Raw genomic sequence first — 138,569 nt, forward strand, 5'->3', positions numbered from 1 at the left:
TTGAGCATTTTCGGACCACTTCGTGTGCATCTGCAACCGCCGAAGGCCAATAGAAGCCTTCGCGAAAGGCTTTGCCTACCAATGCCCTTGTTGCAATGTGCGAAGAGCACATGCCTGCGTGAATCTCTTCGAGCAACTGTCGGCCTTCTTCACAAGAGATGCACATCAGGAGGGGCGCGCAGACACCCCCTCGATATAGGTTTTCGTTGATGATTTTGTAGTTGCGAGCACGAAGAGCCATTCTCTTTTCTTCCTTGTCATCTTCAGGGACGAAATGCCCTCGCAGATAGGCCATTATGGTTGCCCTCCAGTCTTCGCTGGTTATGGCGTTGATGAATTTTACAGGCTCTTCGACGCAGTTGACAGAGCTCTGCTTCAATGTTTCAAAGAACACATCTGGTGGCAGCAGGTCATATTGAGCTGCGGCCTTCGCCAGTATATCGGCTTGCTTGTTTTGCGATCTTGGGAAGCTCCGTATGCTGAATCCGAGGAAAAACCTCTCCATGCTTCGGACGGCTGCCAGATACTTTGACAGCTCCGGCTTCAGTGCTCTATTGGTTTTATTGATGTGTCCGGTGATTAGCTCCGAATAGGATCTGATGGACAACCTTCGTGCTCACAGTGCTCTTGCCTTGCAAAGACCTAGGAGCAGGCCTTCGTATTCTGCAATATTATTTGTGCACCCTTTGAAGTCTAGCCTCGTTGCATATTTCAATTGTGTGCCCGATGGGGCAGTGAGGATTGCCGAAGCCCCTGCCCCATCTCTCTGGTATGACCCATCACATTCAAGCTGCCATATTGATTCTAACTTCGGTGTTTCTTGCAAAGGCACCGCTGGAGTCCAGTCTGCAATGAACTCTGCCAAGACCTGGGACTTGATTGCTGTTATGGGGACGAAGTCAATTGTATGCTCCGCTTGTTTTGTAGCCCATTTGCCTATTCTGCCGGAGGCCTCCTTGTTTTCAAACATATCCCGAAGAGGGAACGAAGTTGGAACTTTTATCTTGTGACTCTGGAAATAGTAGCGAAGCTTGCGCGAAGCCATGACTACTGTGTAAGATATTTTTTCCATTTCGGAGTATAGTAGTTTCGAGCCACTCAGGGCTTCGGAGACGAAATAGATGGGGACTTGCTTAAGTTCGCCTTCGATTAATCTCTCTTCGACGAGAGCTGCATTGACCACGGCACCCGAAGTGGCGATGTACAGCAAGAGCTCTGCCTTCTCAGAAGGGCTGAACATGACTGCCAGGTTTTCTATAAATGTTTTCAAGGCTTCAAACGCCTTCGCTTGCTCTTCGCCCCATTGCATGTTGCCAGCTCCTTTCAGTGCTTTGAAGAATGGGAGAGACTTTTCTACCGATCTGGAGATGAATCTGTTCAGCGAAGCCAATCGACTTGTCAATTTTTGAACACCTTTCTTTGTGGTTGGCGGCTTCATCCACCTGATTGCCTCGATCTTCTCAGGGTTCGCCTCTATACCCCTTTCTGTGATCATACAACCCAACAGCTTGCCTCTTCGAACACCGAAGACACATTTTTCAGGGTTTAGCTTTAGCCCGTGCCGGCGAAGGTTTGCAAATGTTTCACGAAGATCTTGTATGTGATCTTCTTTTTTGTTGCTTCGAACGACCACATCATCCACATATGCGGAGATGTTTCAGTCTAGCCGATCCCCGAGCACCTTCTTGATCATTCTGTTAAATGTATAGCCTGCGTTGCGAAGGCCTTCTGGCATCCTGATGTAACAGTATGCCCCGAAGGGAGTGGTGAAACTAGTTTTCTCTTTGTCCCCCTTATTCATGAAAATTTGGTGATAGCCGGAGAAACAATCCAGCATGCTCAGCATTTCTGAGCCGGCCGCCGCATCGACCAATGTGTCGATGCGAGGCAAAGGGTATTCATCCTTCGGATAAGCCTTATTGAGGTTGGTGAAGTCGATGCACATTCTCCATTTCCCATTCTTCTTTGGTACCATGACCACATTTGCCAACCACTCTGGGTATTGCACCTCGCGAATGACACCTGCGTCTAGCAATTTCTGCACCTCACCCTGTGCTGCTTTCTTTCTCTCTTCGGACAGTGACCTCTTCCCCTGCTTTATCGGTTTTGCCTTCGGGTTGACTGTAAGCGTATGCTCAATGACTTCTCGACTGATTCCTCGCAGGTCGGACGAAGACCATGCGAAGACGTCTTGATTGTTCCTCAGAAACTGTATGAGTCTTACCTCTTCGTGCTCCTCGAGCTCCTTGCCGATGATCACCAGACGATCAGGCACATCTTCGCATAATGGTACCTTCTTCGTATGTTCTGCTGGTGAGACCCCTTCGTTTTTATGGTCTCTTCGCATGTCTTCGGCAACAAATGTTCTTGTGTCCTCTTCGGTAGCCTCAATGGTATGCACAGTTTTGTTGGTGCTATATGCGTTATCTTCGCACCTGCGCGCTTCTTCTTGATTGCCGTAGATGGTCACGACTCCCCCTGCCGAAGGTATCTTCATGCATAGATACGGCTGATGGATTATAGCTGCAAACTTCACCAGGGTGTTTCGGCCGAAGATGGCATTGTATGGATAGTTGATGTCCACTACATCAAAGGTTATTGCTTCTGTTCTTTGCGTGACCCCTTCGCCGAATGTGATGTTGAGCTCTATCTTGCCGAGGGCCTCGATTCTCTTGCCTCCGAAGCCAATGAGAGGGTATTGCGATTTTTTCAGAGCTTTCTCTGTGAACCCCATCTTGACGAAGCACTGCCATACCAGATTGTCTGCGGAGCTGCCATTGTCGACCAATATCCTTCCGACGTCATTCCCAGCGAAGTGTACTGAATTCATGCCAATGTTGACTCTGATGACAAGGGGATCATTGTGAGGGTAGTGTTGTAGCCGAAGATCCGCCTGTGTGAAGGTTATTGGGACATGCGACCACGGAGTTCGGAAACATTTGCCTTCGCTCACATGAGAGACAGTTCTGAAGTATTCTTTGCGTTGCCTCTTCGCCTCATGAACCGGTTCATTGGATCCTCCGGAGATGGCGTTGATGATGTTAACCATGTTGCTGGAGGGTCCGTCGCCTGCTCTTTTCGGTATCTGTCCTGGCTCGAGCTTCGGTGGTGGGGGTAAAGGCGTGGAGCTCCTTGACCATGTGTTGGCGTACTGCGGAGCGGGTAGCATCGGCATCGACTGGTGCGAAGGTGGTGGCATGGATTGTTGCAAAGGCAATGACATTGGAGGTGTGTATAATGGGTTGTAGTTGTAAACTGGGTATGATACTGGCCAATTTGGTGTTGGGGTCCAGGTGGTTTGTGGAAGAGGAACTGGATGCGGTGGTTGCGAAGTGTAATTTACTGGTTTTGCTGATTGTGCATTTTTGCGTTCGAGCTCTGCCTTCGTTTCAATTGCGATTGGGCATTCATTGGTCCAATGACCTTGGTCCTTCCCATGGAAATAGCAAAATGGTGTTTTTTCCCTTCGGCCCCCCTTTTCTTTTCGGCCTTTCTGGTAGCGGTCTTCGCGATTAGACCTGTCATCATGGCTGGGCCTGTCTTCGCGGCTAGATCTATGTTCGCGGCTAGATCTGTCTACGCGGCTAGATCTGTCTTCGCGGTGATCTCTGCCGCCCTTGTTCTTGTGGTGCCTGGTTTCACGTGACTCCTCCTCGGAGACGCTATTGACAGTTTTTTGCTTCGACTGGTCGGAATGCCATGGCTTCTGGTGTGACCTCTCGCTATTCCTTGACTTCCTCTTCTCATTCATTTCTTCGAGCTTCTGCCTCTTCGCACGGTCTGATATGCAATATTCTTGCATTATCTCGAATAATTTGGTAACTGTCTTCGGCCTTCGTCGGGTTAAGTACACCCCGCATGGGCCGAGGCTGATCCCATTGACTACTGAGTCGATTATGCTCTGGTCAGTGACGTCTGGCCCTCTTGCGCGAAGCTTTATCAAGCTCTGAAGGTACTCCTGTAAAGTCATGATTTCTTACTTCAAGTTATGGAAGTCGCAGGATGTGATTTCGTCGGGCCTGACGGCTCGAAAACTTGAGCGCAACTGGGAACGAAGCTGGTTCCATGATAGAATGCTTCCTGGGGGTATGTTTGCATACCATCGCTGAGCCAGTCCCTCGCAGCGTGAGGACAAGTGCCTTCGCCTTGCACGTTGTGCCTCCTCCGGCTGCTTCTATGGTGGCTTCGTATTTCAGGAGAAACTCTTCGGGGTCGGACTCACCATCAAACTGAGGCAGTACTGCTGGGTTGAGGCGATGAGGCCATTGTATCTCTTCCAACTCTTCGGACAATAGCGTTCTTCGCGGGTGGGCCCTTCGATAATACCCTTCCTCCTCTTGTTCAGACTGGTCAGAGATCTCTTCGACTGGTATAGTCCTTGTTCGGACCCTTGCGTTTCTTGGTGGGTTCGTTGCGACCGTGCCCTTCGGCAGTGGCTGCGGCGGCTGCGGTGCCTGCATTTTTTCGAGCATCAGTCGTTGTGCTCTGATCTTCTCTTGTAACGCCTTGCAGCGAAGATCTTCTTCTTGCAGCTTGTTGTACTGCTCTTGCCTTTCTGCTTCAGTCAACATTATTTCCTCCCCCTTCGCCCTCGTGATGATTTGAGGCTCCGTAGATTCTTCCTGAAGAGCTTGTATCTTAGCTCTTCGCGCCTCTTCGAGGCGAGCATCAACCCTTCGCATTGCAGCGATGTCTTCGGCAGAGATGCCAAGGTCCAGCAGACCGACTTCGTGTTGACCTTCTGCGATGTCTTCGACGGTGATGTCTTCGTTGCCGGTTGCGGGCTCTTGTCCGGGAGCAGCTTCGTCTTGCGGAGGTGTCGTCGTTGTTGTCGTGTCTGTCGAAGTGGTAGTAGCGTCTCTCTTCTTCTTCGTCGCCATGTGGTGTGGCGTGGTGTGTCGAACTGACGGGTGAGCGCCAAACTGTTGGTGGAGAGTGCTTCCGGAACGGGCGAACACTATAACAGTGAAGAAAGAGCGCACCAGTCGAAGTGAACAACTCCAAGCCAGAAACGTGGCTTCGCACAGTAAATTGGATTATCTCTCTGTATTCAATGTGTCCCATCAATGTACAGGGGTCGGGTATTTATAGGTGATGGTTCACCTAGCACCCTCCGTTATTACACCGTAATGCCCCCTAACAACTATATTCCCGGAATATTCCCGAGGTACAAACGTATTTTTACACCATTTGGTAAATTACATCCGAGCTTCTTCTGCCCATTGGGCCCATTACAACCCATTGGGCCCATTACAAGATTCCCTTCGCGGCTTTCGAAGCGCTTACTCTCCGACGCCTTCCCTTCTAGTCTTCGACTTCGCAGTCGGCGCCCTGGTCTTAGCCTCTCTTCGCTTCTCTTCGTCTTCGCCTGTGGCGAACCGGTCTTCACCGTAGGCGTCTCGGTCTTCGTCACTTTTCGCTTCTCTTCGTCTTCGCCTGTGGCGAACCGGTCTTCGCCGTAGGCGCCTCGGTCTTCGTCACTCTTCGCTTCTCTTCGTCTTCACCTGTGACGAATCGGTTTTCGCCGTAGGCGCCTCGGTCTTCGCCCGAAGCTTGAAGCCCTTTGACTGCTCGGCTTGCCGAGCCGGGAGGAGACTTTGTCGTTGCATTCAAATTGCGCACGGGCCTTCGGTCGATGGCCGAAGGTGGCGCCCCCAACATGCACCCAACAGGCTGCTAGCTGGCGGATGAGTCTTTTCAAGCCCACGCTGAGAGATTAGAGTGCTCGTTTTAGCCGGCTGCAAGTGGAACCCCTCCTTTCTTCTCTCTTCTCTTTTTTCTCTCCTCCATATAGGATTCAATTTACTTGTAGCCCTACTATAATACTTGCTTTTAGCATGTCCAAGTTCATCCTAGCAGGCGCAATTAAACATCTAATTAATCGCATCCATCATGAATTCAGCATCCCAATATATAGACTAGTAATACGACAGATGATTTACATGATACTGGTGAAAAAAGAAAGGTAGTCAATTTTTTTCCAATCGGAAGCAATGTCAGCCCATTGGGGATGGCTTTGCTTGCGTCTCACTTCACTTGCTCAGTTGCTCATCGAGTCACGCGCCATACGATCGTCCCGTGGTCGCGCCGCGCCAGCTGCAAGGTTAGCGAGACAGCCAAAAACGCCACCGCGACGGACGGTCCAACCCGATCAGCAAAACCCCAGGCCGGGCGTCTCGTCTCACATCTCCGGGCTCCGGCACGGCGTGACCGTTGCCGAACACCGCTGCCAGACGCCGCAGACCCGATCGCTTCTGGTGGCACCACTAGCTCTCCGGCTCGCCCGTTTGCCTCCCTCTGTGGCTCTGTAGGCTGTAGCCAGAGCTCTCCCTCCCCGGCGTCCCCGGAGGCCGCGTCGGCGCCGGGCGCCCATGGAGGACGCCTACGCCAAGTCCGTCGCCGAGGTAATGAGCGCCTCCCGACCCTTACCCCCCTCTCGTGTTCGTCTAATCCCTTGGCCCCGCCGCCGCCGCTTCTCACGGATCTGGCCGCCTTCACCTTCTCGCAGGTGCTGGAGGCGTTCGGCGTAGATCGGACCAAGGGCCTCACCGACTCGCAGGTGCTGATCTGAAGCGTCTCGCCGTGTGAATTTCAGTTTGGGTATGGGTAATGTGGTGGGGGTTCGGTTGGGCTTATTTGGTTTTGGTTTCTGTACCCAGGTGGAGCAGCATGCGAGGCTCTACGGCAAAAACGGTGAGTTTTTGCTTTTCTATGCGTGCAGTTTACTCACTGTTCTTCTGGTAGGAATCGACTGGTTGCATCGCACATAACAAAAAATTAACATTATCGGAGTGTGGCATTAGTTGCAAAGTCTGTGTGTCGTTATGTATACTTTTACATTTTTGGTGAGGTCATGTCTTGTTCAAATAGTGAAATGTTCACATTGGATTTTAGAGGAACAGTTGTTTTGGATTATACAGCTTGGGAGTGTATTTCAGGCAAAAGGGTGTTTGCTCTAAATTGCTTTTCGTGAACCAACAGACCTATCGAATGCATACTTCCCATGTTCATCCATATTAGAGTTTGGTCATTCGTGCAATGCAACCAATTATGAACTTTGTTGTTTTTCTTCTTCTGTAGAATCTATGGCTCATCACTAGTCAGCACTCTAGTAACTAGTGGTGAACATAAAAGGGAAGGGCTAATTTTTAGCCCTGGATCCAAACAGGCCCCATGTTTGTTATGCCAATCTAACTGAACCATAGCTTTGGTGCTTTTAATCTAGTTGGAGTCCCCTGCTATCTATCAGTTTGAAGTTTCAATCGGAGTATATTTTGGACGTTGGCATGCATATGTATGATTTATTTTTGCATTGCAATATGCACAATTTTGGCTCTTACAGTCTTTCTGATGACTACTGAATTGTTTTTATTATTTTCATGGATGGACTACCTCCAGTGCTTCCCCAAGAAGAGAGTAAGCTATCACTTCAAGTTCCCAGTTTTGTTTTGTATATCTTGCATCGCAATACCTATCACCTGTATGTTTCATTCTCATGAGTGTTAACCATAAGATCAAGCTGGCTTTTCCGTATTCCCATATGTTGTTTTCTATAGGGCTCAACTGTGGCCTGTGGGTTTGAACCCATCGACAGTTTTACTCAGTATTTTTGTTAGCATATGAACATAAACATTTGATAAGCTTCTTTAACAATAATCCAGACACTTACCATCTTCTGTCATCTGTGAAAGCATGACATATTGACATTCGCTCTAATTTATTGCTCTGCAGTTGTGTATTCTACGTAGGCACATACATCATAACTCTGCAGAACTACTTCGTGAATTGGGGCTTGATTTTAATTAAGGCAAAAAAAAGGACTTCCGAGGCCACCCAAATTTTTAGAAACCTTACATCTCTGATTCTTTTTCTTTTCCTGATTGCTCTTTGAACTAACAATTTCCAATTTTGTAAACTCTTCAGCATTCATCTTTTTTTTTTGACATGGAAATTCTTACTCAGGTACTCCCTTTTGGAAGTTAGTTTTGAAGCAATTTGATGATTTACTCGTCAAAATATTGATAGCAGCTGCTGTTATATCCTTCCTTTTGGCTCGAATGAATGGTGAAACTGGATTATCAGCATTTTTGGAACCATCTGTAAGTTGGATATATCCCATTGGTTTAAAATGACCTGCAGGCGGAAATTGACTTTGTTCTTTGATTTTGACTATAGGTGATCTTTATGATACTGGCAGCAAATGCAGCTGTGGGTGTGATTACTGAAACGAATGCTGAAAAAGCTCTTGAGGTTCTTACTTCTCAATAAGGCCCTAATGTTTTTTTTTAACTCTGATGACTGTTCCTTCTGTATGATTGTTTCTTTTTGGCACATGGTACGAGATAGTTTGGTGAATGAGAGGGCTTCTCTTATTCAATGTCGGGGGGTTTCTTCCCCCTGCAGGCCGAGTTTTTTTTGGCACATGGTACGAGATAGTTTGATGAATGAGATTGATCTGCTGTTTAATCTTTGCCTTCCCATGTATCTTTATACCACCAGAAACAGAGCTATATTAAATATAGGTGGAAATATGAGGTGATTTAGATCCTACCTCTTTTATCTGGCCACATTGGGTTTGTTTTTGAATACTATATTTCAGATCCTATTATCTTCTCGTTTTTTTGGAACTGGGAGTAATGACCAGATCACCGAGTTTTTGGTCCTAATTATTGATCCTCTATGATTGTTGTTTGCGTAACTGATTACTTGTATGCATGGTGCATCTCAACGCTGAATGCTAAAATTTGTTAATTGTCTTTCTTAGCATTCTTTGACTACATTATATATTGCAGTGTCCAACTTTTTTTTCACCCTCCACGATGACTTATTTATAACAAATCTGCAGGAGCTCCGTGCTTATCAAGCTGATATTGCAACGGTTCTGCGCAATGGTAGCACACTTTTGCCATGGATTCTTGCATTTCATTTTTTTTAATCTTTTGTCTGGAAACCGTAATCTGATCGGCATTAGTCCAGGGGCCAATTACCATAGTTGCTCAATGTCTGCCATCAAAACTAAGTTTTTATGAGTTTTTCATCAGCAAATGTCACAAAACATTGATGCCAGAAACCAAATTAAATTATTAATCATGCATGCTCTGTCATATACTCATATGTTTAGCTGATTAGTGCATTTGTCAATGTTTGAATCATGTAGGTTGCTTTTCTATACTTCCAGCAACAGAACTTGTCCCAGGAGATATAGTTGAAGTAGGAGGTACAGTCGATTGGTCATCTGATGATTTCCTTTTAGTACCATGTTTAGCATTTTCCTGATGCTACTTAGTTGACACTTGCTTGCCCCCCCCTTTTTTTGTGGATAAGTTGGTTGCAAAGTTCCGGCTGACATGAGAATGGTTGAAATGTTTAGCCACCAATTACGTGTTGACCAAGCAATTCTTACAGGTAACTTTTATGTTTTCTTGTGCCATTCATTTACCTAAAGTTATGTAGGTAGCATCCCTATTCCCTACTCTTGTTTCACTGTTTGGTTTCTAAAATCTGCTGATATTAACCATTTGTTCTGATGATGATTTTTTTTCAAGAGTTAGGAAAAGAAATAACTATATTGACTATATTTTTCATCACTTTGAATGATTCGCTTTCTACATTTCCAATTTAGCAATAACTATCAATGGCTAGTTTTTCATTTCTGGAGCCCTTGGTGAGATGTAGCTGCCCCTTATCCTTGATGAGCTAACTACATCTGGTCATAGAGTGATTTGTACTAATTATAATCTGCCTGAGCATCAGTTATCGAAGGAAAAAGTCCATTTACTCCCCTCAACAATTCACTTTGCCCACTTAACCCCTTGAACAAAATTTAGACTCAATGTACTTCCCCAAGCAATTTCAATTGGTCAAATCTACCCCTACTGAGATTTCTCTTTTTTTCTCTGCGTACAATTGGAATTTTAACTTCAAATTTTGCAATGTAACTTATAATATGGTGCCCTATGCTAGAAAAATACATTATGATTTTTTCATGCAGAATTTGATCTGTGATAAATTTTGTGTTAAATGTTTCCAACCTATGAAAATAACCATGAAAAGTTCTTAATGTATTTTTTTTAACATAAGGCATAATGTTCTCTATCCACTCACAAAATTTGAACTTAAATTAATTTCTACACGGAAAACAAAAAAGAGAAATATCATTAGGGGGTAGATTGGACTAATTGAAATTGTCGGGGGAGTAAATTGTGCCTAATTTTGCTTAGGGGGTTAAGCGGACAAAGTGAATTGGTGAGGGGAGTAAAATGGTGTTATGTTCGTGGGTGGATGGAGCGTGGTTGGAGCTAGGGATATGGCGCAGATGGTAGTCGTGGCTGGTGGCTGGGCGAGGTCCTGGACCTAGGCGTCTTGGCGCCGTCGAGGACGTCGCCGGTAACTTAGCAGATGGGATTGGGAGGAGGCAGAGAAGGGATTAGGGAAACTAGATTGATATTATTTTTCTGTTCCTTCACGATACAGCTAGCCCATATATATATATATGAGTCTTTTTTTAAGGAAAATAAACTAACAATAACTAAACAAATCGCCTGCTATTTTAGCCACTTTTCTCGGCGTCCTGCTCGATCGTCTTCTTGGCGCGGCGCTGGTAGACACGTCCCGTCATAACATCTCTCCCCCCTGGAGCAACAGCTCGTCCTCGAGCTGGAAATCTGGATACAAGCGCTTGAAGTCCTCAAGCGGAACCCAAGCAGCCGTAGTAGCATCTTAGTCCAGCCACTGAACCAACACCTCGTAGCTGCCGCGAGCAAGACGACCCTTCAACACCTTTGCCGGTCTAGGACAGACTCGACCATTCTGCACAGGAGGTAGCGCTGGAGGAGCCGACGGAGGAGTACCGTGAAAGGGTTTGAGGAGCCCAACAGGGAAGACATTGTGCAGGCGAGCACCCGGCGGAAGCTCCAGCCGGTAGGCAACGTCCCCAATCTTCTCTGCAATCTTGTATGGCCCAAAGAAATGCGGACCCAGCTTACTGTGGTTATGAACATTTAGCGAAGACAATGGCCGGTTCAGCAGACGTAACCACACCCATTGACCCACCTCAAACGAGAGCTCACGGTGCTTCTTATCATACTGCTGCTTGGAGTACTGCTGTGCTTGCTCTAAGCGATCCTGGACTTCAGCCAAGAATTCATCCCGTTCTAGCATCTATTGTTCCACAGCTGGCAACCGTGCTTCCCCTGCCTCATATGCTCGAATAACAGGAGGATCGCGGCCATAAACCACTTTGAACAGAGAGGTTTTAAGCGATGCTTGATAGGATGTATTGTAACAAAATTCAGCCCACGGTAGCCAGCGAATCCACTGTCGAGGTCGATCACCCGTGAGACAGCGCAGGTACATAGCAATGATTTTGTTAGTGGCTTCCGACTGGCCGTCCGATTGAGGATGGAAGGCCGATGTGAACTGCAACTTGACGCCTGCAAGACCGAACAACTCCTTCCAGAGAGAGCTTGTGAACACCGGGTCGCGGTCACTCACAATGGAAGATGGCAAACCATGGAGCCGAACAACATCCTGAAAGAAAGCCTTTGCCACTGACGCTGCTGTATAGGGGTGACCCAGGGGAATGAAGTGTGCGAACTTTGAGAACCGATCCACCACTGTAAGAATGACCGTTTTCCCATGGACTCGTGGCAAGGCTTCAATGAAATCCATTGCGATATCTGCCCAAACAACTGACGGAATGTCCAGCGGCTGTAAAAGACCACCCAGCCGTAGATGCTCTGTTTTGTTTCATTGACAAACCTCACAGTTCCGAACAAAGTCCATCACAAGGCGACGGTCACCAGGAATGTGGAAATCTGAACGGAGTCGATGTAAGGTCTTTTGAATGCCCTCATGGCCCATGCCGTGCGCGAGGTCCAATAAGGTGGGAACAATGCTGTAGGAGGCCGGCACAAAGATCTTGCCCTCTTTAAGTAACAGGCTATCCACAACAGACCATCCATCCTCCTTGTTGGCAGCCTGAGCATGTGCTGATTGGAGGAAATCATCAGCTGCAACTTGCTTGCGCAGGGAGTTGAATAGCTCAAAGGAGGGTGCAGACAGCAGCATGCAGGTAGCCGCAGCCTCTTTATCACGCCTAGACAGTGCGTCGGCGACCACATTTGCAATACCCGGTTTATATTCAACTCTGAAATCATAACCCAATAGCTTTGTGGCCCAATGATGCTGCGGAATTGTTGAAAGACGTTGGTCCAGCAGAAATTTGAGACTATGATGGTCAGTGCGCACAATAAACTCCCTACCCCACAAATAGGGCCGCCAATTCTTAACCGCTTGCACTAGGCCAATCAGCTCCCGTTCATAAGCAGCAAGCTTGGCATGTCGTGGGGCAATGGGCCTGCTGAAAAAAGCAATCGGTCCGCTGCCCTGATGTAAGACAGCACCAAATCCCGTACCCGAAGCATCACATTCCACCACAAACATCTGAGAGAAATCTGGCAAGTGGAGAACTGGCTCCGACGAGAGTGCTTGTTGAAGCGCCCGGAATGCAGCCATTGCTTCCTCAGTCCACTGAAATCCATCTTTGCGCAGGAGCTTCGTAAGAGGAGCAGCGAGGCGCCCATAGTCCCTGATGAAACGCCGATAATACCCGGCAAGGCCGAGAAAACCCCTGACAGCCCGAACAGTTTTGGGCACTGGCCAAGAAAGGACTGCCTTCACTTTGGTTTCATCCATGGCAACACCCTCAGCTGAAATAACATGTCCCAGATAGCCCACGGATGGTTGGCCAAAAGAACACTTGGACTTCTTGAGAAAGAGAGCATGGTGCTGCAGCGCTTCAAAGACAGCTCGGAGGTGCAGCAAAAAAACAAGGACAAATTTGCGCAGGAAGGGTTTCAATACCGAGTTCATCAGTGCTTGAAACGTGGCCGGAGCATTCGTCAGACCGAAAGGCATGACCAGAAACTCGAACAGGCCTTGATGAGTGCGGAAAGCCGTCTTCTCAACATCATCCGGGTGCATGCGCACCTGGTAGTATCCAGATCGGAGGTCCAGCTTCGTGAAAAACTTGGCACCCCGAAGCTCATCCAGTAATTCCTCGACCACGGGAATGAGAAATTTATCCTTAATTGTGCAAGCATTCAAAGCCCGATAGTCAATGCAAAGGCGCCATGATCCATCTGCCTTGCGCACTAGGAGGGCTGGGGACGAGAAAGCCGACGAGCTGAGCCGGATAATGCCTTGGCGGAGAAGGTCAGCACACTGTTTTTCAAGCTCGTCCTTCTGAAGATGAGCATATCGATATGGTCTGACAGCCACCGCATCAGCACCTGGTTTGAGCCTGATTCTGTGTTCGATCGCACGCTGAGGAGGCATCCCATGCGGCTCCCTAAAGAGCCCGTCAAATTCCTGTAACAGCTCAGGCAAAAGCTGTCCTGGCACTGCTGTGATTGCTCTGAAAGAGGCCGGGGATGGTTTGTCGATGCCAAGCCTTCATAACACAAATCCAGAGCTCTGATACCAGTTGTTATGAACCTAGTTCATAACGGGGTAGACATCCGCCGGGAAGATAGCCGGACGACGACGGCTGATTAGATTGGGATTGGATCTAGATTGGGGAGATGAATTGGGGATTGGGACTAGATTGATTTCTCATAATTCTTGCCTCTCTCGATTGATACATCTCCTCACTTTATATAGAGAGACTTAACCCCTAAGTAACTTTTCCCTAACCAACATACCCTAGAGGGCTGGCGGCGCTACAGTACCACGCCGTGCTACAGTACCTTGGCCCAAATGGCCCAATAAGCCCACCTGACTAACAGGTTGTTATGTTCGTGGGTGGATGGAGCGTGGTTGGAGCTAGGGATATGGCGCAGATGGTAGTCGTGGCTGGTGGCTGGTGGCTGGGCGAGGTCCTGGACCTCGGCGTCTTGGCGCCGTCGAGGACGTCGCCGGTAACTTAGCAGATGGGATCGGGAGGAGGCAGAGAAGGGATTAGGGAAACTAGATTGATATTATTTTTCTGTTCCTTCACGATACAGCTAGCCCATATATATATATATATATATATATATATATATATATATGAGTCTTTTTTAAGGAAAATAAACTAACAATATCTAAACAAATCGCCTGCTATTTTAGCCACTTTTCCCGGCGTCCTGCTCGATCGTCTTCTTGGCGCGGCGCTGGTAGACACGTCCCGTCATAACAAATGGGCTTTTCTGCTATCGGAAATATGGTTTCTTGCTAATGTTGTGGATTTGTGGTTTGACTAGGAGAAAGCTGTTCAGTCGCTAAAGAGCTCGAATCTACTTCAGCAATGAATGCTGTCTACCAGGACAAAACAAACATCCTTTTTTCGGTAAGCATATCGCGTGATGGCAGTGGCATTTAAGTCAGTATTGTATTTGTTTCACACCTGAAAACTGAAAGTAAATCATATGCATCTCTTGACATGGTGATGTTTCCATGTACAAACCATTTTTTATTTATGCATTTTTTAATAAAACTTTTCGCTAAAGGTACTAGCTAAGCACTCTAGCAAGAAAGTTTCTAGTTAGCAAAGGGAAGACTGATTCAATGGGACTAGAACTCCATTATGCAGTTAGTATGATTGCGCTACATAGATGTTTACAACTTTGTAGCATTTATCTTATCTGGTTTGTTGAAAATATGTCTCATATCTGGATTTCTTGCTCCTCTCTTCAGAACTGTTGAAGCATGTTCTGTTGTATTTTTCTTTCTTATGAGCATCTCCATTGGAAAACTCTAGAATGGTCAATATATATTCATGGTTGAATTCTGAAATATAGTGAAGCAGCAGCATTTCAGAGACTTATATACACAACAGTAGATTTTCTGAGTTCCTGGTAGTTCTTGCGCCTGAAATGATTTTGAGCAGTTACTTTTTATAACATTCATATTCATTGCACTTATCCATAATTTATTGCCTCCTTTGAGACTTGTGTGTTTTCTACTGTTGCTGTTTCTCAGGGCACTGTTGTTGTAGCTGGCAGAGCAAGAGCAGTTGTTATTGGGGTTGGATCTAATACTGCGATGGGAAGTATACGTGATGCTATGCTGAGAACGGAGGATGTAAGTATGAAACATATATTTCTTCTCATTTGCACCTTCAGTGGAGAATTGAGCTATGTGATTTCGCTTCATTCTAAATGTATTTTCCTTTTTTTATGTTGCAACTAGTATGCCTATTTGCACTTTGGTTCACGACAGCGTCCCCTCATGCTTTATGTGATGATTATTCTGCTTACAGTTAAAATTCTCACTAAATTACAGGAAGCAACACCGCTGAAGAAAAAGCTTGATGAGTTTGGTACTTTTTTGGCAAAGGTAGCTCCGTAGCTGATCATGGTTCTTTCAACAAGTTGTGTGTAGTTTTTTTTTTCCTTCCAAAACTAAGGAGTAATATAGCGTGAAAAATTTATTGCTGAAGTAAATCATTTAACATATCATAGACTGATGACAATATGACATCTTATGAATTGGGAGCATCAATTTGATTTTCTCTCCTGGAATTTAGCATTTAACTTATCGGTAGAAGCTGCAGTGTCATTTCTTAATTTCAAGCACACTGTAGGTAAATATTTGCCACAAAGAGAAATGAGATATTTACTCTGTTAACTAGAGCTACCACGAATGACAAATTCTGTATTCCAAATTCTATTTTAAACCTTCTTCATACAACAATTTTCTTTTCAGGTGATAGCAGGTATATGTATACTTGTTTGGGTTGTAAATATTGGACATTTCCGAGACCCTTCTCATGGTGGCTTTGTTAGGGGTGCTATCCACTATTTTAAGGTATACTATTGCTCCCATGTTTCAACTTACATTTTTTTTGGGTAACATTCAATCAGTGTAGGTCAACCTCCAGTCTGGCACATACCATCTTATTTATTAGTTTGAGCACTTGGAAATTATTTTGTTGAAGTGTGGCCAGAATGCAGAATTTGGCCATGCTGATAATTTTTTCTGGGGACCACATTTGCAAATTCTAGTAGTCTGTTACATTGTCTGAGTGCTTCACTTTCACGAAAGCCAACTGTTTAGTGCCTATAACCCCTTTTCCCAAATGACTGAGGTTTTTTTTTCTGTTTGTTTACAAATAGTTCTTTTCTTATTATGTTTGTATACCTACTTCTTTCTTTTAAAAAGAAACTCACTCTGACATGCCTTAATGGACAGGGCTTAATACATGTCAGTGGTTGCAGCATGTGCACAATATGACTTGTATAGGATAACTATATTGATAGAGAACTGAGTGATAATACCGTTTTTCAGAGGATGTACCATCTGTTGTTTTTCTTTTCACAGGTAGCCGTAGCTCTTGCTGTTGCAGCTATTCCAGAAGGTCTTCCAGCTGTGGTAACAACGTAAGTTTCCTGTTAAACAATTTCTTGGTTGTCATTGGACCATGTTTGTTGAGGCGTAGTGCTATGCTCAATTCCTCTTTGAAGCAAACCTCATAAAGCATTTGCTTGTTTTTTCTTTTAGGTGCTTAGCTCTTGGTACCAAGAGAATGGCTCGCTTGAACACCATTGTTAGGTCTCTTCCCTCTGTAGAGACATTAGGATGCACAACGGTTATTTGCAGTGACAAAACTGGTACTCTCACAACAAACATGATGTCTGTGTCAAAGGTGATGTATTTCTCTTTTCTGTGGCCTTTTTGTTATATTATCCTTGTTGAATATACAGGTGCTCAGTATGATGTGGAGCTGAAATACAATATGCTCTTTCAATTAGAAATAGTTTGTCATTGTAGGTTGATATATTTGAATTCATTGCATGACTTAAAAAGTGTGTTTAACATTCCAGGTGTGTGTAGTGCGGTCTGTACACCAGAGACCAATGACTGATGAGTACTCCATTAGTGGAACAACATTTGCTCCTGAAGGTTTTATTTATGATGCTGGTGGATTGCAGGTAAAGTAGTGTATTCTCTAGGCTCAATGAATTTCTGGGCTATATTGTGCAGAAATCTGAAAACCATTATCCAATATAAGTTATGCTTTCTTCAATCCAGGGAAAGAAAATTGCCTGCATTTATAGAAGATAATGCCTGGGACCTGAAATTGCTCATCACACCCCTCTTGGATATTTTCTTAATTTGTCCAGATAATTCCACCTTTATTGAGGAATGCTTTGCATTATAGTAACTGAACAAAATATGAATGATAGGTAGTTTATTTCATTCTGACAGCTGACAAAGCCTTCTACCCTACTTCTAGCCAGTGCGACAGGCTGGGTTCAGTACACAACTTTTCATCAATCTGTAAACCTTACTTGTAGTTCTACCTAGCTCGACAAATAGTACTAATCCGTAGCAAATGGATTGATTCTGCTCCCAAGACTTTTTGGATGTGTACCATTGGATACTTTTAGACAACCTGTGAAACATTCAAGCCTGCTATCTAGTAATCTGTGACACCAGTTATGTTATTACACAAATATAGTTGCTATCTAGTGCTAATTAAAGGAATTTAATCTGTTGCAGCTGGAGTTTCCCCCTCAATCACCATGTCTCCTTCATCTTGCTATGTGTTCAGCTCTTTGTAACGAGTCCACTCTACAATTCAACCCTGATAAAAAATGTTATGAAAAAATTGGAGAGTCCACTGAAGTTGCTCTGCGTGTGCTTGTGGAGAAGGTCAGTTACTGCATATAGATAAACATATCTACACACTTTTGCTTTCATGGAAAATAATAAGTTCGATTTAATGTTCATTGTATTAAACCCTGTAAGGTTGGTCTTCCTGGTTTTGATTCAATGCCTTCAGCCCTCAACATGCTAACTAAGCATGAGCGTGCATCGTACTGCAACCGTTATTGGGAAAATCAGTTCAGAAAGGTTATTTTCCTCATCTTGTTTGAATTGCTATATTTATTCTGTGCTATAACCTTGCCAGTTGCTGTATTTGTGGCTCCCGTAAAGGTCCTCGTGTTTCTTAAGGGAATAACCTTTGATCATTAACTAATTCTGTCTAGTACATTAAAAAAGTCAGAATGCAACTCTTGTAAATAGACAAAGTAAATAACTTGTAACTGTGAGGTTTTCAAATGATGCCTGGAAACTTCAGGTTTGACGAATAGATTAAGCACTTAATTTCTCTAGTCACTCTGCACCGTGCTCACTAGTCTCTACCAAGCAAGCACAATTCCTTGAATAGTCAAACATATAGGCATCTGATGGAACTAGTGGATCACTAGTTTATGGTGCTATTGAAACTGCTCGCATACTCATTATCGTTGAACTGCTTTACTCTTTTCCATGTTATGTCTAATCGTTCTGTGTCAGCAACCTTACTATTTAGTTGCTCAAGAATTTGACTGAGCCCTAAGCAAATAAATATCCTAACCGAATCAATCTAACTTATCTATTTCCTTACAAACCAAGTCATACAATCAAATCTGGTACTGCCCGCGTGCTACAGTAACCGCCTGACTAGTACATGCCTCATATTACCGCCTTGCTGTGCTGGTGGGCCCAGGCCTAGGGCTGGTCCTACTATAACATACTATGCAAGGCCTTATAAAGTTCCAGTAGTGTCGCCAGTTGTTCCTCCTATATTCTCGAAGGTTTCAACTGTACACGTATCTGTATGTGTAAATGTATCTATCTGGATGTTCCAGGGCTTATAAAGCTCTTGATTTACTCATCCTAGTTACCTTTTAGGTAAACTAGTGCTGTCATGTGGCTGAAACACTCTGTTACCTGTTTTTTTTTGTCGTTCCTTGAATCAGTTGAATGAGGCTAATCTTTTTTCGTTGTTATAACTAGCCTTTTTTCTTTAAATCGTACTTCATCAGATTTATATTTCAAATTCATTGTTTCTCTACTTACTGATTTGTTTCTTTAGATATCCATTCTAGAGTTCTCCCGAGATCGCAAGAGGATGAGCGTCCTTTGCAGTAGGAAACAACAAGAGATTATGTTTTCAAAAGGTGCCCCTGAAAGTATAATGGCAAGATGCACACATATATTGTGCAATGATGATGGTTCTTCAGTACCATTGACTATGGACATTCGTAATGAGTTGGAAGCTAGATTTCAAAGGTTAGCCTTTTTCATGTGTAATCTGTCTTCAGCCATGGCACCTTCCACACTTTATGATGTTATCGAATATCGAGCTCATATCAGTGTAGTTAATAATACTTCTGACACTCTTTGTTGGCAAGGGACCTTGGTAATTTTGCCCTGGCTACACCCTTGAGCTAAAGTTACTATTAAGTGATTATGTTGATCCATTGTTCTTTTTTCTTTCACCAGTAAACTTTGTTTACAATAATACTTCAGTAACATATCCTATAATTTTCTGCTGCAGTATGCTAAATATTCTCAAAACTCCAGTTTTGCAGGGAAAGATACATTAAGGTGCTTAGCATTAGCATTAAAACGAATGCCACCTGGTCAACAAAGCATCTCTTATGCTGACGAGGCCAACCTCACATTTATAGGATTGGTATGGTTTGTCACTCTCCTGCTACTTTCTCTCTCCCATCCTTACACTCTTCTACATTATGTTTCTGTTTCTGTTGTTTATAGCATAATAGTTTAGTTATTGATGAAACCATTTCTTTTTGTACTCGTTTAGGTTGGGATGCTTGATCCACCAAGAGAAGAAGTTCGGGATGCTATCCACTCTTGTATGTCTGCGGGGATCCGTGTTATAGTTGTCACTGGTGATAACAAGGTTGGTGAAATCTTGGACTGTTTTGTGAGTAATTTGCTACTGGTGAGAAAATTAATGCCCACTATTTTAGTCTACAGCAGAGTCTCTGTGTCGGCAAATTGGTGCTTTCGAGCACTTGGATGACTTTGCGGGGTATTCCTATACAGCATCGGAATTTGAAGGATTGCCTCCTCTGGAAAGGACAAACGCATTGCAAAGGATGGTTCTGTTTTCAAGGTGATTTAGTGTCATTGCCTTGTAGAAAAAATCCAGGACTTAGCTATGCTTTCTCTTGAACCACGAACTCGAAAAAACACAATGCAATATTTCAGAGAAATATTTTTTTCTCGAACATGTCAGACAAATATTTTGCTTGACGAAATATGCTTTTGCCCAGGCAACTCCAGCTCCTTGCTTAACCTTTTTTCTGAGTTTGAATCTTGGAACATATAAAACTTGAATGCACAAATTATATAGGGATCTTGCCATTTTATGAAAAAACAGAGCAATTATGATGGTTTAGTTTCACGAAAGGAGGGAGAAAGAAACCTAACATGATGATCACAATACTTTTGCAATCTTGCACTTGCCCATACACTAAGAGAGTGCACTATAGCACTATAGAAATGGATGTGTTGATGGTGAAAGATTAGCTATGATCATACAAGAGAATAATTTAAAACAAATATAGTTGATCTGGTGCCTATGGATATCAATCAGATGGAGTTCTTCTAGTTGCTTGTTAATGGGTCATATGCCTAAGCTACCTCTATTTCAAAGGGTGAACTTAGGGTAACTGAAAAATTTGTAGGAGGGAATAATGGATGTATTACTCCAACCCTAGAAGGGTGGGTATATATAATTCCTATACATGGGCCTCTAGATGGGCCTCTATACACATGGGCTCAATATACACCAACACCCCCCCGCAGTATGAACTACCGGCACAGCGGTGTTCAAGACCGGACAACAAGAAAGTCAACACTCCCCCGCAGTCTGAACAACCGGCGCAGCGGTGTTCAAGACTGGACAAGAAGAGAGTACAAAGAGAGTACAAAGGGCTAATACCCCCCGCAGCCACAACTAGCCACCGGCTACGTTGAGGCTGGAGCGAAACTCCGAGAAGGTCGAGGAGGGCAGTCTCTTGGTGAAGATGTCAGCAAACTGGGAGGTAGTTGGGACATGGAGTACCCGAACATCGCCGATAGCGACTCTGTCGCGCACGAAATGCAGGTCAATCTCCACATGCTTCGTCCGCTGATGCTGGACGGGGTTGGTGGAGAGATACACGGCGCTGACGTTGTCGCAGTAGATGAGCGTGCTCTTGGCGAGTGGGCTGTGGAGCTCCGCCAAGAGCTGTCGTAGCCAGGACGCCTCCGCCATGCCGTTAGCGACAGCCCGGTACTCCGCCTTAGCACTGGAGCGGGAGACAACCGGCTGCCACTTGGACGACCAGGAGACCAGGTTGCCGACCAGGAAGACGGCGAGCCGGAAGTGGAGCGACAAGTGTCCGGGCAGCCAGCCCAGTCAGCGTCGGTGTAAACCACCAGCTCAGCAGAGGACGAGCGGTGAAGCACCAGGCCGAGATCCACTGTGCCACGGACGTAGCGGAGGAGACGCTTCAGCGCAGCAAGGTGTGACTCCCGGGGATCATGCATATGGAGACAGACCTGCTGGACAGCGTAGGTGAGGTCCGGCCTGGTGAAGGTGAGGTACTGCAAAACGCCGGCCAGACTCCGGTAGGCAGTAGGATCAGCCACCGGATCACCCAGATCAGCAGACAGCTTCGCCTGAGTGTCGACAGGAATGGAGCAGGGCTTGCAATCAGTCATCCCAGCCTGCTCCAGAATATCGAGTGCGTACTGCCGCTGGTGAAGGAGAAGACCAGACGGACGAGGCTCAACAGTGACGCCCAAGAAGTGGTGGAGCTGACCAAGATCCTTCATAGCAAACTCCTGCTGCAGAGAGGAGATGACACTCTGAAGCAACCGCTGACTGGAGGCTGTGAGCAAAATGTCATCGACGTAGAGCAGCAGATAGGCAGTCTCATCCCCACGGCAGTAGATAAAGAGAGACGTGTCAGACTTGGCCTCGGTGAACCCCAATGTCAGCAAGAACGTGGCGAACCGAGAGTACCAAGCCCGAGGAGCCTGCTTCAGACCATAGAGACTTGTTGAGCCGGCAGACCATATCCGGACGACTCGAGTCCACAAATCCCGCTGGCTGAGAGCAGTAGACAGTCTCTGACAGAGTGCCGTGAAGAAACGCATTCTTCACGTCCAGCTGGTGCACAGTCCAAGAGCGCGAGAGCGCAAGCGAGAGGACTGTGCGCACCGTAGCGGGCTTCACGATTGGACTGAAGGTCTCATCATAGTCCACACCAGGTCGCTGAGTGAACCCCCGGAGAACCCAGCGAGCCTTGTATCGCTCCAGTGTGCCATCAGCCCGACGCTTATGCGTCCAGATCCACTTGCCAGTCACCACATTGCAACCAGACGGATGCGGTACGAGGTCCCACGTCTGGTTGGCAAGAAGAGCCGCGTACTCCTCTTCCATCGCGCGACGCCAGTGAGGATCCGCCAAGGCGTCGCGGACAGAGGAGGGTACTGGAGAGATCCGCGGCTCTTCCTCAGTGGCTGCTGAGTACAACATGCTGAGTACAGGAGATGTCCACAGGTCACAGTGAATAAGATCAAAAGCATGCGCAGCATGCGAAGAAGAAGAAAACAAAAGTCTAACATGACGACCTAACTGGCACACATGACAGAGGTGCTCAGCAGGAGCCCTAGTACATGAAACATCGGTACTACGACTGAGCTGAGCCAAAACGTCGCGGCCGGGGTGACCAAGCCGGCGGTGCCAGGTGGTGGAAGAAGGCGTCACGGCAAAAGCAGTAAACGAAGAAGTCGAAGACAGAGCAGCGGAAGCAGGAAGCCGAAGAGTGTAAAGGGGCCCCAGGCTGTCACATCTGAGGAGCGGACGCCGGGAAGCCGAATCCTTCACAGTAAGACCAGAAGAGTCAAATTCGATAGAACAGGAGTTGTCAGCGAATGGAAAGAAGGTTGTGAACTATTTGAGGAGCAACAAGAACATTAGGAAGACGAGGAGCAGAACCCACGGCGGTGACAGGAAGGCAAGATCCATCACCAACCATGATAGAAGGACAAGAGGGGTGTGGGGGTCGGACAGAAGAGAGGATACCGGCATCAGGAGTGGTGTGGAACGAGGCACCCGAGTCGGCGATCCATTCGGTGCTGACCGGCGGCGTCAGTCCCATGGTGCTGAAGGACTGCGCCAGAGCGGCCTGGTCCCACCCCCCAGGCCAGGTCGGCTGCTGGCTGGGCTGAGCGGGCGGGGTCCAGTACGGCGCGGAGAGGGGAGCAGCACTAGTGAACATGGCCGCCGGCTGGAGCTGAGGACGAGGCCCCCCTCCCGGACCCTGGAATGGCCACATCGAGATGCGCCCTGACCGTGGGTTGCTGAAGGATGGCCAGGGCGTACCTCCAGGGGCAGGAGCGGGAGTCGGAGCCTGAGCCGGAGGAGTCGGCGCGCCCCGACGGCCCCCACCGGTACCGGTACCCACAGAATCAGGGCCACCAGTGCCACCACCACCACCACGTCCCCCCCCCCCCCCCCCCCCCCGCCGATGACGTCCACGGCCCCATCCACCTCCGGTCTGCCCGGCGAGAGCAGCACCAAGGAGAGAGGTGGCAGGGGTGGCGAAGGAAGCTGGTGGAGCAGCGACGAGCGCGGTGGAGGTCGACGAGGGCGATCCGGGCGCGAGACCCCTGGTGATCTCCTCGAGGGCGAGGTCGTCCCGGACCTGCGCAGGAAGGAGGGGAAGGGCCTCTGGCGGGCGATCCAGCTCTTCAGGTGGTCATAGGTGCTGCTCAAGCCCCGCAGGACATTGAGCACCAAGACCCGATCGGACACCGAATCCCCGAGGTCGTGAAGAGCATCCGGCCATGCCCTTCATCCGCCGGCAGTAATCGCCAACGGAGAGGTCCCCCTGCACGAAGGTGCGGAAGGTGGCGTCGAGCTGGAGGGCGCGGTACTCGGCGTTGCCGAGGAACTGCCCCTCGAGCGCCAGATCCAGCGGGCGGGGCACGGCGGGAGGAAGAGGCGCCGGGCTCGGGGTCGACGGGCAGCTGGCCGGAGGAGACTAGGAGGAAGTGCTCCGCCTCACCGACCCGTAGAGCGGAGGCGTCGGCCGCGGCACGCTCCCAGGCGAGGGCAGCCACGCGGACCCGCTCCTGGGCCGCCGAAGCCTCCGACTTGGCGGCGAGGAGGGCCGCGGTGAGAGCGGCATCGGCCTGCTGCCCGCGGAGGGCGGCGGCGGAGATCGGCGCATCCGCGGGCGACATCCTGAGGCCAGGCCACCCGGGATCGGGCGCGGCGTCGGCGGCGGGCAACTTGCCGCCGGCGACGGCGGCGTGGTCGGCGTCCTGCGCGGCGGTTGCCTCGGCAGCAGCGCCCCTTGCGCCCTGGGCGGCGGCTGCAGCTGCTGCGTCGACCATGGTCCGCTGCAGCCCTGGCTGTAGGTGCAGCAGCTGCTGCAGGGCGGCAGCAGCGCCCCCCCCGCCTCCCGCGCCCACGCGGCGGCTGCGGGATCCGGCATAGGCAGGGCGGGATTCGGCGACGGGTGGGAGAAGGTGACCAGGGCGGCGGCCGGCCTGGACCAGGCGACGGCGCGACCCCCTTCACCCGCGGCCGCTCCCGCGGCCAGGAAGGGGGTGGCGGCGGCGTGCCAGGGCCAAGCGGCGGCGGCTACTGGAGCTGAGGAGGAAGACAGGGGAGGGAAAGAGGAAGGGGAGAGGGGGGAGGTGCCGGCGGCGGCGGCGGGGTAGGAGAGGGAGGAGGGAACCCTAACCCTAGGCTAATGATACCATGTAGGAGGGAATAATGGATGTATTCCTCCAACCCTAGAAGGGTGGGTATATATAATTCCTATACATGGGCCTCTAGATGGGCCTTTATACCAAGGTTTTGAAAGTCGACGATTAGGATCCGCCTAGGCGCGATTAGTCGCTCGGCAAGGGGGTTCCTTCCGCCTCGCCTATGGGGGTAGGCGGACCCCTAGGCGGGCTGAGGTAGCCGGCGAGGGAGGAGCAGGCGGCGGCTATGGCGGAGGAGGCGGAGAAGCAAGGACGGGGGCGACGGAGGGTGCGAGCGGCACAGAGGAGGCGGAGATGGGGGTGGCGGACAGCGCGGAGGAGCCGGGACGGCGGCGGCGGACGGCGCGGAGGACGCGGGGACGAGGGCGACGACGCGGGGACGAGGACGACGCGGAGGGCGCGGGCGGCGCAGAGGACGCGGGGATAGGGTTGGGGATGAGGTTAAGATATGGGCTTGGGCTGTTTTATGGGCCTTTCTATAGAACTTTTGGCCCACATGTGTACTGAAGTCCTCTTATTTTCTGTTTTTTTTTCTTTTTTATACATATACAAATGTATATACTAACGCCTAGGAAAACGCCTAGGAACGCCTAGGCGCGATTAATCCCGACTAGTCGCTAGGCTGAGGGTCATCGCCTAGATTTCGCCTAGCGCCTAGCAAAACTTTGCTCTATACACATGGGCTCAATATACACCAACGAAACTCATGGTCCAAATTGGGAATAAGAGGCCTATTCTTGTACTGTTATCATAATTTGCTTACCATTGCCCAGGCTGTGAGAATATGATTTTTTTTCAGTTCAAAATTCCATCGTGTCTGATGCTGATTTTGTTCCTCAATTTCTACTAGGGAGAAATGATGTAGCTCTTACTTTGTCGGCCATAACATGTCAGAACCACCTGTGAATATGATACCTGATGTTCAGCTTTGTGAAATATCAGAGATAGGATTGTTAGCAAGGTGATTAGTGGGCTGGCCTTTGGGCCTTGGCGCCCAGCCCATGCGGCTAGGGCTGCCTTAGGGTTTTCTTGTGATTGATTTAGAATAGGCAAGGATCTCTGTTGATTAGGGTGCTTTCTATAAACCCTAGACGCTCCTTGCCTATATATTGTACACCTCTGTACCCCTGTTTAATCAATCCACAGATTTCTCGTGCCATATTCGCTTTCATGGTATCAAGAGTCCGGGTTTCCCCTCGGATTCCTCTTCCGCTGCCCTAGCGCGCCGGCCCCTCGCCGTGCTGCGCTCGCGCGCCGACTCTCGTCGCGCCCCCCTCCCTCTCTCCGCGCCGGCTCCCCTGCCGCGCAGCGCCATGGTTGGCACGCCGCCATCCTCCCTCTCGGCCGTCATCGGTCCTAGCCCCGACGACCTCCTCGCGAACAAGGAGGCAGCGGCGGCTGCTGCTGCCGAGGCGACCCGCCTTGCCAAGGAACGCTAGGACGCCCACGACGCAGCCATGGCGCGGGCCGCCAAGGCTGATGCCGACGACGCGGCCGCCGCCAAAGCCCTCGGCGCCGCCCGGGCGCTTGCTGCCCAGGAACGGGCGGCCACTGCGGCTGCCCTAGCCCCGCCAGGCTCCTCTGGATCGGGTCCCCATGCTGCGATGGACCTCCACACCGCCATGCTCCTTCAGGAGGCTGCTGCCCTCTTGAATCTGCACGCCCAGGCGGTCGCCGTCCACAACATCCGCAGCCTCGTCCCGATCGTCCTCGACGTCGACTCCGACAACTTCAGTCGCTGGCGCGATCAGTTCTTGCTGACTCTCGGCAAGTTCTCCCTCCAGGATCATATCCACCTCGATGCACCAGTCCTCTCTCCGGATTGGGCCCGAATGGACTGTGTGGTGAAGTCCTGGATCCTCGGCACTCTCGCCGACGACCTCGCTGAAGCCATCTCCTCTCAGGGCTCGACCGCCAGAGATGCCTGGCTCGCCGTCGAGTCTCAGTTCCTCGGGAACAGGGAGGCTCGCGCCATCCAGTTGGAGACGAGGTTTCGCAACTTCGTCCAAGGCGACCTCTCCATCTTCGAGTACTGTCGCCGCCTCAAGAAGATGGCCGACGATCTTGGGGCCCTCGGCGAAGTCATCACCGACCGCACTCTCGTCCTCAACGTGATCCGCGGCCTTAACGACAACTTCGCCCATGTCGGGGCCCTCCTGCGGCGAGGTCGACCCTTCCCCTCCTTCCTGGAGGCCCGCGACGATCTCATCCTGGAGGAACCCACTCTGGCGAACCGTCAGTCTTCACCCGCCGCCGCCCTCGCCGCCTCTACCAGGACTTCTGCACCCTCTCCGCAGACCGGCTCCGGCTGGGGGGGGGGGCGCGCCAATGCCGGTTCCAGCTCGGGGGCGCCAACACCGGCTGCAGAAGCAACAACAACCGCCGCGGCAAGCGTGGCGGCAATGGCCGCGGCGGCGGTGGCGGTTCTGGTGGCGGCGGGGGTGGCCAGCGCGCCACCATCGGCCCCCAGCAGCAGCAGGCTGGCGGCGCCGAGCCTACCCCCGGCGCCCAGACTGCCGCCCCCCAAGGGGCCCCGTGGCCGAGCTTCTACAACCCTTGGGCGGGCTCCATCCAGATGTGGCCTGGTCCCCGCCCTCCGGTGCCGCCCCTGCAGCAGCCTCGCCCTCCCCAGCAAGCCTTCGTCGCGCAGCAACAGCAGCAACAACAGCAACCTGCTGCTGATGGGGCCGGCCCTTGGACAGCACCAGGGCTGTACCATCCCATGGCCGGCCTGCCCTCCTGGGACCAGCAATCCCTCGCCTCCGCGTTCAGCACGGCGTCGCTGAATCAGCCCTCCAACGGCGAATGGTACTTCGACTCAGGTGCCACCTCTTACATGACTTCCTCTCATAATCTTTCACATGCCTATTCCCAGCGGTATCCTACTCCTTCATCCATTGTTGTCGGTAATGGCGCCCTGCTCCCGGTCACTTGCACTGGTTCGGCCGCATTGTCTCCCGCCCTTCGTCTTAATAATGTTCTTGTGTCTCCACATATTATTAAGAATCTTATTTCTGTTCGCCAATTTACTACCGATAATAATTGCTTTGTGGAGTTTGACCCTGTTGGCTGCTCTGTGAAGGATCTGCACACTCGGGACGAAATAGTCAGGTGCAATAGCTCCGGGCCGCTGTACCCTCTACGCCTCCCTCCAGCGCACTCCCTTGTCGCCAAGGCCGCCTCCCCACTTTGGCACCGGCGTCTCGGCCATCCCGGTCATGAAGCCTTGTCGAAGCTTGCTTCTAGTATCTCTTGTCAGATAGAGGATTGTTCAGACTTATGTCATGCTTGTCAGTTAGGACGACATGTTCGTCTACCCTTTCATGCATCAGTTTCTCGTGCATCTAGCAAGTTTGTGTTGGTCCAGTGATAAAGCCCCCCCTCTCCCCCACTCTAACACCTGGGTTTTAGGGTCGGAGTGGCTAGAGGGGGTGGTCTAAGTTGGTACCAGAGTCAGGTCCCGGGTTCGAAACTCACCGGCCACGCATTTCTTCCGCTACGCGATTTCCTCTGCGGGGTTCGCTGAGACCAGCAGCCACAGGCGCGGCGCGGCGCGGCTCGCTCGCCGTAGGGGGAATGTTATCCAGTGATAAAGCCCCCCCTCCCCCACTCTAACACCTGGGTTTTAGGGTCGGAGTGGCTAGAGGGGGTGGTCTAAGTGTTTGATCTTATTCATTGTGATATGTGGACATCTCCTGTAGTCAGTATTTCTGGCTATAAATATTATTTGGTCATACTTGATGATTGCACTCACTACCTGTGGACTTTTCCTCTACGCCTCAAGTCCGATACTTATAGCATGCTCGCAAACTTCCTCGCCTATGTGTCAAATCAGTTCGGCACCTCAGTCAAGGCGATTCAGTGCGACAACGGGAAGGAGTTTGATAACTCCAGCGCTCGGACGTTCTTCCTCACCAAGGGCATTCATCTTCGCATGTCCTGCCCTTACACCTCGCCCCAGAACGGTAAAGCTGAACGCATTATTCGCTCTATTAATAATGTTGTTCGCTCCCTGCTATTTCAGGCCTCCATGCCTCCCTCCTATTGGGTCGAGGCTCTTTCCACGGCGACTGTCCTAATTAACATTCTGCCAACCAAGACCCTCGGATTCTCCACGCCGCACCATGCCCTCTTTGGGACTTCCCCAGCGTATGGTCACCTTCGAGTCTTCGGTTGCAAATGCTATCCCAACCTGTCTGCCACAGCCTCCCACAAACTCGCCTCTTGCTCCACCATGTGCGTCTTCCTGGGCTACTCCACTCACCATAAAGGATACCGCTGCCTTGACCTCTCTTCCAACAGAGTCATTATTTCTAGGCATGTCATCTTCGATGAAACTGTCTTTCCTTTCGCTGAGCGCGATGGTCCCAGGTCTACCACGGAGCTTGAGTTTCTTGATGCTATTGATGTTGTGCCAGCCCCCAGTGGGCCGCTGCACACAGTTTTGCCTGCAGGTCTTCCTCTTGGCGTTGCTCCTGTCGCTCCCCTAGGGGCAGCGGCGGCCTCCTCCGATGCTCCTGGTGCCCCCGCCAGTCCGTCCTCGGCTGTGCCCGGGGCGCCCTCCGACGACCCGCCGGCGCTCTACGTCCCGCCTGCGCTACGCAGCCCAGGGGCCCTGACGCCCGCCCCTGCGCCACGCGCGACATCGCCATCGACGCTCGTCCCCGCGCCACGCGCGGCCACGGCTCCTTCGTCGCCCACTCCACGTCGCTTGTACGTCCCGCCAGCGCTCCGCGCGGCCTGGACGTCCCCAGCAACGACGAGTGGACCACCACCAGGGTTTCCACCCCTGGCGACCTCGCCCACGCCGCCAGCACCAGCCGCCCGCGTCATCACGCAGGTGTACACCCGACGGCCGCACCCGCCACCGTCTTCCGCTCCAGCACCGAGCAGCGTGGCTGCGGTTCCGGCTGCACCAGCCGGCCAGCCGCTGCCCCGAGGCGCCGTGGCGGTTCCCCCAGTCTCCAATCAGCATGCCATGTCCATGCGAGCCAAACATGGTTTCCGGATGCCTGCACTCTACCATGCTGCACCACTCTCTGCTGTTCCGAAGACCTATCGTAGCGCTCTGCCCGATCCCAAGTGGCGAGTTGCTATGGTGGAAGAACATGATGCTTTGCTCCAGAACCACGCCTGGGATCTTGTGCCCCGCCCTCCGCGGGCCAATGTCGTCACTGGGAAGTGGATCTTCAAGCACAAGTTCAACGCCGACGGAACCCTCGAGCGGTACAAGGCTCGCTGGGTCCTCAGAGGGTTTACTCAGCGTCCTGGTGTGGATTTTGCAGAGACCTTCAGTCCGGTCGTGAAGCCTGCTACAGTCCGGATAGTGCTCTCTTTGGCACTCTCTCATCGCTGGCCCATTCATCAGCTGGATGTGAAGAATGCCTTTTTACATGGCACCCTGTCGGAGACGGTTTACTGTGCACAGCCATCTGGTTTTGAGGATCCTGCTCATCCGGACTTTGTTTGCCGCCTCAACAAGTCCCTATACGGATTAAAGCAGGCTCCTCGTGCTTGGTACAGTCAGTTTGTCAGCTTCCTGCTGTCACGGGGATTCGTTGAAGCCAAGACAGACACTTCGCTCTTCGTCTTTCGGCAGGGCTCAGACATGGCTTATTTGCTGCTCTATGTGGATGACATCATTCTCATGGCGTCCTCTCCGGGTCTTCTTCGGCGGATTATTTCGGCTCTTCAGCAGGAATTCGCCATGAAAGATCTTGGTGAACTACATTTTCTTGGGATGGAAGTTCGATGTTGTGGTGATGGACTTCTTCTCTCGCAGTGGCAATACATGCTGGACATTCTGGACCGTGCTGGGATGACTGACTGCAAGCCGTGTTCCACTCCGGTTGACACTAATCCCAAGGTTGCAGCTGCTGATGGTGCGCCCGTAGCAGATGCTACTGATTTTCGCAGCCTTGCTGGTGCCTTACAGTACCTCACCTTCATCCGGCCAGACATTGCTTATGCTGTTCAGCAGATCTGCCTTCATTTGCATGATCCGCGTGAACCTCACCTGGCGGCTCTGAAGCGCATTCTCCGGTATGTTAAAGGCACTCTACACCTTGGTCTTCTGCTGCGCCCGTCTGCTTCGACAGATCTTGTGGTATACACTGATGCTGATTGGGCTGGATGTCCGGATACGCGCAAGTCCACATCGGGCTATGCTGTGTTCCTCGGGGACAATCTCATCTCCTGGTCCTCCAAGCGTCAAAACACCGTCTCAAGATCCAGTGCAGAAGTTGAGTATCGCGTAGTGGCTAATGGTGTCGCCGAGGCTTCCTGGCTGCGTCAACTCCTGCAGGAGTTGCACTCCCCCCTCCGCCAAGCCACACTGGTGTATTGTGACAACATCAGCGTCGTCTACATGTCCTCCAATCCTGTTCAGCATCAGCGCACCAAGCATATTGAGATTGACCTCCACTTCGTCCGGGAGCGGGTTTCCATTGGTGATCTTCGTGTCCTTCATGTGCCGACCTCGTCGCAATATGCTGATATCTTCACCAAAGGACTTCCTTCTTCGGTGTTCACGGAGTTCAGGTCCAGTCTGGACGTGCAGAGTGGCCGACGATCAGACTGCGGGGGCGTGTTAGCAAGGTGATTAGTGGGCTGGCCTTTGGGCCTTGGCGCCCAGCCCATGCGGCTAGGGCTGCCTTAGGGTTTTCTTGTGATTGATTTAGAATAGGCAAGGATCTCCGTTGATTAGGGTGCTTTCTATAAACCCTAGACGCTCCTTGCCTATATATTGTACACCTCTGTACCCCTGTTTAATCAATCCACAGATTTCCTGTGCCATATTCGCTTTCAAGGATAGTTAAACTGATGAAATTGTGTCGTAATATGAAGTCACATAGCGATGCTCTTAATTCTATACTTTCAACTTCCCTATCATAACCTGACAATTTATACTAAATGGTGCAGAGTGGAACCTTCCCACAAGAAGATGCTTGTTGAAGCCTTGCAAACACACAATGAAGTGGTAAGCTAACATTATGTATGATTCCTACCTTTCATCAAAGTGCTCCACTGTGCTTCGTTTAGTTGTCAGTGACAGAGCCAGGGCATTGTACCTATGGGGAAGTCTGATACACAGTAACAAAAATCCTTGGCATCTGTTTCTTTTTCTCCCTTGAATCCATGGCATCTATTTCTGTAAAGACTCTTCTATTATAAATGGTTCTCTTAATTATTGCATAGGTCTTTTTAGTGTAGCTCAGGCACTGTTTCTTAGTCATCACTATAATTGATATGACAGAGTTGTTTAAATAGACAAATAATTGGCACTCGTAATTACATGCCACCCTCTTCATGATTATCCATTTCCTTGGTCTAACTCTATGTTCATTTTTGTATGTAAGGTTGCTATGACTGGAGATGGTGTCAATGATGCACCTGCGCTGAAGAAAGCGGATATAGGAATAGCAATGGGGTCAGGAACCGCAGTTGCAAAGGTACTAATAAGTACAACAGGCCTTTTCTTTTTAATTTTTGGTTGCAAGATTGGCTCCTGGGTGCTGCCTTGGTTGGTATTATTGAGAAAAAAAATAGGGGTCATTTTCTCTAGCCAACTAAAGTTTGTTTTCCTTGATGTGCACCAGCCAATGAGCACATCTTTGTTTTTTATTTGTGCAGTGATGAAAATTGATTAGCAGTTCATGATTTGTTGAGTGTATCTTAATTACCTTTTTACTGTCTGTCTCAGCAAATGCTGACCGAGTGAAGCTCCTTATAACCAATTTCACCCTTTCTTAAGTCTCTAGTTATTAATAACGGTTATTTCTTGGATTTAATCATTATACGCTTCTAATATCTCAGAGTGCATCAGACATGGTTTTGGCGGATGACAACTTCGCCACAATTGTTGCTGTAAGCTTATTTCTTATTGTGTGACATACAAATAATGAGAACAGTTGGTCGTTATTGTCAGATGATGATATTTATCCAAAACCCTGTTCTACCATTTGTTCATAGGCTGTTGCGGAGGGAAGGGCCATATATAATAACACCAAGCAGTTTATTCGGTACATGATCTCATCAAATATTGGAGAGGTGGTTTGTATTTTTGTGGCGGCAGTGCTTGGGATGCCTGACACACTTATACCTGTGAGTGGAAACTCTCCCTTATTTTTTGCTTGCAAACTATTGTGATAATGGTCTTCATGAATGCTGTATTGCACATTTTTATCATGTGATGAATTTTTTTTCCTTGTTTATGTTCACACGCCTCCCTTATGAGATCTATCACCTGTCTGCTTGCAAATCCGTTTTAAACATTAGTTTTTTTTCTGCGGATCTTTCTACTTTTTGCATGGATGTGAATTATGCTTATGCCTTTTTGTCATTGCTTTGCAGGTCCAGCTACTCTGGGTGAACCTTGTTACTGATGGATTGCCTGCAACTGCAATTGGTTTCAATAAACCTGATGTCAACATCATGACAGTCAAGCCCCGCAAGGTAGTTTAAAATTTGGTTAAGCACCTGAGTATCAAGAGCTATTCATGATCTCATGCTGGTAACTTATGTTTACACTTCTATGAAACTGTGTTAATGCATGTTTTACTGGTACTCAATTAAGCAAATGATGTTTACCCAATAAATACTTATTGATCAGCTTACTACCTTTTTAGCAGAGTCAAGTCAAAGATTGTACTATAACATACCTGCTGAGCCTTATTATTTGCAGTTGGATTTTTTGTGCACAAGAATATTGCTAATTAATATCTAACGGATGTTGCATTGAGCAAAAACCTTGTACCCAGGAAACCTTTGATTTGCTGATACTTGCTTTGGTGACAACATAAAAATTAGATGATTGACAAAAACATGAGTTTATACTGATGACTATGAATTGCTAGGCATGTCATTTCAAGTAAGAACTACGGGTTTCATTTTCTAAACTGACATATCAGATATTAAACAATGCTCCTTTTTTTTCATTGCATTACAGGTTAATGAAGCTGTGGTTAGCGGGTGGCTCTTTTTCCGTTATTTGGTCATTGGAGGTTTGTTTCTTCTATCTGTTTACATTTTGATATTCCTATTGACAGCTGTAGCAGGTTTTTACTCTTTTTTTTGTTGATGCAGCTTATGTCGGCCTTGCTACTATAGCAGGTTTTGTTTGGTGGTTCGTTTATTCTGAAAATGGTCCTGGATTACCATACTCTGAATTGGTAAGTCATGAATTTGGAACTATTTCCCAATTTCTATGTTGGTACCTTTCTTTATTTACTGGAACTGTCATGCAATGACCTGTTGTTAGTATTATTCTCAACAATCCAACAACGAAAGGTTATACTTCAACAGGGTATTCATGTAAAGCATATAAGTACTAGTTTCATATGACAACAGGTGTCTGTGCTTGTCACATTGAGTTGCATCTTATTGACAAAAGAATGTTGGTCGACTATATCTGAATGAGTCGAATGCAGAAAACATATTAAAATTGTCTTGTTACGGGAGCTAGGAACTCACTTGTATTGATTGGTTGCGAATGAGTTAGTCTAATTTATCTCATTTTGTTTTTTTTTCTGAAGTTTGTTGTGGGTCCTTAATATGCCTACTGATTCCATACACTCCGAATTTATTCCTTTAACCATTGCAGGTCAATTTTGATTCATGTTCTGCCAGGCAAACTTCTTATCCTTGCAGCATCTTTGAGGATCGTCATCCATCCACTGTTTCAATGACTGTGCTTGTTGTTGTTGAGATGTTTAATGCCTTGAATAACCTAAGTGAAAACCAATCTCTGCTGTAAGAGTTCTTGTCCTCCATTACTGTCACTGTTCTATTATTAATCTACATGTACTACCTCCAATAACAAATGAGTGATGCTTTGGTCACTCGTAGAGCATTCAAAATTCCACTATGACCACTAATTTATGTTGTAATATATTTTAAACCTAGTAAGATTACTTTTCGAGACAAATTTGTATATTCAGAATGAATTTTAAAGATATTAATATTTAAGGCTTGAAAACTTTGAACATCCTGAAATGTCACCTGGTTGGCTAGTTTTTGGCTGGAGCAATTACTTGCTGTAATTTAGGAGAGAAGCTGCCTGCATCCATGTTTTGTGTTTCTGCACTGTTCTTTTGATCGATTTGCAAAGGAAAACCAAACTAGTCTTTTCATTTGTGAAAGGTGATTCTGATGTGTCTCCATAGAACATCAACTAAATCTAAGGTATTTACACAACCAGCGTCTTCAAATACAATGTTTTCTACATCACCATGACCATTTTTTTTACACAGAATCTAGAGGTTTATAATGGACTGGATTTAAAAGTTTGGATAAGTCAACTGAAAAACACCTGAAATCTTAAGCTATTATCCTTTTTTTTCTAGAACCTAAGAGTAATATTTACGAGCAAAAGAAAGAATGTATCACGATTTTTTATATTTGTGTTATTATAGAACAAATAGTCATTATTTAAACCCAATTACTTGTTTTGTTGGGCCCCTCCCATTTCTGTGAACTTGAGAATTGCAGGTGTCACTGAAAAGGTGGTGGCATGTGCCATAAACTTCTTCTGTACTAACACAGCTTCACTCTTATCCAGTGTCATTCATCCATGGAGTAACCTATGGCTTGTTGGGTCAATTATTCTGACAATGCTTCTTCACGTAGCAGTCCTGTACATTGAACCACTAGCCGCTCTTTTCTCAGTAAGTGTCTTTCTTCATTCTTGTGTGGTCCTCTATTATTTATGTTAAAAGTATTTTGGATAAACTGTGGTATACTTGTGCAGGTGTCTCCATTATCGTGGGCTGAGTGGAAAATTGTTCTTTATCTATCCTTCCCTGTTAGTACTGGTTCTACCTTACTTGTTATGCCATTCAATTGATGTGATCTGTGTTTTACTTCTAACATTGTTTTAGCAGTGGGTAGTTAGCAGCGAACTCATATTTGTTTGATATATCTTTTCCTCTGTAGTTATTTGGCAGACTAATTTCGTCTAATTGTTAGGTAATTCTGATTGATGAGGTATTGAAATTGTTTTCGAGAAGCCCACGAGGTAAGTTCCTGGTTGCCGCACAATCTCATAAATTTATAGGTCTACACATGCTACAGCAGCAGCTGTTTCAGTTGGCAGAATCTGAGTTTGCTTGTTTACAGGTCGAAGATTCCCTTTAAGGTTGTGGAGACGTGATATACTTCCAAAAGAGTCGAGAGATAATTAGTTTTAGGCCTTAGCATATGGAGATGCATACGATACACAGTGAGAATCTTGGCTTCTGCTGGTAGAAAGACTGATTTGTTTACTAACAAGCACTACAAATCCTTTTGGTGGGTGATCTCATACAATGATTGACGCTGGAATTCTTTCAGGTCTCAGAATGCCAGTTTTGGGCAGAAATCATAGGGCAGCTTCGAGAATGTGTTCTAGGATCTGTAGTTTATAGACTGTGCTCATACTTGTAACTGATGCTTACAAAAAAAAACGAGTTCATGATTGCCCCCCCCCTGTTCTGATGGGGATGATTTACCAGTTAAGTAAACTTATACATTATGTACTTGGTACAAATTATCTGGGTGACGACACCCCTTTGGTATCTGGAGAGAAGCATTCCCGTACAGAATGATGAGTAGCAGATGAATCTGGCTTATTGTTCAGCAGCCGTTGAGGCATTGAAAAGCATTCTTTGAGCTGGAATTCTGGAGCAGTGTGGCCACCACCCTGCATCAGCAGTGTGCCAACGCGTAAACTGCGTGAGCTATCGACTGGAACATTATTTTGGGATTGCTGCCTTCAGTGTGGCGAAGGTCAAATTGTTGGCATATGTTATCGTAAACCTGTATGAGAGGATTAAAACAGATGCAAATGACATCACAGTCAGGTAAAGAAAACGAAAACCCAGATGATTGATTTGTAGTAAAACACTTCTTTAATAATCACTTGTAATGCACATCCTATGGGAAAATAAAGGAAGGGAAGATGACTCAACCCAGCAGCTTGGCTATCAATATGCCACGCTCTCCAGTCACCAACAATAGGGGAATTCAGTGATCTTACCCACTCATTCGTACCGAGAAACGCCACTATAAGATAAGATCATGATCGTAATTGCATGCTGATTTTGTCTTCTTTTTTTTGTTTATTCTTGCACTATTCTTTTCAACCTCAAATTGCGCATGAACATGGATCGTTGCATAAGATATCAATCCTTTTTTTTGGGAATTTTGATGCACTGTTTTGTGTTCCTTTTAAACGAGTGGAACCGTGGGAAGAAACAAAATGTTCAGGTTTTCGAATGTTTCGGCTCATCAACGACGATTAAAGAGACGGTGGACACCAGTCACAGCGGGTCCAATCTACTCCTCAACTCACGGCCCAAACACACAGTATCAGTTACCCGGCCCACTTGCAGAGCCTGCTTCTCATTCTTCTATCGCTTTATGTTTATGCTTCCTGGCAGAATTTAGAATGGGGCTTGCGCCCGGACGTCCATCATTTTGCAACATTAAAACAAAGCATCTGAAACATAAACAAATATAAAATATAAAATATAAAAAAGTTCAATGTTACATCATATTTTGAGGGAATAAAATTTCCGCTGCAACATCAAACGCATGTTTCATGTAACATTTTCAAACATCATCCAAATCAAAATGCTTGCAACGATACATCTGGAATAGATAAAACATTTCAACATTTCAACCAAACGCTTGCAACATGCCTCCGAAACACTTATGCAGCATGTGCAACACCTCCTTGCAACATCCATATGCAACAAGTGCAGCATACCTCTGAAACGTTTGAAAAACTTAAGGGGCCGTTTAGTTCCATACACAAAAATTTTTGGATGTCACGTCGCTAGTTTGACCGGATGTCGGGAGGGTTTTTCGGACACTAATTAAAAAACTAATTTCAGAACTCACTTGGAAACCACGAGACGAATCTTTTGAAGCCTTTGACCGCATCATTAGCACATGTGGGTTACTGTAGTACTTATGGCTAATCACGCACTAATTAGGCTTAAAAGATTCGTCTCGTCATGTACATCCAAACTGTGTAATTAGTTTTGTTATTTAATTACATTTAGCGCTTTATACATGTGTTTAAAGGGGAGGTGAAAATTTTTGGGAACTAAACGCCCCTTAAAATGTACATTTGCAACATAGAGGGAGAGAGCCTGACGCGGGGAGCGCCATGGCCACCAGGGTGGGAGAAGCTCGGTCGCCAGGGAGAGAGAGAGAGAGGGCGTCGCCGTGGGTGGGGAGGGCGTCGTCGCGCTCCGAGTGGGGGAGGGCCGCCGACTCCCCTGCAACACCATCGCGCCACCTCGAAGGATCTCGCTCGTGCTTCATGGATCTTGCCGGTGTGGGGGAGAGGGCCACCGGATCTGCGGGCGTTGGGGCTTCCGGTGGAGAAGGGGCGTCGCCGGGTGGGGGAAGGAGCTGCCGGGGTGGTGCCAGACGAGGTAGCGGCGGCGGGGCATCGCAGCGGCTGCCGGACTAGCAAAGCGGGCGCGCCGGGCTGCAGGGGCTAGGCTAGGCGTCACTGCCGGCGAGGAGCCGCAACCGCAGCCACGCAGGCTCGGCGTCCGGGCGCACCGCACGAGGCGCCAGGCCCCGGCTAAGAGAAGCCACGACAGCGCGGGCTCGGCGTCCGGGGACGCATGAGAAATGAACGATCCTATATTCCTACTGAATTATGAGCTTATGGTTTCATGGCGGTTCAGGCAGGAATTCTTGTTCAGGTTGAGCCAATAAATGGAAAAAGTAAAATAGAAAATAGAGATAATACACTCAATGGTATGAAAAATCAAGTGTCACATGTTTGGAGTTCCTTTTTGTGAAGTTTTTTATCCAATACACAAGAGAATAGCGCATTTTTGTATTAAGATAAAAAAAAGAGTTTTTACAACATGTTAGAGCGCACCCCTTGCAATTTAGTTTTGTATTATAAGTAACGAGAACAACATAAGAAGAGAAAGTGATAGTTAAACTACTCTCCACCGAGACAACTCTTTTTATGAAGTTAATGTTAGTAATCGCAAAACTGCCAAACATGATGTTTAGAGCTCCAAATATGCAATTTTCTCCAGAATTTCCAGAGATAGTGCGGGCAATGATACCTGCACAGCTTGTCTTCCCTGCACAAGCCAGCGTTAGTAACCAGAGAAAGCAGCAGTGCACGCCATTGCCATGAGTTCATTGCGCACGATGCGATGTGACACGAGGCTTCGAGTTATGGGATCTTATTCCCCATGTATAGAAAATAATGGTCCTATCCTTCTGACTTATTATCTAGATTGTAGTACTGTGTATGTTTTCACCTGTAGACAAGATAAGATCTCCGGAAATTTTGCGCCTTATCCATTCCATCACTGTTACCTATCTTACTATTACTAATTGGAAGTTTTTTTTGGAGCCTTCAGGTGATGCCACCTAGGATCGTAGGTGGACAGTCTAAAAAAATAAAAAAAAATTCTACAAATTCTCACAAAAATCAAAAACATCTGGCCATCAATTCGGCAACTCTAATCATAATAGCCATTGGATCTGTTATCTTTTTCTAATAAATTACCCACCTTTTGCCATTATAAAAATAGACTAAAGTAACCCCTTATACATATATCTAAATTACCCACCTCTGCCATTATAAAAAATAATCAAAAGTAACACCCTAATTTTCATGTAAATTACCCACTTATTCCATTATAAAATAATATAAAATAACTCCCTAAATTTTCAAATATATTATCCAATGATATATTATAATAAAAGAATAAAATAAACCCCAAATCAAAATCAAAATCTTACTATTACTGATTGGAGTCTCCTTTTGAAGCCTATAATTCTAGGTGGACAGTCTAAAAAAATAGAAAAAATTTACAAATTCTCACAAAAAATCAGAAATATCTGGCCATCAATTCAGTAGCTCTAATCATAATAGCAATTGGATCTATTATTTTTTTCTAATAAATTACCCACATTTTCTATTATAAAAAATAGACTAAAGTTACTCTCTACATATGTATCTAAATTACCCACCTCTGCTATTATAAAAAAAAAATCTAAAGTAACCCCCTAATCTTAATGTAAATTATCCACTTATACCATTATAAAATAATACCAAATAACCCCCAAAATTTTTGTATATATTATCCAATGATATCATAATGAAAAGTTAAAATAAACTCCCAATCTTAATCAAAATTATTTTATTACAATAAAATCTTAAAGCGCGTCAATATAAAATTCTAAATTACTATTTCTATCATTATTAATATATTATTTATGTTATTATTTATATAAAAATACTAATCATAATATGTGTCTCACCATATATTCATGTATAAGAGAAGAGATAAGAATACCAATTTTTATGTTGTTTACATTGCTTAAACAAAGTGTTCAATTAAATACATATCAAACATATATGGAGGTATGATGCAAAGTTAGAAAACTTGTTAGTAACTAAACCTATCACATTTATTATAATTACATAATGATAAATATGTATCTTTACAATACTGAATTAGAATATTTAATTGGTTAAAAAGAGCATGAGATAGATAATTATTAGACATCTTTAACTAGCTCGTGCGGAAGCACGGGTTGATAGACTAGTTAGTACAAAATTGCTGCAAATTTCCCGTGCCTAAAAAAAAGGTCCTGAAGCTGCTTCTTAACAACCTAACCAATCAGACGGCAACCTAACCAATCAGACGGTACAAAACTAGTTTTCAAACAAAAAACGGTACAAAACTTGAAACTTGATCGACTCTCTAATTTCTATGACTCCGGACACACGCTACTTACTAACAACGGAGTGGAAGGACGGTTAGTTTCCATAGAGGTGGAGCTGCGTGTCTTCCAGGTCGCTGAGGTAATGCAGCTGCTCGATGGTGGGCCTCTGGTCGCCGCCGGCGCGCTGGGGGTGCGGGGGTGCCTGCCACTGCGCCGCGTACCTGCCGGCAACCGTCAGTTCGCCACCGTAGCTCATGGCGAGGGGCTGGGCTGGCATCGCGTTGGTGAAGTTGTCGCCGCTGCCGCCCATGGTGTTCATGGCGAGGGAGAGCGCTGGTTGCGAGTGGACAAAGTTGCCGTCGGCGGCGCCCATGGCGAAGGAGCTCCCGCCGACGCCCTGTGCCGCCGCCGTGTCCGCGTAGTTGAGGCCGGCGTCGGCGGCGGGGTACTCGAGCGGCAGCATGGCGTGGCGCGGCTCGTCGGCGCTCCACCACATGGGCACACTGGGCTGGGCGTAGCCAGAAGGCACGCCGGAGTAGCTGGCGTCGGCACACTGGAAGCCGTAGCCGTGCTGCTGGTAGGCGTTGGCGAGGTGGCCGTTGTTGTGGTCGCGGCTGCTGTACATGTCCGGCGCCATCTGCAGGTGGTAGCCCTCCTCCACGCCCGCGCCGCCGCCGCTGGTGTAGGTCTGGAAGCCGTACCCCGTGTGTTGCGCGTCGGCGGTGCCGCCCTGCGGGAAGTGGAAGCCATTGGTGCCCCACATGGCCTGCTGGCCGTTGTTGGCGTCGCCGCTTCCGCCGACCGCATCATGCAGCAGGCCGTAGTGGTCGCCGGCGGCGGCGGCAAAGTTGAGCGGCGCGACCCCGTCCAGCACGACCCCGTCCTCGTCGTCGTCGACCGGCGGGAGGTCCTGCGCCCTCAGCCTGTCCTCCGCGGCCCGAATCGCGGCGTCGACGGCGTCGAGCAGCCGCCGCGCGTCCTCCTCCGTGGCGACGCCGTCCAGCGCCTTCTCCCAGCGGGCGAGCGCGTCGGGCCCGCCCTGGCGCACCCGGGCGAGCTTGGCCTCCCACTTGTCGAGCCCGGCCTGGAGGTACGCCCGGTGCGTGTGCCGCGCGCGCGCCTCGGCGCCGAGCGCGCGGTACCGGGCCAGCACGCCCTCCCTCGACTCCCACACGTCCGCCGCCGTCCCCCGCGGCGACGACGAGCGCGACGTCGACGCCGCAGAGCACGGAGAGCTCCTCCGCCTTCTTCTCGAGCCCCTTCTTCCGCTTGCCGAACGTGTCGGCCCGCGCCCGGCGGTTCGGGATCAGCCCCATGGAGACCTTGCGGCGCCCCATCGCATTGCTCCTCGTCCTCGATCAGCTCTCCTCCTTCGCCGCGGGCTAGCTAGCAATAGGTCGTTGTTGGCGAGGCAGGCAGGCGAGGCGGCGCATTTATAGGAGGCGCCGCGTGCCGCGGACCGGACGCGACACGGCGAAGGTAGCTCCTGCCTACTGCTAGGGGGGCCTAGGCTTGTTAGGCTTCCATACTCCGGTGACCATCAAATCAGGGAGGTCCGAACTGCAGTTGGGTCTCAGGATCTTTGACGAGATTGCAATGATGATTTGCCTTGCCTACGACGCCGACGCGCCGCGGGAGCGGGGCGATCTATCCGAGCGGCGATCGTAATGCTGGAAAAGGTGATTTCCTCTAATTGCGCAGCATGTTTACATCAGAAGGTAAATCTTGAGTATTGACCCAAGAATAATTGCTCGTGATTTCGTCCGTGTACATACACAAGATCACAGTTCACAAGTACTAGCACGATCAGATCTCTAGAGCAGGAAACTTATGATGCAACTTGGAAGCAAAACTTATTCAGGTCTTGCCCAACACCACATCGACGATATTCGCAAGCAAATTGAAAGGAGGTCTCCATGTTCCAAATCCATGAGTTTCATTTTTGACTCGTCGATCAGAATTCTCAAAATATTTTATTCATGCTTCATTCCATGCTTCCATCCCGAATTCAGAACGGGATGCAACCCGAGCAGGCGCATCAGAGAGGCTCATGTTGAGCCACCTTTTTACAATAGCAAAGCATTCTTTGGGCCGGTTTTCTGAAGCAATGTGACGGCCACCCTACATCCATAGCCAAAATATAGTGGTGTTGTTACTTGTACTATATATGTGAATCTGAATCTGATAGTCCATCCAATCTACAAGACAAACCTTTATTGTTGCAAACGTTAGATTGTTGGCGTACGTTATTGTGAATCTGGCCAGAAAGTATGAAATGCATTGTTCGTTAGATTGATCTAGCAAAATTAGCATAAAATTCAGAATCACAAGATTACGCATCCACATCAAAGTTTTGTCAAATGATGCGAACAATGACGATGCAATAGATTGGCTGACAGAAAAGACTAGGGCATCAGAAGAGATGACTGACCCTGCAGCCTGACCGTCAAGGTGCCATGCCCTCCAGTCATCAACAATGGAGAAGTTAAGGGATCTTATCCATGTTTGTGTGCCCGAAAACGGTACAGTGAGATCATGATCTCCACTGCGCTCACAAGATCGAGCTACAACTAAGCAAAGTCAAGAAGACTCAAATGGTGGCATACACATAGGACATGACGATCCTACGTACTGAATTATTAGCTTCTATAAGTCCTCACCAGTAGACAAGAGCGCGGTATCCCCTGGTTGTCAGGTTGAGATGGTATTCTATGCTGCTAGGAAGATCAGACGTGTAAGGAAGTTCTCCGGAAAGTTTGCACCTTATCCACTCCTTCACTGTTCCCTATTAGTGCTACCCTTTTGTCATTAGAACTTTAGTCCAAAGCAATTGCAGCTAAAAACATATACATCCTTGTCATTCATGTACTGGAAGTTGATCAGAAAGCATTTTATTACCTCCTTGATCCCAAGAGAAGCTCTGGTGGTATTGTCGTTAGCCCAAAAGTATGACAGGTAGTTGCGGTACGCCTGTGTTTCAAAAGGCAACTTGTAGCGATCAAGAGATGCTAACTACTAATTATTTGGCTTTCATTGGTCTAGATCTGCATAAATAAACTAATAACAATCAACAGAACAAACTTACAAGACAACCAAAAGGAGGCTCATCAGGTGGGTCACTCAGTGGATAGTGTTCCTCTGCTAGAGACTTTCTTCTTAGGGCATCTCTCCATGGTTTGGGCGAAGCAAAGGGACATACCAGGTCCAAGATGCCTTCCTTATCAACTTCTGACTTGAGCTGTGAAGATAAAACGACTGCTAGCCTTAGTTGGACGTACTAGATACAGAGACAATACATGTTCAGACATTTAGAATAGAGAAAAGTCCGAATTACACTCTCGAATTATCGCAAAAGTCCGATTTTCGACCTTCAACTACAAAACCTGATAACATAGGCCATTCAACTGTCGAATCCGGGCAAAATTTGGCCCTTGGGTGGTTTCCAGGGTGGTTTTGTATTTTTTTAAAAAACAAAAATTCTAATTAGATCTACAAAAATCAAAACTAATTTGTTTTAAATCAGAGAAATATGAAACTAGTACCAAATTTTTTCTAAAAATGTAACCTATCTATTGTTTCTCTATTTGGATCTTAGTTATTCAAAAACAATAGACATAACTACAAGCAACCAAATATTATAAAAATAAAAAATTGGATCCGAATAACTGAAAAGTATCGTGCCAATAGATAGGTTTCATTTTTATTATATTTTTTAAAATGAATTACTTGTGATTTTTTAGTTTAAATCCGAATATTTTTAATTCTCACAAAATGGAAAACTACCTAAGGTGTCAAATTTGTCTAGTTTTAACAGTTTGATGACCTTTGTTATCCGATTTTCTAGTTTAAGATTGAAAATCGGACTTTTGTGACCGTTCAGAGGGTATAAACCGGACTTCTCCCTTTTGGACAATGGGTAAAGCTTACATCATTGATAGTTTGTACTACGTCAGAGCAGAGTTTGTTTGTCGGGTTCACGTAATCTCCTTTACAGTTTTCCACAGCAGCCTTGGATGAATAAAAGGGGAGAAAGAGGATAAGTACTCTGCTAGTGTGCTATTAGCAGTAGCACTCTTCTATCTCCAAAGCATGTGACAAGGAATAAGCACACCTCATATAGTTGGTCAGATATTATTCCAAATGAATGAGAAAATGGAATTCTAGAGTTCTCATCGATCTTGTCCCCTGTGGCAGGGTTGCCGACTATATACCCCTGCACAAAGAAACGATAGGTCATGACTAGACCTGCTACTTACATATATGATCGTGTTTTTGTCAATTGGTAATTGCTCATTACTATTTTGTATGCCAGAATTTAGGCCTTGTTTAGCTCCGTTTTCCAAAAAATTTGGAAACGGAATCTTGGCATTTAGAAGTACTAAATGAAATCTATTTATAAAATTTTTTATACGGATGGGTTCTAAATCGCGAGATGAATCTAACGAGCCTAATTAATCCATCATTAGAGATTATTTACTGTAGCACGCCTTTGTCCAATCATGGCCTAATTAGACTTAAAAGATTCGTCTCGAAATTACACCCGAGGGTTATGGAATGAGTTTTGTTAGTTATCCACACTTAAGACTTCTAATTAGTGGTCAAGCGTTCAAAATTACTGTAGTACTAGAAATTTTTTGGACTTTAAGGGAAACTAAACACGGCCTTACGTGCCTTGAGGTTAAGTGGGTACTGCATTTCTTCAATTCCTGGAGCATGGCACACAGTTAGCATAATGATGTCATCCAGGGAGTTAGGGAAAAATTGGCATCACAAAAGAAATGACACCTTCTGAAACATGCTGCGCAATGAGAGGAGTCACCTTTCCGGCGTACGAGTCCCCGCCAAGGTAGAACGGATTTGAAAGATACCACGGGTGATCATCGAACCACTACACAGGCAGACTTAGAAGTAAGAAAGCATGCTCATGAATTCGTCTTCTGTTCTTCAAATCAAAGTGTGTAATAAGCTGATCAGATTCAGAGCTAGCTTTGTGTTCCCCAACCTTTCTCAGAAATGTCAGGATCTGCAAAGACGCTGAGATGTCTCCGACGTCGTAGCCTCTGGGATCACGCGCATACGAGAACCCAGTGCCGACTGCCGACAGGCGAGTCGACGAAGAGAATGCTTGCCACCTGATCACGTTTGATCAGATGGTTGTTCATCGAGAGGAGATTGCCTCGAGAGAAAAATCGCGTGAACGAAGATTAAAAGAGAGAAAAAAAAGAGAGAGGGTAGGATCGTCTCGTCCTCACCTGCGTCAAGGAATACGGATTGCGGACCAGCCGCGGCAGCGCGCCGTCGTAGCGTCTCTCGACGAACCTGACAGGCCCTATCTGGAACGCGAGGGCGCTCAAGGCCGAGCAGCGCGGCCCCCCGGAGTGCCACAGCACCAAAGGGTCCGCGCGGGGGCTCCGCTCCGACTCCACCAAGTAGTAGAAGAGCTCGGCGCCGGTGGCGTCGTCCACGCCCACGTACCCGGTCTCCAGGCAGGAGGGCAGCGCGCCGTCGAACCCCGGCAGGCGCGTGACCACCGTCGCCGCGCGGGAGAGCGGCGGCGGCGGCGCGAGGAGGAGAAGAAGGTAGGCGGCGACGGCGACGACGCGCAGCAGCAGATGCATGCGAGCGGCGGCGGCGGCGTCCGCTGTAACGACCCGGCCCGAAATAACGGCTAAGATGTATTCTGCACGTTGAGTAAAATCCACCTACTAAATAACTCTCTTACGTTTTCGTAATCGTTTCGCGCAAAAAATTGCAACCGAAGTTATTAGCTTCCCACGACCGAACTTTTAAGCTGGTCTGTCTCTCGTTCCGTTTCGTTTCCGGTATAGGACTAAACTGAGAAGTACTGTAAAGCTGCTACAGTACCCGCGACGCTACAGTAGCTTTTGCTATATTGCCGCACATTCACCCACGGACTGTGACAATCACCCACCGTTGAGGACTCGATGTCCTCGTCGAGACATCGAACCAGCTTATCCATATGGGACAAAGGAGCAGAATCTCCTCTCTTGGGCCACATCCCATACGTCTAGTGCTAACAATCTCATGTGCCACGTCCGTGGGTTCACTGCCAGCAGCCCATGTGTGTCCGTCCACACATGCCGGTGGCATCCGTGTCCCCACGCACGCACGTGCTCATGTACGCGCACTTCTGCCTGTATGTGGCGTGAAACTGCGAGAGTTTGGCTCTGATACCCCTGTAACGACCCGGCCCTGGATAACGGCTAAGATCTACTCTGCATGTTGAGTAAAACACACTTGCTAAATAACTCTCTTACGCTTTCGTTCTCGCTTCGCGCAAAAAATTGCAACCGAAATTATTAACTTCCCACGACCGAGCTTTAAACTGGTTTGTCTCTCGTTTCTTTTCCCATATGAGACTAAACTGGGAAGTATTGTACGCTGCTACAATCTATTATATTAATAAAGAAGTGTTAAAAGAAGCCACCATGTTCTCCGAGAGAGTCTAAAAATTCCCACATTAATCTAAAAAAGAGAAGGATTTCAGCCGTTGGATTTTATGAAGATCTAACGGTCCAAACTAACTCAAAGAGTCCACGATTAATAAATAGCTTATCATGGAATTAAATCTATTATATTATTAAAAAGTGTTAGGGCAGTCCCAATCTACATTATCTATGGATGGTGTCTGTGCTGCTAAATTTAACCATACGGTTTCTTAACGTGCCTCCATTCTCTCTCCTCAATCTAATCTCTATGCTTCATCCGTCCTCCCATCTCTCTCAGCAACGCAAGGAGAGCCTAAGCCTTGCTGTTTGGTCCTCACGATCTCCTCTACATATGCTCGGCCAAGCATCAATTTCGGCAGCTAGCACTCCATACCGCCGCTCGGTGCCATGGGCCTGTGTGCGTGCGTGTCAAATTAATCCTGCTACCGCCAGGTACGGTGTTACCAGCATATATTGCTCTTTCCTATCAATTCATTCCAATAGCTAATGATTCATGTAATCAGACTTCAATTTCAAACATCCAAGAGTCAATTTCCCCTAAAAAAAAGGAGAGTCAATTTGCTAGGCATTTGATTTCGGACACTATGTTTGATTTTTCATCTATGGGCGTTGAATGCGACAAGGCTGCCATGGCGGTGTGGCAATCTCTGCACGAACCAGGCCTTGGCAGCGATCTTGCGCATGAACCAGGCCTCGGCAGCGAGTTGCGCACGGGTGGCACCCTGGCACGCGAGCAAGCACGAAGGTGGCGAGGCCACGTGCGCACGCGCGAAAGGCAGCAGTGAGGTCTGTACGTCTAGCGCTAGCACGTGTGTGCGGCTAGGTCGAGTGTTAAAAAAACCATTATATTTGTTTAAAAGAGTTCAAAATTTCCACATTAATAAGGAACATCACGTTCATGACAGAATCTACAAATTCCTACGTTAACAACAAATTTGAAAATAAACTATCAAATTCGTTGAAAGGGTCTAGAAATTCTCATGTTAATTAAAAAATAATAAGAATATACACTGTTGGATTTTATAAAAAAATACATTCTAAACTAACTCAAAGTGTCCATATCAAATATGATGAATAAATAACATATTATACAATTAAATTTGTTATATTAATAAGAGGGTATTAACGTCAAGAGGGTCTAGAAGTTCCCATCTTAATTGAAAAAACATAAAAATATACATCGTTAGATTTTATGAAGATCTAACGGTCTAACTAACTCAAAGAGTGCATATCAAATGCAATTAAAAATATATTATTATGGACTTTTTTAATAAAAATTAAGACTTAGGATATGACCGAAGAGTTATGACTGAATACGATTAGTAATAGCTAAAATCAGAATAAAAAAAAGAAAATTAGGACCAAAGAGTCCACGACGAACATGATTGGTAAATAGCTAAATTCCAAATTAAAAAATAGCACTTGATAAAAAAAAGTACATGTTGAATACTGCTGTAAATAGCTAATTCGAATTAAAAGCATAATAAAATTATCAATTGATCCAAAAGTTCATATGGAATATGACTAATGAATACATATATTTAGAATTGAAAATTAAAACATTAGTAATTGACTTTTGTAGCGATTAAGAAGCAAATTAGAAAGAAAAAACAGCGCAATAAATAGTAAATGTCAAAATCCAACTAATAAATAATCAAATTCAAAGTAAAAAAAAGAAATTACAAGTTTAATAAGTGTTCAAGGTCAAATATAATTAATAAATAGTTAAATTTAGAATTAGAAATAAGAAAGTAAGTATTTAATTTGTATATGAATTGTAATGTAAAATAGCTAAATAAAGGTATGTATCAATATAATTAATGAAAATGAATATTTTTATTTGGATTAAGCTGAAAAGCAAATTACAAATGTAATTAGTCCATATAGAATAAATTTAAGTAAGCTACATGTACAAGTATGGCTTGAAATTAGCATGATAATAGAAAAGTATATAGAACGTTGATTTCTATAATCATATAATGGCTAGGTTATGGAAAGAGTTCATCGAATATAATTAATGCTAACTTGAAATTAAAAGGAAGAAGTGTATTTTTCACCCCTTAAGAATGGCAATAGTATGATATTCAGTCTTTATATTTTAATTGGTGGAAATCAATCCCGTAACTAACTAAACCTGTGCACTAATCATCCACCCTCAGCTTAACACTGGTTTAGTGACATCTTGCAATCATTTAGGCCATATAATCATATGACTAATCACTCTGTTGCCACATGGACTGAGTAAAAGAATATTATAAAGTCCACCAATTTTTTTTGAAGAAATTATTTAATTAAGAATCCTATAAAAGTTAACACGTGTCAGATTTTGAGAGGTGATGATGACCATAGAAGTGGTGAGCACAAAATAGAGGAATGTATCTTACCTGCTGCAATAGTGAATTTATAGATCCCGTGCACGACAATGATGCACCAGCCGTAAGATAATATGTGTGCATGTATGCATCAAACTTTAGGAATAGAACATCGGAGAATAAATAAAAGAAAGAAGATTATTTACTTCTACCGGTATACATTGAACACTCATCTAGATCTTTTTTCTAAAATTTAAGGATATTTTTTCATGAACTGTGACTGAAACTATCAAGTGAAAAGGTGCATAACCAATGAAAATTAAAAAAATATTCATACAACAAATATTTCAATGAAATATAAGTATGAGGGGTAAAAAATATAAAAATATATGGTTATATATAAGATATTCAATCCCCTGAATTTATGTTTTAAAAAACATTTCACAAAATATGACTAATGTAAAAGGCATAAATAACCTTTCGATTTTGGACATCTCGAAAAGAAATTATAATGATACTATCTGGAAATATATAAAAATTATCTAATAACTAGCTACCCGCGCTATTTGCGCGGGCCACCTTGCTAGTACTCACGATGCTATAGTAGCTTTTAGCGTCGCACCGGCCCAATACAGCCCACGGACTGTGACATCCGCCATGAACTGATGGACGGCGCGAGGTTTCCGGCAGGGCGCTCTTTCCTTCATGGCCGTCTCTTCTTCTGCACACTGGGATCAGATGGCGCGATGATGAATATGCGGGTGACCGTAAGCTTCCAAACTTACGGTCACCCCGGCCCATCCGCCCCCCCCCCCATCCCTCCCCTTCCCCCTTCTCTCCCCCTCGCCCACGCCCCTCCCGAGTGGATCCCGGCGACCCTCCCCTTCCCCATTCACTCCCCCCTTCCCTCGCCTCTCCGAGTGGATCCCGGCGACCCTCCCCTTCCCCCTTCACTCCCCCTTCCCCCTGCCCCCTCCCGCGCAGCGCCGCCGCCGGATCCGAGCTCCCTGCCGCCGCGCGCCGCCGGATCCGCGCTCCACCGACGCGCGTGCCGCCGAATCCGCCTCCGCGCGCCGCACGCCGCTAGATCCACGCTCTGGCGCCGCCGCGGGCTCCTCCGGCTCCGCCGCTGCCGGATCCGCCTCCCTGGATGCGGCGGGGAGGCGCGGCGCGGCGGCTCCGGCGGCGGGGAGGTGGCGGGGAGGCGGAGCTCCCTAGGTTTTGAGTTTTTTTTGTCGCAAAAATTTTTCCACCGCAAAATTTTTTTCTCTTGAAGGTTCCCTGTTTTCTTTTTTTTTTCAAAAAATTTTCTGCACTCCAATTTTTTCTTTGATTTTCCATCTTAAATTTTTTTCTCAAATTTTTTTCTCTAAAATTTTTCTCTTCTGTCTTTTTTTTCTCAATTTTTTTTTCTTGAAATCAAAAAACGACAAAAAACTTACTAAAATAGAAAAAAAATAAACGGTCGGAAAATCGACCGCACGAAACCCCTCCGTGCGGTTGACCGTAAATTAGCGGTGCCCATCAGATGGAGCGTCTGGTAGTTGATACGCACGGCCACAGCCCACAGCTCACACGGCCACAGCCCACGACCGAAAACTTGCACATTCTGATCCGCTCCTTGGTCGCCGTCTTCATCATTGGCCGACGACATTGCTGAGACCATGATCCGCGTGGTGGCTGATGAGCGAGCTAATAATTAAAGCTGGCGAAGTAAGGAGGACGAAAGCGACTGCTATGAGCTAGCTAACAGCACGTGCGCGCACTTGCTATAGCTCTGAGATGGTAAATTTCCTTGTGCGAGTCGTCCAGCCCTGCGCTGCTTTGTTTGCACTTTGCAATAGCTGGTCATCATCTTGTTTTATCTTTTTTGAGGACAATAGCTATAGTCATAATGTTAGAAAGAAAGAAGAACTGACCCTGTTTATGATATAAAAGTAGGGCGTGAGCCACATTTCTGCTAAAAAAAACTTCTTCGATATACAGGGAAACTATTGGGAAATCTTGACGTTTCTGAGAAAGCAGGTTTGACACACTCAGACTCTCAGAGTACAACTACAACCGTAGCTAGCTAGCTAAGAAAGAAAAAGAAATGCGCCACCGAGCGTTTCCTCATGCAGTGGTTTGATGAGCACGAGCCTTCAAATCCGTTCTACAATGGTGGGGATTCGTATGCTGGAAAAGGTGATTCCTCTTATTGCGCTCAACTACCTCTACCTCAGGGTCTTGCATGCAATCCCCACGCAGCATTCTCGTGATCTCGTCCGTGCACATACACAAGATCACAGTTCACAAGTAGCGCGATCTGACATCTAGACACGGAAAACGTCCGAGACTGATGATGCAGCTTGGAAGCACTTCCTCATCGTCGCAGGCTCGCAGCTCCCATCCGTCAGTCCTCGAACATGGCGGTGTTGGCGATGGCCAGGAGCAGGCCGAGGCAGTCCTGCTGTGGCTGGAGGCGCGGATATGATCTCGCCGGCGAGCCGGGGTGCTACCTCCGCCACGCGCGGTGTACGTGCGCGGGATGTCCGCGTCGCTGCCTCTCGCCGGGGCCGGGCGAGCTTGGCCGAACCAGCGAGCCGCAAGCCCGCAACGGCCGGCAGCAGGCGAGTACGCTGGCCGGCCGGCGGCCGCCAAGCTGTTTCTGTGCGACTCAGCCCCGAGAGGACGCCTATACGCAGAGAGGACTGCCCAGTGCAGCGGCGTCGGAGTGGACGCGGCGCGCCGCGGGTGCTCCGGGGCACCGGCCAGACATGGCGTGAAGCGGCGGCGCCTCGCTAGTTGCTACAACCAGCGCGGACGGTAGGCGAAATACCGTCCAGGGTGGACGGTAAATGAAATACCGTCCACCCTGGGCAGTTACCAACCGATGGATCAGATGTGTGCGGCTGCGATTGCAATTCCAGGCTCCAACTCCGACTCCGTCCACGCCCCACATGGCCACTTCTGCGGCTGCCGGCCTGCCGCGCGGGCGCCTCCATGGTCGGCCGCCGTCCGTGCCGCGCCGCGCCGCTGACCTCTTCCGCGACACGGACACGCCGCCGCGAGTACAGGCGGGGTGAGCAGCCCAACAGTGTCTTCCACGCCGAGCCATGGCGAAAGGATCATGTCTTCGGAGGTGAGGCCACAGCCCCAGCAACGTGCTCGCCGATCCGGCCGCCATGCTCCGATTGCTACCGCAGAGGCCAGGCCACCCGACCCGGCACGGCCAGCCTGCAGCTTCGTGGGATCCGAATGCCATCCTCCTCGCCGCGAGCGCTCTCTCATTGCCTACGGAGCACCCGGCCGGCGACGGGTTTAGCCCCTGCGGCCTGCGGTTCGAAAGCCGGCCGCCGCATGGCAAATTGGCAGTGGCAGACACAATCGATAGCGGCGGGGATGCATGCGCCTCAACTACCATCCATCTCGCTGACCGATCGGATTAGCTTTCGCACCAGCAAGGAAGGCATACGGGTGCACGAAGCTTCGGCAAGCACGGGCAAGCTCAAAAACCAGGCGACCTGGGGTGGACGGTATTTGAAACACCGTCCACCCCTGAGATTCCTCGTATTTTCATTTCTCCCTCCATGGATCATGTCGCAGTCTGAAACTTCACGCCATGGTCCGGCAATCCATTACGCATCTGCTCGAATTTTTGCGGGATTTTTGGGCCCCCGTGTGTGCTGCCGGAAACGTAGGATCTAGGGCGGACGCCGGACGGTGTTTCAATCGCCGACCACCCCCGGCCGTTTCTCTTCTTCACTTACGCAGTGATGCAATTCAGAAAGAAAGATCGATACCAGTTCAGTTGATTTGCGTCTGATCACAGATGAGCAGCTTAGCTGCAAACTACATCCCCACACGGGACGACGTCGCCCTGCCGTCGTTCGCCGCCGTGCTGTTCCTGACGCCGGCCCTCCGCCGCGGGCGGCCGCGTCCGTGCAACGGGGACTCTCCAGCAAGGATCCGTCGATGTGCGGGAGGCAGACGGATGCAGCAACGCCATGAGCACAGGTTGCAATGGTGGCAGACGAGCGAGCATGCTCCCGGCACGGTGGCACCAGCAAAAAGCCAAACTGTTCCTGAGGGCCTCCGGCGTGGTCGGAGAAGGACGGCGCCGCTGAAGCGGATCCGGTGGACGCTTCGGGCCTCCGGCGCTCCGGCGATGAAGCGCGTGCCGCTACGACCAGGTGGTCGGGGGATGAAATACCATCCGGGGTGGACGGTAAATGAAATACCGTCCACCCTAGATCGTTATCATCCGTTAGATCAGATATATGCGGCCGCGATCGACCCAATTGCAGGTCCTCGCCTCTGTTCTCAAGAGCGCTGGCCACAATCCGCGTCCCCCCTATTGCCCTTACCTTGCCGCACCCGCGGCCCCATCGGCGACGCTGCCTTCGGAGCCGCCGCCGCCGCCGCCGACCTCTTCCTGGACATGCACGCAGCGCCGCGCACAACGCCGCGAGACCCTCCACTCGCGTCAAGGTAACCTCCTCCGCAACGTCGGCTCAGGACTCAGGTTGCTTGTGGCTGCGGCAGGAACAGGAAGGCCAAAAGATGCTAATCCACCGTCCTCCAGCATGCATGAATGAATGAACTCGGTCTCCAGGCTCCAGCTAGAAGGCTCCAGCTAGAATGCCAGGAAACCGAAAGGGCTCCTCGAAACCCAGAAAGAATCGCTGCCATCTCGCTTGGGGTCGTCGTGAACGCTTGAACGCCGGAGCGAGGCATGGAACGGAGAGGCCGGCCGCCGCTGTTCGGCACGAAACGGCGTCCGGGCCGTCCCGCGACGGCCGCTGCCTCATCCTCATCCTTGAAGAGGCCAGAGGAACACTCGGGCCGGCAGGACGCCGACGCGGCGCCGCCCTGCGATACCCGAGGTGGACGGTAAATCAAACACCGTCCCCCCTTGGGGCTATGAAGGTCGTTGGATCCACCTTCTGCGGCTATGATTGACACCCCCCTTCCGCGTGCATCGCCCATCACTGCCTCGGCTCCGACTCTGCAGCTGCGCGCGTGTGAGCATTTGCAGACGGTCGGGCCGTGGTGGGAGGCGCGGAGCTCGGCGGCGGCGAGCCGGGGCCACCTCCGTCGGCGGCGTATGTGTGCAGGGTGTGCGGTGTCCCCCTATGCCGCCGGGCCAGTCGACGCCGGTGAGCTTGCGCCGCGCTGCGCCGGCAGGGTCCGCGCCATACCCAGCGGCGTCTGGAAGTAGTGCTCGTGCATGTAGCACAAACCTCGCGCAATCTCCGACAGGCAAGGCGCACGTGAGCACGCGCGTGGCGGGGCGGTCCCGCGACGGACACATATTTCGGACCTCCGCGGGAGCTCTAACTTGCGGCTGTTCGCTCATCTCGGGTCACCGGCGGTTGCTGCCCGTGTCGCGCCGCTGACCTCTTCCGCGACACCCGACACGCCGCCGCGCGTACAGGCGGGGTGAGCAGCCCAACAGTATCTCCCCCACAGGGTTGGACAGACCGGCTCGAAACGTCCGCGCCGCGCCATGGTCGAAGGGATCGTGTCGTCAGAGGCTCGGAGCTGAGGCCACAGCCCCAGTAATGTACTCGCCGATCACGCAGCCATATGCTCCGGATTGCTATCGCAAGCCACTCGACCCAGCACAGCCGGCCGCACCTTCGTGGCGTGGGGCTCCGAAAGTTCGGCAGGTACACGGATGCGGCCGCGAACCATCTACCAGACGTGGCGCGAAGAGTATGGCTGCTGGCCAGGGTGCCCGCCCTGCCTGACATCGCCGGACGTTGTCCTTGGTATAGCCTCTTCGTGCCACGGCCAGCGGCGCAGCCATGGCCGCCAGACAGCCGAAGCCCTTCCCACGCCACCCGTTCGGCACGGGACGATCGCCGTGTAGGGCACGTCTCTGCCGCTCTCGTGATGAGTTTGGCCGCCGAACGCCATGTGCGCAGGTTGCAATGGCAGCAGACGAGCGAGCGTGTCCCCGGCACGGCACGGCACCAGCAAGCCAAACCGTTCCTGAGGGCCTCCGATGCGGTCGGAGAAGGACCTGATTCTTTAGTACGGCGCCACCGAAGTGGATACGGTGGACACTTCGGACCTCCGGCCCTCTGGCGATCCGCCGTCAGAAGCGCGCGCCGCTACGCCCAGGGTGGTCGGGGGATGAAATACCGTCCGGGGTGGACGGTAAATGAAATACCGTCCACCCTGGGTCGTTATCATCCGTTGGATCAGATCTCTGCGGCCGCGATCGACCCAATCGCAGCGCAGGCCCACGCCTGTGTTCTCAAGGCCACGGTCCGCGTCCTCCTTGCCTTACCTTGCCGCACCCGCGCCCCATCGGTGACTCCGCGCCGCGCCACGGCCGGCCTCCTTCCGAGCCTCCGCCGCCGCCGCCCTCTTCCTGGACATGCACACGGCGCCGCGTACAACGGTGCGACACCCTCCGCTCGGGTCAAGGTAGCTCCCCTCCCCAAAGCCCCTCGGCTCAGGGCCTCAGGTTGCCTGTGGCTGCGGCAGGAACAGGAAGGCCGAGCGATGCTAATCCTCTGTCCTCCGGACATGAAGAGCGGGCCGCATGCATCAATAAACTCGGCCTCAAGCTACGCATGCCAGTGATTCAACCAGAAGGGCTCCTCGATATGCCCAAAAGAATCGCTGCCGTCTCGCTTGGGGTCGCGAATGCGGGAACGCCGGAGCGAAGCCTGGAATGGAGAGAGGCCGGCCGCTGCTGTTCGGCACGAAATGGCGTCCGGGCCGTCCCGTGACGGCGCCGCCACACCCTCATCCCCGCAACGGCCATAGGAACACTCGAGAAAGGATCTTTCGATGCAGGAATCGACCGCGATGCGGTGGGACGCCGGACGCAGCGCCGCCCTGCGATACCCGGGGTGGACGGTAAATGAAATACCGTCCACCCTTGGGGCTATGATGGCCGTTGGATCGAACTTGTGCGGCTATTATTGACCCTCACCCAGGCCCCGCCTCTGCCAATCCCCTATCACGGCCTTGCATCCGACTCTGCAGCCGCCCCCCGTGCCGCGCGCGCGGGCGGCGTGGCGGCGGCGGCTCACTGGCAAGAAGACGATGAGGTACTGAAACTCGAGAAGCTACGACTAAAGGTTACAGTTCAGACAGGGTGGGTAGCTCAGCCGCTCAGGCCTGAGGCTCCGATGATACCTCGGTCATGCTCGTGCTGAGCAGCCAGGAACACAGTGCAGCGCCTCCATCAGTCCCTGAAGATGACGGTGTTGGCGATGGTCAGGAGCGGGATGAGGTAGTGCGGCGCAAACTTGAGCAGTTGCGCGCGAGCATTTGTAGACGGCCGTGGTGGGAGCTGGGAGGCGCGGAGCTCGGCGACGAGCCGGGGCCACCTCCGTCGCGGCGTACGTGTGCGGGGTGTCCGGTGTCCCCCGACGCTGCCGATCCAGTCGATGCCGGTGAGCTTGAGCCGCGCCACATCAGCGGGTCCCGCCATGTCCAGCGGCGTCGGGAAGTAGTGCTGGGCGTCGAGCGAGCGAAGGAACCAACGAAGAAGTTTTTTTTCTTTTGAGAAAACCAACAAAGAAGATTTTTTTTGAGGGGGGTTTGAAGAACCCCAGGACTAAGAGTTCACAAAGGAAATACATACGCTATCAGGCGGATCAAAAATCAGACATAACGCCCCACCTCCATGAAGAGTGTGCTTCTCGCCAAAGAGTTCTCATGGACGATCTCCATCAACTGGAAAGCCGTGGCCTCTTCTTTGAGCTCCCTGATAATCTGACCATATACACCCATCGTGGGCCCTTTCATGCTCCTCACAGCATTTGCGCAGTCGCTGGCCATACGAACCCGACAGAGGGAGAGGTCCTTTGCCAGTGTCATGCCTTCTCTGAGTGCCAAAGCTTCCATGATCTCCGGCTCAGTAATTCACAGCATCATCACTACCAATGCTCCCAGAAAATTTCCAGCTTCATCCCTAGCGACCGCAGCAGCTAAAGCCCTGCTTGAGTTTTTGGATAAAGATCCACGTTAATCTTTGATACACCGCGCGGAGGAGGAATCCATCGTGGGAAGCTAGTAGCCATTTTTTGTCTTGCCTCCGACCTATAGACTGAAAGGTCCAAATCAGCAATGAACCTCTCCACGAAGCTGTGCGTCGATAGAGGGCTTTGGAATATATGCTCATAGACAGCCTTCCTCTTCGCATGCCACAATGCCCATAAGGTCACCATCGTACGTCGTGACTCCTCCATCGATAGAGAGGAGATAACTGCTGCTAACCATGCCTTAGCGCTATGCTCTTAGATGTTACAAATATGCTCCACTGTCTCCTCCCTCGCCAAGGCCCAAACACATTTGGCCATGTTGCAGTCTAGAAGTGAATGCTTTCAAGAATCCGGTGCACCACAGAGCAAACATGCAGCTTGCTCTGCGATATGTCACCTATGAAGAACATCTGCAGTCGGAAGTGAGTGCCTCGCCAATCTCCATAGGAAGACTTTGATCTTTGAGGGAACTTTAAGTTGCCAAATAATTGACCACTCTTTCTCCTCTGCATGAAGATTCGATCTCCCTGGTCTATTTTCCAGCCAAGCTGTAGCATTCTCCTTCTTCTGGACAAGCATGCGGTATGCCGAACGTACTGTGAATAGGCCCGTCCTTTCATAATGCCAAGCCCAGAAGTTATCATACCTCCTTGTAGACAAGGGGATAGATCTGATTGTATCTGCATCCATTAGTGTGAGAAATTGTTGCAACTTCTCGTGATCCCACCCCATAGTTAGCGGGTCGATCAGCTCTTGAACCAACTGTGGTGCGTTGGGTATGGGGCAACAGAGCGGCCGAAGCTGACCGTCCCTTGGTAGCCAGTTCATGCTCCAGATATTTGTTGTTTTCCTTGTCCCAATTCTTCTGATTAACCCTTGCGTCAACACCTCCTTGCCTTCAACTATAGCACGCCATACCCGAGATGGCGATGAGCCAACCTCAGCATCCAGGAAGTCTCTGTCAGGGTAGTAAACTGCTTTAAGGACTCGTGCACTTAGAGAAATTGATTCGTTCAATATTCACCACGCTTGCCGAGCCAGCAAAGCAAGATTGAATAATTTAATATCTCTAAAGCCCCGTCCTTCCCATCTCTTGGGCCTAATCATGTCATCCCAAGCAACCCAACACGGCTTCCTCTTGCCATCTTTGCTGCCCCACCAGAAGCTCCTCACAACCCCATTAATATGCTCACACAGGCCTCAAGCTTGAAACAGGACATAGAGTAAGTTGGAATTGCCTGTGCCACTGCCTTGATGAACAGCGCTAGTTAGCCTGGGTTGGTTGGCCGGTCTGGCCCAAGCCCAATAGCTAGCAAGCTGGGCAGCACAATAGCACAAGGCAATAGGCCCAAAGGCCACGCTGCCATGTGCCATCCATGGATCATCCATATACCTGGGCATTTCTCGGGTCGGGTCGGGTTCGGGTCGGGCCGAAAAAAATCCGGTAGAAAAACTCATGGCCCGAGCCCGCCCTTGGCCCGGCGAAAACCCTAAAATGTTGGCCCGAGCCCGCCCGCAGCCCGACCCGACGGCCCGCGGGCCGACCCGCTGACCCGACGGTCACCCACATGATCCCAGAAACCAGCAGCAACAATCGTACTGGCATGACTAATTTAAGTATTACATGATCCGAACATCACAATTCTGATAAAACAACTATATAACACATGCACCACAGACAATAGTTCACACAGATCACAAATGTGATAAAATAAAATGGCAAATGACATAAATAAATAAGATAATAGTTGCAGCAACATGCAGTCCAGAACATTGCGCATGGCCTGCTAGGCTGCGGGGTGTCTTTTTGACCGGGCCGTCGGGCCGGCCCGCGGGTTTAATTTTCAGCCCGCACCCGACCCGAATTTTTCACCTGGCTGGAATCATGGCCCGGACCTGCCCGCCGTGTTCCTCGGGCCGGGTCGGGTCGGGTTTTTTTCGGGCGGGTCGGTCCGGGTTCTTCGGGTCGGGCGGCCCATGCCCAGGTCTAATCATCCATCGTGCCCCTCTGTGCGTGATTTGGTTTGGCTGTCCGATGCTTTGCCTTTACACAAGTGTCAAACAGTCTCGGTAGCACTCGAGGTTCTGAGTTCGACTTTCCATGAAAGCGAATATTTTGAGATTTAACGGTGTTGTGCATTCAGTGGTAGGCGACGTTCCCGTCGACAGCGAGGCGTCTATGGTGACTTCGTCAATCTCGAGGATTTGTCGGCTCAGTCTTCGAAAATGCTCATAGGGGTAGAATTTGCGTACGTGCGTTCATAGGAGTGTGAGTGTACGTGCGCAAGGGCGGAACCATGTTGATGATTGTGGGTGCGGCTGCACCCACAAAATTTTCACAATCACTTATATTTCTTAGTTTTTGACCATGTTTGCTTCAATTTTAGATATGTACTATGAAGTGCCGCACCCCCCTCTATTTGTCTCTAGCTCCGCCCCTGTGCGTGTGTTATGACTGTCTTAGTTGTACTGTGTAATCTAAAAAAAAGTGTCAACTTGTCTTTTTTTATAAAAAAAAGCAAGAAAAAGAACGGTTGCTGATCGTTTATGTTCAGATTGGAACCGGAAAGGCTTGGTAATATTTTGACTGTTCATGTGTAAGCACTCCATTTATTTGCAGCTCGATGGAGCAACAATGATGATGTGCAAGAGCAGGAAGTTGTTGGATTTAGAAACGTGCATATACCCCGTCGTATGGTTCATCAGCAAATTTCAAACGACCTAGAAGCGTGCAGGAACTCCAAGCATGGAGGTTGACTAGTAGTTATTAGTAGCAATTTAGCATCAGGCATCAAGCCCACGGCGTACGCGCTGGGAAGTAGGAAGTCTCTGTGTGTGACGCAGCCAATGAAACGAACCCATCTCTTAGACGAGGCCGGTGAAGGCCGCCGGAGAGCCACAGGATCAGGGGTCCGTGCGGTGGCTCCGCTCTGACTCTATCCACGTAGTAGAACTGTAGAAGAGGCGAAGAGCTCAGTCCCGATAGCCTCGTCCACACCCACGTACCTCGGTCTCCAGGCGGCAGCAAAAAATGGCGACCGAACACGAACAGTCCCCGTGATCTTTGTAGCAAACCGAACAGCAACCATAGTTGTCAACAGACAGCAGCACTAGCTCCTTACTCCGCAGCGCTAGGTTTCTGACTTGAGACTTCTGTTGTTTGTCGAGACTCGAAAGAGGTTTCATCTTATCTTCTATTAGTTGGTGCGAGTTTTCTTCCACTAACTGGCATAAAGTCTCATCCGTAGCATTGTTGTTTGAATACACAGTGCTCATAAAAGAGATGCTGCCGAGTTATAAGTAGGAAGGTACGAAATCGCTGTGCCTAGGAACCAATTTTTGATACCTTCCCATTTATAATCTTGCGATACCTTCCAAGGACTGTAAACATCACGAAAGGATTACGCAAAACTATCTTCAGTGTCCTTTGACCACCTCTAGTGCTTCCTCTGCGTCAGAACTCTGAATAAAGGGAAACAAAATCATTCAGCAATGGCTTCGGTTTGTGCTATAATTAGTAAAGATGTGACTGTACCCAGACCTTTGTTTCTTCATTGTGATTTACATTTTCAACCTTGCGCTTCTGTAAGAGGTTGAAGCGATTGATTAGTCAAAACTCTTGCCGGAGTGAGTAGCACAGAAATAGGACATCAAAAACAAGCCTAGCTAGTGAAATGACTCTTATATAGTAATTTCAGACTCTTAATACAGTATTTTCAGTAATGCCTGATCCTTCATCTCCCTAACAAAGAGAAAATGGAGAGCATGGTGAAATGTTCACAGGTGAATAAGTAGGATATCAACATATCTTTCAACTGCCACCAGTGCTAGTGACAGGGCACACTTACAACCGTATGCATTGGTAGGCAGTTAGTGCTATTCTCTTAAACATCACACCATAGAGCTTATATATTCATGTATCAATTGACAGTTCTACACTAGAATGGATGTACAGAAGTGACATAAGCTTTCTCCTGAAAAACAGGTAATGTACTGCAACTAAACTGCATCAATGCGATGCAAACAAATTAACAGTTCTAATAGCAACTGAAGAAGCATGTGCTTGAAAATTAAGAAATGCAAAGAAAGTCAAAGGACAAAGTTTCCTTGAGCTTGGCAATTAAGGTGGGACTTTACTTCAGAAATAATGCTTTTAGATGCTACAACTCTGAGAGGGGGAAAAAAATAGAGTTTATAGCACCAATGTTTTCATAGAGCAAAGTATAGGAAACACAGAAAATGAACGAGGGTGTACCTTTGACACAGCATCGGATTCTTCTGTTATTCGATCAAACATGTTTGCATAAAGCTCCACATCCCGTTTGTCACTCTCTACCTGAAGCTTTTTCAGATTTGCTTGCAGTAACTTCACCTCCCTAGAAATGAAGAATGGAAATCTGAAATGCACATAATACTAGTACACCAGAATATGACTGGAAAGAAAGTTTGTCCTCACTTGTTGTTAGGATCCAGTTCTAGTGCTTTCCGTAGATCTGTCTTGGCTAATTCAAGGTCATACAATTCAATGTAAGCTTGTGCTCTCCGATACAAAGCCTTCACATTGCAAGATTCAATTTCTAACACCTGACATAAGAAAAATGCAGAACTTGTGACAAACATCAAGCTTGTTTGAGGGGGGAAAAAACAAACTTCAAGCTTCAGGTAGCATGAAAGTCAAGCTCCACATACCATTGAACACAAGCTAATTGCTTGTGCAAAGTCCTTCAGTTTAAGACAGCATACTGCATGGTTTAACCAGCAGGATATTCTCACAGTTTTCACTAACTTTTCAACTTCATCTTCAACATGCCCGTCCTCATTAATATAACTAAGGGCCTGAGAGTAAAGAAATCAGTCTGTCACCCTGAAAACCATGGGCCCAAAAGTAGGAGACAGAAAAACTAACTACCTTGCTATACTTCTTTGCAGCCCTTTGAAACTTTCCTATCTTGAATAGGTCATTGCCAGCAACTTTTGATTTCTCTGCAGCCTCCAACTTTTCATGGGCACTCATCTCCCATGATTCTTTCTCCTGCCACGCCAGAAAGAGGAGTGCACGATAAGTAGAAGATGATGAAAGATAGGTGGAGAAGATGAAAGCTCAGATTTGCCAATACCTTTGTGAAGTCTATCAATTCCACTTCATATATCAATGTAGAGCAAGATGGTACAGTTATCAATTGTCTTTGTACTTCTGTACTGCCAAATCCATACTCAAACTTCACTGTCACTTCAGCAAGTTCACCCTTCACCATTGTTGCCACTGCACGATCTAATCCAACCGTTACCTGTTCTGCAAGTGGCAAATAATGAAAGAGGTTAAAAAGCCACTTTAATAGTAACAGATACATATGTATTAAATATAAATACACTCCATAGTAGAACACCAGACACCAGTATTAACCTCCAATGAACTGGACCAGCTCAGCCACTAATACTATGAAACTTTATAAAATCAGGTGGCTGTATCTCTCGAATCAAATGTTTAAGCACCACATGTTTGAACGTCACAATACTTCTGAGAGGAATAATAAAACAGCTATAAAGTATATGCTACTGTTGTTGAAAAAGTAACATAACCACACTTGATTTTCCTATATGCTTATAATGATTACCATATCAATTTAACCATATAGTTGAATTCAGTCACCTTCATCTATGATGAACTCAAAGGGCTCCCCATCAAAGCCAAACTTTTCAAAGACAGTACCATCCTCCAGGCTGCCAATATATCTAACTAAATGGGAAGTTTAAATATTTGTCAGCAGGATATTAATTTCAACAAAACATACAATCATATCAGAAAGCAAAAGAATTCTTACTATGAACAGTTTCACCATCATGTGGGGTGCGAAGACCATCACCAGACTTTAATGTCTTCTTCATTACTTTTAAATCTCCGCTAACATCAACCACTGGCTTCAGTGAAACTAATTCCACATCCATATTGACTGCAGAATTTGGTGGAACAGCAGAAAATTGGTTTTTAGCAGCTCTTCCCTGCTCCCCAAATGCATCTGTAGGTGGATAATAGGTTGAGTGAGGTAGAATGTGACACTTATATTTTGATAGATAAAACAAGAATAATACAAAAGATGCAGGGCAACAAGAAAAATAGTGCACAATTCTCATGTTTAGGCAGGTCTCAAAAAGGTTATCTGTTACACTGCACGTGTAGCATGCGCACATGAATTGGGATGCTACTTCAATCCCACATAGTTTTCGAAATATCTAACTAACAGCGTGCACTGACTTAATCAGTCAACTTTCAACTATATACTTGTCAGATGGACTTGATGGAATTATGTCATTAAGCACTGAAAGACGGTTACCTGGTAGAATCAGTTGCGTCAGGAGAAAATTCGATAATCAATTAACCGTAGTAAGATAGTAAATCATGCTAAAATTTAGCAATATTAGGGGGTGAACCAAGTAATGACAAGGAAGCACTTTCTTTTACAAATACACCAGTGAGACATACATTGTGATTGCACCATCACAACAGCTCTCTCTCCTTCCTTCATAGTTTTTAAGGACCATAGGCAGTGCTGGTAAGACATGTCCTGAAAAAACATAAAATTGATTCAATCTCTCACAATATTACCGAAACATTGTTCGCATCCAATATAGACCGTTTTCAGGCTTCACAATCACATTACAAACGTTACTGAAAAGAGCTCTATAACATTCATCATTTCAATAAAGGTTACAGTGCATTTACCTTCATTTACAAAGAAGGTTGATCCTTCTTCCGGAGATTCTTCAACTATTGACTCATCAAGTAGCTTGATTTTGTACTTGACTGTATAAATACATGAACAACTGTCATATAATATTACAGAGTGGATACAATGAAGCATGGGTATTTAATTACAAGAAACATTAAGGAGCAAGATTGTTTGTCATGGAGTGTTCACCTGTAACTTCATCAAGTTCCCCTGTTTGTCTGTTCACTCCAGTTGACAAAACTTTCTTTACAATTCCACCATTTTTACATACATCCACCACTGTTAACCATGATAACAGCTCAACCTCAAAATGTAGCTCAGAACCAATAGGAACACCCGGAGCACCAGAATCTTCATAAGCCAAAGGAGGAAGCATAAATAATGCTTTCTCTCCTTTCTTCATTGTACAGATTCCACGCTCTAGCCCAGCTACCACATCTCCTAATTAAGGAAATAAAATAAGAGCCAGATGAAATTATGAACAAAACCTTATCATGGGAACACAAGGGGTAGCGCAAATACAGTAAAATAGGAATAGAGGGAAATAATGTATAACAAACAACTGGATGTGCCTGTACTTAATCAATTAATAGGTATCAGAATTCAGGATCACAGCTAGCTGGAATCGAGGAATGTCAAAGGTACAGAAGGCCACACCCCTTTTATACTATGTCTAAATCTAATACCATGGGCATACATCATTGGAAATCAAGTAAAAGTTTTGCCTGCATGCTTCACGCATTGTAACTTCACCACTATAAAATGGTAATGGTTGTGGGCTTGTCAGTATTTCAGATAAAAGAAGATTCGTACCAGTACAGATAATGCTGCGAGCCTACTATACTCATATGGGAAACATAAATCCAAACGGCTAAAAATCAATGTAGCCGAAAGTGCATCCTCACCACTGCCGAGATTGATCGTGCGGGGCTCCTCCCCTCCTCCGTCCCTCGTCGACGCAAACAGCGTGCCATCGGGGAGCGTCCCAACGTAGTGCACTGCGAAACCAAAAGTCCAAACACACGGGGTGAGACAAGGCGGTAAGCAAGTCGATGCGGCGGCGGGTGTGGAGAGAGGAGGGAGGAACCTGACTACCTGAGACCTCGTCGGGAGGCACGGGGGTGGCCCATCCCTGGCCGTCGCGGAGGAGGCGCTTGCGGATCCCCCACGGGCCGATGGCGCGCTCCTCGCCGACGCGGAGCGGGGGCGCCGACTCGATCTCCTCGCCGGCCTCGTCGTCATCGGAGGAGGAGCCCCCGGCGCCCGCCATGGCTACGGCCGCCGCCGAGGAGAAGGTGATGCGCGAGGAGCGGACCATGGTCTCACACCTGCGCCGGCCTCGCCGTGTGAGCGTGCCCACTCTGTTGCGGGCGCGTGGCATAGGACGGAACCGCCGGAGCCAAGTGAAGACGAAGCTGACGAGTGGGGACGGAACAGCCGAACAGCAGTGTCTCGCGGGGTCCAACTTGTAGGTGGGCCGGGCCTATCGTGCATAATGGACTAGTGAAGCTCGCGAGCCCAGTTGCGTGTCTCCTGTGAAGACGAAGTACTCTTTGAGAAACAGTGGGCTCAAGCATGAGGGATTTCTAGCCAAGCTAGAGGGGAAGTGGAAAGGAGGAGACAGATCACTTATGAGGCAAATTATTTATATAAATGGCATGGCATTTTGGGTTTACTCACATAACATATAAAAGGTTGGGGGATAATATAAGAGGTGAGTTTAGGATGAAAAAGAAAAAACTTCTACCAAAGATAAAAGACATGGATGAAAAGGATGTCGAGGGGAGACATCCGAAATGGCTGAAAGAAAGAAGAGCAATGGAAAATGAGTTGGAAATGATCTCGAGGCAGGGGGGGGGGGGGGAGGGGGGTGTGGTTAAGTGGAAATTGGAAAAGTCAGGATTTACTCTACAAATGCATATATCGGTCTCTATATTTCAAAGGTGTAAACAGTGGGAGACTAAGAAGCTTTGGAAAAACAAGGTGCCACTGAAACTGAAAGCCTTGATGTGTCTAGCCTTTCAAAATAGACTTCAAACGGGAAGCTCTGAAAGAAAAAAAAAAAGAAATTGGGAGGAGGATGAGAGATGTATTCTTTGAGGGGGTAAAGAAACAGTCATAATCACATCTTTTTTAAATGTGTAATGGCCAAATTTGTGTGGAGTTGTTTTAAAGACACTTTGGGGTGGAAGAGGGCTCCCTGAGGCATGACAGACTTTCTGGCATTTTTTTTATTCTTCTACATTGTTGGTATTTTAAAGATACTTTGCAGTTGTTGACTAATTTTCTTCGTCCCTGATTGATGTTTTGTATAACATTGATATGTTTCTGTAGAAATGTGGGATCTTAGTGCGTGAAAATGATTGCAAGAAGATGGAGGCAACCAAACGACAGACGGGTGAGTGGGTGCAACACCTTATATCGGAAGCCAGACAACAGGACCTTGACGAAGCTTTCCTTTAGTTTCTGCTGTTGGATTAGTTTTCTTTCTTTATGTGTTGTTTGTTCTGAGCGCTACTCTAGCAAGCTGGTAGCCACGAGGTCTGTAAGAACTTTGTCATTTCCTTTTTATAAAAGCACGAACATTTCTGATTAAAAAATGAAAAGCATAGGGTGACTTTATGGCCTGGCAGTGGCAGCTACGCGATTTGGGGTGGCCTCAAACAACAAACCTGATGGGAGAAATTAGAAGATCTAGAAGAAGTTTTGGTCATTTCATAAAAAAAAGAAGTAGTTTTGGTCATTGCTGGTATGACAAAAGGTGAAGGTTTTCGGCAGGAAGCTGCTTCGTAATGACCATTTCGTTCTATTTTCTATATTTATTACACTTATTAATGAGTAGTAGGCGGTGAAAAAACGGATGCCATCATGTTTCATTCTATTTTGTATATTTATTCCACTCATTTTTATATGAGAGTAAGTTTGAAATCTATGAAATAAGAAATTGTCTATATGAGTGTGACGAATGTTGTGATTTAACTATTTATTTAGGACTTGCATGTGGCTTATTTTGATTTATGAACGGTGGTTGTCATTGTGTTGGCCGGTTGGGCTGTCATTTTTGTCGGTCGGGTCTGTATTTCTTTTTGTCTTTTTCGAGTCTGTTTGGATCCACCCAACTAAAATTTAGCTAGCTAAAATTTTAAAGCCAAACTTTAACCAGCTAAAAGTTCTCCGGGTTAAGTTTTAGTTGGGGTGTTTGGATCCTCTAGCTAATAGACATAGCTAAAATTTAGTTGGCTTTAGCTGTGTTGAAACAGCTAAACTTTAGATGGTCTTTTATTACTGCTTTCAACATTTCTCTGGTCTTCATCTCTGATTTTGAAATTTCTTTGCCTCAGACAAAATGTGAAAGTGAAATAAGAGAAGTTTTTTCTCTGTTGCTCCCATTAATTGTCAACCGTAGCTAGCTACGAGAGCCAATAAGCAGACCCTGTGCGGCGCCAAGCGGTCAACTTGGAATATTCTACAGTGGAGGAAGCACTATGCTGACCTGAATGGTCATCACTACTGTATCCTATCATGGACCGTCGTCAAATGTTCCAATAAGCGGACCCTAGCAGTCATCGACGCATCGATCACGAACCGTTATATTTCTCTATCTATAGTTGCTAGGAACGCGTATATATAACATGCCTGATGCCCTGATCGATTCACTCGAACGAGACTTGCACACGCAGTTACTGACTGCGCCGTCCTCTCCCATCATTTGTCTAACCAATGGCTTCGACAGCGCTACTGCTTGTCATGGCCATGGCCATCCACGACGGCAGTTGTGTATGGTGCTTCGCGTCATCAGACACCATCTCCACCAACTCCCCCATCTCCGGTGACCGAACGGTCGTGTCGAGAGGCGGCAACTTCGAGCTCGGCTTCTTCAGTCCCGCTGGTGGCGGCGGCACGACGGCCTCCTCCTCTCGCAGCAACTACTACGTGGGAATCTGGTACAGCAAGAAGGTAGTGTCGCAGCGCACGCCCGTGTGGGTCGCCAACAGGGCCGCGCCGGTCGCCGACCCGGCGTCCTCTCGGCTCGCCGTGGCGGCGGACGGCAACCTCGTGCTCACCAACGAAGCCGGCAAGCTCGTCTGGTCCTCGAACGTCAGCTCCGCCGGCAGCAGCTCGAACGGCGGCGCCGCCGTCGTGGCGGTCATCTTGGACACCGGGAACCTCGTACTCCGGCGCGAGAGCGGCGAGGTTCTGTGGCAGAGCGTGGAGCACCCAACCGACACATGGCTCCCTGGAGCCCGCCTTGGCGTGAACAAGATCACCGGCGACGTGCTGGCGCTGGTTTCTTGGAAGAACGCCGGTGACCCGGCCCCCGGCATGTTCACCTTGCGGATCGACCCGAACGGGAGCAGCCAGTACCTCACGATCTGGAACAGGACCGTGACTTCCTGGAGCAGCGGGGAGTGGAACGGCGATGTGTACGCCGGGGTCCCCGAGATGACGTCGCACTACAAGTACGACTTCCAGTTCGTCAACGACACGAACGGCACCTACTTCACCTACTCCCTGCAGGACCCCACGGTGATCTCCAGGACGGTCCTGGACGTCTTCGTCCAGATCAGGCAGATCATGTGGCCATGTGGGAGCCGTCCGCCGACGAGTGGATGATCATCTGGGCGGAGCCGCACCGGCTGTGCGACGTCTACACCGTATGCGGCGAGTTCGGCGTCTGCAACGAGAAGAGCGAGCTCTACTGCAGCTGCCCCGCCGGCTTCCGTCCCTCCTCCGTGGCGGACTGGGAGCTAGGAGATCACTCGATGGGCTGCCGCCGGAACAATCCATTGCGGTGGTGTGACGGTGGCGCGAACACCTCGTCGGTGCACGGCAAAGGCAACGGCGGCGACGACGACGCCTTCTTGTTGGCGCCAGGTGTTTCTTTGCCGAGAAATCCATCGCCTGCAAGGGCATCCAGCGCTGGAGACTGCAGGCTGGCGTGCTTGAGGAGCTGCGACTGCACCGCGTACTCTTACGACAGTCACTGCTCTCACGGCGGCTTGCTCAACTTGCAGGACACGGCCGGCGTGGATGGCCTTTACCTCCGGCTGTCCGCCATGGACGTCCCCTTCTCGAAAGGCCGTAGGAGAACCGTCGTCCTCGCTTCCACTGTCGCAGTTGCGTCGTTCCTAGCCATGTCCGCCATCGTGTCTGTGGTTGTTACTAGGATGTTTAGGAGAAGGCGGCAGAGGAGCATGGCATTCATGCAGGCGGCATCAGAAGGCGGCAACCTCGTGATGTTCAGGTACGGTGGCAGCACATGCCCAACGGCTTGCTGGACAAGGCGCTCTTCGGGGGAGCGCCGGCGCCGGCGCTGAGCTGGCGCGCGAGGTTCCAGGTCGCGCGCGGCGCGGCGCGGGGCCTGCTGTACCTCCACGAGGGGTGCCGGGACTGCATCATCCACTGCGACATCAAGCCGGAGAACATCCTGCTGGACAAGGATCTGGTGCCCAAGGTGGCCGACTTCGGCCTCGCCAAGCTGCTGCGACGGGACTTCAGCAGGGTGCTCACCACGGTGCGGGGCACCATCGGGTACCTCGCGCCAGAGTGGATCTCCGGCGTGCCGGTCAGCGCCAAGGCCGACGTGTACAGCTACGGGATGGTGCTCCCGGAGATCATCTCCGGGCGGCGGAACGCGCGGTGCTGGCCGACCGCGGAGCAGGACTCGTCGTCGCTGTCGGGGTACTTCCCGCTGGTGGCCGCGAGGAAGGTCAGCCAGGGGAGGCGCTCGACGGGCTGCTGGACGAGCGGCTGCGCGGCGACGCGGACCCGCGGGAGCTGGAGCGCGCGTGCAGGGTGGCCTGCTGGTGCGTGCAGGACGACGAGGCGCGCCGGCCGACGATGGAGCAGGTGGTGCAGGCGCTGGAGGGGGTCATCGCCGTGGACGTGCCACGTTCCCATGTCGTTGCAAGCCTTGCCCGAGAATCCCGGCCAGGGGTTTTTTTACCGACCGGTGAGGTCAAAACGCCGCCTCGGGTTCCGGTTTACCGGTCCGGTTTGACCGAAAACAAGTCAAATTCAAATTTCAAACTATAGATGTCAGTTCAATCGGTTTCCACCGGTTAGCCGACCGGTTTGACCGGTAAACCGGTCCGGTTTGAGTGGAAACCGGTCCGTTGAACAAAAAAACCGACTTTAGTTCAAAATTTAAATTTTTGTATAACATGTTTTTAGCCTAAATGAGCACTCCAACCCTCTTTTGTACTACGTTTATATTAATATAATGTATAACATGTTTTACATTGTATTTGTATACTTTTGTATGCACGTATTTTTTTGTTTAACTTCAAATACCCGCAAAGTATACTAAATGAACGAATATTTGAAAAAATTCGACACCATTAGATTCGTCGCAACTTGAAGTATTTTTAGGATTTTTTTTGGAATTTTTTCATTTTTTAAATTCAAATTTAAATTTTAAATTTGTACCGGTTTGAAACCGCCTCAAACCGGAACCGGTCCGGACCGGTTTGACCGGTTACCGCGGTATCCGGACCGGTTGCGGTCGGTAAATTTAACCCTGATCCCGGCTCGGTGATGAGTGTGCGTGCCAGTACGTACCTTGATGGCCTATCACGATCCCATATACAGGACAGTTCTTATTAGTTTTTTTTTATTTTTTGTGAAAATGCTACAGATGATGATTTTGGAGAAACTGTGACGAACAATAATGGATGCTAGACTAGTAGTTAAGTTTGCCAAGACGTAGAGCATAGAGCTAAGAAAATTTAGCGCGCCACATCAATTGTGGCGTGAACCAAATAAACACAGATCTAACTCGTTGCACAGTGAACGAAGCAGGACGCCAACCAAAACATATAAGAATCTAACAGATTTGATACCAGCTGTATTAATAAATGTCACCTTTTAGTACCGTCCGATGTCTTGGTCCGGTACTAAAATGGCTCGGGGGATGTTTAAATTTAGACTCGGTATTAAAATGACTCTGGGTCGACTTTAGTACCAGACCACAAATTAACCGGTATTAATGTGCAGAGATGAATGCTCATTTTTCTAGTAGTGTCTAGAGCACCATCAAACATATAAGAATCTAACAGATTTGGTATTAAAGAAATATGTCAATAGATAAATAGCAAAAATCCACAAGTAATCCAGGTGATTCAAACGTGTCCCTCGTGCATCGTGCATTCGTGCTAGTGGCTTGCTTGGTTGTTAGTTGTTACCGTTCCCTGGTAGCTACAACGGCGCATCAACCGCAGGCATGCTATTGCAGGCTACATGGAGTAGTATTATTGAACACGTACGAGAAACGGGTAGTCGTGTCGCCTCTTGCGTGCCGAGTCAAACGATACAGAAGCGCCCCGGCTGGCTCTGCAGCCTGCCCATTTATAATTTATTTATGCCGCCCGTTATTGAATGAAGTCAAGAAAGACATGCTCGTTTCCTTCCAAGTCCAAGATGCATCTTGAACATGGAAGTCGGGGCCCCTGGACCTTTGTTTTTATTGAAAACAAAATCTTACCATTACTAATTGGAGGCTTCTCTTAAATCTACATGTGAAGCCACCTACATAGATGAACATTCTAAAAAAATAAAGAAATTTTAGAAATTATCACAAAAGTTTTTTTTAAAAAAATCAACCATCAAACTGACAACTCTAATTATAGTAGTTATTGAATCTATTATCTTTTTTAATAAATTACCTGTCTCTGTCATTATATAAATAGACTAAAATAACTCCCTAAATATTTATCTAAATTACCCACTTCTGTCATTATTAAAAGAATCTAAAGTAATCCCTTAATTTTTATGTAAATTACCCACATATGTCATTATAAAAATAATAAAAATAAACCCTTAATATCACTATTAAAAGTTAAAGTAACCTCTAAATTTGAATCTAAATTATACAATTATAATAAAATAGTAAAGCATACAATATAAATTTTAAAATTACTATTTCTATCGTTATTAGTATATTATTTATATAAAAATAGTACCCACTATAAGTGTCACCATGCATTCATGTATGATGAAAGAGATACCGATTCACAAACAAATATTTCAATTAAATATATATCAAACACATATGGCAGTGCGATGCAAAATGAAATCTATTACAACTAGATAATGATAAATATATATTTTAGAGCATGTGTTAGAATATTTAATAGATAACATAGCGCGTGAGATAGATAATTATAATTATTAGCTGTAAGCTTTATGTTTGTATTAATTTTAATTGGCCCGTGTGCGGTTCATAGGTTAGTTAGACATAGGATGGAGCCGGTCCAGGAAGGGGATGGAAAAGGGGGGTATTTGCAGCATTTTGGCCGAGAAGAGTTGATGTGTCAGTTTAGAGGTACCACATCGATGTAGATGTGAGGGAGGAGGACGGCTTTAGCTGGCTGTTCAGTGGCATGTATGGTGAACCGAGCACTGAACTTAAATTCAATAAAAAGTCCAAATTTGCGTGAACACAATCCGGCAAATATTGAGAACGACAGCTCCGGTGGTCCCGTGACCGCATCCAAAGACCACGACTGTCGACGTTCAATCGAGCTCACGGCCGGGGCCATGCGCGACAGAATTTCGCTTCATAGTTTAGAACATTTTCAGCGGTGCCGGGCCCGGGGAGCCGTGCCAGGCTGGCCGACGGCGCCACCCCCACGGCGGCGCAGCTCTTGCTCCGGGGCTCCAGCGCCTGCGCCCTCTCCCCGTCCCCCAGCCCGAACTCGCACGCCCGGTCCTCGTCAATCCGCGCGACGGCCACGCTCTGGCTCCGCGGCCCGACGCCGACGCCGACGCCGGGGGGCCTGCCGGCGCGGGAGGCCGCCCTGATGAGCTCCCGCACGTCGTCGTCCGCGCCGGACCCCGACCGGTAGAACCCGTGGCTCTGGCACCGCGGCGCCGCCACCAGCCCCACGGGGCCGAGGCCCGCTCCCCGCCCGCCGCCGCCCGCGCAGGCCGCCATCCGGCTCACGTACAGGTCCCGCGCGCGGACGAGCGCGCGGAACGGCGCGCGCACGCACCGCCCCAGCACCGCCAGCGCCCGCGTCCCCCGGCTCGCCGCCGCCGCCGCCATGAGTGCTTGCAGGCAGCTCGTCGATCGGGAGCGAGGTGGCAGCGGGCACTTGGGACTTGGGAGCGGTGCACGGTGAGCGGGGGCTTGATATAGGTGGGTGGCATGCGACCCGTTCCACGCCACGGACTCGTCTAGTTGGTGGTGCGTGACTGAGCTCGCGAGGCCGGCACTGGGGGGGTCTTGGTCTGGCCTGTTCAAGACAGACGGGCGCCCCTGCTTGTCGGGGCTCTTGTTGAAGTCGCACCGATCGACGGGTTCAGTGCTTCAGTTCAGTCGGCGGTCGTCGCGAGGAAATCAGGGATATCACTGTGGATTTTCTTTCAGCTAGCCTTCGTTGAGGTCAACTGACAACTGACACGGGTTTGCTTGATGGTTTTCCACGGTTAGTTGTTATTGGCAACAGACGTGCTGTGCTGATGTACTGTACTCTGTACAGATACAAGATAGAGTTGCTATTGCTACCAGTTTCAGGAAATCGTAGCAGCCACGCTAACCATTTTCCGCAAGCAAAATACCAAGCAAGCTGGCTATTAAAGCCACTTTAATCAAGATCTAAGATTACACAAAAGTTGTACCGTGCAGCCTAATGTTCCAACTAACACCGAGTACAGCATATAAAAAAACAAATGATTGATTGAGCACATTATTTTTAAATATAGTTTTGAAAAATGGTGATCATGGATATAACCCCCATAATTATAAAAATAAAAAAATAAAAATAAAAAATTCGCCAACACATATTGATTTGTTAAAATGTGTTCTTGAAATGAAGAAAAAAAGGCAAAAATATGGCGAACTCGTATAGATTCCAGTCAGCTAGGCCCTTTCGGAAGCCCATGATGCGTGTAGCAGCCCCGTGAACGAACTGGGCGTTCACTGGGCTGCTTAACGCATGGAAATCAAAACGAGAGAGCACAAACTGCTCAAGGCGTCCTGCCCTTGTCGCCGTCGTCGTCAATTATCCAACGACCAATGAACGGTTAGTTTGCCTTGCGTAGCAACATTCCTTCCCCCAATAATGGGAAGCTGCCATCGCCCTGTTCGGCTGGGCGAGAGCTGCTGGGCTGGAGCTGCTGGCCCATCTGCAGACTTAATATTTCCAGCGAGTCCGGCGCAGCCCCAACCCCAGCCGCGTCAACCGAACAGGCTCCATGTTCCCATCAGCTGCCGCCACTGCGAGCTCGCGATTCCTCGCGGGTCGCAAGGACACGCATCGATCACTCGCTGCTGGCTCGCCGACGGCCGGCAAACACATCACATGGCGATTGCATCGCCTCCTCGTCCCGCTACATCCCCCATCCGGAGACGAATCCATCCGCCGGATCCGTGCGATGGTTGATACCGAGCACGTACGCGACCCCGAGCCTGATCGTGTCCGGCGACGAAAGGCAGCCGGCAGCCCGTACGCGCTCCCCCAACCGCCGGATCGCGTGACCGACAGCCTCGAACCCCCGGACCCGGCGACAGCAGGGCCCTCCAAGTCTACACGCAGCATGTACACGAGCTCGATCGATTTGAACGCGCATGTTGGTTAGACGACGGGTGCCTACCCACTGCCGCAAGGACGAGACGACGTAACCACTATCGTGACCGTTCCCCCGTATGGCCTTTTTGAGCGGCCCGCAGCGATCCAGGTAGCACCACCAAAATTCAAGCGTCGTGCCTGTGCCCCTCGGCAAAGCTCCGGAAGCTCCATCGCCACACAATACGGTAGCAGGGACCAGGGAGCGCACCTAATCTCAAAAACAACGAGGAGACAAAAGGAGCAAGGAACAAAATCCAAGCGTGCGAGCATGGAGGGGCGCCCTGCACTGCTGGCCCTCGCGCCAGCAGCGGCGACGGTGCTGGTCATGCTCTCGCTGAGCTGCTCGTGGTGCGGCGGCGTGTCGGCGGCGAGGGTGGTCGCGGCGGCGGCGGGCGCCGGCGCCGAGCGGCACCCGGTGGTGCTCATCCCGGGCGCGGGCGGCAACCAGCTGGAGGCGCGCCTGACGGACGAGTACAGGCCGTGCAGCCTGGCGTGCCGGGTGTGGCCGCTCGTGCACGGCCGCGGCGGCTGGTTCCGCCTCTGGTTCGACCCCTCCGTGCTCCTCGCCCCGCTCACCAGGTGCTTCGCCGAGCGGATGATGCTCCGCTACGACGCCGGCGCCGACGACTTCCGCAACGCGCCCGGCGTCGAGACCAGGGTCTCCGACTTCGGCTCCACCTCCACCCTCCGCTACCTCGACCCAAACCTCAAGTACTAAGCATTTTCTTTTTTCTACTTCTACCTGTATGCTATGGTAGCTCGCAAATGTCCGTGACGTGGCAAACAACTGGCGCGTGCGCAGGCTCCTGACGGGGTACATGAACACCCTGTCGAGCACGCTGGAGACGGCCGGCTACGAGGAGGGCCGGGACCTGTTCGGCGCGCCGTACGACTTCCGCTACGGTCTGGCCGCCCCGGGGCACCCGTCGGCGGTGGGCACCGCGTACCTGCAGCGCCTCAGGCTGCTGGTGGAGTCGGCGCGCGCGGCCAACGGCGGGCGGCCCGCCGTCCTGGTGGCGCACAGTCTGGGAGGCCTGTTCGCGCTGCAGCTGCTGGCGCGCAGCCCGCCGGCGTGGCGCGCCGCGAACGTGGCGCGCCTCGTCACGCTCTCGGCGCCGTGGGGCGGGTCGGTACAGGAGATGCTCACCTTCGCCTCCGGCAACACGCTCGGGGTGCCGTTCGTCGACGCGTCGCTCATCCGCGACGAGCAGCGGACCTCCGAGAGCAACCTGTGGCTGCTGCCGGCGCCCCGCGTTTTCGGCAACACCACGCTGGTGGTGTCGCAGGCCCACGGCAGCGGCGGCGGCAACCGCTCCTACTCCGCCAAGAACATGACGCAGTTCCTCCGGGACATCGGGTTCGAGGAGGGCGTCGAGCCGTACCGCGCGCGGATCCTGCCGCTCGTCGAGGCCCTGCCGGAGCCCGGCGTGCCCGTGACGTGCCTGGTGGGCACCGGCGTCGACACGGTGGAGAGCCTCGTGTACGGGGACGGCGGCTTCGACGAGCCGCCCGAGGAGGTGGTGTACGGCGACGGGGACGGGACGGTGAACCTGGCCAGCCTCGTCGCCCCGATCAGGGCGTGGTCCGACTCGCCGGCGCAGGTCGTCGAGGTCGTGGAGCTGCCCAAGGTGTCGCACTCCGGCATCCTCAATGACAAGAGCGCGCTCGAGCAGATCATCAGGATCATCGACTCCATCAACCTCAACGCCACCAGCTAGCTATCAGACGTCTTGATGAGATGCTTTGCCTTTTATTTGGTAGACGACCGACTCTAAAAATCCCACTTTAATACCTTAGATTTGCTAGTTTTCTGTTAATTATTTACGAGATGATTGAGATTTGTTACGTACTAGTAGTAGCAGCTTTTAGCTGGTACTCCGTTTTTAAAAAAAAAGCTTTTAGCTGGGACTTAGAGGGTGCATATTTTGTGTGCACATCGACAAGTCATCTTTTTTGATTCAACAAATAATGGAGTGGAATTTAATTTTTTGAACGTTGCAGTTTGAATGTTAGCCAGAGACGCGATCTTAACTTAAAGCGCATTAATTTAGTTCCTCTGCAGCATGGAGCTGTCCGGTACGTGCAAGTACTGCACTACTTACGGTATGGAGTACTACACTGCAAGGTTTTCTTAAGAGTGAAGTGCATGGGAGGTCCATAAACTTTTTCCACCTGCTTAAGTAGATCCATGAACTTTTTTTCTACTGATCTAGGTCCATTAACTAGGGAAGGGTTCCATCCGCCATCCAAACTCTTGCCAGCACGCTCTCGCCCGCCTGTGTGGCATGCCACCGTGGACACCACAACACGTGCAGCCAACGTGATGAAGGGGAAAGCTTTGGCGTTTTCCATTTAGCACCACAGCCAACGTGCATTTTGGATGTAATATACCAGTGCAATGCAATGGTCATGGCTATTTTGTGGATGTAATATCAATGAGTTCATGTGATTCAACAGGAGAGAAATTGAGATATTGAACTTCATAATATGAGATATTTAACTTGTCAACAGTACATCTTGTCTAGAACTTGTAGCAGCTAGAACATGAGAATAAATATCTCCTACAGTTTCAGTTGTTGCTACCACTAAAGCTTACCTAAACTGAGACTGAGCAACTACTACTGGTTGAGTTGCTAGCCCTATAGTTGATCTGTACAAAATAGCAACTGTGTTGCATCTACAAAAGAAGATCCAGTGCCATATGGATCTACAAAAGACTACCTAACCATGTCCAAAATGCTATCTTCTAGCTATCCAAAAGACTACCTAGCCTATTTCTGTGCAAAATACTATCTCCGATGTCCAACTTCATCAGGTCTTGCTTTTCTTTGCCCCTCATGTCTTCCCTTTCTTGGGGGCTGTTGCACTCCCCTTCATGCTTGTTTCTAGCTGCTTGCGCTTGGAGATCCTTCCAGACTTTGTAATAGTTGTGATTGGACCTTGCCTCTGTGGCGGGAGATTGGACATAATGTAGGAGCTATCAGGCAACGCCTCTGTAGGAGCTATCAACTTCAACCACACCTATTGCTACTGGGTAAATACAATCATTTGGGTCAATTCCCACAGTTGTCAATAAAATCCCTCCAAACTTTGTTTTTAGATGACATCCATCCAAACATAACAAGGGTCTACATCCGTTCAAGAACCCCCTCTTACTAGCATCTAAGGACATGTACAGGGTACTGAAGCAACCATTGGTCCCCTCTTACTAGCATCTAAGGACATGTATAGGGTACTGAAGCAACCATTGGTCAGGCTCACATACAAACAACTACCTGGATTTGATCTCCTCAACTCATATCCATAGTCCCATAGCTTATTAAATTGTTGGATATCATCTCCATATATAGCCTTTAGAGCCATGCGTCTAGCTCTAGACAACTTGTCTCTAGAAGGAGTGATGTTCCAATCAAGTTGAACTGTCTTACCAAAATTAGTTAGTGTCATCTTGTCATCAGCTCTGAACCTATCCATATACTTATGTGCTAGCCACTTGGCTGTACACCTCTTGAGCTCCCATTTCTTTTGGCAGTTATGTTGGCCTACATATTGCTTCACTAGAAAACAGCTAACCCTGCTATCAAATGAAGCTTTTAGTCTCCAATGGCAGCCCTCTGCACAATGAGCTTCAACTCTAGTTCTTTCATTTCTTGGCATCTTAATGTCAACCCTATGCTTCAAACTATATTCTGTTATAGCTTGTCTGAGAACTTCTACTGTTGGAAATTTCATCCCAATTTTGAATATTGGGTTGCTCATATCTTCAGGAGTGAATGAGATCATGTTCCTTCCAACCTCACCTTCTTCATCTGATTCAGGCAACTGTAATTCATCTTCATCAGTTGATATATCATCCCAATCTCTGCTAGAGGGATTCTTTTGCCTGAAGCTTGCTGCAATCATCTTGTTCCCCTTGGAGATCTTCTTACCATGTGCTGCACCTTTATCAGCCACTGTGTCATCAACATTGTCAAAAAAGAGGTCATCATCTTCATCTTCTATGTCATTGTCGGAGTCCATAAAGTCAGAGTCCTCACTGTCATCATCAATGCCTTCACCATCACCCTCATTACCAGCACCTGAAGCTTGTGAGTTCACTCTATGAATGTTCTGGTAGAAATGAGATAGCTGCGCACCTACCATCTTGGGAACCTTTCTTGGACTAAGCGTCTTGGGCAAAGTGTTTATTTGATTCAGAACAATGTCGTCCTTGTAGCTATTTTTGCCCACATGGTTGTGATGGTCAAAGTAGAGCACAAAAGAGTTGAATCTATGAGCCACTTGATTCATTACAATAGTATCATCATCACAATCAACTATATGCAGACCATCACTTAAATTCTTCCCAGGCAGAAGCCAATACACTCTGAGATTAGGGGACAACAACCTATAACCAAGTACTGTTGTCATCTCTTCAATCATTTTGAACTCCCAGGTCTCAAGTTTCAGATTATCAAACCATGTCACCTTCTCATTCAGATAGCAACGACCAGGGCCTATTCCACAGAAAAATCCACCGTGATGTACCTCTACTGTGAAATCAGTAGCCCCAGCTTCTACAAAAACAATGAAAACCCCAAATTACCACATCGTTCAATCCAAACCCTAACCCTAGTGCACGAAGCCATAATCCATGTATCCAGAACATCAATGTAGTCAAGAAACAACAATCTTGGGACTCACCATACACAGGGGGTGGTTCGCCATCTACCCGCAACCTCCACTTCATGGCCAACTGACGATGGCGACTGGCTGGAGGCGGGTTGCCGGGCGGGGCGGGGTTAACATGCTGGGACCGGCCAATGGGAGGAGGCGCCGGGGCGGAGCCGTAGCGCGCTGGCCGCACGGCCGCACGCAGCCAGGGAGGACACGCACGCCGCCGGGAGGGACGGATGGGGCAAACCGGCTGGCAGCTGAGCGCCGCGACTTGCGAGTCGCCCGTCGCGCTAGGGAGCCGCGCGGCCAGCTGCTGTTTCGGTAGTGGGGTGCCTGATTTGTGGTGCTTGTTGGGCTGGGCCATAACACACCCGTGCAAGTTTAAAAAAAAACACCCGTGCAGCCTACAGGATCCGCCGGTGTCTGCTGCCTCTGTGGCGTCCACGGTGGTATGCCACGTAGGCGGGCGAGAGCGTGCTGGCGAGAGTTTGGATGGCGGCTGGAACCCTTCCATAGTTAATGGACCTAGATCAGCAAAAAAAAGTTCATGGACCTACTTAAGAAGGTGCAAAAAGTTTATGGACCTCCAATGCACTTCACTCTTTTTCTTAACATAGAAGAAAGTATGGTTTGCAATCAGTGTGTTGCTTGTACGAAGATAGCAGTACGACGCTGGTGATAATGACGATCTCTACGGCAGAATGTATAAGAATGACATGATCCGTTACATCGTCGCAAAGTCGGATCACCTTTGTGTTCGTACAAAGTTGAATCACTTTACCGGTAGATTTAGTGGTCCATACGTAACATTTATTTGGATTTAGCGGTAGATGGAAGCCTGCGGTTCGAGCGTGCAAGCCAAAATCAATTTAAATCCAACCGACCATCAGATATCTTTCATGAATGAAAATTTTCATTTGGAAACAGAAAAAGTCCTATTTTCATTCTCGAACTATCGCAAAAGTCTGATTTTCAATCTTCAACTATGAAACCGGACAACACAGGCCATCGAACTGTCAAACCCGGGCAAATTTGGCCCTTGGGATGGTTTTGAAGGTGGTTTTTGTATTTTCTAAAAAAATTAAATAAATCTAATTAGATTTAAAAATCAAAACTAATTCACTTTAAATCAGAAAAATATGAAACTATTACCAAATTTTTTCTAAAAATGTAACCTATCTATTATTGTTCCATTTGAATCTTAGTTATTAAAAATAATAGGCACTGCAAGCAACCAAATATTATGAACATAAAAAATTAGATCTGAATAGCTCACAAGTCATGTGACAATAGATAGGTTACATTTTTAGAAAACTTTTGATACCCATTTCATAATTTTTTGATTTAAAATAAATTACTTATAAATATTTTAGTGTAAAATTGAATATTTTTTATTCTCACAAAATGGAAAACCACCTTCAAAACCACCATAGGGGCCAAATTTACCTGGTTTTGACAGTTGGATGACCTATGTTGTCCGGTTCCGTAGTTAAAAGTTGAAAATCGGACTTTTGCGATAGTTGGAGGGTGTAAACCGGACTTTTTTCCTTTGGAAACTTGCAACATTTTTTTTTTCTAACAAAATTGGGGATGTCGCACGTTTTCAAAGAAAAAACGATCTTGCGATCAAAATTAGTTTCGTATAGCAGCAGAAGTTTCTCAATTTTACTTTCAAAATTTACATTTTCAAACGGACGATCCAGATCTAACAGCCGCAAGAGCTACGGCGTGATGTAGGAACAGCAGGAAACAAGGTGCGCCACGAGGGCCGGGGCCCAGTGGCAACTCAGCAAACCATCCGTCCCTGTCTCTTCTCGCAATCGCGTCCATTTCAAACACGAACCCGAAGAAAAGCGGCTGATTGAACCGGACCAACCAGACCAGCCCCAACCCCAACCCCAACCCACCTGCCTGCCCCCCTTCCGCCTCGCCGCCGGCGATCGCCGCAGATGTCATGGCTCGCCCGCTCCCTCGCCACATCCCTCAACATCCCTGACGATTCCGGCGCCGACGATGACCCCGACGCCGACGCCGCGGCCTACCCCACCCCTTCCCCCTCCGCGCGCATCCCGCCGCCGCCGCCGCTACCTCCTCACCCGCCGCATTCGGCGGCGGCGGATGGCGTCAAGGAGGACCTCACGGAGCTGTCCAAAACCCTAACCCGCCAATTCTGGGGCGTCGCCAACTTCCTCGCGCCACCGCCGGGAGAGACCTCGCCGTCGCCGTCGCCCTCCCCTCAGTCGGCGGGGGGTCAACCCGGCGATGTGGGGACGCCGCCTGAGATCGCCGGGATCCGGAACGACTTCGCGGAGATTGGCGGGAGGTTCAGGAGCGGGATCTCCCGGATCTCGAGTCACAAGGCCGTGACTGGGTTCTCTAAGATGGCCTCCAATTTCTTCGCTCCTGAAGACGACGAGGACAGCGAGTGGGAGGAAGAGCGGAGACGACCGATTAGTTATGAGGTGGGAGAGGAGGCCGTAAGGCATGATGTGGAGGGCGACGAGGAGTGGCATCAGTGGGAGGAGAGGGTAAGACTTGAGGTGGAGGATGACCGGTTAGGGCATGAGTTGAAGATGGAGAGAGTAAATCATGAAGAAGATGGCGAATTGGAGGTGCAGAGAGTGAGGCATGAGGAGGGTGGTGAATTCGGGGAGCAAAGAGTAAGGCATGAGGAGGGTGGTGAATTGGAGGAGCAGAGAGCAAGGCACGAGGAGGACGAGGACTGGGATGTTATTGGGATCACTGAGGAGGTGCTTGCATTCGCCAAAAACATTGCCAGGCACCCAGAAACTTGGCTTGACTTCCCCCTGCTGCCTGATGATGATGAGTCTGATGGACTATTCTCATGTAATTTCTTCACCTCTCTGTTCAAGTTATTGCTTCTGGGTGAGACCATATGTAAAGTTTCAAGTTTGTCATTGGAAGATGTGTTTCTAGGTTCAAGACATGCAATTGATTTTGTTCACTGCCAAACTCATAAATTCATCTTCTGTGCTTCTTATGAAATTGCAACTAGAACATGAATGACAATGATGTGTGCTTGAAAGAAACATGTAATACATTTTGATTTGCCATAATTGGGTCATTGGTTATGATGACTTAAAACATATAATGGATTCGTGTTTGCATTGCATATACTAATATGTATGGATATAGAGTATTATTTAGTATCTAATTGTCCATCACAAAGTATTGCGAACTTTTGCCACAGAAGCTCGAAGATATATTCTCCAACTATGTTTACAAAGGATTTTCTTTTTGTAATAGCAATAGCCTAGGCGATGAATGTATGCTCGCTTAGTACCAGCATCTTGAAACGTTGTTTGATGGCATTTTGCCTGTTATTTGCAAAATCTAGCCCCAAATCAAGGATTCCAGGGCCAAACAATGATGCCCAAACATGTGTTAGTTCTATGCTTGTTAGCCCTGATACGTGTGTGTTATTCTAAAACAAATGGAATCCTGATAGATTGGTACCTAAAGTAAGGTTTCCTTTTGTGTAGCAATATGGATATAAAATGCTTCTCTGTAACAAGTTGAATTATAATTATGCCCGGTGTATGCAGGTTCTAGTATTCATTGCATATGATTAGAATGCACTGCTTGTGTGATACTACTCCCCCCGTTCCAAATTATTACTTACTTTTAGCTTTCTACAACGTCAAATTAGTTTCATTAAATCCACCATGAAATATGTATTGATAGTATATTTATTTGGTTTTGTGAAAATCAACATATTTTTCTATAAACTTGATCAAAGTAGAAGATGTTTGACTTAGGACAAAGCTAAAGTGACTAATAATTTGGAATTGAGAGAGTATATTCTTTACAATTTCACGTTGATTTATGATTTTGAAGTGTCTTATGCAATGTTGACTACTATAACTGCAAAAATTGTTTCGCAAAAAAATAAACTGCAAAAATTATTCATCTGTTATTCCTATTGGCTTAATGTTTTGGTTGCGCTACATCTTCATTTTTTTCTACCAATTTTGTACATATTACAGTGCTTACTTACCTTTTTCGTTAATCTTTTCATTCCTTCAGATTTTGACATGTCTAACACTCAACAAGAACATGCCTTCGCTATTGAGCATCTTGCTCCCAGATTAGCAGCTTTGCGGATTGAACTTTGCCCGATTCATATGAGTGAAGAATGTTTTTGGAAAATCTACTTTGTTCTTCTACATCCTAGGTTGAACAAGCATGATGCCGAACTTCTTTCTACACCGCAGGTAAAATGTTCTCACCGTTGATATGGATTATATCTGTGTTTACTATTGTTTGTTCCAGAAAAGTGGGATAAATAGTAGTAAAGCTATATGTGGTCGTGTGTGCACGTGAGGACAATAAAGGATAGTTAAGTTTATAATCCATGATGGCCTGATCTGTCATGACAAATTAGGTAAGAACACTCTGGTTTTAACTTTTGAGGTATTAGCAATGCAGTGTACAAATTTCTCTAGAGATAAGAGTTCAAATACAGTGCGCTTTTAATGGTATATACTGATGATTCAAGGAATTATTGCCCTATATTAGCGTAAACTATTGACATCGGTGCTTAACATTTGAACTTTTGAAGTAATTATGGCCTTTAGGTTAGCATAAACATCACAGCTTGTAGCATATTCCCATGATTTCCTGAACACTTGGTCATCATAGTTTGAGCCACAGAATTTGTATTTGCTGCTGGTAGATCTCGATTTAGTTCTACCTTCTACGTATGCAGTAGCACGCCACTTGTAGTTTCATACTCAACTACTAGACATAAGAGTTCAGGGTTCACACCAGCACACTGCACAAATTTGAAACAAGCTATTTAATGGTCTGATTATGACGAAGGAAGCTGAAATAACCTTGATCTAGCTTTCGTTGAAGCTAGCAACTGCTAAGTGCTAACTATGTCCTCTCTCCGTTCTGGCTTATTTTGATCATAAACACAGATTGCCGTTAAATCTAGAAATCAAATGGGCAGATGATGAAAGTATGAAACTGTCCCACATTAAGTGTCCACAAAAGGAAAAATATTTATTTATGTAGTAAGACATAAATGATAAAGGGAGATAAAAAAACACGGGAAAATAGTAACATCATTACTTCTGCTTGTTTGTCCTACTCCTACATGTTGCAGCAATGTTGGTGGATAAACTTCCTTCAAACTATACAAGGAGTTAGTAATGTCAATTTGGTTGTTCTTTATTTGACTACTGCATACAAATACAATCATTCCAGCATGTTTTAGACCTCCGCAGCTAGAATTTGGATGCTCTATGTGGTTTGCAGAATAGTTAGGTCTACGCAGCTATATTTCTCTACTCTCTAGTCTGTATGCACTGTTTGAATTTATTCGCGCAGCATTCTTCGAGAGTCCTGATTTCTGTACTAACACAGTGGTGAGAAGTTGAAGCGCTAAATTTGACCTTTTGAATGTAAAATCAGGAAAGGGGCATACTGTAATACTCCCTCCTTCCCAGTTTATAAGGCATACACGTATATCAAGATTCAAACCTTCTCATCTTTGACCAATAATTTGACTATTAAATTTTTGTTTTTATAATACAAATTTCATATGATTGGATTCATAATCAAATATAGTTTACAATGATTATAAGCGTATAATCAAAAGTGATATAATATATGATAAATAAATGGTCAAAGTGTTGTTTAGAAGACCGTGTCATGTTCCACCGTGCCTTATAAACGGGGAAGGAGGGAGTAGCTACCAGTTAGGTCAGGTTACTTGAACCAAAATCTTACTAGATGTCAAACAGAGTATCTTATGGTAGGATTTTCAAGGACATATCAATTGGACAGCATAAGTGTTGAAAATTCTGCCTATGTCTTGTAGAGTGGTAGTAGAGATGCCAAGAACCTTTTTTTTATGAGAAACAAAATTCCAATCGAGCACTTTCAAGATCTGCAGAAAGAGAAGTAGAAGTATGCACTCTTTATATTCAAATTACTGCTCCCTTGTCTATTTTCCATATGCAATCTTCTCCGGTTGAGAAGCTATATCATAATTTGGCTGCTTGTGATGATTTTATTTTGAGGCAAACTGATTGCTTGTTCTTGATGCTCCATGCACCCTAGTCTCAGGTGACCTGAAATCAAACAAAGTTAGTTTGACATAAGTTATCATACGAGGTACTAAATTTCAAATTCCAACTCAATCATTATACGAGGTATTAAATTTCAAACTCCAACTCAATCATTATACGAGGTATTAAATTTCAAACTCCAACTCAATCAATATACGAGGTACTAAATGTCAAACTCCAACTCAATCAATATACGAGTTACTAAATTTCAAACTCCAACTCAATTAATATAGGAACCCATGGTGAAAAGATATAAAATAGTTAAAAGTAGGACTTAAAATGCATTCAGCATAAGATTGCTTACTTTAGCGACTGATATTTTGCACACTTGTATTTCCCTCTGATTGATTTTTACAAATTAGATTCGCAATGCGGCGGAATACTTTTCCTGAGCAGACTTGATTTAACGAGTCCATTTACGTCATGGGTGCATCCATCAAGAGGGATGCACATTAGATTTCCTGGTTGATGCAACCATAACTAAAGATATGATGATTTTTTTATTCCTCCTAGTGTGGATTGTGGAAGTTTGTCCTCGAATGATGATACCTGTCCTGCTGATAATCTAAGTCCAGTTCTTGTTCTTGCAGATTGTGGAAGCTAGAGCAATGCTTATGCAACACTTGCAGTACCAGTCAAAACTTGAAAGTGAGCAGCTAGGTCATCATAAGGATGACCTTGGAGTTCAGTTTCGACGAGAGGACACCTTGAAAGATGGTAAAGAGGCATTCCCATTTGTGCGGCAGGAAACTGCTTCTTACATGCCCATAGCAGAAATTGAGATTGAGAAGCACCCCATCCAAGTAACTGAAGTTGCAGTTGTGGACAAATCGGTCATCAAAGAAGAGTTACCCAAGGATCGTTCAGAGACCTCAAATATTTTGCAAGATGCCTTTGACGACGACATAGATGATTGGTTTGACGAAGAGGCCGATCTGGCTGGGCATCCAACTATCCACATAGGTGACGAGGAAGATGTGTCTTTTAGTGACTTGGAAGAGGATGATGCGAAATGATTTATTTGCAAGAGAACCTTTTGTATTGGACTCAAGAAAACCTGTGTATTGGAAACTGGACTTCTCTGATGTACAAGAAAATGGAGTGGTGAAAGTTGCCTGTGAAAAGTATAGGGTGTACGATGAAAAGTGAGCTGCTTTGTTTTGCTTCCAAGCTGCCGGGGTGAACGCACTGTCGCCTTACTGCTCGTGATATGGCGGTTTGCCAGCATTACGGTTTGTAATTTTATTTATACTCTTTGTACATAAGCATTCGTTATGCTACAAGTTCAGAACAATAAAAAAGTTCCATTTGTTGGTTGTTAAAAGAATCGCACATCATATAGAAGAACAGAGTTGGCCATCAATTTCATGAGAATTTATGTGCAATACAACATGCTATACTTTTTTTGAGAGAGAAACAACATGCTATACTTTATATACAAATTTTCACTGATTCCCAGCATTTTAACAATAGCTACCCCGGGCCCGGAATTGCTGGAAATGAGGTACCAAAGGAAGCGGTGGATTGTTCTGCCATGTGTTTTTAAGATCTGATGTAGCTCAGTAGCTGAAGTTATTTGAGAGCTTCCCAAGGTGTGACCATAGAAGGCTCCCCAGGGAAGGTCTCGGCCTCTCCTGGGCCTGCTGCTGCCTGGCGGCAAGCGGGGCCGCCGGCACGCTGGTCTTCCTCACCGGCGGCCAGCCAGGGGCCTCCTTGACTATCTCGAGCGAGACGTCCATCTCGGCTACCCTGGCCTGCACGGTGCGCACCGCCTCGGTGCGCACCTCGCCGCCGGTGTCCATGACGAGGTAAAAGGTGCCGGTGGCCTCGTCCTTATGCCTCTTGAGCTCGACTCTGAGCAGCGAGAGGCCGTGCTCCCGCAGCACCCTGGTGAAGTCCGATAGCAACCCGGACCTGTCGGCGGCGCGCACCTCCACCCTCATGCCCTGCACGACGCCGAGTGTTAGTGAGGCGCCCACCAAGTACAAGGACGGAGAGGGGTGGTCGAGCCTGACATGCGTGGCCCTCCGCTCCACCGCGGCGACGAGGCACCGCGAGACCTTCTGCCGCTCGGCGTTGCTGTGGACCGTGCGCCCGTCCTTGTGCCGGATGTAGTATTCCTGCGCCCATGAGATGACAATGTCGGTGCGAGTCGGTGTCGGTCTGTGCGCCGTGTGTCGGTACCCTACAACTGGGGTACCCACTCCTACTGTGCCAAGACTCGCGTAGTTATCCGTAACTACGCCCTAAGGAGCTGAGCAGCCGGACTCCTGGGTTCCGACTCCATCTCACCGGACCAACGGTCCCGGACCCGCTTCCCGTTTGGGGACGGGTCCGGTGTCACCACGTGTCCCAGAGGTGGAAATGCTCAGCACCTGTGGCCGCGGACCCGGACCCCCGCAGGCGGGTCCGGGACCTCCACGTGCCATCCGGACTCCCGCAGGCAGGTCCGGGACCTCCACGTGCCTACCCGGACCCCCGTGAGCTCTCGGCTCAGCAAGCTGCTCGGGTGGGGTCCGGAGCCGCCACGTGTCACGCAGACGCGGGCGCGGGCGCCAGCCTTCCGCTGGAAGCTCCCTCACCCACCCGCATTAAGTGCGAGTGGTTGAGGCGGGATCTGCTGCCTCTGGGCACGGGGCAGCTTTTGTCAGTCCACACTGTGGATCGCCAGATACCGAGACAAGCATTAAAGACTCAGCGCTGCGCGCATGAGCGACGAGTCATGATGACCAGCTACTGACTGAAGCAACAGTGCACGCTGCTACAGTAGACTGAGTCAGTAGTTCGGCGCTTCATCGTGACCTCGACGCGCGACTGCAAAGGCTAGACTCTACTCTGACAGGACAACTCAAGACCATCCCTGGTCAGAAGCTACGCACAGAAGCCGACGACAAGATCTCCGGATCTGAGCCATTGAAGGCCAAAGTGTAGTTTATAATACATCGCCGGGTCCACATGTCGGGGCCCCGCTCAGTGTACGTGCTCCCCTTGGACATATAAAAGGGAGAGCACGCCCGCTAGAACACAGGAGGTTCACACATCATCTCCACAATCCAGACTCAAGCTCTAGCGAACTTCTCACTCTCGTGGGAAGGCAATACAACACACAGTGGACGTAGGGTATTACGCTCCGGCGGCCCGAACCACTCTAAATCCTGCTGTGTTTCTTGTGTTCTGGAGGGAGATCGATCTAAGACTAGCTAACCCCCGAGTACACACCCTCTGGGCTAGGGCGGGTGCCTTCCGCCACCCGGCCGTGGTTTGCAACACCGCGACATTTGGCGCGCCAGGTAGGGGCGCTAGCTGGTCGCATTTCATCATCTTCTTCGTCCCCATGGTTCGCGTGGACGACGTGGAGATGACGGAGGGGGTGGCGTCCTCCACGCCACATGCCTCTCGCGTTCCTGCTCCAGGGGCAACTGTGCCTGTGGAGCAGCCACCGTTGGCGGCGGCGCGCGCCGCCCGCCGGCAAGAGTCAGGGCACCCGTCAAGGGCCCCCTCACAAGCTGCGAGCGGCGGAGCGACAAATCCCAGCTCACAGCATACCTCACTCATGAGAGGAAGCCCGCTCCGGCGGAAAGCCGACTCCGGTCGCACCAAGCCCGCTCCGGCGGACTGCCGACTCCGGTCGCACCAAGCCCGCTCCGGCGGAAAGCCGACTCCGGTCGCACCAAGCCCGCTCCGGCGGACTGCCGACTCCGGTCGCACCAAGCCCGCTCCGGCGGAAAGCCGACTCCGGTCGCACCAAGCCGCTCCGGCGGAAAGCCGACTCCGGTCGCACCAAGCCCGCTCCGGCGGAAAGCCGGCTCTAGTGGCTCTCTCCGGCGGAAAGCCGACTCCGGTCGTACCCCCGACTCTACATCTCTGTAAGTCCTACTCTTAGAGGCCCAGCAGGGAATAAAATCTTTTCCTTTGTAACTATGTAGTACTTCCGTGTGGTCCAGTCCGGTGAGCCTCCCCCGTGGAGGGGTCCGGACCTCTGCGAACCAGGTTCAGGGAAGCGTATTCACCCTCCGGGGAGGTCCGGAGCCGTGTAGCCGCTTAGCCTGGTTCCGTACCCTAAGCCTGCATGCTCTACCTCCCTAGGGTGAGTACCGTAGTACCTAAGACTGGGGGCCCGGAGGTCCGGACAGCTCCGGCCTCATAAACCCGTGTTCTGGCTTACATCGCACATCTCATGTACATCTAGTTATAAAGGAAAAGTTTATTCTCAGTTCGCCTCTAAGGATGTTACATTCCAATTTCGATCTACGCATTCTGTTTGCGCTAACCCCCACGTGGCTTCTTACTCTTGTGCGGTGATTGTGGTCCGAATTGAGTTGGCTAGTTAGTGACTTAGCTCGAGACCCCTCATGGAAGAGAGGGGTTCGGACCCCTGGGAACCTGCAGGTTCAGGGAAGCGCACTCATTCTCCGGGGAGGTCCGGAGCCGTGTAGCCGCTTAGCCTGGTTCCGTACCCTAAGCCTGCACGCACCACCTCCTGTGAATGAGTGCCGTAGTACCTAGGACTGGGAACCTGGAGGTCCGGACTTTCTCTTAACCTAAAGGCCGGCCCCTTGAGCTTCGTTCACTGAACCTAGCTATCCATCTCAAAGGATTACAGCCAACAGGATTTGGGACCCGTGGGCACGCTACTAAGCATCTACCTTGAGTCATGTGCAGGTCCAAACGTGATGATGCAGCAGGTGACCCAAGGGATGGACGATGCAGGGCAAGACCCTTGCGGCGCGCACCGCTGGGTGCCAGAAGCAGCCAAGTTGCTCACAGTAGTGGCCCCACCTGCGGGTTCGTTGCCTCTCCCGAGGCGGGCCCGGGGGCCACTGTCGGTACCCTACAACTGGGGTACCCACTCCTACTGTGCCAAGACTCGCGTAGTTATCCGTAACTACGCCCTAAGGAGCTGAGCAGCCGGACTCCTGGGTTCCGACTCCATCTCACCGGACCAACGGTCCCGGACCCGCTTCCCGTTTGGGGACGGGTCCGGTGTCACCACGTGTCCCAGAGGTGGAAATGCTCAGCACCTGTGGCCGCGGACCCGGACCCCCGCAGGCGGGTCCGGGACCTCCACGTGCCATCCGGACTCCCGCAGGCAGGTCCGGGACCTCCACGTGCCTACCCGGACCCCCGTGAGCTCTCGGCTCAGCAAGCTGCTCGGGTGGGGTCCGGAGCCGCCACGTGTCACGCAGACGCGGGCGCGGGCGCCAGCCTTCCGCTGGAAGCTCCCTCACCCACCCGCATTAAGTGCGAGTGGTTGAGGCGGGATCTGCTGCCTCTGGGCACGGGGCAGCTTTTGTCAGTCCACACTGTGGATCGCCAGATACCGAGACAAGCATTAAAGACTCAGCGCTGCGCGCATGAGCGACGAGTCATGATGACCAGCTACTGACTGAAGCAACAGTGCACGCTGCTACAGTAGACTGAGTCAGTAGTTCGGCGCTTCATCGTGACCTCGACGCGCGACTGCAAAGGCTAGACTCTACTCTGACAGGACAACTCAAGACCATCCCTGGTCAGAAGCTACGCACAGAAGCCGACGACAAGATCTCCGGATCTGAGCCATTGAAGGCCAAAGTGTAGTTTATAATACATCGCCGGGTCCACATGTCCATTCTACTCCAATCTCCAGATGATGATGATGATGACGCAACATGGGCAATGCAGAGACGAGATAGTACCTGAATGGCAAGGGCGCCCTGGGATCCGACGGTGGCGTGGAAGACGACGTAGTGCATGTCGGTGAGCGCGCACACCGTGTCGAAGAGCAGCCTGGGGCGGTCCCTGCTCGTCATCTTGACGACGGCGTAGCCCCGCTCCTCCCAGCTGTCGATGGACACCCGGGTCTCGGCGCGGCGAGCCGTCCGGGCGGTGGCCGCCTTGTCGCCCATGCTGAAGAGCTCCTCGTCGACGGGAGTCGGGGCCGGGCCGGACTCGTAGTCCCGGTCGTCGTGCATCAGCTGGTGCAGCCGGCGCTCCGTGTGGACGCGGCCCTGCACGAGCTCCGACACGCGCACCCAGTGCCGCTCCCCGGTCACGTTCTCGCGCGCGTCCACCACGGCGTCCACCAGCCGCTCGATGCGCGCCCACCGGCTCGGGTGCAGCGCCGCGCCGTCGGCCGTCGCCGTCACGTAGAGCACGCCCGCGGCGCGCCCGTTGTGCGTCCACGCCTGCCCCGACTCGACGTGGCACCCGTTGTCGGCCAGCACGGAGGTGATGGACGACAGGAGCCCCGGCCGGTCGTGCACCGTGAACTCGAGGGCGGCGCAGTCCGACACGTCGGGGCCGCCGGGGCCGATCACGTTGCCGAGGCACGTCGTGAACCTGGGCGACGGGCCGTTGCCGGGCCGGTGGGACGGCACGAGCGCCCGCTGGATGAACTCGGGGAGTGACGGGTCCGTCAGCTTGCGCCCGATCTGGTCCGTGACGTGGAACACTGACATGACAGCCAGTTAAGATTCAATCGAGGGCAATGATTGATACGCCAGCTTCTCATTGAGAACGAAACCGCGGGCAAATTCGATGGGCGGCGATGGCAACAGAAATCAAATCGACCAAAAAAACTAGAGAGGAGCAGTGAGTTAGTAGTTCTTGCCATCCATGAGCCAGCCGCCGTCGGAGGAGATGTAGGACTTGGAGATGACGAGGTCGAGATCGGTGAGCAGCTGCACCATCTCCAGCAGCACGCCGTCCCGGTTCACGCTGTCAACCTGAGACAACGGGAGCCATAGAATCAATACAAAGAAAGGCACACGTCCTGGGCCGAGAGAGAGAGAGAGAGAGAGAGAGAGAGAGAGAGAGAGAGAGAGAGAGAGAGAGAGAGAGAGCAAACCTTCACGAGCGTGCAGTCCTCGCGCGTCTCGTTGTCGACGACGACCCTGCAGAGCCACCCACGGCGAGCTCGCCGTCAAGAGCCGTGGGAGAAGAAGAATCCCGGAGGAAGAACGAGGACGGCCGACGGATGCGTACCCGGGAGTGCCGAAGCGATCGAGGAGCGGATCGAAGTCCGGCTCGAAGTACGGCCCGGAGACGTACTTCATCGCAGAGAACGCAGGCGAGCCCGCCGCCGGCCGGCCTCCCTCCCTCCTATTCGGCCGCCGCAATCGCTTCAAGAATCCTTTTTTTCCTCCGTCGATCTTATTTATCTCCGCCGCAGAGGAAACCTGCAGGGATTACGATAGGGAACGATACTATATTGTAAGAACGGCGGCAGATCCAATCTGAGGCGGAGCAACGCCAATAACAGAAAGGAACACGGAAAAGGAGGACGCTGGGGAAAGAAGACAACACGAGGAGCGCCCCCCATGTTCACATGCGACGCCGCGGGTCGCCGGCGCGGCGGCGTGGCAGCGCAAGGACAGCATGCTCGCGGGGTGTCACCGACGAATCGCTCTTCCTGGGGACGGAGGCGACGAACCAACGAACGAACCAACCAACCAAGAACCAACCAACGGAGCAGGCGATTTTATAGCTTCAGACGGATGAGGAGGCGGAGGCGGAGGCGGAGATTACCTTGGGTTTCCAGAGGAGGGGAGCAGGAGCCGAGCCGAGCCGAGCCGAGGGGACGGGAGGGGGAAGGAGGTCACGTGTGGTGGTGATGGTCGCGGCCTCTCGGGCTCCGATTTGCGCCGCGCCTGGGTTCGTTGCTGGTTGGGTTTGGGTTTGGGTGTTCTCTCTCGCTCTCTCTCCTGCGGACTCTGCGAATCGGCGGCGTTTTAGGATTTGAGCGGGGGGCGGGAACGGCCGCCGCGCCACGTCGGACGGGCGCGCGGGCACGTGGCGGCGGCAGCCTGGTTGCTAGCGTAGCCTTTGTCCGGGTTCATTCATGACTCTCCTTCTCGTGTTTTTCTTTTTCCCGTGTCGACTCGAGGTTGACCGGCCGGTGCCGATCCGATCGCGGCGTGCTAGATTGGACCAGGACTTCCTTCTAAATTATAATTTATTTAACTTTTTTATTCTAAATTTGATTCTAAATATTTGTACGCATACTCAAATTTAAATTACTATTTTTTTAAAAAAATATTAATGAAGCAAGCCACAACAAAAAAAATAATATTTTGCATAATTTTTTGAATAAGATGAGTGATCAAATATGAGGTCAAAAGAATTAAATGAATTATAATGTGCAACGAATAGAAAATCAGATCTGTTAGCTCGTTGCGTTCTTGGCGATTGACCAAACGATTATGCATCATCAGAGTATAGCCATCAATTTTGTGGTGGTACAAACTTTTTCTTCTTAATACAAAGATATACACTTCTTTTTTAGAAAAAAAGAACTAGATAACTGTGCCGATTAAGTTTCATGAAACTCGTCCCATAAAACTTTCTCGTCTCTCCTTATCATACAAGTAAAATTGATAATGTACTATGGAATTTAATACTAGAAAACACTATAAATCTCCATTTAGACAGGTCTCAGGAATCAAATCAGAAACTAACGGTACAGCATTGAATCGTGCATGTGGACTGTGGTGGACAGGTGGAGTGAGATGCGGGGGGTTATGTATATTTTTGAACCATATAGAACGAATGTGAAAAAGACCCTATATCATGTTAAAGCCCCGCAGCAGTTAAAGCATTGACAGTTGACACAAGTAATCTGGTATTTCACACCGGCAGAATTTATTAAACCCTTTGCTTTTATTCCTCAAAAGATTTCTATTGCAAAATACCTTAATATTAAACTTTCTTGTTGCAAGTCGAGCCTGGCTCAGTTGTTTTTTTAAGAGCCTGGCTCAGTTGGTGTGGCTCCCATGTGAGGAGTGGACCTGTCTGGGCTTCAACTGGGCTGCCTGCATACTGGCATGCTGCCCTTTGCGGCGCGTCCCTGACCACCACGATGGCCGTGGATCCTATATATCTTTCAGAAGATTTTTTGTTAACCATTTTCAATGTTTGAGATCCGTGCAAAATACAGAGTTGCATACGATGCACAGCAGCGGGGAGCAGTGTGCGCGAAGCGGGCGGAAGCCGAGCGGGGAGGCAGCCAGGTGTCGCGGCATGAGAGGAGGAATAGGTTGGAAAGCAAAACAAGTTCCTAACTCCAAATCACATTTTCTCTTAAATCGTAAATCCGATTTACATTCCATTTGAACTAAAATATTCTTTAGAATTAATGGAATAGAATAAGATCCAATATGTTTAGCGTCATGTTTAGCGTCAGTACTGACAGCTTGCTTCTCCCCTTCTGCAATCTGCATATTGTTCGTTGGACTCCTGCCCCTCCTGCTTGGCGCTGGCTGCATGCAATTGGGCGATGTCGCTCCTGCAGCTGCGTGCTGGGCGTGCGACGGGCACTCTAATCATGTGCTAATTGGGCTTTGGGCTTTAAAGATAACATCTTTATCTATCTTGTGGAAGACATATAGAAAACCCCCCACGATGGCACCGGTAAGCCTCTCCGTTGGCCTTGCTAGTTAAAAACAAAACTCTCTAAAGTAGGATCGCACATCATCTAAAGCTGCAGGTGCGGACACTAGCAATAATGCCACCTTGATCGAACGAACAAGGAGAATTAGTACTGTCCTTGAAGTATTAGATGTTGTAAAATTTTGGTGTAAAATATCACATCGAATATTCCGATACACATTTAAAATATTAAATATAAACTAATTTTAAAATAAATTACATAATCCATCTGTAACCTACGAGATGAATTTATTAAACCTAATTAATTTATTATTAGAGTATGTGTGACAGTTAGTGTTTAATCACAGTCCAATTAGATTTATTAGTTTCGTCTCACAATTTACAAGTAAACTGTGCAATTAATTTTTTATTTTGTCTATATCTAATTCTTCTTGCAGGTACCATAATATTCAATTTGACATTTTGAAAGTTTGAATTTTGGATCTAAATAAGCATCGTCAGAGCAGAGCAACCTACGGCAGTTTTAAACCACCCGCGCGCGATCTGTGTTGACGCGATGCGTGCAGATCAAGCCACGCGGAACGAGGACGGGGCAAGCGAAATGGCGTAGGAGCGAGCATCGTCGGCCTGTTCAGCAAGCCGGTAGCCAATCGTGCCGGCGCCATTGGTTCGTTTCGAGAGAAAAAAAACAATCGTGTCTGCCCCTTCAGCCCCGCTTGTATGCTTCGGTCGATCGATCGATCGATCGAGTGCTGTGCAGGTTATTGAGGCTCTCTTTAGTTCTCACCTCGTAAACCCCGTAAACACAAAAAAATCGTCACATCGAATATTTCGACACATGCATGGAGTACTAAATGAATTTATTTATAAAACTTTTTGTATAGATAGGCTGTAAATCGCGAGACGAATTTAATGAGCCTACTTAATCCATGTTTGCAACAGTGATACTACAGTAACCATCTGCTAGTTATTGATTAATCATGAATTAATTAGCATCATTAGATTCGTCTCGCAATTTACAACCCATCTGTATAAAAAGTTTTGTAAATAGACTCCATTTAGTACTTCAAATTAGCAAGATTCCAATGCAAAAAGTTTTTGCGTTTATCTAAACAGACCCTAAATATTGATGTCCGGTGTCGAGCATTGATTTGGGAGTACGGATATGTACACCGGCTGAGGAACAAGAGTACAAGACACGAGCTAGGACGAGCTGCCGACCTGCTTTGGCGTGAGAGTGGATTTTATGAACACGGCGGCAGGTGCCCATGCTGCGATCCAACCACTCATCTTGCATGCGCGGCAACACATATATAGTGGGTGTAGTGTAGACCAGTCGCACTATATGATCACTAGCTAATTAGTGTGCCCTATAACCAGATTCACGCGTCGCTCAACAAGACCGTGTGCACCTGCCCTTACTCGTGCAAAGGCGGCGGGCGGCGCTAACCGTACCACCACGATTCCACCATCCTGGCAATGACTTTGTCCTGCATCGTCCTTGGATTCGGGTACTCCCGGCCCACCGGGAACCTACGCGAACCTAGGCACCTAGCGTAGCTTGATCCCCCGGCCGCCACAGCCCAGCCGCTCTGCTAGCTGAGTTCGTCGTTCTCAGCGCTGACGGCATGCAGCTACGGTTGCAGAGCACTCGGTTACGTACGTGCAGCTGCCGTGCCGGCCGGGGCAGCAGCGCCACACCTACGGAATACGTATAACCGACGTGATCCAGATCCGCGCCGCAGCGTCAAGTCGGCCGATCAGTTCGTTGCAGCCGCCGGCAGCCAGATGCGCCGCCGCCGACCGCACGAGGGGACGGACACGGGCGCGGGCCGAACCCGGACGTCATCTACGGATGGCCTGGCCGCCGCCGTATCGCGGCCGGGGATGGCAGCAGTAGCGTGTGGCTCGGGTAACTACCTACCTACTATCTCCCGCCATCCGGTGCACGCAGAACGCCACGCGGTGAGCGCGTGAGCGTGGCGCGCGGCCATAGGGGGTGGGCAGCGGCCTGGTGGCGGGCTGCGGGCAAGCTCGGCCCGCAACCGGTGACGTGTCGGTACCAGGTGAGGGATCACCGGCGGGTGACGCGATGGGCGAGCTGCGGCGGCCGCGGCATCATGCTCCCAGCCGCCGTGGCGTAGGGCGTGGCATCATCCTGGGGGTTCCGCAACGGCCGGGTGAGCTGCGCGCGTCAGCGCCGGCGAGGCGGCGGCGCTCGTGCGCGGTCGCTCCTTCCGCTACGTGGGCCGAATTGGCCGATAGTTACGGCTATCGGGCGCGGCGGTGTCAATATGCGACGCGGCCTATGGGTGGTAAAGGGCCCAACATTTTGAACTAGGAAATCTAAAGATCGGGCCCTAAAAAAGCCGGGCTCTAAACATATGTATTTTTGAACTAAAAATTTTAAGGGCCTTGTTGGGCTGTGAAGAGGCCACTAGGGCCATGGCCCATTACCACCCCTAACGCGGCCCGGTTAAGAAACGCTCCTAATCCTGTCAGCATCATGGCTTGTTCGATTATATCTGACAACCCAGCTAGGCTCAGCTGCTGCTATTTGTGAGTGAACCTGCTGAATGCTGATTGTGAAGAGTGACAGCACATGACAAGAAATGTTGGGATGGCTATTCAAGAAAATTGGAATGACTTGTAATTTAAAACGGAAGGAGTTATCTTGGTACACATCCTGACATCCAACCAGCACGGTGAGACAACATAACCGATAAAAAAAACATTATGTATCAAAAGAGAAGGCTCATCCTCCATGTTGGCCATGCCCATGTTATGTTGTTCGCGAGAAGGTCACTGAGGAGTCATTCTACATGATTCTGCTAATCAAGCCCAACTAGATCTTAGATGACGTTTCTTACAAAATTCACCCAAAAATCAAGGTTCTAAAAAACACTAGACGCTAGGTGAACGCTTGCCTATGGTTTAGAGTTTTTTGTGATTAAACGTAGATTGAACATGATTAAACGTGTGTTGTGATTAAACGACATTGTGATTAAACGCAACGCTTGGCCACCGTTCAGCGTTTAATCAAGATTAAACGACGTTTAAAAACGTTTTTTAGAACACTGCCAAAAATTCCTTTAAGGACAACATCACGCTCCGAAAGTTATGGACACTATTATACCACAAAGAAGCACATTACTGCGACTGTCCATTGACTAGCTGCATTGCCGTGTTTCCTGGTGGTTAGCATCCGACCATAGCATGAGAGCAGATAGGAGCGATATCGTGGCTGTCTCAACTCGTAGCCTGCATGGACCAAGACCAACTGGGGCCGCGCCTGCTGATTTCAGTTCATGTACCTCCTCTTCTGTGAAGTCTGAGGAATATGGATGACAAACAGTGCGTATTAGATCCTCCAACATAACAGTGTATATTAAAATTAAATAACAGCATCCAGTCTTTGAAGATAAAAATTTATTGTGCTCGCTTGGCTGTGGCTGATGGCTGGTACTAATTTGTTATGTGAGAACAGTACTGCTGACTGGCTGGTAGCTGGTGGCTGGTGCTAATTTAGTATGAGATAACAATACTGCTGGCTGGTTGGCTGACAAGCCAAGCGAACACAGCGTATAATGGCTGAAATATGAGGTAATCCGATTATGCGTTTAACAGTTTGTCTAACATTCATGCCAGAACCAACACAAAATATCCTACAACTGTTTTTTCATTAATATATTTACTTTGCATTATATAATCACTTTCTCATTCACTGCAAGCAACCAATAACAAAATGAATTTATGAAGCATGTATTGGAGTAAAAACTAAACATCTCGGTGAATAATTCGAGCTTTTAGTGATCAATCGTCAATGTCACTCTTATTTATAAAATTAGATATGAAGATGTATCTAGATCTTGTTACCTCCTTCAGGCCCAATAATCAAAAGCCCGCTTTGTTCATTGCTGGATTTTGGCAGGACCCTTAGAAGAGGAGGTGCTTCTGCTGATGCTAGGAAAGCAAGCTGTCGTGGGGATTCTAGGGGTACCCACAGCCGGGTGGCGGAACGCACCCGCCTATTCCCAGTGAGGGAGTACTCGGGGAAGTACTAGGCAATGGGGCTAGATCTACGCTGAGAAAGGGGACTCAAGAACACACGATTTAGAGTGGTTCGGGCCGCCGGAGCGTAATACCCTACGTCCACTGTGAGATGTATTGTTCTTGGTTGTGTATGAACCTATCCTCTGCTGGCCTTGGCTCTTGCTCAGCCTGAGGTTTTCTAGCGGCGTCCCCCCCCTTTTATAGATCAAGGGGGAGCGGATACATAGGGCGTTGATGCCCCGACAGGTGGGCCCAACGTGACTGTGGCTACAGCGGTAGCGAATCTTTACTGCTGCTCTCCTGACTCAGGGGGGTCTTTTCTTGTCCCGTCAACTAGGCGCTCGTTGGAGTAGCGTAGCTTGCGGCGTGGCCTGCTGAGGCTATTATGTAGCGTCATAATGGGCGAAGCTGAGCCGTCGTATCCATCTGGCAGACGCAGTATGGGCGGCGCCAGCGGCTCCACTGCCTTGGTAATACGCGATCAATAGTATCCCCCGGTCAATGAAACGCCTCAGCTTCTGTCATATCAATGCAGACGTTCACCTACTGCAATAAATGCAATGGTGGGTGAACGTTGGTATGGAAACCCAAACGGCCATGTCTTGCAGACACGTGGCGGCCCCGGACCACCCCGACGCGGGGCGTCGATCTCTTCCCTTAGCGAGGGGTCCGGTTATTATACAGGGGGTCCGGGACCCCATGTGGGGTCCGGGACCCTGCGGGGGTCCGGTCTCCTCGGGGAGGTCCGGAGTCCCGACTGCTTGCGCACGAGTTCCTGCCTTTTCCGGGACACGTGGTGTCTCCGGACCTTTCCCAACTGAGGAACGGCCCAGGCCGCTGCTGGGAGAACAGGATTCCGGACCGCAGGGGTCCGGTTGTTTGGATGTAGTTAAGGATAACTTATAAGATCCTTGCCTAGACACAGTAAGAGGGGGTACCCCAGTCCTGGGGTACCGACAGTGGCCCCCGGGCCCACCTCGGGTGAGGTACGAACCCGCAGGTGGGGCCACCATCGTGATGAGTTCCTACGCAAGTTGATTGCGTTGGTGTGCCCACGGAGAGAGCGTGCATCCCGGACCCCTGAGGCCGGTATGCCTGTTGCTAGGTTTAGGTACTAGAGTGCTCTCCATGGGGCGACGAAGGTGTAGGCTTAGGGTACGGAACCAAGCTAAGCGGCTACACAGACTTCGGATCGCCCAGGGAGCAAGCACCTCTTCCCGGACCTGGCTTTTGTCGACCGTGGCGAGCGGTCTCCGCCGGAGCGGGCCACCGGAGTGGACTTGGAGCGACCGTGGCGAGCGGTCTCCGTCGGAGCGGGCCACCGGAGTGGACTTGGAGCGACCGTGGCGAGCGGTCTCCGCCGGAGCGGGCCACCGGAGTGGACTTGGAGCGACCGTGGCGAGCGGTCTCCGCCGGAGCGGGCCACCGGAGTGGACTTGGAGCGACCGTGGCGAGCGGTCTCCGCCGGAGCGGGCCACCGGAGTGGACTTGGAGCGACCGTGGCGAGCGGTCTCCGCCGGAGCGGGCCACCGGAGTGGACTTGGAGCGACCGTGGCGAGCGGTCTCCGCCGGAGCGGGCCACCGGAGTGGACTTGGAGCGACCGTGGCGAGCGGTCTCCGCCGGAGCGGGCCACCGGAGTGGACTTGGAGCGACCGTTGCTGACAATCCGATGAAGCTTGTTACCGGATCTCATAGTAAGGTGCAAAGAAACCAAGCCTTATACTAGAAGAGAGCCCGGGACCTCTAAAGACAGCAGTCTTGGATACTAGAGTACTTGTAACAGGGTAGTGAAGTACGTAAACTTTAGGGTACATTACCAAGCTAAGCCACGCGGAGCTTCTCTACCCCAGGATACAAATACCACTTCCCCAGAGCAGGTCCCTAGGGGTCCGGACCGCCTTCCAGCTAGAAGGGGTGTCTTCACCTGACCACAAGCCAGCAACTTAACTTGGATTGTTAGCAATAAGGGAAACTCCGGTCAAGAGAAAAGAATAGTTAAACCAAGGCGAATAGATGTAATCAGGGTGGAGCCTAGGTAAAACTGAAAAAGAAAGTCTCCTTTATTATTGTGGTTGTCACGGTATACATCGGAGGTCGGGATTACGAGGTCGGACCTCCACCGCTCCGGACCGCTTTTGCCTGTTTGTGTGATAGGGCCAGAGGTCGGGTTTACAAGGTCGGACCTTGACCGCTCTGGACACACACGTAGACGCCACGCTATTACAAAGGAGGAATTCTCTTAGTTTTTTCTTAGGAGTAACCTACGGCTGCATGCTATACAGCGTGTTCTTCGGAGGTGAAGGCGCCCTGGACGTGCCTGAACCGCATCGTCCAGCATCACTTCGGGAGCTCGGGGGACCCCTTCTTGCCTAAGAGCTGTCACATGCTTACATGGCATGAGACAAATTCTTTGGCTTTGAACGGAAGAGGCCCCCTCCCCCTGCCGTCGCCGTTGCCGATGGAAACCAGAGCGCTGGCGCAGCAGATGGACCGGTGCGACGCGTGGAGAAGTGCGGTCGTTCGCCGGCTTGTCCTTGGTGCTAGCGCCAGGGGCCCCCGCACGAGGAGGCGGGGTCCTGTCTGCAGCAGCGCCGAGCAACGCTGAGGTGGATCTCCGGCGCTGGAGACGGCAGGACGACACGGTCAACTTCCTCCGGGATGGCCGTCGGCTCCAGGCTCCATGTTGAGAGAAAGCCTTGAGCCGACGCCATGCCACCGCAGAGGAGGCGTGGCCGTTGCTTGAGAGAAAACCTTGAGTCGACGTAGGGGCGGCAGCGCGCAGCGGCGCCTTCGCTGTGCGCTGCCACGCCGGCTCTGAGGTGTCGCAGTGGCGACGCACAGCATGCGTCGCTGCCGTGCGCCGCCGCACCGAGGGCGTTGGAGCGCCGGTGCCATGGCATGTGAAGTGAGTGTGGCGCTGCCTTCCTTCATCTTCTCGCTCGTCGTTGCAGAGGATGAACACGGCCCAGAAGCCCGAAAATCCAGCCAACGCCTGTCTCCCCACGGACGGCGCCAAAATGTCGTGGGGATTCTAGGGGTACCCACAGCCGGGTGGCGGAACGCACCCGCCTATTCCCAGTGAGGGAGTACTCGGGGAAGTACTAGGCAATGGGGCTAGATCTACGCTGAGAAAGGGGACTCAAGAACACACGATTTAGAGTGGTTCGGGCCGCCGGAGCGTAATACCCTACGTCCACTGTGAGATGTATTGTTCTTGGTTGTGTATGAACCTATCCTCTGCTGGCCTTGGCTCTTGCTCAGCCTGAGGTTTTCTAGCGGCGTCCCCCCCCCCCTTTTATAGATCAAGGGGGAGCGGATACATAGGGCGTTGATGCCCCGACAGGTGGGCCCAACGTGACTGCGGCTACAGCGGTAGCGAATCTTTACTGCTGCTCTCCTGACTCAGGGGGGTCTTTTCTTGTCCCGTCAAATGTCGTGGTGCTGCAAACCACAGCCGGGTGGCGGAAGGCACCCGCCCTAGCCCAGAGGGTGTGTACTCGGGGGTTAGCTAGTCTTAGATCAATCTTCCTCAAGAACTCGATGAACACAGCAAGATTTAGAGTGGTTCGGGCCGCCGGAGCGTAATACCCTACGTCCACTGTGTGTTGTATTGCTTTCCCACGAGAGTGAGAAGGTGCGAGAGTTTCAGCCTATCTGGATTGTGGAGATCGTCCTGTGCACAGCGGGCACCTCCCTTTTATATCTCAAGGGGGCGCGTACACGGCTGTTGGATCCCCGACAGGTGGGTCCAACGATGCGATATAAAATAACAGGGTGTTCATACATTATGGCGTTGCAGGCGAAGGAGATCTCTCTCTTGGATTCGCTCGCCTGCTCCCGGAGCCCTCCGTCCATCATGTCTTGGCGCTGTCTTGTCGAGACGGAGCCCGACGCAGCTAGTAGCATCGCCTGTTACGTAGCTGAGCGGCTGTGTAGGGAGCGGCGTAGGTGGCATGATGGAAAAGTGCCGAGCCGTCGTATCCATTTAACGCGGCAGACGGGCTCTGCGCGGGCGCGGCTCAGGCGGCTCCACTGTGCTCCTTGGTAATACGCGGCGTGCAGCGGGGCCTGACAAAAGGCTGTCTTGTGTACCGCGGCGGCAGAGCACGCCTTGTCCATCGCATTAAATGCGGTAGGTGGGCGAGTCTTCCTGCGGAAGACACGCGCACAACCCCACGTCTCCGGGACACGCGGCGGCTCCGGACCCCTACATGGTGAGGGGCGTCCGGACGGGCGCAGGAGGTCCCGGACCCCTCTGGGGGTCCGAGGCCTCGGCGGTCAGCTCGGAGCTTCCCTTTTGTGTAGACACATGGTGTCACCGGACCCATCCTCAAGCGGGGAACGGTCCGGGGCCATTGGCCTGGTGAGGGAAAAACCTGGCCTGTGGGGCCTGGCTACTCCATCTTTCCCGCGCAGCTACGGGTAACTACGCGGGTCCTGCCTTGCTGCAGTAAGAGTGGGTATCCCTGTTACAGGGTACCGACAGTGGCCCCCGGGCCCACCTTGGGAGAGGTACGAACCCACAGGTGGGGCCACTTCAGCGAGGACCTCGAGTTCCAGAGGCTGGAGCTCGACGTCTTCTCTGCGACTCTGCAGGGATGGCGCGAGCAACTGCAGGAGAGAGCCAGCCAGCTGGCTGCCGACGAGGCGGATCTGGAGGAGGGCCGGAAGTCCCTCGCCAAGCGGGAGGCCCACGCCACCGGCATAGAGAAGGAGCTCGGGCGCCAGCGAGAGTCGCTCAAGAAGCTAAAGGGATATGCGGAGCAGAAGGAGGCCAAGCTGGAGGAGCGGTCCCGCGAGCTCGAGGAGAGATCCCACGAGCTCGAGGAGAGGTCCCGCGAGGTGGAGGCGGCCAAGGCGGCCTTGGACACCCGGGTGCAGGAGGCTGTCCGGGAGGCGGTCCAGAAGCAGCAGGAAGACCAGCGCGCTGGAGCCCAGCGGATCGCTGACTGGGCGGCCGAAGCGAGCCTCGCACTGGTGCCATTTGGAATGAGCCCGATCCAGGTGGCGGAGCCGCCAGCTTCGATAGCTGACGCCCTCCCAGTGTTGAGCTCTGCTTCAGATAGGCTCCAGCGCCTGGGGCCGGTCCTTACTAGACAGCTCGAAACCGAGGGCCGCGAGCTGATCCGGATGGTGGCGGAGCACATCCTGACCTGCCTCCGGAGCCACGACCCGGCCATCTCGCTGGCGCCCGTGGTCGATGGCCCTGTAGCAGAGACGGAGGCCGCCGCTCGGGACAGCGTGCGGGAGGTCGTTGACTTCGTCGCCGACTACTTCAAGCGAGAGCCTGCGGACCCTTAGGCTGGGGATTGTATCTTTTTTCCTTTGCATTATGTAACAAACATTGTATTAGTTGAAAGTTTTTGAAATAGAAGAAACTTCAACTTAGCTGTTTGTCGGTTGTTGATTTGCGGTATGCGGCACCCTGGCGCCCTGGCCCCCTGGCGGATAGGTTCAGTTGTTTGGACCTGTCTGCCACGTGAGCCGCAGAAGATACTCCGGACCTCCTTGGGCATGGGTGTCACATAGTTTGTAAGACGAGCAAGCGTCTTGTTCCCTGCGTAGCATACAGAACTACAGAGAGAAGAATCAAATTTGCTTATATGGTAGCAATGATACTGCAACTTAGCTGTTTGGCGCATGCAGAATCCATTCATGGCGTCTGGGACAAGGTGGATGCTCGGGCCCCCTGGGAGATAGACTCAGTTGTTTTGAGTCTGTCTACCATTGAAACCGGACCTTGGTCTGCATGAAGGCTTTGAAGCGGATGCCAGGACCCCCTGGTAGGTAGGCTCAATGGTTTGAGGCTGGCTACCACCCTAGAGGCGGCTTAACCTGTGTACCACTTCAAATTCACAGCTTAGTAGCAGGCCCGCGGGACTCATCCCTGACCAGTGCCAGGCTGGTACAGGCTCCGGGGCTCAAGATGCGCAGGTCTAGGTTGGTCAGTGCTTGTTACAGAGTGGTGGAGTGCGTAGGCTTAGGGTCGGAACCAGGCTAAAGCGCTACGCAGGGCTCCGGACCATTCCAGGAGACAGCACGATCTTTCCGGACCTGGCTTCACCGTCCCAGACCCTTCGCAGCAGTGGGTGAGGTCACTTTGCTGTGCTCGATCCTTTGAGATATAGTGCTGGACATGCCGTGTTGGACTTAGGAAGCCAGCCCTTGAGTTGGGACGAGGTCCGGACCCCTAATTACCCGGCTCCAGGTACTAGAGCACTCGTTACAGGGTGGTGGAGAGTGCAGGCTTTTGGGTACGGAACCAGCTAAGCGGCTACACTGGGCTCCGAACCGCCCCAGGAAACAAGTACCCGCTCCCCAGAGTAGGTCTCTAGGGGTCCGGACCCCTCTCCAGCAGCAAGAGGGTCCGGACCTGTACGGTAGTCCAGCAGCTCAATGCGGATCTTAGTTGCAGCAACAAGAGTGGAGGTCCCGCGGGCGTTAGAAAAAGGCGAAAATTCCGAAAATCGAAGCGCGTAATTTAGCTTTGACACAAGATAGAACTAGGAGAAATTCTTTCCTTTGCAATCTCGATGTACATGGCTTGCACGATGGATGTCAGAGGCCGGGTTTACGAGGTCGGACCTCTACCGCTCTGAGCCGCGCGTTAGCCGACGGTGCGATGGATACCAGAGGTCGGGTTTACGAGGGTGGCCCTCGACCGCTCTGGGCCGCACGCTGACTCTATCTTATTACAAAGGAAAAGTTATTTCCCTGCTCTGCCTAGGTGTAAAACTTACGCAGATGCTCAATGTTCCACGGGTTGGGCAGCGGCACTCCGTCTTCTGTGGCGAGGCGAACGCATCCGGGCCGGCATACCTCCGTAACCTTGAAAGGCCCCTCCCAGCTGGGGGAGAGTTTGTGGAGCCCCGCTCGGTTCAGGATCCGCCTGAGGACGAGGTCGCCAGCCCGGAGCTCCCTACTGTGCACGAACCGTTGATGATAGCGCCGGAGCGCCTGGTTGTAACGTGCATTTCGGATTGCTGCTCGCCACCTTCGCTCGTCAACGAAGTCCACGTCATCGCACCGCAGCTGCTCCTGCATGGATTCGTCAAAGGCCTGGACCCGTGGGGAGCCCAGGTGAATTTCTGGGGGAAGGCATGCTTCGGCCCCGTAGACCAGGAAGAATGGAGTCTCCCCGGTAGCTCGGCTGGGTGTGGTCCGGTTGCCCCATAGTACACTCGGAAGCTCGTCAACCCATTTGGCTCCATGCTTTTTCAAGCAGTTGTAGGTGCGGGTCTTGAGTCCCCTGAGGATCTCTGCATTCGCTCTCTCAACCTGTCCATTGCTGCGGGGATGTGCCACGGACGCAAAGCATAGCTGGATGCCGATGTCCTCACAGTACTCTTGGAAGAGTCTTCTTTTGAATTGGGTCCCGTTGTCCGCGATGATGCGGTTTGGGACGCCAAATCTGCACACAATGGAGCTGAGGAATGCGACTGCAGATTTCTTAGTAATATTCACCACAGGAGTAACTTCCGGCCACTTGGTGAACTTGTCGATGGCGACATAGAGGAACCGGTACCCGCCGACAGCCCGGGGGAAAGGCCCCAGGATATCCACACCCCACACAGCGAATGGCCATGAGGGTGGAATCATCTGCAGGGCTTGAGCTGGGGTGTGTATTTGCTTTGCATGGAACTGGCATGCTTTACAGGACCTTACCAGCTCAGCCGCATCCTGGAGTGCTGTTGGCCAGTAGAAGCCATGCCGAAAGGCCTTGCCAACAAGCGTGCGAGAGGAGGAATGACTTCCGCACTCGCCTCCATGGATCTCCGCGAGCAGTTCGCGGCCCTCTCCCTGGGAAATGCATCGCATGAGGATTCCGTTGGCGCCACGGCGGTAGAGATCCCCTTCTACCACCGCGTAGCGTTTAGCCAATCGGACTATGCGCTCAGCGGACACATCGTCATCAGGGAGGATGTTATCCTTCAGGTAGCCCCGGATCTCGGAGATCCATGCATCGGGAGCTCCCAAAGCAGGTAGGAGTGGCTCCGTGAGGACACCAGGTTCCTCATCAGAACACACAGCCCCGGTTGGGCACCATAGGTGGAATGCTGCCGGGACCGCTAGCTTCGAGGTGCCAGCTTGATCCCCCTCACCCGGCTCGGCAGGCTGGGCGGTAGGTTTCAGCAGCCGTCTTTCAAAGACACCCTCGGGCACAGATGCCCAGGTAGATGCTCTCGCAGAGAGATCATCTGCTGCTGAGTTGTGCTCGCGGGGAACGTGTTGCAGTTCCAAGGCGTCGAAGTCCTTCTCGAGCTTCCTCACGTGAATGAGGTATGCCGCGAGCTGGGGATTGTTGCAGTTGCAATCCCCTCGGACCTGCTTGATGATCAGCTGGGAGTCCCCCTTCACCAGAAGCTGCCGGACCCCCAATGAGAGGGCTTGCGTCAGGCCGAAGATCAGAGCCTCGTATTCCGCCATGTTGTTAGTGGCCTTGAACTCAAGGTGCACCATGTACTTCAGCTGATCTCCGTTTGGGTCGATGAGGACCACACCAGCCCCGGACCACCTCTCGCGGGCGGACCCATCAAAGAAGAGTGTCCAGTGAGGCTCGGTGAAGACTGGTGTCCTGATTTCCGGCTCCGGGGGTCCAGCATTTATGACCGGACCCCCAGGGTTGCTTGGGGAAGGAGTCCACTCCGCTATGAAATCAGCCAGGATCTGGCTCTTGACCGCGTGGCGTGGCTGGAAGTCCAGTTGGAATTCTGCCAGCTCTGCTGCCCACTTGGCGATATTGCCTGTGGCGTTGGAGTTGTGTAGGATCGCTCTTAATGGGTAAGAGGTCACTACAACAACTCGGTGTGCTTGAAAGTAGTGGCGCAGTTTCCTGGACGCAATAAGTATTGCATAGATAAGCTTATGCGTCTCAAGATACCTGGCCTTTGCCTCGTGGAGGACTTCACTGACGTAGTAGACTGGCTTTTGGACGGTCCGGACCCTAGTTCCTGGGTCCGGCTCGCCCTTGTCCATCACATCTGTCCCTTGGGCCCCCAGTGGTTCTGGGTTCCCACTGGAATGAGGCTCCTCCGGACCTGCCTGTGCAGGGCCCGGACCTTCAAGCTGGGGTGAGGCTGACGGGCCCCCGTGTCCGGGGTCCGGCTCACCACCCTTGGCCAAGGAGTCCTTGGTGCTCCCCTGGGGAGTTTGCTCCATCCTTTCGGCGATCAGCACCATGCTGACCGCCTCCGCAGATGCAGCAAGATACAGAAACAACGGCTCACCGGGTTCTGGAGCCACCAGTACTGGCAGCGAGGTGAGGCGCTGCTTCAGCTCCTGGAAGGCTTGTTCAGCCTCTTCGGTCCATGAAAATGGACCGGACCTCCTCAACAGCTTGAAGAAGGGAAGGGCCCTCTCAGCCAGCCTCGATATGAAGCGGCTAAGAGCAGCGAGAGATCCAGTAAGCTTCTGGACGTCCTTGATACGGCCAGGAGGCCTCATTGCTTCGATCGCCTTGATCTTGGCTGGGTTTGCCTCAATGCCTCGATGTGAGACCAGGAAACCTAGCAGCTTCCCTGCTGAGACGCCGAAGATGCACTTCTCTGGGTTCAGCTTGGTGCGGGTGGCGCGAAGACGGTCGAAGACGAGGGACAGGTCCTCCACTAGTGTTGACCCTACCTTAGTCTTGACCACAATGTCATCGACATAAACCTCAACAATATTTCTAATTAGATTACCGAAGGTTTTGTTCATAGCTCGTACAAACGTGGGTAAGGCATTCCTTAGACCATACGGCATGACAATGTAGCAATAAAGCCCATCTACTGTTACAAAGGCAGTATGCTTCCTATCCTCTCTAGACATCTGAATCTGGTGGAAACCAGAGGATGCATCTAGGAAAGACAAAAGTTCACACCCGGAGGTGGAGTCCACGATCTGATCGATACGCGGAAGAGGATAGGGGTCTCTTGGACATGCCTTGTTGAGGCTGGTGTAGTCGATGCACATCCGGAGCTTCCCGTTGGCCTTTGGGACGACGACCGGATTGGCCAACCACTCGGGATGGTGGACCTCCTCGATGAAGCCGGCGTGTAGGAGCTTGTGGACTTCTTCGCGGATGAAGTTCTGCCGCTCCACGGACTGCTTCCGAGGCTTCTGGCGCACCGGCGTGGCGTCAGGGTAGATCCTCAGATTGTGCTCGATCACTTCCCTGGGGATCCCGGGCATCTGTGACGGTTCCCAGGCGAACACGTCGACATTTGCCCGGAGGAAAGCGATGAGCGCGTCTTCCTATTTCTCCTCCAGGTTTCCCGCGATGCGGGTGGTCCTGGTGGAGTCTGTTCCAATCTGTACCGACTTCACGAGAACTTGGTTCGGGTCAGATGGTTGGACCTTGGGAGCCTTTGCAGGCGCCCTGGGTTGCGAGGTGGACGGATCCTCCTCGGAGCGTGCAGCCTCTGCCGCCAGAGTATGCAGTCTCTCAACTGCAGCGACGGCAGCGGTGCGGTCACCCTGCACGGTGAGGACTCCGGCAGGGGAAGGCATCTTCAGGACCAAATACCCGTAGTGGGCAATGGCCATGAAGCGGTAGAGTGCCGGTCGGCCAATGATGGCGTTGAACGGGAGGTTCACCTCCGCAACATCGAACATGACGCTCTCTGTGCGGAAGTTCTCCTCGGTCCCGAACGTGACCGGCAATGTGATGCTCCCCAGGGGGGACACCGGGTGTGGGCCCACTCCGGAGAATGGGCGAGAGGGAGTCAGCTTGGACTCTGGGATCTGCAGCTGCTTAAATGCTGCATAACTGATGACGTTGAGACCAGCTCTACCGTCAATCAGCACGTGGTAGAGCCTCACGTTGGATACGACAGGAGCGGTGACTAAAGGTAGCACACCAGCTCCGGCCATATTCTCCGGGCAGTCGGATGGCCCGAAAGAGATGGTGGTGTTCATCCACCTCTGGTGCGGCGCCGCCCTCGGGACCCCCGGCTTCACCGAAAGGACCTCCCGGCGAAGGGTTTTCACGTCCCGCCGGGAGACAAGCTCCCAGCTCCCGCCATACATTACGTACAGCTTCTTGCGGCGGTCGCCGTTGTCGGAATCGGAGTCGTCGTTGTGATAGACGCCCTTTAGCTCTCGGGCGGGGGATTGGTACCCCAGCTCCTTCTCCCCGGCCGCGGCCCCACTGTCAGAGGCCTTCTCCTTGCCGGCCCGCTGGCGAGGAGGGGGTGAGCCATCCTTAGAGGACTGCTCACGCCGCCCACTGACCCGTTTCGCGAGCTTTTGGATCTCGCGGCAGTCAGCGGCGCTGTGGCGAGCGGTGGGATGCACTGGGCATGAACCTCCGCTTCCACCTTGCGGGCGAGGGCGTTTGCCGTGGGTATTCTGGCCCCCAGCCGCTGCAGCCGCAGCCGGTGCCGCTGCTGCTGCAACGACTGGTCCGCCGGAATGCGGCTCCCCGCGACCCCGGTTCTTCTTCTTCTTCTTGCCACCGCCCTGAGCGGTAGCACTGGAGCCACCAGCTTTGGTGTCTCCATCTTGGGGGGCTGAGTGCCATGCACGGCCCTCAGCGGCCCTGGCACACTTGTCTGCCAGGGAGAAAAGCGTAGTGACGCTTTCCACCTCGTGCGTCGCCAGCTTCTCGAGCATCTTCTCATCACGCACCCCCTGACGGAAAGCAGTAATAATAGATGCATCTGAGATACGAGGAATGGTACCCCGTACCTTGGTGAAGCGCGAGATGAAAGCCCGAAGCGTTTCCCCGGGTTTTTGCCTCACGGCGTGAAGGTGTGCCTCCACACCATGCTGCTGGTAGGCGCTGGCGAAGTTCGCTGTGAACCTCGCACAGAGCTCTTCCCAGGACTGGATCGTCCCGGGTGTGAGATTCATGAGCCAGGTCCGGGCTGGCCCAGACAAGGCTACATGAAAGTAGCTTGCCATGACGGCGCCGTTGCCACCAGCCGCTGTGATGGCGGTAACGTACACCTGCGGAATTCCGACGGGTTAGTAGTACCGTCGTACTTTTCCGGCAGGTGGGGGCGGAACTTGGGTGGCCACGCCACGGCGCGGAGGTGCTCCGCAAGCGCACCACAGCCCACCCCGGCCACCGGTGCGCCCGACTGAATCCGGGCGTTCACCGGAGGCCTGGGTGCCGCCGCGTCCAGATCAGCATTGAGGTTGCGTCCCTCAAAGTTGAGGCGGCGCTCTCGCGCCCTCTCGACAGCGATGCGGGCATCCTCCCCCGCGCGCCGGCGGTTGAGCTCCGCCCGCAAGTCTTCTGTTCGTGCACCCCTCACGGTAGGGGAGCGCACAGATGCCGATGCACCACCCTGACGCTGGTGGTAAGGTACCACCGCGTTGCCAGGCGGAGGTCGTTGCCCAGTCTTTGCAGAACTGGGGGAGGCCTGAGCCAGATGGAGGAGACGATCGACGTCGTCCCGCCACTGCCTCAGGGCGTCTGGCGAGGCTGCCTCAGCCGGGGGGTTGCGAAGCAACTCCCTAGCCGCTGCCAGCGCTCCGCCGCTCGCAGCCTGTGAGGGGACCCTTGACGGGCGCCCTGACTCTTGCCGGCGGGCGGCGCGCGCCACCGCCAACGGTGCCTGCTCCACAGGCACAGTTGCCCCTGGAGCAGGAACGCGAGAGGCATGTGGCGTGGAGGACGCCACCCCCTCCGTCATCTCCACGTCGTCTACGCGAACCATGGGGGCGAAGAAGATGATGGAATGCGACCAGCTGTTAGCCCCTACCTGGCGCGCCAAATGTCGTGGTGCTGCAAACCACAGCCGGGTGGCGGAAGGCACCCGCCCTAGCCCAGAGGGTGTGTACTCGGGGGTTAGCTAGTCTTAGATCAATCTTCCTCAAGAACTCGATGAACACAGCAAGATTTAGAGTGGTTCGGGCCGCCGGAGCGTAATACCCTACGTCCACTGTGTGTTGTATTGCTTTCCCACGAGAGTGAGAAGGTGCGAGAGTTTCAGCCTATCTGGATTGTGGAGATCGTCCTGTGCACAGCGGGCATCTCCCTTTTATATCTCAAGGGGGCGCGTACACGGCTGTTGGATCCCCGACAGGTGGGTCCAACGATGCGATACAAAATAACGGGGTGTTCATACATTATGGCGTTGCAGGCGAAGGAGATCTCTCTCTTGGATTCACTCGCCTGCTCCCGGAGCCCTCCGTCCATCATGTCTTGGCGCTGTCTTGTCGAGACGGAGCCCGACGCAGCTAGTAGCATCGCCTGTTACGTAGCTGAGCGGCTGTGTAGGGAGCGGCGTAGGTGGCATGATGGAAAAGTGCCGAGCCGTCGTATCCATTTAACGCGGCAGACGGGCTCTGCGCGGGCGCGGCTCAGGCGGCTCCACTGTGCTCCTTGGTAATACGCGGCGTGCAGCGGGGCCTGACAAAAGGCTGTCTTGTGTACCGCGGCGGCAGAGCACGCCTTGTCCATCGCATTAAATGCGGTAGGTGGGCGAGTCTTCCTGCGGAAGACTCGCGCACAACCCCACGTCTCCGGGACACGCGGCGGCTCCGGACCCCTACACGGTGAGGGGCGTCCGGACGGGCGCAGGAGGTCCCGGACCCCTCTGGGGGTCCGAGGCCTCGGCGGTCAGCTCGGAGCTTCCCTTTTGTGTAGACACGTGGTGTCACCGGACCCATCCTCAGGCGGGGAACGGTCCGGGGCCATTGGCCTGGTGAGGGAAAAACCTGGCCTATGGGGCCTGGCTACTCCATCTTTCCCGCGCAGCTACGGGTAACTACGCGGGTCCTGGCTTGCTGCAGTAAGAGTGGGTATCCCTGTTACAGGGTACCGACATAAGCTTTGACTGTGACACCTGAGAGAAAAGAAGGTCAACAGTACATCAGAAATGAAACACTGCAAAAAAGATTCAGATCAATTTGTTTAGCCACACACAGACACAGTGGAAATATCAAGTATGCAACAGTAAGTTCTAGTTGTTTTCCATGCATATTACAAGCAAACAGTTTCAGCAAGAAAGTTCATTTAAACATGGATTGTAATAATTTCCATATCTCACGAAGAATGACTGTAGTTTGAGTTTGAACCGACACATTTTCTTACAAACTACCATAATCTGCAGGATGACATGGTTTCTCTCAAAACAAAGTTACTTTACCACAGCAGAAAAGTATCCTCAGTAGTCAGTAGTGACTGCACTAATTTGAGTTTGCTCAGAATGGTTTATGCATAGATAGCAAAATATAGGCAATACTTACAACAGGTAGAAGATTGCCTATCTGAATCGGTGGCTTCAGTGACATTTCATGTATTCTCTGGCCTACAGAACACAAGAGTAGTGAACTTAGTGTATTTTAGGTCTCTGAGAAGACAAGAGCAATGCAATTTGTTAGACTACATCCTTTCTCACTGAAATCTTGGAAACAACAACAGCATATGCGCACCATGCTAATAACATATATCAACTGAGAACAAACTAATTAACAGACGATGAAATACAGGATATACTCAACCTACGTACATTGTTTAACTGCAGCCAACACAAGACGTTGCAACCTGTCCACCCTATTTTCTGCTATAGTGTGACACCGTTCAGTCAGAAGAGGGGTACAGACTTAGAAGTACACAACGAAGAAGCAGAACACCCAAATTGCAAGTAACATACAGTACATTTCTCTATAAGCCAATCTGCACGTCCACCCTTCAGTGTCCCTGGAAATTATAGAATTATAAAATATTTACAGGATGTAATTAAACAGTCCCATGGTTCGCACAGTATATTTATTTCATGAGACTCACCAAAAGCAGCAAAGACATGCCATTGGATTCCTTGAGGAGCTATAAGCCTAGCATCCTCTAATAGCTCAACATCCGAGCCACCCTTGTCAACTTTCGTTATGGATCCTTCAACTAAACCGCCAGCTCCATCAAATAGGTCAACCCTTTAAAAATGTTGAGAGAAGTTTCAGCACATAAAGAAGCAATTGTTGGAAATATAAGACGTAACTTGCGCAAATCATATTTGTACCATGCTGTATTAACAATATTGTCTCCTAGAAAATGATATATTATATCCATGTAATGACATTATTCTCCTACATGCTAATATGCATGAGCTGGCCAGCTAAAGTATTTATTCTCCTAAGAAGTTAATAAACCGATCAAACTTATTGGAGATTGCTTAAGCAGCCATAAACTAATTCGCAAGACAGTACTTGCAGGACTGACTGTAGACGTAGAAATGCATATATAAAAACAGTTTCTCGCATTGATTTTAGTAGCTGAAAAGATACTCATGTAGAAGCCAAGGCAGGCGCGTGTACTCCACGGAAGAAGAAAAGCAATAATACCTGTCATTGACTCCAAGGCGCAAAACCCTTGTCATGTGCCAGAACTCGTCTCCTTGGATGCGGACCACCTCACCCTGCAAGGTAATATCCATTTTAGTTACATCCTGTATGACTGAACAACAAGCGAATAGCTTCAACGCACGCCACCTACTCAAACAAAATGACATGAAACAAGCGAAACAAATCAATGTTTCGTGCAACACGTATTGTCACCTCGGCAACCCAACACAGACGAACATCAGATGCAGCAAGCGGATAAGATAAAGCTGGGATATGACGCCCACCGCGTGGCCACCAGGAAAGAGCGCAAGGCGTTCGACGGAATGCCTATGCGGGGGCGGGCACGTAGCGCTGGGTTTAGGAAGCGTCTTTACCTTCGAAGAGGGGATAGAAGGAGTGTGGAACCGCGGCAGCCCACCGCGAGCGCGGCTCCCGCCGCCTGCGGCGCTGCTGTGCGCGCGCGTCGCGGCTGCGACGAGGAGGCGCCGGACCCGCGCGGGGGGGCCGCGCAGCAGTGCCGAGGATGAGGAAGCGAAGGCGGATACGGACGGCATCGCCGCGGCACTCGGCCTGGTATTGCGCGGCGGAGGACGGCCGAGCAAACGCCGGCGGGGCTGGTACCGACGTGCCGTGGTGCTGGTCTTCGGGAAGGAGGATATCAGGAGCAGCCAACCCCGCAGAGGGGTCTTTTGCAGTTTGGACCGCGCGAACCCGGCCCTGTTGGACGAGTCAGGCCAGCCCACCACGAAGGCAGCAGCCTGGCCCAATCAGAATTTACCAGATGGGCTTCATCAGGAGACATAATCCGGCGCGAGATAGAAACCGGATCGTGCGCGCGCGGACGAGTCTCTTCCACGCTACCAACACCATCTGATCTGATCAACCTGCAACATCCCCCTCGACCTGCTGCACCTGCGCCGCCTCTCAGGTATGGCCGCCGCAGATCGCCTGCCTCCGTACGTCGTGCTGCTCCGCAGCGTGGATCTGGAGCGGGTCTCCGACGAGCGCACGCAAGAGTTGGGCGTGCTCAGGTGCCCTAATCGGAAGGCCTACGGATGCGGCGCGCAGGGGCAGAAGCTGGTGGAAGGCCTCACGCTGCTCCTGCGGCTTGTCGACTACCCGAATCTCATCTCGTCCCTGTGCATCCGCCTCAGCGATCAAGCGCTTCAGATCATTCAAGAGGAATTGGGCCAGAGGCGCAGACCCATCCTCCAGATCGGCGGGAGCAGAGGGATCGACGCCGAGGGCCACGTCCACCAAGCGGACGGGAGCCTCATCGCACTCACGGTGGTCTTCTGCTTCGAGGCAAGAGAGCTCATCTATCACCTTGTCTACGACGCCGTCGGCGAATCGCTCTCGTTGGCCGCGGATCTACCGAAGCATCGGGCATCCCCTCTTACGGGGAAACCCGTTCCCCTGCGCCGCCGCGACGGCGTCTATCTGCTCACCGTGGCGGAGCTGGTTGAGGTAGGGCGGCGGCGTCTGCGGCGACCCGACGATGGGGTTCTCTGCGTGTGGCCTATGGGGCCGCCGGCGGATCTCTCGTCTTCTCCCCCCGATCCGTGGCAGATTAAGAAGCGGGTCTTCCAGGGTGAACGGGGCAAGGGGCCCTTCTTTGCGCACGTCGCCTTCTCCTTCCAAGGCCATGCCTTCTGGGTCAATCTCATGGAAGGCGCCCTGCGCTGTGACCACATGCGCACCACCGGTGACTGCTCTGACGTGGGTTTTGACTTCATCAGCTTACCCGACGGGTTCGAGCTTGGTCTCGGCGGTACCTTGGAGTTGGGGCTAGGCGACACTACCATGAAATTTGGGTTGGTGAACATGTTTCGTACCATGGGCAGCGATGGGGATTCTATTAAGTTCGTCTCCATCGATCACACCGGGGGCTTTGGTGACAGGATGGTGAGGGTGTGGACTCTGCATATGGATCACCATGGACATAGCTGGAGTCACGACATTCAGTTCAGTGTGGGAAGCATCTGGGATCCGGAGGACTTTAAGAAGGCGAGACTGCCGAAGAGTTTGCCCAAGTGCCCCGTTGTAATGCCGGATGGTGTCCTGTGGTTCCTGCTGCCCAACAGGTGCTTGACACTGGATTATTCCATGGATGATCATATATGCATCCTTGACATGCGCAACATGAGCATCTCATAGTTTGGACGTCTCCGTGGCTTCAATAGCAGTAAACCAGCCATCTTGCCTTCCAGTTTCATCAAAACTCTTGATCCTCCTGCTTTATCTGAGAGCAACATGTACGGCAGCCTCATCTCTGGTGTGACACTCTCAGGTTAGTGAGATTGTTACCATTACACTTTGTAAATTATGCCTGCTGGTCTGGCTTATGAATTATTGCTACTATTGTCTTGTTTAACATTGTAATGCCATTATTATGTATTGGTTTGTTCGCCATGCATCAAGTAGTCAGGGCACATTGAATCCAATAGTAGTTTTTCTCTTTCTGAATTTTACACACCGTAATTAAATACAAAAGGTTTGCATGATTCATACTATCAATGCATAATTTATTAATTTTACATGTCAGATAGTTTTTTAGAGTTAATAGGGTTATTACCCGTCTTATGATGTAGCAAATGAGCATGGTTTACAGCACACTGAGAAAACACATGTCGGACAGGTGTGCTGGCATGTGATAGAGGCAGTAGTAGTAGTCATTTTGATCAACAATTACTCTATTAATATTACAATTATGTGATACAAAAATATCGAATCTAATTGGTCCTTATAATTTGGATGGAAGAAGTAGTGGTTTGTTTAAATCTCTCACTAACTTGGCGTGCCACTTAGGCAAAGAGCTAATGTAACAAAAAATAATGCCATTCTGAATACCTCACTACTGGAAACCCGACTTTTGCCGAGTGCTGAAGGCTTTGCCGAGTGCAAGATATCGAGCACTCGGCAAAGTTACAATTTGCCGAGTGCCTACCAAAAGGCACTCGCCAAAAAGTCGACACTCGGCAAAGATTGGCTTTGCCGAGTGCCTGATTACAGACACTCGGCAAACCCACCTTTGCCGAGTACCACGCGGGCAGCACTCGGCACACAGCCTCACGCGTGCGCCGCACACGCCCGCCGCGCCCGTTACCCGTCACGGCCGTTATTGTTTGCCGAGTGCCCGCAAGGGGACACTCGGCAAACACCTCTTTGCCGAGTGCCCCGCAGCGGACACTCGGCAAAGACTATCACGTGCGCCGCACGCGACTGTTACCCCGTTTCCACCCCGTTGCCACGAAAGTTACACCGTTGCGAAGACCGTTACCGTTATCGTTTGCCGAGTGCCAGGTTGGGGCACTCGGCAAAGATTTGTTAATGCCGAGTGCAATTATCGTGCCACTCAGCATTCAAACTCTTTGCTGAGTGTCCTCTTTAGCTCTCGGCGAAATAACAAAAAAAATTTCTCCAACACAGTCCAAACTTTTTTCTTAGCTACTATACTATACAAAACACTGCATATTAGAATTTGTTACATTTTTTGTTATGTTTACTATATTTAGATAATTTATTTGATTAAAAGGATATTTTGGGGATAATACAATTTTGAACTGCAAAATATAGTATAAATAAACTATAATGAATGGAAAATGATTTTTATGTTATTTAGTCTAATTTGAAACATTTTCAAACAATTGAATGGGAAAGTTGAACATCTTGATCCTGAAACGGGACAAAGTGCGCTATGGACAAATTGGTTTTTAATTTATAAAATTCAAAAGTAATCAGAAATTCTTGAAATTTGTCATGACATCATGGCTTCATACAGGGAATCTATGGTAAAAATTTGAAATGTTTTTGGAAAAGTTGTCATGTATGTAGTTTATGAAACGAGGCATCTCCGAAGAAGTTTCAGAGAACTCAGAAGGATTCTTTGAGATTTTGAGTCAGAGCGATGTTCGAGTTGGAGTTTTACTTGCAATTTTTTTGTAGTCATAAGATATGAAGAATTGTGTAATGTTAAATTTTGTCAATTTTTTTAAATCATTTGACAATTTTTAATTTTTTTCCGAACTAGAGTATTTAAATTGAATTTGAACTAAAAGTGCATGATATAATGACATTTTTTTTTTGTTGTAGCATGCTAATTTTTTTTTGTATATGCAATAGACTGCATAAATTGGTTCATGTTAAATTTCGGTTATTTTTCAAATTTGTTTTGTAATTTTTATTTTTATTTTTGAAATGTAATGAATTAGTTCATATAAATTGAAATATATCTAATAATAGTGATTGAAATAATGGAAAAAAATTTCGGTAAAGCATGAGTAAGAATTGTTGTGTGGAATGGGCAATGAAATTTTCCATTATTTGAAGAAATTTGTGAAATTTTAAATTGTATTCAAATAAATTTCTGAAAACAAATTCAGAAAGTCCACTTTGACGAGTGCCCCAGGGCACTCGGCAAAAGTTTAGTATGCCGAGTGTCCGGTCAGGGCACTCGGCAAAAGCCGACTTTGCCGAGTGCCCAGATCTGGCACTCGGCGAAGTCAGCGACACTTAGTCGCGGCGCCCGCACACGCGCTCACACACACACAACAGACGCACGGCCACCGCACCCCGCCCCGCCGCAGGACCCGCGCCACATCCCCGGCCGCGCTGCCGCCGCCGCCGCACCGTGTCGCCGTCCCTGCCGCTGCACCCCGCCCCCGCCGCCGCACCCACGCCGCCTTCCCGCCCCGCCCCGAAGGCCGCGCCCGCCCTCCCGACGACGCCGCGTCCACGTCCCCGTCCCGAAGGCCGCGTCCACATCCCCGCCCCATAGGCCGCGCGGGCTCCTGACGTCGACGCCCGACCGGCCCCTGACGCCGCCTCCCCGCCCCGACAACGGCATCCCCGGGGCCCGGCTCGTCCTCGGCCCGGCCCCCGGCACGCCGCGCCCCCGGAGTGCCGCCGCCGCCAAGCTGGAGGAGGAGGAGCTCGGCCCGGCCCCCGGCGCCCTGGTGCCCGCTTCCGGCGCGAGCCGCCCCTGAGCGCCCCGGTGCCCGTTCCCGGCGCGAAGCGCCCCCGCGCGCCCCTCCCCGCCCCCGAAGAGCCGCGCCTCGCCCCCGGCGCGCGACCCCGCCCCCGGAGCGCCCCGTTGCCCGTCCCCGACGCGCGTCCCCGCCCCCGAAGCGCCGCGCCGCGCCCCCGGCGCCCATCCCCACCCCTGGAGCGACCGGTCCCCGCCCCCGCCCCCGGTGCGCCGCTAGTGGTTTGTTGATTAATGACATATGTTTTAATAAGAATGATTAGAAGGTATCACAGCTGATATATACATGAGCTAAGTCAAGGATATGAAAGTTGAAAAACGGCTATTTATTTAATATTTTATCTTTTCAAATTGAGTTTAGGAATGTCATACTACCAAGAGGGACATGAACTCTTACAATTTTCTCAAGATGTAATCATATGTCCATTTTTTGCAGAATCAATCGATTGGGGGGTCAAATGAGCCTCCGGACGAGAATTCACCGGCACCGGTGGCATCACAGTGGCCACCTAGCTGATTTAGAGTTGTTCATGGTATTTGTTCTACAGACTTGTGCACGTATGGACTAGATTTGTTTAATTTGTTGGACTTGTGCTTGTTGAACGTTAAAATTATAGCATCGATGTTGGACTTGTGCTATTTGTGATATTCGTGCGATGTAGCGTGAGATATTTGTGTTATTATGTGATATTTGTGATGAACGTGCCTTATATATGCTGTATTAAATGTCTGGAATGTATATATACTGTATTTGTGATGATAAATGTGGTTATTACACAATAAACAGAATAAATAAAAAAACAACAAGCTTTGCCGAGTGTTTTTACCCAGACATTCGGCAAAGCAACTATTTTTCTATTTACTGGAAAAAGAGTTCGCCGAGTGCATTTACTTAGGCACTCAGCGAAGTTTGAAACTTTGCCGAGTGCCAGACGCGTGGCACTCGGCAAAGAGCCAAACTTCGCCGAGTGCCAGTGTGGCAGCACTCGGCAAAGCTCGAAACTTCGCCGAGTGCTGCCCGCTTGGCACTCGGCGAAGTTTGAATCTTTGTCGAGTGCCACGCGTCTGGCACTCGGCAAAGTTTTCGACCCCGTCCCGTTCGCCCGTTCCGTTCGCTAGTTTGCCTATTCGTCCGTCTCGTTTCAACTTTTTTTGCCGAGTGCGGCTTGGCACACGGCAAAACCGGCTTCGCCGGTAAAAGAAAGGCCGTGCGCGCTTCGCTGAGTGCTACACTCGGCAAAGAAATTACCGAGTGTTTTTCGGTCTTTGCTGACACTCGGCAAATTACGCGAGTCCGGTAGTAGCTGTTGTGGTGCACTTGGAAAATGCGTAGTAATGCTTTTTGTTTTTAGGCAAAAATATGGAGAAGCAAGAAGGAACTACTGCTCAAACTAATCAAAACATTGAAGAATTGGCGGGCTCTGTGCAAGGCTGCAGACTTGCAAGAGCTGGACCAAGTGGTGGAGGACCTCACATCAAGACTACACCGACCCCTGTGCTTATCTTTGGAAAGGCAGTCAACCCCTGCGCCCTCAAGTTCCCAGACGGTGATTCTATCAGATTTGGCAGCGTGGAATGGCCAGGATGAGACCTCCCGAAGATAGGAACTCGGTAGATGATCATCTGTTCTTCGCTGGTGATGTTATGGCTGAAGGTGCGGTCCTAGCATATGTAATAAACATATGAACATGAATTACTTAATTTATGCATAAATTAACAGTAAGCATGCTCAACTGGCGTTTTAAAAGTGACGATAATGTGAACTCCTTTCTATGCTGTTTTAAACCTGAAACCTGAACATGTGCTTTGTTTCCTTGAAATAAAGTGGGAGCAATTCTTTTCTCTAAAACAAAAGGAGCTAATGTAAGCAACTTTATGCTACTACCAATAGTTGCATTATGGACATAAATTAGGTGCCACATAAGCTATCTTTTGGACATGATAAATAGTTAAAGAAGAGAGAGAGAGAGAGAGAGAGAGAGAGAGAGAGAGAGAAGCAGTATTCAGGAAAATCGACTTCTGGAAACCGCGCACATATTTTGTGCCCAATGCCATAAACACATTTCATACAACATCATGATATTGTGCATTCTTAAGTTTGTATCATTACTTCTTCGTATTAGATCGCATCCTTGCCTTCTAGTTTCACAAATCGCTTGATCCTCTTTCCATCGGAGAGCAAGTTGTTGGTCTGGTTGTTCTACTAGTACATTGTGTCATGCTGAACCTGTGAATTACTACTAATGTCTTGTTTGGCATTGCATATCGCGGTCCTAATGTGTATATTGGTATATTTGGCAGTTGGGGGTGATTGGAGTCAGGGACCAAATTGAAGCCAATAGTAGTACTTGCTGAACGTGGACTTTTGGATCATGTTCCAATTAAGTCCAAAGCTTTGCTTCTGAGTTGTGTTCCACTGCTGCCATCAATGGAGAGGCGTATTTGCAACTACTCAATTTTATCATCGTCTATCTCTTGTCTTCTGATCTTGATGCCCTTGTGAGGCATGCATTTATCTGCTTTAATTCCGAGTCTGTGTCGTACACTCGAACTGGCGGTTATGCCATCAAAATGGTATATGTTTCATGAATTTCTGTTGTGTGCTCCTTCCTGATGATATTGCAGTTCCTAGTCGTCTTTTGGTTGGAGCTCTGGCGTATATGACCTGGATTCTTTTACTTGGTTGGAGCTTGACTCAATTGGGATGGAGCTGATTGAGGCAGAGTTTTTGAAGCAGGGGGGCGGGTGGCGGCCCGACGATGGGGTTCTCTGCGTGTGGCCTATGGGGCCGTTGGCGGATTTGTTGTCTTACGCCACCGATCGTAGTCGGTCTTTTGTTGAATTTACACTCTGCAGCTAAACACAAAAGGCATGCACAATTCTACACCGGTTGCCAAAGCGCCATTTTATATATATAGATCATACTATTGGTATCGTATTTGAAGTCGTCCCACCAGTATACGGAGTATCCACCTAATATTTTTACAATGCATCGTATCACTTCATAGTTCTACACACTGTATGTGTGTGTGTCTACAAATGGCGTACATGCATAACTCCATCATTGCATAATTCTACACCAATGCCGACTTGCCGAGTACTAGTTGAGTTCCATAGCGGGCAGTAGTGAGTAGCGACACGTATGGACAGAGGCTAGCAGAAGCACGGCGAGAGAGACACATAAACAGGCGTGCATCCTCAGCGCTGCTCCCGCCTCCGCTCCAGCGCCCTCGCCGAGAGCACCGCCGGCGCCCACGACAAGTCCAGCGTCGGCGCCGCCGCCTTCTTCGCCGCGGCCGCGGGAGCGTCCACCTGCTGCTGGTCGGCGACGGCGCAGCCGCAGCCGTGCCTGCACGACATGGCCCCGGCGTACTTGGCGCCCGCCGCCCACCCGCCGCTCCAGATGCCGCCGCACCCGCGGGCGACCTCCTCCTCCTCGCCTTGCCTGACCTTCTTCTTCGCTGCCCTCTTCTTCTTCCTGCTCCCTTGCTTCTTATGCTTCTGCTGCGGCCGATCCACCCCGGCAGCCGTCGCGTCCTTGCCGCCGCCGGCGCTCTTGCTGCACGCCACGTAGGCCGCCAGGAACGGGTCCGGCGGCGCGCGCCACAGGGCCCTGCCACGCGGTCCGCCCGCGGGCCCGGTGCGCGAGCCTGGCACGCGGGGCACCGCTCCTGGCCCCGCGCGGTGGGCCCTGCACGGTGGCAGCGGCAGCGGCTTGCCGATGCCGCAACTTGCGTCAGACGCCGCCGAGGCCGGGTCGTGCACGAGCGCGTAGAGCGAAGTGGGCCGGTAGACGCAGCGCAGCTGGTCGTCCGGCGCCGGCGGTCGTTCGGGCTGGCTCGGCCCGGCCTCGCAGCGGAAGATGGGGTTCGACACGACCCTGGGGCTCTCGGCGAGCGCCGGTGTCTGCTCGTGCTCGGCGGCACGCCTGGTCCGGCGGCTGCGGCTCATCTCGCCTTGTTCGCTCACACACCGAGCGCACGCGCACCAGGACAACGAGGAGGCGTGCCGTTTTTATAGAACGAGCACTCTTTTCGCGAGCTCGTGACCGATGGCGGGCGGATGGGATCGCGATTCGCCCTGCCGTGTGCCGTGGCATGTGAGCGAGAAGGCGTGCGGGGATCGTTGGTGTTCCTTTGGGATCTCACGCCCACGCCCCCGCGGCTGCGCTCGTACCACTGCTCCGCCTGTGGCCTTGCGTACGTGCCGCCGCCAGGAAACCGACGGTGATCGTCGAGCCACGCGGCGATCGGGCCTCTCTAAGAACGCTGCGGTCAGGTGCCGCGACGGATGGATTGTTTGAGTGAGGAGAGACCGGTTGGAGTTGGAGGGGCACCAACGCGACTGCGTGCGAGCAAGCATCACGGGAGTACGGTCCGGGGCAGTGCGCGTCGCCGCACGCACGGCACGCACGAACCGAGCGCGGAGCGTGGTTGGGTGATCGACTCGGGGAATTGGTGCGGCGCCGTTTTTGTGACGGGATGCGTCGCTGTCGGAGCGAAAACGATCTGTATGTAGCCCAGGAGTTGCTCTTCTAGCTCTTCTCTGGAAGAGCAAACTTTCGTGCATGCGGCCACCTGAAGCCTCCCCAAACTTTAGATTTGGTTGGTGTCGGCGAAGCGTACCTGATCGGATGGAGGTACAAGTTTTTTTTTAATAAAAGATGGAGGTACAAGTGTACAGCACAATCCCACTCACGCGAACGAGCGCGAGTACGAAAGGAGCTCGGATACGGTCGCCGGACCCTGTTGCAAAAGAAGGCCGGGGAGCTTTACCGCCAGTACACAGCAGCAGTACACTGTACACAGGTGCCTTTTCTGCTTTCCAGCAAGTAGTATATTTGATATTTATACTCAACACAATCTTATCTATCCTTGACAAAAAGAAGAAGAAGAAGAACCCTCCCCTCCCAGTCTCCCATTACGCCAAACGTGATTGCTTTTGCCGGCTCCGACACCTCTATCCGACGATCCATCCAAAACTCCCCTTTCCGTGCCTCTCAAGTATGGATGTCCATACAGCCCGCAGTCCGTTAGCCCGCCCGAAGCACGGTCAATTTGACCCGGCCCAAGCACGATCCGGCCCGCTCAGGCCGGCCCGATATTGGCCCGCTAACTCCAATGGCCAACACAGCCCAGCCCAGCCCAGCAACATTCCAACCCTCCCTTCTCTCGCGCAGCGCCCCCCTCCCGCTCCCCTCCCTTCTCGCGCAGCGCCCCCGCCTCCCGCTCCCGCCCTTCACCGAGGCCGGAGACTGCGACCGCGTCGCCGCGACAAGGCGAGACGCCGGTCAAGACCGCGATTCCACCCTACCACGGCGCCACCTCCTCGTCTCCGGTCCGCCCCGTCGGTCGCCGCTCCTCGGTTCCGCCTCCGGGCCGCCGCCTCGTCGTCTCCGCTCCGCCAGCCGCCGCCTCCTCCTCGACGCCGCCCCCTTGCCCCGCACTGCAACCCTAGATCTAGCGCCGCCGCACTTCCTCTCCTCGCCTCCTGCTCTCCTCCCGCGACCGGCCGCCGGCAACCTGCGCCTCCTCCCACGACCGGCGAGTCGGCGACCCGCGCCTCCTCCCGCGACCGGCGACCCGCGCCTTGCCGGTCCGCCGCCCCTCCTCCCGCGGGCGACTGGGCAAGTCTAGCGCGGCGGCGCCCCCTTCGTGAGCCGCGGGGGGGCCCGAGCCCGACAAGCAGGCCGGGCTCCGCGGGCTGGCCCGGCACGAAACTGGCCCGCGGGATCGTGCCTGGGCCGTCGGCACAGCCCGTGGGCTGACCCGGCACGGCCTGCTAAGAAGTAGGGCCGGGCCAGGCACGACCCGGAGATGACCGGACCAGGGCGGGTGTTATCGCCAGAATTTAACAAGGATTGATAGGCCAAATGTCAGAAGAATCCCACGGTAAAGGAGTCCACTTAACCAGGCTTATATCATAAGTTTGGCCAAATATAATGATAATTGGGCACTCAAGGGTCAAGCTGAGATGGGGTCACGGGCCTAATTCATGTTGAAGCCCAGTCTATTCGCGAGGCTGGTTCGGACTGCAGGAAGAGGGGGCACAAAAATGGACGGCCAAGCCACATATGGACTCCGTTTTGGATGTTCAAGATATGCATGGAAAGCTAAGGAGAAAAGGTTTCCAATACAACTGGAATCACATCCAGATTCGCTCGGAGTTGACGGGAACTGCCGAAACAATAGGACGACCAGAATCTGCCACAATTATATGGCATGTTTCGGCTGATATTTGAAGCTTCATGAAGATCTGGACCGGTGGAGGGAAGAGTTCATATCATGTTATCTAATCTTCGAGTCTTTATTGAATTTTAATCTATCTCTAGTCTTCATTTAGGAAAGAGTTTAAAGGTTGCATTGCACGGCAAGAAATCTCCAGACTATAAATATGTACCCTATGACATTTGTAAAGGAAGAATGTCATCATGTTTTGTAAACAACAACTCTCGGCGCACCGCCACCCCTAATTCTAGGGTTTCATCCAAGTAAGCGTCATGTTGCCCTGATCGCTTCTTGCGATCAGGGCAGTGTTGTTCTTGCTTTTACCTGGGTATTACTCGTACTGAAGCATTTTTTATGACGAGTAGTACTAGTTATCCTGATATTCGTAGCATGATTTTTAGTAGATTCATCGTGCTTTTGTTGTTTATCATCTACGAATATCATGTCATCTCTGCGCGATCATGTTTTAATCTTATACTAATTCTCGTTGCATGGAATTAGTCGCGTAGAGATGACACTCTGCTTCTTTTTTATCTAGTAGATCTAATCTGTTATGGTTTGTTCTTATACTTAAGAATAGGCGTAATATCTGCTAGTTTAGGCCTTGCAAATGGGTTGGACGATCCGGCGACGTATTAGATGCTTTGCCTTGATCTTAATAGGGATTGATCCGGGAATCAGTTTTCGCTTGTTCTTAGGCCTCTTTTCTGGTTAAGGTTCGGTTATCTTTTACGTTCGTTAGGCCTAACTACGTGTAGGATGTTCCGATCTAGCAGTGAAGCTTTTACCGTCGTGGGTTAGATTAGCTAGATTTAATCGAAGCAATTTTTGCAGTTATTTGCTTTATCCATTACCATCTGGATATGCAGATCCAATCTGACACCGGGACTCGATCGACTCTTTAAAGCTGATGCAAGAGTCGTCCCGGGGAGCCGACCACGGCTCGGACTAATGTTTACACGTGTCTGTGCTTGTAGGCAAATCGTCGAAAGCACGTTCGCACCTTCCTGATCAAGTATAGGTCAGGTGGCACGCCCTACGTCTTAGAAAGCCGCGGCGTGTGCCAGGATTGCGGGCCGTTGACGAGGGAGCAGTGCTTGCCAGCGCCCCGGCGACCTCCCGGCTCTTCGTGTTGCCTGTCGCTACTCGCCAGTGGATTTTGACCGACAACACATTCTGGCACGCCTGGTGGGACACTCATCAGCAACAACGCCCGCCGCAGAGATGATAGGACCTCAAGACTAAGCACCGATTCCGCCGGTCACCAAACCTGTCACATATGAAGAGCTGACTCCAGAATACAAGCAGAAATACGATGAGGTCAAAGCTCAGTTCGAAGCCGATCTCATCGGCTCTTTCGAGAGGACCCGCAACCACGGCAGCATGTGGAAGGGGTTCTCACCCGAAGGCGCTCTAGACAATGTTGACTTGTCCGTGCCATCAGAGGAGCGCACCAGAGCCCTGCGCCAGGAGATGAACTACATGGTGGCTCACACGCTTCATCGGCACTCAGAAAGCCTGGTGAATGAGCTCGAGCGTGTGGCACATCGTGTCGTCAAGGAGGTGATCAAGAACCAGTACTCCCCATCAGGACCAATCCTGGGGAGTCACAGGGGAGAAGCCTTGCTCCACTCTAGGCCACCAGTATCATACTCGCTCACGGCCCCAGGACCGCAAGGTTCGCCGATCTACGTCGTCTACAAGATCGGCGGTGACCCTGGAGAAGGCCAGTTCCTGAGCGAGCCTCCTAAGGAGATCCCGCACGCCTACACGTGCGTGTACATACCTGATAACATCAACCCAACGCGCGCGGGACAGCTGACGAATACGGGAGCTTCAGAGACAGATGCGGAGAAGCAAGCATGGCTAGCGAAGTATGCTACCGGGCCGAGTGCTGAGCCCTCGGCCCCAGGAGTTCTGAGTGTGGAGCAAGTCAGTGCAATATTAAGGGACCAGTTCGGCATCTTGCCCAAGAGAAAGGCGATTGGCTATTCTAAGCCGTATCCAAGTGATTACGACTTGATCCCGTTGCCACCCAAGTATCGGCTCCCGAAGTTCACCAAGTTTAGCGGGTCAGAAGGGGCCAGCTCTATCGAGCATGTGAGCCGATACCTAACGCAGCTCGGGATGATCTCAGTGTCGGATCCCCTAAGGGTCCGTTTCTTCTCCCAGTCTCTCACGGGTTCAGCCTTTTGGTGGTATATGTCACTGCCCCCAGATTCGATCCGGACTTGGAGGCAGCTGGAAGATCAGTTCCACACCCAGTATCATTCAGAGGCTGCTGAAGCCAGGATTGCTGACCTCGCCCAAGTCAAGCAGAAGCGAGGGGAAAGTGTGTCGGAGTACGTGCAACGCTTCAGAGAGGTTAAGAATCGATGCTACTCATCGCGCATCACAAAAAAGGAGGCAACCGATTTGGCAGTTTTGGGGCTCGCTATGCCGATCAAGGATCTGACTTTTCAGTTGGAATTCACCTCTCTGGCGCATATGGTACAGAAGCTCACGGCGTATGAACACTATCACCCTGATCTGTACCAGGAAAGATTCAAGCGCCATGTGAATGTGGCCCAAGCAGATGATTCTGATGATTCTAGCGGGGAACAAGAAGTGGCTGTGGCAGAATGGACCCGGGGGGCAAACCCCGTCCCGTGCAAGTGGGTCAAATAGAAGGGGCTTGTGAAGGGCTTTGACTTTGACGTGGCCAAGGCAGAGCAGATATTCGATCTACTACTCAAAGAAAAGCAGTTGAAGTTCCCAGAGAATCACAAGCTGCCAGCGACACAAGAGCTACAGGGGAGGCTGTACTGCAAGTGGCACCACTCGTTCACCCATGCCACGAATGACTGCAAGGAGCTGCGTCGGCAAATTCAATCGGCTATCGAGCAAGGCCGATTAATTCTGGCCCAACACACGATGAAGGTGGATAGTCAACCATTCCCACAAGCTAACGTGGTGGAGTTGTCGGATTCTAGACCTGAAGGCCAGAACTTGGCGTTCCAGATTAATATGGCGGGACCCATACGCCGCCATTACGAGCAGAGGAGAGAGGCCGATTCTAGCAAACGGCCCCAGGATGAAGACGAGTCAGAGCAACAACATGTTACTGAAGAATAAGTGCGTCACATCCGCAATCAACTCCCAGATTCCAATCGGCTTCTGGAAAAATACCAGTATCAGTACAAGCTGCGTCGGCGGTATGAATCAGAAGAGGAGGAGTATGAGCACCGCACGGGAAGGACGCTGGGTCGGTGTCAGGCTATACGCGACCACTGGCATTGCCTGTTCTTCAGGTACTGTTGGAATTCCGGCATGAGCCGATTGCCTACTATCGATGATTACTTGGAGTGTAGGCCTCGGACACGCCAGTCAGGCGGGACGTCGGTGTTCCAGCGCTTGGGGCCCAAAGCGCGTCATGGCGACCATGTTGAGCGGCCATCCAGGGATGATATTGAGCTGGAAGGAGAAGATGAGTATCATCGTCCACTATGGTGTCCTGACGGACTCAGCCGCTCCCAGAAGCGCAGAGTGCAGCGCTTACGCAATCTCGAGGAGGCAGAAGCAAGGTACCTCGACGTGCTGAGAAAAGCGCGTCCGGATCTCGCGGAGCAAGTCAGGCACCCGCGAAGGGTGGAAAGGCACCCTCCAAGGAGGGAGTGGCCCCCCAAGCAGCCAAGGGCCGATGAAAAGCTATCGGCTAATGTGAATATGGTGTTTGTGCTCCTGTCGGAGTTTCGGGCGGCCCAACCGGAGGAATTTGCCGTCGCGCAGCTGGATCTTGGCCCACAACCGATCATCTTCGAGAAGCCCAAGGAGAAGAGCTACAAGCATCTGAAGGGGTTATATCTCAAGGGTCTCATCGACGGCAAGCCTGTGAACAGGATGTTGGTCGACACCGGCGCTGCAGTTAATTTGATGCCGTATTCAGTGCTGCGCCGATTGGGTCGTTCTGCTGCTGACCTTATCAAAACCAACATAATGCTCAATGATTTCAATGGGAAGCCGTCGGAGGCAAAGGGAGTCCTCAATGTGGAATTGACATTGGTCGCAAGACCGTCCCAACCTCGTTCTTCATCGTCAACAGTAAGAGTACGTACACAGTGCTGCTTGGGAGGGATTGGATTCACGCCAATTGTTGTGTTCCTTCCACAATGCACCAGTGTTTGGTTCAATGGGATGGCGATGAAGTGGAGGTAGTCCGCGCAGATGACTCCAACGAGGTTTCGCTCGCAGAAATGAACGCTTGGGATGCGGAAGGACAAGAGCCGATCTCAGGGATCGCGCCGGAAGACTGTGATCGGATCGAAGCGACAAAAAACGGGTTGAGACTGGTATTATCCACTGGCCTCTCAGAATAAACACATTCTGGCAGCGCCGTGACGAAAGCCACCTGCCAAGGTGGTGCCCAGGAGGACTGTCGAGGTTGCAGAAGCGCAGGGTCCAATGCCTGCGCAGTCTCAAACAAGCTGAAGGGGACTACCTTCAGCTGCTGGAAAGGTTCAACGAGATCTCAGAAATACCAAACCTACGGTCAAGGCGCAGTTTGGTCTGAAAGCGCAAGCCGCAGATTGATTCAGCTGCAGGAGCTAAAGACGCGACACGACATGATGTCCCGTAGGCTTCATGAATTCTACGGGATCATGCCCTGTAGTGGCCGATCTAAGCGATCAGCCCCAGCCGATGCGATGCCAGAAAAAGAAAGTCAAAAGAAATAGTAGCAGAACAAATTAGCTGCATGGCTAACATCTGAGTCCGGGCCGATGGGCAGATCAGCCCCAAACACAGCCGATTCCAGCAATCGGCGCCAAAACGTCTGAATTCTCTGGTTCATAGTGAATTGGGCACGGCCGATTGGAGAGCCGATCTCCTCCAATACATGAAGGATCCGGCTCGGGGGGCATAAGCGGAGAGTTGGTGATGAAATATGGAGATCCATACAAAAATTTTAGTCCGGATGAAGAACTATCGCCGGTGCTCCTACAACTTCTTCGTCATCGGCTACTTCCGCTCCTTCGCAGTTCCGGCCATCGACATCGGCTACTTCTGCTCCCATGTGGGCGTGGGAGTGTCTGATACATTAGCCGATCGATCCGGCCAACAGTACTTCTGCATCGTCATCGTCATCGGCTATTCCCGTTCTAGAATACAATAGTAAAGGAGAATCCTACGGTAAAGGAGTCCACTTAGCCAGGCTTATATCATAAGTTTGGCCAAATACAATGATAATTGGGCACTCAAGGGTCAAGCTGAGATGGGGTCACGGGCCTAATCCATGTTGAAGCCCAGTCTATTCGCGAGGCTGGTTCGGACTGCAGGAAGAGGACGCACAAAAATGGATGCCCAGGCCACATATGAACTTCATTTTGGATGTTCTAGATATGCATGGAAAGCTAAGGAGAAAAGGTTTCCAATACAACTGGAATCACGTCCAGATTCGCTCGGAGTTGACGGGAACTGCCGAAACAATAGGACGACCAGAATCTGCCACAATTATACGGCATGTTTCGGCTGATATTTGGAAGCTTCATGAAGATCTGGACCGGTGGAGGGAAGAGTCAAGATCATGTTATCTAATCTTCGAGTCTTTATTGAGTTGTAATCTTTATAACACGATTCGTGGGTCATTCCCAGGCCTCTCGTTGCGCCACGTCATCTGAAAAAAAATCGGCCGTCCGATCGGGCCATCCAACGGCCAGGGAACAGCCTCCGCCGCCGCAGCGCTCCGCCGCCGGCCGAGCCCTACCGCATGCGCGCGTGCCCTGCCGCGTGCGCGCGCGCCCCTGCTGCCGTTCGCCCGCCGCCGGCCCGAGGTCCGGCCGCCTGGTCGCGGCTCGCTCGCGCCATATCCGACCGGCGCGCGGAGCTATGGCGGCCGGCGGCGTGTGCTTATCCCCTTCGTCACGGCTTTGCCGGCGCCCGAAGCTGCTGCTGCTGCCGCCGTCTGCGTGGCCACCGCGCGCGGATCCGGCGGCCACCGCCCTCCTCCGCACGGATCCGGCCGCCACCGCCCTCCGCGCTGTGCAGGCACGTGCGCTGCTCGATCCGCCGGCCTGGAGCACGGAGCACGGGTGGAGGGAGCACGAAGCAGGGGCCTGACGCCCTCACCCGCGGGCCGACCGCCGGCCGCTGCCCTTCCCTCCCGCAGCCGCCACACACTCCCTCCGCGGCTCTTCCACTCCCCTCTCCCGCAACCGCGCAGCTTGGCCGAGAGCCTGTTAGTCCCTTCGTCGATGCCGCCAGCAAAGTTCGCGATATATCCATTCAGCGCAGCCGCCTCCGCTTCCAGACTTCTCCGGTCACCCACTTCCACTCCCAGCTCCTCCTCTCCATCCAAATCGTCGCCGCCGCTCGCGGCCGCGGCCACCGCGCGCTGCTACTCCTGCTGCAAGTCGCGTCTCGCGGGCCAGAGCACTTCGGCGAACCACCGCATTGCTGGCCACGCCGCGTGCTCTGGAGCCGTGCATTCCGCCGCCGGCGCCATCACCCCCAAAAATCCTGCTGGCTCTCCACCTACTAAACCTGCACAACCTGTCTAAATCCCAACGAGATTCATGCTTCTCGACTAACTAGAAGACAAATCGAGGTACATATCCTTTCCCTCCTCCACAAATCTCCCCATGGTTAGATTCCGTCCCATTTCATTTTTAATTTTCTGGGTGCATGCTTCCATACTTGATTACATTGGTCATCTATGTTTGGTTAGCATCACAATTCACAAGTTTTTAGTTTCTGAAGGGAATGCAGTAGTTTTAACAGTCCTTACTTGTCCTGATATAAGGTTTGCCATTGAAACCTGAGAATCGCCATTATCAGCAGTGTATAAAGCAAATATTTTGTCACCATCTGGATGCCAAGCTATATCTTCAGGCCATCTTTGCTTTGGGGAAAAGCAATCTGTTTTACCACAAAATGAGACAGAAGGTCTGCAAGTAAAATAATGTGAAATTGTCAAATGATGCAAAAGTTGAATAGATACCCAACCAACAAAAGTTACCTTTTCAATAAAGAAAATAGGCTTTGCACCAGTATGGTCCCACAACCATACAAGATAAAGTGTACAATGTACTCAAAACAATAAGTTAGCTGTACCATAAATTTAGCATTGACATCATGACATGCTACATCACAAACGATGGTACTATGGCATTTTCCCTTCAGAAATTACTGATATGGAACTTGGATATACCACATACATAAATAGAAGTTCATAAACTTCTAGCAGGTTGTACCTATACTCAAATTATATCCATTTCCAAAATCATCTTTCCATGTAATTTTCATATTCCGAACCCACATTGGGTTGAATTCCATTGGGACATAACTAGGTGGAGTAGGCTGCTAGGTATGACTGGATGAGATGCATATAGATTGGCAACTAGACATGCAACTGGATGTGCCCAATGCAAATCACTAAGAAACAAACTAACGTAGCAGATAAGTCACGCTATTGCTGCCCTGCTTGGATGGGGAAGCCATGCTGCTTGGCTGACATGTTCAGCCAAGCTCATCCCATGACAATTAAAATACTTTACCAGATTCAAAAGGCTAAGATCATTTCATGTTAAAATGGTATATAGCCGCCATGCCCATACCAATTTCACTTTAATTAGAACAAAATGCTAACGTGTTGAAACATCCTTTTTGCCCACTAACTGTGTTGAACTTTCTTTTTTGTCCCACAGTAGTACAACATTTTGGTTATCTGATCCTGGGTTGCTGAGTTTAATATCTGAACCTTGATAGCTGTCATTTGTTCAGGAGTTGGAGCGACTACTTTAGGAGCCTGCAGCTCGTTTAGGAGCAAGGCCTCATTCACCGCTTCGCAATCCACGCCGACGAGGAGCGCTCATGAGCTATCGGAGGAGAACTGGAGAAGAGAGCTCAGCAGTGCCACAAACAGCTCCAGCCGCGTGCTCAAGATCGGCCAGGGCGAGTTCGGCTCCTCCGTCCTGCCAGCGGCTGCCGCGTCATCCTCACCGTCAAGCTCCTCAACCAGCACATTATGAAGGTCACCAGCTGCTTTTATCTGCATCTCCTCTCTTCTCTCTCTATTTTCCAGAAGGAAATCTATTCTGTTCTCTTGCTCATGGTAGATCTCAAAATTGTTATGCCCTCCTGTATTCAGCCTCAGATTTACATTTGTCATGGGTTTTCGATTTGGTTCATTCTTCTAAAAGCTTCAACCTTTTTCAGGATATAAATAATATTATCTGATAGCTTTCAACCTTTTTTCAGGATATAAATAAAATTATCAGAAAGATTTCAGCCTTTTTCAGGATAAATAAATATACCAGTAGTAACTTTCAACCTTTTTCAGTATAAATAAATCCAGTAGTTGTCACAACTCACAACCATGGCAGAGCATCGCTTTTGTGAAATCACTAGAAATTTACACCAGATTTATAAAAAACAAACGTGCAGTTTCATCAGACTTTTCACTTTCCAAGATCTGTGTATTGGCTAAAATTCTCTAACACTTGTAGACCACAGGGTGATAATCTCTTCGTGGATTTGCCATGACGGAGACAAGGTTCCCTCCCGCAAGCACAGATTTTGCTAATGGCAGAGTCCCGCTGCCAGGGACAGGGCCTTCTATGTGAACATGAGCATAACCATGAACATCAGGTGGATTCAATCAATACTATTTAGCAATTAGTCGCTCCTTTTGGCTTTTGTACCTGAAGGAAGCATGGGATAATTGCTGTAGGTTTTAGCTGTGTTGAATGATTCACTGAAGCAATATTTCTCTGTTAGTAATAAAAAATTGATCTGGTAGGCTAATACCTAGATGGTAGGAAGTATGTTGTGCGTGGGTCATGCTGCTATATTTCAAAAAAATTACAGTAAGAACCTGTGAGGCACTCTTGTCTTCCACTTGCAGCCATAATCTAATTCAATTTGTGATTGATCTCCAGGATTTTAGCTCATCATGGGACATCCGCGCAACCCCGATGTTCTTCCTCAAGAACGGGCAGCAAATCGGCAAGCTCGTTGGTGCAAACAAGCATGAGCTCGAAAAAGAAAGTGCAAGCAGCCGCTGATGGCGCATCGGCCAAGTCCTAAAAAGTTATCAACCTAAGTACGTTCTTTTTCCATTTATCAAATAAAGTTTCATATAATCTAATCAAACGGTACAATACAGGTCTCGCGCAGCAAGGCTGCGCGGCCTTTCTAGTCTATCTCTAGTCTTCGTTTAGGAAAGAGTTTAGAGGTTACCTTGCACGGCAAGAAGTCTCCGGACTATAAATATGTACTCTATGACATTTGTAAAGAAAGAACGTCATCACGTTTTGCAAACAACAACTCTTGGCGCACCGCCACCCCTAATTCTAGGGTTTCATCCAAGTAAACGTCATGTTGCTCTGATCGCTTCTTACGATTAGGGCAGTGTTGTTCTTGCTTTTACCTTGGTATTACTCGTACTGAAGCGTTTTTGATGGCGAGTAGTGCTAGTTATCCTGATATTCGTAGCATGATTTTTAGTAGATTCATCGTGCTTTTGTTGCTTATCATCTACGAATACCATGTCATCTCTGCGCGATCATGTTTTAATCTTATACTAATTCTCGTTGCATGGAATTAGTCGCGTAGGGATGACACTCTGCTTCTTTTTTATCTAGTAGATCTAATCTGTTATGGTTTGTTCTTATACTTAAGAATTGGCGTAATATCTGCTAGTTTAAGCCTTGCAAACGGGTTGGACGATCCGGCGACGTATTAGATGTTTTGCCTTGATCTTAATAGGGATTGATTCGGGAATCAGCTTTCGCTTGTTCTTAGGCCTCTTTTCTGGTTAAGGTTCGGTTATCTTTTACGTTCGTTAGGCCTAACTACGGGTAGGATGTTCCGATCTAGTAGTGAAGCTTTTACCGTCGTGGGTTAGATTAGCTAGATTTAATTGAAGCAGTTTTTGCAGTTATTTGCTTTATCCATCACCATCTGGATATGCAGATCCAATCTGACACCAGGACTCGATCGGCTCTTTAAATCTGATGCAAGAGTCGTCCCGAGGAGCCGACCACGGCTTGGACTAATGTTTACACGTGTCTGTGCTTGTAGGCAAATCGTCGAAAGCACGTTCGCACCTTCCTGATCAAGTATAGGTCAGGTGGCACGCCCTGCGTCTTAGAAAGCCGCGGCGTGTGCCAAGATTGCGGGCCGTTGACGAGGAAGCAGTGACTGCCAGCGCCCCGACGACCTCCCGGCTCTTCGTGTTGCCTGTCGCTACTCGCCAGTGGGTTTTGATCGACAACTAGGGCTGGATATCGAGCCAGCTCGGCTCGGCTCTGTGCAGCTCGAGCTGGCTCGGTAAGCAAACGAGCTGGCTCGGCTCGGCTCGTTAACATACCGAGCTAGAGTGCCGGCTCGGCTCGGCTCGTTTACGAGCTCGAGCCAGCTCGTTTAGCTCACGAGCCACAGCACAAAAAAAAATACAAGCGCGCTCGGGCTCCCCGACGGACTCCCCGACCTCTTCCTTCTCACCTCCCATGGACGACGGAGCCATGGAGGACGGCGGCGGGCCGCCCCTGCCTTCTCCTCGCCGCTCGAGCCGCCCCTGCCTTCTCCTGCCGCCAGGAGCAGAGGCCCGCCGCCCCCTGCTCAGATCTGCACCGGCGAGCTCCCTCCTCTACAACAACTCCCTCCATGCGGGCGGAGAGCGGAGCCGCAACGGCCCGTGGCAGAGGGCAGAGCTGTAGCGGCGGCCGGAGCCACCGCGGGGGCGGAGGGCGGAGCCGTGGGGCACGTGAGCGTCGAGGATGGGGGCGGAGCGAAGGCCGGCGGAGTAGAGGACGGACACGGCAGGCGGGAGGAGTTTGGGGCGGCGGCGTGAGGACGATGGGGTCTCTCGTGGTAGTGCTGGACTGCCGGATGAGGGCGGCCGGGCGGTGTCCAGTTTTACTTAGGGTTCCTTTGTGGGCTTTTCTATGGGCCATTGTTGTGGTGGGCTGGTGGCTAGGCGCCTGCCGCCTGGGCTGCTGCTTTGGCTCGCCTGGCTCGTGAGCCGGTGTTCTAGCTCGGTAACCAAACGAGCCAGCTCGAGCCAGCTCGCGAGCCACTAACGAGCCGAGCCACTAACGAGCGAGTTATCGAGCCACGAGTTTTTTGTCCAGCCCTATCGACAACAGCGGGCCCGGGCGCGGGCCGAGCGGGCGGCCCGAATGGACGTCTATACCTCCAAGTCCAAGCACGCAAACACCAAAACAGTTCTCCACTCCCATTCCAATTAGCCCCGAACAAAAACGGAGAGAAAGAAAAAAAAAACTGCAGCAACGGAACAGGAACGAGCATCGCATCGGCGGATCGATCGATCAGTCTGCATCCCATGAGCAAACAAGCTCCGCTCCAATCTCGGAGGACGGAAACATCTCGCATCCCAATCAATCTGAAACCGCCACTGCACTCCCACTGGCGCGCTACACTACACGCCCTTTTCCGGTGCCGGTGACCACAGAGCAGGCGGAGGCAGCGCCACCACCCACCAGCGCCTCGCCCTACAGTCCGCCTCCTGTAGTCCTGTGCAGCGAATCATCAAAAGGGAGACGACACGCAGCGGTGCTCGCCGGCTGGCCGTCATGGATGCCGGATGAGGGAGGAGGCATCAGGCGAGCATGGACGTCAGGACATGGATGGATGCAATGAACATCGGGTTCCTGTTGCTGCAGCGCGGGGCTGGGCGAGCGAATAGGGGCGGCCCTTTTGCAGGCCGGCCGGCCGGTGGCAGCGAGCGGCCGGAGGGCGGAGGAAAAAGGCTGGTGTGGCCCTGGTCCTGGGAGCGTATCATTGTATTCCTGCAGCGGCTGCCGCCGTCGTGATGAGCGCTGCAATACGGCGCCGGGAGTAGAGAACGATCAATGGCGCTTCGAGCAGGCTACAGATGCAATGAAGTTGTTTAGTACCTTTTTATTTATTTCTTTGGGCTGTGCTACAAACTACAGTGGAGTTTCTTGCTGCGACAAGCATCGAAGTCTGATTCGCTTGGTATTAGTTGTTCAAAGCTTATTGATCAGTGCAAGTTTTCCTGAGAGCAATGAGATGTTTCAGCTTCCTTTTCTTTTTCTCTGAATGTGAGTTCAGTGTTTCTGGGATGCTTTCTACAGATGCAGAGCACAGATAGTAGCCCAGCATTTACCACAGCTAGGGCCAACGGGGGCGAGTGCGTCGAGTGCGAATGCTCAATTATTGGCAGACAGGAAACAGCATCTAGTATATGATCCTGGTAAAATTTCGAATCGAAATATGCAATCTCACAACCTCATGAAATAGTACAACTGAACGATGCTACAATGAGCACACAGATATTTAGCAGTATGATACTATGATCAATCAAGACGATAATCGCATTCATCTACGGTTGGCAACTATGGTCGCAATACTGAGTATTATCAGATGAGATGCAACAACGGCGCACCAAGTCCATCCACACCACACATTGCAGCACTTCACGATCCGAGGAAGGTGAAAGTTACAGCTTACAAAGCCAAGTTAAAAAGAAAAAAAAAAAGGGGGGGGGGGGGGGGGGGCAGAAAGAGAGCTGAAAATGGCAAAACAGGTTGGGATCAGTCTCAAATGACAAACTACAAGACTATGGATTTACCATATCGATATGTAACAAGCTAAAGCTGGCTCATCTGTTTCCTCATGCCTGCCTCTTGTTGCAGATTTTCATGGTCAGAATCTCACATTAGGCGGATGCTCGGATGGTTTACTACAATTGAACCGAGATCATCCCGCAGGTTGCTGATACCATCATAGGCACCATGGTTCTCCATTCTAGGGCTGCTTCCGGTGCTGCTGGAGACTGATCCGAAGGTGGTCTTCTGCAGAACTCCCACGGGGGATGACTCCATCCCGGGGCTTGAATCCCAGCAGTCGGTTAGAAGGTTCAGAGGCGCTGGCAGGCAGTGCCTTGCTTCGGCGTTACTGTTCTTGGTTAAAACCTCCCCCAATGGCCCACCCATCGAAGAATCACGGAACATCGTTGCCCAGTTTGCTTCTAACTGGCTAACTTCATCTCTGCTTGCTGCAATGCTTAGCCCAATTGGACTATACTCGCGGCTCAGCTTAAGTGGAGACAGCATTAGCTTCTCCTGAATCGGAGATGTGGAAGCCGACGATAGCTCAGAAGACGCCATTGGAGCAGATATTGAGAGCTGTGATCTCTGAGCTTGCATGTCTTCAGCATCGGCCCATGAAAGACCTCCCTGTGCAGGTGTCCTGGGCCAATCCACAAAATGTTGCAGGGAAGCTGAACTCTGGTTTTCATTCAGACTTTGCGAGCTGAGCACATTGACATTCTCCAAGGAACTATGAGGAGAGCTCATCAATGAATCTGATGAGACAAGGCCAAACTCTGGTCTTGAGCTGGTCACTTCGAAAGGATTATTTTGTTTTGAGAATGGAAACAGGCTGCCCGGGTTTCTTGTGTTCATAGATGTCAGCATGGAGAGATTGTCAGAGTCCTGCATGTTATCATTCTCATTCTGTTTGTTCACCAGTTCCCTGCAGAAATTATTAGAGAAGAGGATTACAGAGTAGTTAGCAAAATATCATGGAATAACTGCAGCTTCAGTGCTTATGACATACTGACATCTTTGAA

The 138,569-nt window shown here is 50.3% G+C and overlaps 12 protein-coding genes, 1 long non-coding RNA gene and 2 pseudogenes across 18 annotated transcripts in view; 7 read left to right on the top strand and 8 right to left on the bottom strand.

Moving 5' to 3' along the window:
* Window positions 1–6,194: 6,194 nt before the first annotated feature.
* LOC120692669 (calcium-transporting ATPase 3, endoplasmic reticulum-type-like) lies at window positions 6,195–36,079 on the top strand. Of its 3 annotated transcripts, XR_005682700.1 has the most exons (36): window positions 6,195–6,404; window positions 6,509–6,559; window positions 6,660–6,693; window positions 7,399–7,416; window positions 7,963–8,099; window positions 8,176–8,250; window positions 8,846–8,891; window positions 9,158–9,217; window positions 9,325–9,405; window positions 14,244–14,329; window positions 14,962–15,063; window positions 15,265–15,318; window positions 15,688–15,789; window positions 16,303–16,361; window positions 16,483–16,627; window positions 16,806–16,913; window positions 17,485–17,637; window positions 17,734–17,838; window positions 18,848–19,044; window positions 19,339–19,450; window positions 19,583–19,681; window positions 19,752–19,897; window positions 31,477–31,534; window positions 31,914–32,006; window positions 32,371–32,421; window positions 32,527–32,658; window positions 32,908–33,009; window positions 33,503–33,557; window positions 33,640–33,725; window positions 34,157–34,305; window positions 34,696–34,737; window positions 35,114–35,219; window positions 35,303–35,356; window positions 35,521–35,569; window positions 35,671–35,795; window positions 35,884–36,079. XR_005682700.1 is itself a non-coding variant. In XM_039976043.1 (35 exons), the coding sequence occupies exons 1-34, from the start codon at window positions 6,372–6,374 to the stop codon at window positions 35,733–35,735; spliced, it is 3,003 nt and encodes a 1,000-aa protein (XP_039831977.1). In that variant the 5' UTR covers window positions 6,197–6,371; the 3' UTR covers window positions 35,736–35,773; window positions 35,884–36,079. The 3 variants fall into 3 exon arrangements, 2 of the variants coding, with proteins under 2 accessions (XP_039831977.1, XP_039831976.1); XM_039976043.1 differs by lacking the exon at window positions 34,696–34,737 and having other exon boundaries at window positions 6,197–6,404; window positions 35,671–35,773; XM_039976042.1 differs by lacking the exon at window positions 34,696–34,737 and having other exon boundaries at window positions 6,197–6,404; window positions 35,671–36,079.
* A 4,191-nt stretch (window positions 36,080–40,270) lies between these two features.
* On the bottom strand, window positions 40,271–41,588 carry LOC120688685 (annotated as a pseudogene).
* A 421-nt stretch (window positions 41,589–42,009) lies between these two features.
* On the bottom strand, window positions 42,010–45,857 carry LOC120692671 (annotated as a pseudogene).
* A 14,012-nt stretch (window positions 45,858–59,869) lies between these two features.
* LOC120691690 (peptidyl-prolyl cis-trans isomerase FKBP62-like) lies at window positions 59,870–65,131 on the bottom strand. Of its 2 annotated transcripts, XM_039974837.1 has the most exons (13): window positions 64,845–65,129; window positions 64,655–64,747; window positions 63,939–64,190; window positions 63,743–63,823; window positions 62,844–63,038; window positions 62,672–62,758; window positions 62,139–62,314; window positions 61,931–62,053; window positions 61,711–61,857; window positions 61,478–61,605; window positions 61,277–61,397; window positions 60,563–60,604; window positions 59,870–60,483 (listed from the first exon to the last, which is right to left on the bottom strand). In XM_039974837.1, the coding sequence occupies exons 1-13, from the start codon at window positions 65,065–65,067 to the stop codon at window positions 60,439–60,441; spliced, it is 1,713 nt and encodes a 570-aa protein (XP_039830771.1). In that variant the 5' UTR covers window positions 65,068–65,129; the 3' UTR covers window positions 59,870–60,438. The 2 variants fall into 2 exon arrangements, with proteins under 2 accessions (XP_039830771.1, XP_039830772.1); XM_039974838.1 differs by lacking the exon at window positions 62,672–62,758 and having other exon boundaries at window positions 64,845–65,131.
* A 2,371-nt stretch (window positions 65,132–67,502) lies between these two features.
* On the top strand, window positions 67,503–68,363 carry LOC120688686 (G-type lectin S-receptor-like serine/threonine-protein kinase At2g19130). The gene has a single exon (XM_039971075.1). The coding sequence runs from the start codon at window positions 67,503–67,505 to the stop codon at window positions 68,361–68,363; it is 861 nt and encodes a 286-aa protein (XP_039827009.1).
* Window positions 68,360–70,410, top strand: LOC120688687 (G-type lectin S-receptor-like serine/threonine-protein kinase At2g19130). The gene is made up of 3 exons (XM_039971076.1): window positions 68,360–68,905; window positions 68,995–69,459; window positions 70,387–70,410. Exons 1-3 carry the CDS (start codon window positions 68,360–68,362, stop codon window positions 70,408–70,410), a joined length of 1,035 nt encoding a protein of 344 aa, XP_039827010.1.
* A 1,750-nt stretch (window positions 70,411–72,160) lies between these two features.
* On the bottom strand, window positions 72,161–72,812 carry LOC120687520. The gene has a single exon (XM_039969535.1). It carries the CDS (start codon window positions 72,793–72,795, stop codon window positions 72,274–72,276), a length of 522 nt encoding a protein of 173 aa, XP_039825469.1. The 5' UTR covers window positions 72,796–72,812; the 3' UTR covers window positions 72,161–72,273.
* A 1,628-nt stretch (window positions 72,813–74,440) lies between these two features.
* On the top strand, window positions 74,441–76,313 carry LOC120692523 (lecithin-cholesterol acyltransferase-like 1). Its single transcript, XM_039975854.1, has 2 exons — window positions 74,441–75,031; window positions 75,123–76,313. Exons 1-2 carry the CDS (start codon window positions 74,589–74,591, stop codon window positions 76,036–76,038), a joined length of 1,359 nt encoding a protein of 452 aa, XP_039831788.1. The 5' UTR covers window positions 74,441–74,588; the 3' UTR covers window positions 76,039–76,313.
* A 4,534-nt stretch (window positions 76,314–80,847) lies between these two features.
* Window positions 80,848–86,510, top strand: LOC120689601. Its single transcript, XM_039971922.1, has 3 exons — window positions 80,848–81,823; window positions 83,024–83,211; window positions 85,665–86,510. Exons 1-3 carry the CDS (start codon window positions 80,926–80,928, stop codon window positions 86,088–86,090), a joined length of 1,512 nt encoding a protein of 503 aa, XP_039827856.1. The 5' UTR covers window positions 80,848–80,925; the 3' UTR covers window positions 86,091–86,510.
* Window positions 86,455–92,740, bottom strand: LOC120689600 (ACT domain-containing protein ACR3-like). 3 transcript variants are annotated; one of them, XM_039971921.1, is made up of 7 exons: window positions 92,581–92,740; window positions 92,038–92,204; window positions 91,901–91,946; window positions 91,664–91,778; window positions 90,750–91,504; window positions 87,090–87,194; window positions 86,455–87,020 (listed from the first exon to the last, which is right to left on the bottom strand). In XM_039971921.1, the coding sequence occupies exons 2-7, from the start codon at window positions 92,106–92,108 to the stop codon at window positions 86,634–86,636; spliced, it is 1,479 nt and encodes a 492-aa protein (XP_039827855.1). In that variant the 5' UTR covers window positions 92,109–92,204; window positions 92,581–92,740; the 3' UTR covers window positions 86,455–86,633. The 3 variants fall into 3 exon arrangements, with proteins under 3 accessions (XP_039827855.1, XP_039827854.1, XP_039827853.1); XM_039971920.1 differs by having other exon boundaries at window positions 92,038–92,231; XM_039971919.1 differs by lacking the exon at window positions 92,581–92,740 and adding an exon at window positions 92,357–92,572 and having other exon boundaries at window positions 92,038–92,231.
* A 19,492-nt stretch (window positions 92,741–112,232) lies between these two features.
* LOC120692861 lies at window positions 112,233–114,465 on the bottom strand. The gene is made up of 6 exons (XM_039976257.1): window positions 114,139–114,465; window positions 113,765–113,838; window positions 113,214–113,356; window positions 112,936–113,126; window positions 112,673–112,734; window positions 112,233–112,269 (listed from the first exon to the last, which is right to left on the bottom strand). Exons 1-4 carry the CDS (start codon window positions 114,316–114,318, stop codon window positions 113,011–113,013), a joined length of 513 nt encoding a protein of 170 aa, XP_039832191.1. The 5' UTR covers window positions 114,319–114,465; the 3' UTR covers window positions 112,233–112,269; window positions 112,673–112,734; window positions 112,936–113,010.
* A 174-nt stretch (window positions 114,466–114,639) lies between these two features.
* On the top strand, window positions 114,640–121,170 carry LOC120691774. Its single transcript, XM_039974966.1, has 3 exons — window positions 114,640–116,054; window positions 120,101–120,402; window positions 121,050–121,170. Exon 1 carries the CDS (start codon window positions 114,695–114,697, stop codon window positions 115,919–115,921), a length of 1,227 nt encoding a protein of 408 aa, XP_039830900.1. The 5' UTR covers window positions 114,640–114,694; the 3' UTR covers window positions 115,922–116,054; window positions 120,101–120,402; window positions 121,050–121,170.
* LOC120688688 (glycine-rich protein DOT1-like) lies at window positions 118,302–119,135 on the bottom strand. The gene is made up of 2 exons (XM_039971077.1): window positions 119,124–119,135; window positions 118,302–118,964 (listed from the first exon to the last, which is right to left on the bottom strand). The coding sequence occupies exons 1-2, from the start codon at window positions 119,133–119,135 to the stop codon at window positions 118,302–118,304; spliced, it is 675 nt and encodes a 224-aa protein (XP_039827011.1).
* A 9,411-nt stretch (window positions 121,171–130,581) lies between the features above and the next one.
* LOC120692423 lies at window positions 130,582–134,150 on the top strand. Its single transcript, XR_005682619.1, has 4 exons — window positions 130,582–131,555; window positions 132,731–132,980; window positions 133,463–133,597; window positions 133,888–134,150. It is a non-coding gene; the product is annotated as an uncharacterized LOC120692423 (long non-coding RNA).
* Window positions 134,151–137,319: 3,169 nt separating this feature from the next.
* The window catches only part of LOC120691763 (growth-regulating factor 6-like), a 3,686-nt gene continuing 2,436 nt past the window's right edge, over window positions 137,320–138,569 (bottom strand). The window contains exon 4 of the mRNA XM_039974950.1: window positions 137,320–138,472. Coding sequence (XP_039830884.1) covers window positions 137,650–138,472 — 823 coding nt within the window. The 3' untranslated portion in view covers window positions 137,320–137,649. The remainder of the gene's footprint in view (window positions 138,473–138,569) is intronic.

Source organism: Panicum virgatum, chromosome 9N (assembly GCF_016808335.1).
Source record: "Panicum virgatum strain AP13 chromosome 9N, P.virgatum_v5, whole genome shotgun sequence".
Taxonomy (NCBI): domain Eukaryota; kingdom Viridiplantae; phylum Streptophyta; class Magnoliopsida; order Poales; family Poaceae; genus Panicum; species Panicum virgatum.

Excerpts from the sequence above, each read along its gene's own strand:
- LOC120689601 (XM_039971922.1), top strand. The coding sequence starts at position 80,926 with ATGTCATGGCTCGCCCGCTCCCTCGCCACATCCCTCAACATCCCTGAC. Across the intron at positions 81,824-83,023 it reads GTCTGATGGACTATTCTCAT|ATTTTGACATGTCTAACACT; the intron begins GTAATTTCTTCA and ends TCATTCCTTCAG. Across the intron at positions 83,212-85,664 it reads AACTTCTTTCTACACCGCAG|ATTGTGGAAGCTAGAGCAAT; the intron begins GTAAAATGTTCT and ends TTGTTCTTGCAG.
- LOC120692523 (XM_039975854.1), top strand. The coding sequence starts at position 74,589 with ATGGAGGGGCGCCCTGCACTGCTGGCCCTCGCGCCAGCAGCGGCGACG. Across the intron at positions 75,032-75,122 it reads TACCTCGACCCAAACCTCAA|GCTCCTGACGGGGTACATGA; the intron begins GTACTAAGCATT and ends GCGCGTGCGCAG.
- LOC120688687 (XM_039971076.1), top strand. The coding sequence starts at position 68,360 with ATGATCATCTGGGCGGAGCCGCACCGGCTGTGCGACGTCTACACCGTA. Across the intron at positions 68,906-68,994 it reads TGTCCGCCATCGTGTCTGTG|GTACGGTGGCAGCACATGCC; the intron begins GTTGTTACTAGG and ends CGTGATGTTCAG. Across the intron at positions 69,460-70,386 it reads CGCTGGTGGCCGCGAGGAAG|ATGATGATTTTGGAGAAACT; the intron begins GTCAGCCAGGGG and ends AAAATGCTACAG.
- LOC120689600 (XM_039971919.1), bottom strand. Across the intron at positions 91,779-91,900 it reads AGGACTGCACGCTCGTGAAG|GTTGACAGCGTGAACCGGGA; the intron begins GTTTGCTCTCTC and ends CCGTTGTCTCAG. Across the intron at positions 87,021-87,089 it reads TGGAGCGGAGGGCCACGCAT|GGCATGAGGGTGGAGGTGCG; the intron begins GTCAGGCTCGAC and ends GGCGTCGTGCAG.
- LOC120692861 (XM_039976257.1), bottom strand. The coding sequence starts at position 114,318 with ATGCCGTCCGTATCCGCCTTCGCTTCCTCATCCTCGGCACTGCTGCGC. Across the intron at positions 113,357-113,764 it reads CGCCTTGGAGTCAATGACAG|GGTTGACCTATTTGATGGAG; the intron begins GTATTATTGCTT and ends ACATTTTTAAAG. Across the intron at positions 113,127-113,213 it reads GCATGTCTTTGCTGCTTTTG|GGACACTGAAGGGTGGACGT; the intron begins GTGAGTCTCATG and ends TATAATTTCCAG.
- LOC120691690 (XM_039974837.1), bottom strand. The coding sequence starts at position 65,067 with ATGGTCCGCTCCTCGCGCATCACCTTCTCCTCGGCGGCGGCCGTAGCC. Across the intron at positions 63,824-63,938 it reads GGAACTTGATGAAGTTACAG|TCAAGTACAAAATCAAGCTA; the intron begins GTGAACACTCCA and ends GTATTTATACAG. Across the intron at positions 60,605-61,276 it reads AATCCGATGCTGTGTCAAAG|AAGCGCAAGGTTGAAAATGT; the intron begins GTACACCCTCGT and ends AACCTCTTACAG.
- LOC120688686 (XM_039971075.1), top strand. The coding sequence starts at position 67,503 with ATGGCCATCCACGACGGCAGTTGTGTATGGTGCTTCGCGTCATCAGAC.
- LOC120692669 (XM_039976042.1), top strand. The coding sequence starts at position 6,372 with ATGGAGGACGCCTACGCCAAGTCCGTCGCCGAG. Across the intron at positions 35,357-35,520 it reads TTCTTTATCTATCCTTCCCT|GTAATTCTGATTGATGAGGT; the intron begins GTTAGTACTGGT and ends TCTAATTGTTAG. Across the intron at positions 35,570-35,670 it reads GTTTTCGAGAAGCCCACGAG|GTCGAAGATTCCCTTTAAGG; the intron begins GTAAGTTCCTGG and ends GCTTGTTTACAG.
- LOC120687520 (XM_039969535.1), bottom strand. The coding sequence starts at position 72,795 with ATGGCGGCGGCGGCGGCGAGCCGGGGGACGCGGGCGCTGGCGGTGCTG.
- LOC120691774 (XM_039974966.1), top strand. The coding sequence starts at position 114,695 with ATGGCCGCCGCAGATCGCCTGCCTCCGTACGTCGTGCTGCTCCGCAGC.